General features: G+C 36.1%; 12 protein-coding genes and 1 long non-coding RNA gene across 30 annotated transcripts; 5 read left to right on the forward strand and 8 right to left on the reverse strand.

Annotated features, from left to right (window-relative positions):
• Positions 1-4,458: 4,458 nt before the first annotated feature.
• Positions 4,459-11,660, reverse strand: LOC116165239 (sodium/hydrogen exchanger 7). Of its 3 annotated transcripts, none has more exons than XM_031479506.1 (13): positions 11,528-11,660; positions 11,217-11,473; positions 10,872-11,170; positions 7,970-8,259; positions 7,774-7,918; positions 7,599-7,704; positions 7,351-7,553; positions 6,552-6,663; positions 6,351-6,504; positions 6,252-6,303; positions 5,988-6,203; positions 5,837-5,912; positions 4,459-5,747 (listed from the first exon to the last, which is right to left on the reverse strand). In XM_031479506.1, the coding sequence occupies exons 2-12, from the start codon at positions 11,443-11,445 to the stop codon at positions 5,886-5,888; spliced, it is 1,833 nt and encodes a 610-aa protein (XP_031335366.1). In that variant the 5' UTR covers positions 11,446-11,473; positions 11,528-11,660; the 3' UTR covers positions 4,459-5,747; positions 5,837-5,885. The 3 variants fall into 3 exon arrangements, with proteins under 3 accessions (XP_031335366.1, XP_031335365.1, XP_031335364.1); XM_031479505.1 differs by having other exon boundaries at positions 5,837-5,935; XM_031479504.1 differs by having other exon boundaries at positions 5,837-5,950.
• Positions 9,832-10,095, forward strand: LOC116165240. Its single transcript, XR_004144111.1, has 2 exons — positions 9,832-9,884; positions 9,960-10,095. It is a non-coding gene; the product is annotated as an uncharacterized LOC116165240 (long non-coding RNA).
• Positions 11,661-13,493: 1,833 nt separating the features above from the next.
• LOC116165972 (kinesin-like protein KIF13B) lies at positions 13,494-65,206 on the forward strand. Of its 12 annotated transcripts, XM_031480758.1 has the most exons (25): positions 13,495-13,734; positions 13,971-14,058; positions 31,089-31,252; positions 42,154-42,308; positions 42,356-42,469; positions 42,522-42,769; positions 42,825-43,149; positions 43,214-43,453; positions 43,509-43,743; positions 43,791-43,934; positions 43,985-44,319; positions 44,962-46,300; positions 46,345-46,536; positions 46,585-46,878; positions 46,928-47,070; positions 53,288-53,308; positions 55,049-55,205; positions 55,475-55,489; positions 59,614-59,688; positions 59,892-60,052; positions 60,100-60,390; positions 60,587-60,926; positions 60,977-61,168; positions 63,708-63,857; positions 63,916-65,206. In XM_031480758.1, the coding sequence occupies exons 1-25, from the start codon at positions 13,680-13,682 to the stop codon at positions 63,993-63,995; spliced, it is 5,553 nt and encodes a 1,850-aa protein (XP_031336618.1). In that variant the 5' UTR covers positions 13,495-13,679; the 3' UTR covers positions 63,996-65,206. The 12 variants fall into 12 exon arrangements, with proteins under 12 accessions (XP_031336615.1, XP_031336623.1, XP_031336618.1 ...); XM_031480759.1 differs by lacking the exon at positions 53,288-53,308; XM_031480760.1 differs by lacking the exon at positions 53,288-53,308 and having other exon boundaries at positions 43,985-44,030; positions 44,091-44,319; positions 46,345-46,878.
• Positions 65,207-69,996: 4,790 nt separating this feature from the next.
• Positions 69,997-70,908, reverse strand: LOC116165908. The gene is made up of 3 exons (XM_031480661.1): positions 70,539-70,908; positions 70,243-70,487; positions 69,997-70,195 (listed from the first exon to the last, which is right to left on the reverse strand). The coding sequence occupies exons 1-3, from the start codon at positions 70,761-70,763 to the stop codon at positions 70,045-70,047; spliced, it is 621 nt and encodes a 206-aa protein (XP_031336521.1). The 5' UTR covers positions 70,764-70,908; the 3' UTR covers positions 69,997-70,044.
• Positions 70,909-71,321: 413 nt separating this feature from the next.
• Positions 71,322-79,782, reverse strand: LOC116165499 (protein BCL9 homolog). Of its 2 annotated transcripts, XM_031479991.1 has the most exons (5): positions 79,698-79,778; positions 77,800-79,649; positions 77,532-77,748; positions 73,236-73,417; positions 71,322-73,185 (listed from the first exon to the last, which is right to left on the reverse strand). In XM_031479991.1, the coding sequence occupies exons 2-5, from the start codon at positions 79,364-79,366 to the stop codon at positions 71,759-71,761; spliced, it is 3,393 nt and encodes a 1,130-aa protein (XP_031335851.1). In that variant the 5' UTR covers positions 79,367-79,649; positions 79,698-79,778; the 3' UTR covers positions 71,322-71,758. The 2 variants fall into 2 exon arrangements, with proteins under 2 accessions (XP_031335851.1, XP_031335850.1); XM_031479990.1 differs by having other exon boundaries at positions 77,800-79,782.
• Positions 79,783-81,442: 1,660 nt separating this feature from the next.
• LOC116166068 (dual specificity tyrosine-phosphorylation-regulated kinase 1B-like) lies at positions 81,443-85,877 on the reverse strand. The gene is made up of 2 exons (XM_031480900.1): positions 85,784-85,877; positions 81,443-82,828 (listed from the first exon to the last, which is right to left on the reverse strand). Exons 1-2 carry the CDS (start codon positions 85,817-85,819, stop codon positions 81,701-81,703), a joined length of 1,164 nt encoding a protein of 387 aa, XP_031336760.1. The 5' UTR covers positions 85,820-85,877; the 3' UTR covers positions 81,443-81,700.
• An 813-nt stretch (positions 85,878-86,690) lies between these two features.
• On the forward strand, positions 86,691-89,011 carry LOC116165991 (sorting nexin-17). 2 transcript variants are annotated; one of them, XM_031480792.1, is made up of 6 exons: positions 86,691-86,875; positions 86,926-87,118; positions 87,175-87,526; positions 87,585-87,954; positions 88,001-88,294; positions 88,347-89,011. In XM_031480792.1, exons 1-6 carry the CDS (start codon positions 86,816-86,818, stop codon positions 88,488-88,490), a joined length of 1,413 nt encoding a protein of 470 aa, XP_031336652.1. In that variant the 5' UTR covers positions 86,691-86,815; the 3' UTR covers positions 88,491-89,011. The 2 variants fall into 2 exon arrangements, with proteins under 2 accessions (XP_031336652.1, XP_031336654.1); XM_031480794.1 differs by having other exon boundaries at positions 88,007-88,294.
• A 594-nt stretch (positions 89,012-89,605) lies between these two features.
• LOC116165953 (dolichyl-diphosphooligosaccharide--protein glycosyltransferase subunit 1-like) lies at positions 89,606-91,172 on the forward strand. The gene has a single exon (XM_031480734.1). The coding sequence runs from the start codon at positions 89,657-89,659 to the stop codon at positions 91,034-91,036; it is 1,380 nt and encodes a 459-aa protein (XP_031336594.1). The 5' UTR covers positions 89,606-89,656; the 3' UTR covers positions 91,037-91,172.
• A 4,973-nt stretch (positions 91,173-96,145) lies between these two features.
• On the reverse strand, positions 96,146-105,399 carry LOC116165887 (WASH complex subunit 4). Of its 2 annotated transcripts, none has more exons than XM_031480623.1 (17): positions 105,258-105,399; positions 105,082-105,209; positions 104,867-105,029; positions 104,644-104,810; positions 104,380-104,598; positions 104,095-104,331; positions 103,189-103,365; positions 102,811-103,143; positions 102,680-102,764; positions 102,399-102,634; positions 102,021-102,352; positions 97,353-97,599; positions 97,067-97,307; positions 96,802-97,019; positions 96,575-96,755; positions 96,333-96,526; positions 96,146-96,274 (listed from the first exon to the last, which is right to left on the reverse strand). In XM_031480623.1, exons 1-17 carry the CDS (start codon positions 105,307-105,309, stop codon positions 96,221-96,223), a joined length of 3,264 nt encoding a protein of 1,087 aa, XP_031336483.1. In that variant the 5' UTR covers positions 105,310-105,399; the 3' UTR covers positions 96,146-96,220. The 2 variants fall into 2 exon arrangements, with proteins under 2 accessions (XP_031336483.1, XP_031336482.1); XM_031480622.1 differs by having other exon boundaries at positions 104,644-104,816.
• A 2,059-nt stretch (positions 105,400-107,458) lies between these two features.
• On the reverse strand, positions 107,459-109,140 carry LOC116165999 (acidic mammalian chitinase-like). Its single transcript, XM_031480805.1, has 8 exons — positions 109,001-109,140; positions 108,773-108,946; positions 108,494-108,726; positions 108,328-108,452; positions 108,175-108,277; positions 107,939-108,124; positions 107,760-107,882; positions 107,459-107,703 (listed from the first exon to the last, which is right to left on the reverse strand). The coding sequence occupies exons 1-8, from the start codon at positions 109,065-109,067 to the stop codon at positions 107,578-107,580; spliced, it is 1,137 nt and encodes a 378-aa protein (XP_031336665.1). The 5' UTR covers positions 109,068-109,140; the 3' UTR covers positions 107,459-107,577.
• Positions 109,141-114,604: 5,464 nt separating this feature from the next.
• On the reverse strand, positions 114,605-116,265 carry LOC116166265 (beta-1,3-galactosyltransferase 1-like). The gene is made up of 2 exons (XM_031481138.1): positions 115,742-116,265; positions 114,605-115,687 (listed from the first exon to the last, which is right to left on the reverse strand). Exon 2 carries the CDS (start codon positions 115,628-115,630, stop codon positions 114,605-114,607), a length of 1,026 nt encoding a protein of 341 aa, XP_031336998.1. The 5' UTR covers positions 115,631-115,687; positions 115,742-116,265.
• Positions 116,266-122,553: 6,288 nt separating this feature from the next.
• Positions 122,554-126,809, reverse strand: LOC116165410 (chaoptin). Of its 2 annotated transcripts, none has more exons than XM_031479839.1 (2): positions 126,790-126,809; positions 122,554-124,867 (listed from the first exon to the last, which is right to left on the reverse strand). In XM_031479839.1, the coding sequence occupies exon 2, from the start codon at positions 124,845-124,847 to the stop codon at positions 122,820-122,822; it is 2,028 nt and encodes a 675-aa protein (XP_031335699.1). In that variant the 5' UTR covers positions 124,848-124,867; positions 126,790-126,809; the 3' UTR covers positions 122,554-122,819. The 2 variants fall into 2 exon arrangements, with proteins under 2 accessions (XP_031335699.1, XP_031335698.1); XM_031479838.1 differs by lacking the exon at positions 126,790-126,809 and adding an exon at positions 125,154-125,313.
• LOC116165411 (protein windpipe) lies at positions 125,566-137,825 on the forward strand. Its single transcript, XM_031479840.1, has 2 exons — positions 125,566-125,826; positions 135,898-137,825. The coding sequence occupies exon 2, from the start codon at positions 135,904-135,906 to the stop codon at positions 137,488-137,490; it is 1,587 nt and encodes a 528-aa protein (XP_031335700.1). The 5' UTR covers positions 125,566-125,826; positions 135,898-135,903; the 3' UTR covers positions 137,491-137,825.
• Positions 137,826-143,196: the final 5,371 nt, after the last annotated feature.

Genomic DNA, 143,196 nt, shown 5'->3' on the forward strand with positions numbered 1-143,196 from the left:
GAAATGTATTCTGGGGGGGGGGATTAAAAAAGTTCGTGGCACATACAGTCATACAGTGCGTACTAGAAGGGGGACGGAGGGGTATTCTGGGGGGGGGGATTAAAAAAGTTCGTGGCACATACAGTCATACAGTGCGTACTAGAAGGGGAGGGGGGGGGTAAGAAATAGAAATTGGGTTGCAGGTTGCTGATGCTGGTAGTCATTTATCTATTTATTATTGTACAGGCGAAAAAGATTAGATTAGAACGGTATTTTATTTCTTACTGCTGACAGGCCCCTTTATTGCTTTTGCTTTAATTAGTCAACGAAAACTTTGAATAAGTAATAGGTATATTTTTGGGCAAAAAACCAATTTCGACAAAAAATTCAAAGGGCTGTAACTTTTGATCTAGTAGTCCGATCTTGGAACTGTTTGGAATTATGGATTCTACAGGCCACATTCTATAAGAAAATATTTTTTCCGGTCGATCTGAGACAATTTTTTTTCTGGGCAAAAAAAGGCAGTTATTACCTTCCTTTTTTACCAAAAATCGACTGCACCAAAATTTCTCGGGAAAAAACTTTTTCTTATTAATTTGGGTGCGTAGAATCCAAAACGATTCGTACTTTTTCGATTAGACGTCTCAATCAAAAGTTATGGGCAAAAAAAATTAATCTTAGTTCTCCATATAGTTCCTTGATTCTGCCCTTTAACTCCTTGTCTATTTTCTTATCTTCCATAATTTTTCCCTTTCCACTTTGCCAAACGCTGCTTTTTAAATCTATGAAAAATCCAAACACCTTTTCCCCCTTTTTTCCAGTTCCTTTTCCACCAATCTATGTAATATATATACACAGTCCATCTTTCCCCTGCCTTTTCTGAAGTCCATTTTCGCCATAGTCTCGCCTCTTGAAAATCGACACCACTACCCCTTCCCCTTCCTTCTATTCTTCGGGAAAACCCCCTCCATAACTTGTTTACTAGATTCCGGATCCTTTCCTTGACCCTATCTGTGTCGAAAATCCAAGCATCATTTTCTCATCTCCTTCAGCTTCCTCTCTTCTCACCTCTTTCATAACCTTTTTCTCCTGCTTTCCTTGTAGTACCTTGATCAAATGTTAATTTTCATTCCTGTAATTGTATTTTCCGCCCACTTGTTCTATTTCTCTGTTTTCCTCCTCGTTTTCCTCTGTTTATCAACTTCCAAAAATCCTCTGTTTTTTTTATTTCCCAGATTTGCTCTTGGCATTCTTTCGGTTTCTCTATGTTTTTTTCTTTACCTTATGGGCACAAAAATTCCTGTTTTTAAAATTTAAAATTTTTATTTTCGTCCTTTCGTGAAAGGCAGGACGCAGGTACCTCATCTCAGTAGCAGTACTAAGTACCTGATACCTATTTGTTATTTTGGGCATCAATGTAGCGAATTGCCGATCGATGCCGAATAGCCAAATCGTTGACTGATCACTCACTGAATAGTGAATACTGAATACTACAGAATATTTAGATTTTAGTGACTTTAACCAAAATCAAAATTGCTCTCTATACCTATATATTATTACCTTTATTTTAAAGTGGGCGGAGTATTACCTAAATACCTAATAGCTATTATGATAACTCAATTCTTCTGGGGGGGGATATATCCTCTTCATCCCCCCCCCCCTTAAATACGCCACTGCTTCTGGGACCAGAGCGTTTACACTTAGCTGTGGAGGCAGAGGCTTCCATACAGCTAAACGATTGGGAAAGGATCAAGGCAGCCTTGGGCGCGGGAAGATTAGGGAGGAAATCCGATCCCCTCCTCACAAGAAGGAATGTGATTCAGGCTGTCTTACTAAGATCGAAGAGTTATAGGGTCATTCTCTTGGACAAGGAGCAGTCTTCCAAGATATAAGCCAAATTAGGTCAACCTGCAGGACATTGGGCATGTAGGAGAGTCCACTTGCAGGTTCTGTGGCGAGGCAGATGAAACTATTGAGTAGGTACTCTATCACTGTGACACCTTGATCAGCTCCTTGGTGACAGTTACCTGGAACCGGTTAAGGTTACGCCTAGGCGAAACATCGTCCTATCCTTTAATCTTTGAGAGGAACAGGCTCCGACTCTAGTTGCGAAAGAAAGGGAGTAGGCAAAATTGACCTTTCGAGTCCCAAATGCTGCCTGGTCAGGTTCCCCTTATGAAATAGACATAGGCTAAAGTAATTAAAAAAAGAATGAGGAATACCTTTGCGGATGTGCCTGTATTAACTGTGCAACCGATATGACTAGAACCTAATAATTTAATTCTCTTAAAAGCTGCATTCTGCACTAATAAACTAAAATGGATTGGTCTATTGGTTGAATGGAAACTAAACACACAGGAAACAATCAAAACAAGAAAAACGAACAGACTTTTTATTCAATACACAAAACATTCAGTTAGAAAACTGGTTTATTCACAATTCTAACTACAACATTTTTTTGCAATTCATAAAATAACTTAATATAATTAAGTACCAGATAACATAATACAAAACATATTCACAGCCCAAAAATGGTAAAATGTAATTAAATTATTCCAAAATAGAAGGCATATTCTAAAGTGTGTTCCATTATAATACGTATTTAGTTCAATAAAGGTACTATATCATAATCGTAAAGTTGTTTATATGTTTTTTCCACTTAGACCCACTAAACAAACTCTTGTATCAACAGTCGCATGTCCAATGTCTCCAGTTAGTGAATCCAACTGTCATACAAACAGATTGCACTATCATGGACAACTTTAATGGGCCTGTTGCACAAAACTAATTGAATTTGTGTTAATCTTGATGGTGGTGTTAAGGGACTTGAATATCACCACCATAATTAACACAAGCTAAGCACCGGATCATCGGTTTGTGCAATCGACCATGTTTATAATAATAGCGTGCAGCTTACTCATGCTTCAAAGAAAAAAACAGTAAAAAAAAACATGTGTAGGCGCAGAACCGAAAAATCAAGAGCAGCAACTAATCACTAGTAACAAATTATTTTTGAAACAAAATAAAAAGGGTTAGAAGCAAAAGCGCTGGTGCAAATTAAAGAAAAAAAAAGCTGTATTCTTTTGCTTCCAACTCTTAATATGTACATCATTGATCGCAAAAAAATAACTTATAATACTTCATTGCCAGTTCCCAACTTGACTAGATTTTAGGAAAAAGTAAATTATACACTTAATTAATTATACCGAATTAGTTTTGAAAATCAGACCGTAATGGAAATTTGTTAACAATCAGCCTTTTCCAGATATATGCCACACACTTTCGTAGAATCGATAAAAATAATTTAATCGCTTTTCCGATCACTACAAATTATGGGTGGACACTCTACAATCGCTCAATGTCAATGATAGCAGTTTTCGGCATAAGCCCACTTTAATTTTTAACACAGAAACACCCCGCAGTTGAGGGAAGGGTAAAAATAAATCTATTTTTATACATAAATCTCTAATGACTCAAGCTCACACCATGCGCTATTCAAGTAAAAATTTATGAAAACCTCACACTGGCTTGCGAATTATATAGATTCAGAAATATACCGAACGTTTGGGATGCAAAAGCAAGATTTCAAAAAGTGGAAGAGCAGCTCTGTTTTATGTTTAATCGATAATGGTGTAAAGTGTTCCAATGCACCTTAAGTGAGGAACAGAGTTGCTAGACATAATAAAGATCATCTATTCAAATTTGGACACGCATAAGTATATGGTAAGTTCAGTTAGTAAAGCTGGAGTTTTTGCAATTCTAAATAAAATACTGCTTAAACCATGGTATTAGGCAATGTGGTAGTTGGTGATAAAAGACTAACAATATAAATTAGAATCAGTAGTTTGTGAGGCTATAGAAACCAGAAGAAAGTAATTTAAACTCATTTTCTATAACATTTATATTCGATGTAGTTGAGTTTATACACCACATTTTAAAATTTTATTTCCTAAATGGTGGCGTTAATATATTGTGGACAGTCATATACAATAGTATATTGAAAGACAAGTGTTACAATGCGACCTATTGTAATACGACTATCTTGTGGCACGAGTGGCGACGCGTAGCCACGAGTGTCCGCAAGATAGGAGTATTACAATAAAGCATTGTAACACGCGTTTTTCATACTATTTTTTCTATTTCGGTGCCTTAATTTAATTAAAAAAATCATTATCAGAAACTATAGGGAACATTAGAACTAACATGTTTTATGTTGGGAACACTTTTTATGCCGTTAAGTTTTAGGTTGGCAGCGTAGTAAGACTTGACATTTTGAAGTTCAAACATGGAAGTACCCAACGAAGTACCTACTTGTACTAACTAGTAACTGCCAACTTAAGAAATGAGTTACAAAAAAAAACGACTATAATCACTGTCTTTGTACAACTGTTTTCGGCCTAAAACAGTTGTACAAAATCATCATTGTGACACCGAAATAGAAAAAAGTAAATTACTCAATGAATCAACTGATAAGAAAAATTGTTTGACCATTTACTTTATTTTGCCACATAAATATCACAGTCAAAAGATTCCAGAGTTGTTTACATTGGATTGCAGTACTTAAATCATAGGTGAATTTTGATATGTTAGTATGTACTGCCAATCATCGTCGTAACTCTTGAACCACTCGATTACAAATTAAAATATCTTGTTTGGGGCAGCATAAATGCTGTCAACGCAAATTATAAAAGCAAGTGAAAAATTAGTATAGAATTATCACAAATGGGACATGTAAAATGAGAAAACCAAGCTGCATGCCAAATTCTGCTAGGATTAGTAGCTTTAGATCAATGAGAACAGTAAAAAAAAGCACTTTACGAGAAACATCACTACAACATGAAAACAAATTTTACGCTAGCCTGAATCTGACTCCAGAAACAGTATCTTTAAGTACAGATGGCGACATTTGCAATAATTTAAAGATCTGATTATTTTGCACTTGCAGATTTTCACCTAGGATGATTCCTCTCACTACTCCTCATCTTAGCTCTTATAATATTACACCTTTAAAAATCGAAGGCTGAATCAAAATTGCACAAAAAGTTGCTTTCATTGACATTCTCCAATCCGAACTTATTCTTCAAGTCACAAAAGCTTATTTTAACTTAAATTAATTTCACAGGGTTTTTCAAAATTTGTTACTGACTGTGCAGATACTTACGTTAACCTTATGTTTCAATTATTGTTCACTCCAATGAACTGTACGGTAATGAAATAATCGAAAAAATATTAGATACACTGTGTCTTAGGCAGAAAAGTGAGCATTAACTAATGTTTCTATTCAACTCAAATCCAATGTTGTGATTGACATAAAAAAAGGAACAGAAATATTTTATTTACCAGTACTGTGTTTACAAGTCGTATAGATTTTTTTTAAACATGAAATCTGATGTAGCGCATGTCACCAGCAAAAATTATACCCAACAAGACTTACTGAAGCAGGAAGACTACTAAAACGAAGTATTTTGGGAACACATTCTATATTGATGCGCTGTACCTGTACCTGTCCGGGAAACATCAGACTTCCAATCCAATCCAGGTTCACACACAGTCATTTAATAACATTGTAACGTTCAATAAAGTGGCACAATACAAAGAAACATAAAGTATGTTTGCGAAATCACACAGAAAATGGCCCTAACAATTCATTTACTTAAACCTACCTTGATATTAAAAAAAAATCAACAATTCTATAAAGAGAAACGTTAAAACTCCCAACGAAAATACTTAGTTGTTTACACTTGATTTCCACTTATGGCATGGACCGGCTGTATACGAATAAAATCAAAAAATTAAAATTGGAGAAAACATAAACGTTTGAAGAAGCGCAAATGCATTAAACATTTTTATTACCCACCCTGTGCATGTTAGAATGCCTCGCGTCGTTATGTAAATAGTCGCTCTCTTCAATGCATAGATCCGAATCTGAATCCCTAGTGATACGATTTTGACCATCCTGCATTGTATAAAACTGAACAATTTGAAATTTAACAAGTAAATTTTCTCACTTGTGTCATCTGCTCGGTTGTAGTTAGTAAGCGTGCGATCGGGTTACAGCAAACTGGTAAAGTTTCCAATAACGTCGGTCGCGAATGAGTTAATAACGGCTTCATATAATGAGTATCAAAAGATCCCCATGCTCTAGCAAGGAAAGCCTTTTCGTTAGGCTTCGGCATTTCTTGTCCTGTAGAATCAGCCCACTCACACCTCGGTGTGGTGTTGCCCTAAGCAAAAACCAAACTCATCAGTTCTTAAGAGATGGCAAAACTTACACTTCTTGATCCTTGGTTCGAAAGAGGTTCAGTCTCCTCTTCCATGCCAATCCTAAACAAAAAATTCTGCTTGAATTGTAGTATAGCAAGGTCACTTACGGTATTTGAAACCAACGAAGCAAATTCATGGCGGCTCCACCTTGTATAATTACAGTAATAATAACAATAAGAGATGTAGTTGTGAGCATCGCTTGACGTGCTTCAGAAACGGTATTACGTATAGCCAATGCGAAGGACATTGCACCCCTTAAACCTAAAATTATCCAATCAGATCAGTGAAATGTTTTTCTGTGGACTTACCCGCGAAAAAAAGCATGTGCTGAAAATTACCGGGAATTTTCGGTTTCCTACCTAAATTGAGTAAAAATGAAAGCGGATAAATATTCGTCGCTCTACCTATAGCAGCACAGGTCTTAAATCTAGTTAAGGAAAGCAATCGACACAATTATATACAGTAGGCACACCCAATGGTATTTATTTTGCATTAGATACCTTCTTAATTATATTGCATTAAATTGATTGTTTTTTTAATAGGTTTTGAATCAATTTTTCTATATATGTATAGGTAGCTTAATTTATGTTATTTTGATGTGCCGTCTGTAGTATTACACACCATTGTCCTGTAATTGGAATGATTTTTTTGTTCTGTTAGGCAATTAAATATTATTATTATTATTATTGACAGCAAAACCACGCGTGTTTTTGCTTTCGTTGACGCCAACCTGCGTAGAGTGCTTAGTAATTACCCGCGCGCGTCGGTCGCGTAGACAAGATGGCGGACTTTTTGTACCTACTCTTTTACTGTAGGAATCTATGGGAGGATTTATTACCCACATTAGTAGATGTAGGGTTAAAAAATGCGTTAAATCCCATACAAATCCACTAAGCTGGCATAGAACAAATTTGGGTGCAGGATTACCGAGCGCCTACTGTACATACAAATCTGTAAACTGGTCACCAAATAATAACGTCTCGATTATCCACACACATACACAGCAGATGGGGGTACTTCGTTTGTCCATGCAACTTCTTCCAGATCAGGATAATCGAGAATCCATAAAATTCCAAAATAGAAAAAAATGCCTTTTGTAAAGGATACAAAGCCTGCTAATATAAACAATGGATCAAAATGATGTTTGGGAAATGTAAACATGGAGACTCCTATGTAGGAAAATATGAAATTTTCCGCCAAAAAATTGAGCAGTTCAAACATTTGCTTGGTTCTCATTCTCGAATCGTCCGATAAGTTATTGTAGGTATAATGAGCTTGGCAAATGCCGCAAAACAAAACGGCGACAATCCCTAAAAAAACAGAGTTCACACAGATCACAATATTTAAGTACCTACCTGTCAGATTGGCGGCTTCAGCGATAAGAAACGTACTATATGACATTAAGACGAACAATGCAGATTCTAGTAAGGGGAAATCACGAACTCTTGTAAACTTTGTCATGTGCACCAAATTAAGGAAGACATATTTGTTATACATAGCTATAATAAAAGTTACTTAATAAAAGGATATCAATGCTGTCACGCAACCCATTAGTGCGCCAATAAGAAGAGAAAGAATGAATATGTAAAAGAAATCTCCGAGGGCTTGGAAAAAGGCTTTCGTTTCGAAACCACCTGTACCAGACTGGTAGCGTTCTCCATAATTTTGAATGGAACTGCAATCAAACAATCGATTCCAATGTACAACACCATCACGCAATACTTACCCACTAAGTACAATAGCGACGGCGTCATTTAAGACGCTTTCACCAAAAACAAGAGCGTATAAATTGACATCTACATGTAAATCGTGGAATATAGCGAGAATCGTTAACGGATCGGTCGAAGAAATGAGAGCACCGAAGTAAAGTGTGTCTAGAAATGTAAAACTATTCGCCATACGTGGTGGCATTAATTGTACACAACCATACATCAATGCCCCAACCACAAAAGAAGATATAGTAGTTCCTATTATTGCATATGTTAGTATAGCACCCAAATTGCGAAAAAAATATTTCTGCAACATGATTATTGTATTAGTATTTTGTACTTGCCAATGAGAATGCCAGTTTTACTTTAAATCAATTTGAATTAAAATGGCATTCTCAAATTGGTAATAAACATTCTTATATCGACTGTTTAAAATTGATGAATTCTATCCTAAAACTAATATTATAAGGTAAATATGCCAAGTATTTCAATCCATAAATTAGTGACAATGTTCTTGTCCTGTATGGCAAATACAGATTTGATATGAGAAACTGCCATTTTACAAACGCCAAACTGTAGTGGTATTGACTCTCTCTACTCTATTTTTATTGTGATTTGGGTCCTAATATTGAAAAGGGGCAAGAAAGGTCACGCAATAACCTAAATTTAAAATTTCTGACAAGCATAATACAACAAAGAATGAGTTTTTTATAGAACTGCGTAATGTTTTTCATTATGATTTGCCTAACATTAACTGGCAGACCGCTTGTGCTCCTATAGAATTATCAATGATCACCATTATAGACAGAAATCGGGTGATTCAAATTTTTGTGACCCTCAAATTCAAGGGATAACTTGCGAATTAGAACTATTACGGTAAATACGAACAATAGCGGAAGGTTTAAACGCATTGCTAATAAAGGGCTGTAGATGAGGGCAGAATTTTGATTTTTTTTAATATAATCACATTGTGAATTTTTTGAAATTTAGATTTGCTGTCAAGCGGTCGCAAGCAGAAGTACGACGATTTTGAAAAGTCAAAAAAACTTCCGATTGCAATTCCTAATTTCCTCCTTGCGTGAGAGATCTCCAAAAGAAAAATTTTATCGCAAAAATGTCTGGCATGGCAATCATCCATGGCTTAATGCGCGCTATCTTTGTCTAGATTTTTTCGCTGCTTGAAACGAATATTTTATGACAGCTCTTCTACTTGAGCTTTATGGCGGCTCGACCTGTAATCCCCACAGAAACGACCCTCCACTTTCTTGACGGTCAAAACTTTATGCTCTCGCGGCCCCCCTTCCTCCACACTAGTACCACAGAACTTACAGTGCTCACAAAAGGCGAATAGTTATGTAAATTGAGTTTTTATTTTTGAAACAGGGAGGGGCTATAGTCTTACGCGCACTTGAAGGGTAATGTGTGGAGCCTGTAAACACAATTAAATAAATAAACAAAAATATTTGATGTACTACAAAAAAAATGCAGCACTCACAACCAGGGATCTGGATCGGACTGAAAAAACCTGAAAACCATTTGTAGAAAGAGACGCTATACTTTCGAGCATATATTATGCGAGACAATACGATCAAAACACTTAGGTGTAACGAAAGTAAATAAGTACAGGGTTTCTGATTATATTTTGACCCCCACTACTTATTTTCAGTATGATTGTTTTTTAACTTTTCTTCAACCAAGCAGTCAGTGTTGCCAGGTCTACCGATTTTTCGGTAGATCTACCGACTTCAGCAGTAATCTACCGATCTACCGATTCTGCATACATTTCTACCGAATTTTAAGACTTCACGGTGAAAAACAAAAATAACATTAATTTTCATATCCATATCGTATCTTAGTGGCGGCTTGTCCTAAAGGGCACAAGGGCACGTGCCCACTTAATTACCTAGATAAACGGCGGAAATAAATTAGCACGTCAGTCAACGATTTAATTTTATTTTTACGTACATTTTCATTTATAACTGATAGTATCAAACTTTCCTTCCGCAGGCAAGTTAGACGTGTCATTCCTCCTTTCTGGCATTCCGCTCTTATCAAGTTCGTAATTGTATTACCTTACCGTCACATCCTTTGCTATTAATACCCTGATATACGTTTGCACTTTTGCTAAAATAAAATGTGTGGATTTTTAACGTTTAGAAAGTTTGTTTTATTTCATTTTTTAGCAATTTTAAGTTATGTTTTGTTCTGTTTTTAAATAAAATTGATAAATTGGATATTTCCACCTTTTAATTAGTAATTGTGCATTATGTATTCCCGTTAAAACCAAATCTACTGAAATTCTTCGAAATCTACCGAAAAATGACGAAGCAGTCTACCGATATTAATTAGTCGGACCTGGCAACACTGCAAGCAGTACAGTTTTGTAGGGGAATGTAAACCCCTCGTAGCTCATATTATTTTCATTATCCCTTTTTTCCCCTTTTCTTTTGAAGTAGTGAAAAATAGGCTAACTTATGGTCTATTGTAATGCATACCATTATAAATCCCAAGCCCCCATTAATTACCTAGGGATATGAAAATATGATGTCCATATTTGTATGGGGAATACCAAATTCCTACCATCATACCAAAGCTACTTCGCATGTTAGCTAATGATAAGTCATACACTAATCTCAATGCTTATTAGGCGTAATTATTTTTATTTCCCATTACTGGCAAAATATGTTTCTGAGTGTTAATCTATTAGATAGCTAATCTGTGGATTGTAATTTTTAATATAAATTACTTCACGATAAGTCACATTACTGGCACATTTACCCTGCAAGACAAAAATCGGAGTGACTGCAACAATTCTGCACAAGTTGAATGTCTCATGTTAAAAATGCTGATGGCAAATTGCAAGGCATTATATTACCTACATAAAATGCTTATTAAGCATGCAGATGGTAAAACACTTACTCTTTTCAGGCTATATCCAGCATGAAAAATAATGGGTGGTAAAATTATATTAAAAAATATTTCTGGATCGAATGTAGCTTTTAACTCAATTTCATTATCCTGTATATCGATGGCACTACGAAAAGTGTACTGATAGGTCTTGTTAGTAGTGATATTAAAAGGCCCATTGACGGGAAAGTGGAGAGTTAATGTGTCTGGGGGCGAACTGGCATTGTATTTATCATCGTTAGGGAACACATTCATGTTGGACAATCCCGCTGTACTACCTGCATATCGAATAATTGCTCCCACAATTAAGCCTGAAATTTAACAAATTGGTAGTGAATAGTCTTACTGTTTACTTACCGTAAATAACTGCAAGTCCGGTCTCGTGCAAGAAACTTACTCGCCTGTGTTTAAACAGCCATATCGTCAGGACTGTTAAAATCAAAAGTAGCGTGTATGACAATAAATTTAAACTATCTAATCTATGTGTATTTTGGGCTTTTGCATCAAGTTCAATGTCAGTTGCAGCTCCATTCGAAATATAAATAAAATTCCCAAATAATAGTACACATAAATACAAGACACCCATTACAATGAATTAAACTAGACTGCTACATCTAAAATACAGAAGACACTTGTTTTTTTATGCTGTAATTACAAATTTCACGTACAGATACTTAATGCGACTTTACAATAATAGGAAAAAAGCATGACTGCAAAATTATAAATGTCAACTTCTATATGACACAAAAGTCAATTTGCAAGAGTTAAGGTGGTGCCATCTCTGATCTATAATTCTATATCAACTACAAAGTGCCCGCCACAGGACCGCTCCCGCTCATTATGATTTTTGAGTATTTCAATATTATCAACTGTGGTACTGGTAGATTACCTAATACCATATTTTGAAAAATTGTATTTCGCACAATGGAATAATAAAAAAACAAGCTTAGAAAAATAAAATTTCAATGCACCAGACAATACAAAGAACGGAAAAATCGGTCACTTCAGGGAAAACCCAATGGCTATTATGTAGATACCACATCCTTAAGTCAATGCCACACAATTAATCTCATACAATAAACAGAAAATAGCCTATTACATTTGTTTATTCATGAATACACAAAACTATTACGTAAAATTAAGATACCTATACTCAGTGCTCGATTTCTAGAAATTGAGGTACCGGAACTACAACCTGATGTCGAGACTTGAATTTCAAGATCTGTTCACACGTATCGCGCATCGCCTCGTCTATCGCCTCACTACGAACGCCGCCGTCACAAATACTTGAAACAGTTACCGAAAATGGTCACCATTTCGTTGGGCACATGAGGTAAGTACTAAAAAGCAGGGGATAGAACCCATATGAAATATAGGTTCCTGTCCCGCACCACTTAGAATTATTTTTTAAACATTTTTTTAGGTTTTTAACTGAAACTTTGTTTGTTCAATGTCTGTCAACTGCCTGTTTTTTTACTTTCCTTTTCTTTCGCGCTATTACTTTCCCCACACACTCTTATTCCACCCCCTTTCAGTTTTTGATTCATTTTCGGTATTAGTCAGTATAAAATATTTTATGTATGCTTAGTCTGTACTGTATGATTTGTGGCTTTTGAAATGTATTGCAAATTTTACAACTCTTAGCGTAATTCACAAGGCAAGATTTTGTTCTTGGCTATCAAGTCGATAAAGGATTTTTTGTGTTGGATATCCAGGATAATTAATCTACAATAATAATAATTAATAGCAATGCCGCTAGTATTATGGGCACTTTCCCTTCTACAATATCTTTAGATGAAATTTTCTTCCTCTCTTAAATCTTGAAACCTTTTTTTTTATTAAATACATGTAAGTTATATTATAAAAATAAAAAGAAATAATTTTCAAAAAAAAAAAAATTAATCTATTTATTCTATTTCAGGAACGACTTTTTCTAGAGCTGCAAAGAACTTTATGTGCGTTCCCGAAAATACATCAGAATTGTAAAAGCTCAAGAGGAGCAGATTACTCTAAAAACAATCCAAAAGGTGAGGAAGCTCCACCAACAAACTTCTTGAAACCTCTGTAAACAATATACACAGTTTTAGCATCGCCTTTAAAAGCTCTAGAAAGGGCCCGAAAAGCTCTAACGGAAGTATACACAAAGCTCCAAATTAACGTTTAGTGTGTTTCAAAAATTTTTGAGAAGTCTTTTTCCAAATTATTCAAAATACGGTTTCGTAACTTTATTTCATGGGATAAACGTGGTTGGAAAACCACTAAAAAAATTGGCCTAGAACTCTCGGAAAGACCTTCGATTTGCTCTTAGACGACTTTCCAAAGAATTTCTGGCAGCGGAGCCCAGCATCTGAGCCTATCACTTCCAGGGGCAGACTGGCCTGGGGGCGGGTGATGATCACCATACCTGGCACCACCTGTCCCGTAGTTAATAATTTAAACAATTGGAAACCAATCATAATTCTTGCCATATAACCCACGCTTCTGATAGTTATAAATTCATTGGTTAAAGATAAGACATTTCGCGTGCATCGTCCTCTACGCCACTGTTTTTGCAAGGCAAGCATTTAGCCACAACCGAATTGTACGCAGCGCATGAGTCATTTCGCCGTCGTAAATGATCGTTACGGTGGAGAGCGCAGGTACCAATATTCAGAAGTAATAAAATGGCCAAGTGTGATATGTAAAAATTCAGCTAATCCCTAAGTTCCGAATTTACTATGTTCGAAAATGGATAAATATCTAGACTTTCGTTAAAAGAGCGCGCTATGTATAGTTTTGTTTAAGAAGTGTCCGTGTTATAAATTCGCAACAATAATAATAATGTCTTCTGATAAAATAAAAGTTGCCGTCAGGGTCCGTCCTTTCAATAGGAGAGGTAAGCTGCCTTCAAAACAAAAGCCCACGAACAATACTTACGTCCATTAAAATTCATTTGTTTTTACTACCCAGCTCTTTTTGGATCTTCACTGTAGTCTCGTTCCATGATAGGATCATTGTCGAATGTTAAATACATAACAAAAACATTACATCAGTTAATTATTGCAATCACGATTTGTGAAATATTAGAAAAATCGCTGTAACCTTTTGTTTATTCGCACACATTTGTTGCAGAGTTGGAAATGCTAACGCCATGTGTTGTGGAAATGAATAAACAACAAACAATTTTACATCAATCTCTGGGATTGGATAAGATAGACAGGTGAGTTTTTACAATTTATAATTTCGTCAATCGCTGTGATTAGTTCCGTAAGCGAAATTTTCATCGTGATTGTTTCCTCTAAACATTGTCAAGGTTTAATTTAGAAAAATAAACTGACCATGTGCAACAATTAGTATGTTTGATAGAGGTAGTATCATTCTTTAAAACATCTGCACAAAGGTGCATTGTATTACTTATCCGAACCACTGCAAAAAAATAAATATTTTGATTATCAATTGTACGACAGCTGTAATTATGATTAATAAATTTAGTCCAAACATGAATACACATGATCACTATGTATGACAATTTTGCACACCTTCCACTGGTTGTTTAAATACTTGCACATACACTCAAAGTATAACCGCATTTTGGTTCTTTTACATACAGGGTGATTCAAAAGGACCATCCTTTAGTAGTGCGAACAACTGATCCTTTGGGCTTAAAATTATTTATCCCTTCATTTCTGAAATATTGTGTGATAGGACCTACATTCGGTTACACCGGAAATTGACACAATTTTTGACATTAATGAAATTATAAAGCTCGTACAAAAAATGTTGAAAGTCTGCGCTGTGCGTGTTTTTGCCAAAGTTGAAATTCTCGTAGCCGAGAGCATGCGCAATAGGTGCTTTCTTTAACTTTTCAAAAATGATATTAGCAAAATCTAGAAATAGAATTGCAACATGTAGGTAAAGAGCATCTGTCGTTTCAAACATTTCCCGAAAGTTCTTTCACTTCGACTTTCATGAAGTACAATTCAGTATGTACAACGCGCTTTAGCGTATTTTTATGCCGCACCTTCGAACTGAACAATTAATGAAGCATCAGATATTTTGAAGTAACTTCTTATCGCTCGGTATGCACTATATGTTTTGCAAGGGAGTAAAATCATGGTCGATTTACTAATGTACACATTTAATGCGTATTTAAGAGGTTCGCAGTGAATAAAATGAGTAAGGTTTTTTATTATACGTATTAGCATTGTATTTTCGTTTATAAATACAATGGTATTACTTAGTTGTCGCACTTGTAACGGAATAAGCGACGATTAGGACAGTCTAATTAGATCAGTTGGTAAGGCCGCCACTTTCCGATTGTAGATGTCGCAGGTTGGAATCGCGCGTGCGTTTTTTTAAGCTTCCTAGCTTAAGCGAGTTGGCTACTGCGATCACATTTTTTGGACATTTCATCAAATGTCAACGTATTTTTAACATATTTACACTTGGCGTACTCTGAACAACTGCCTTTTCTCTGTGGTACAGACAGACCGACCGACCGACATCATCTTTCGGATTCCTGGTGTTTCAAAACGTCTACTTCCGTGCGGGGTCATTTTTTACCACAATGCAATACCTCCCTTACTAACGTGCGGGGGTAAAAAGAGAAATGCGCGCTGCAGCAGCACACCACCCTTTGCCGTGTGTAAACAGCATATGATCGTGGTATTATTTTTGTATTTCACGAATGTTTATTTGGCACTTTCGTCTCTAACGAGAGCGTGAGACCGAATTTGATCGAACGTTGGTCACAGCCCACAGGTCGTATGAGCCCTAACGAGCGCAAACATTTGCAGAGAATTTAAGGTTTGAAATAGTTGGACAACTTGTAGCGACAGGAAATTAAAAGAAAATTTCGGAAAAGATTTGATTTTCCGCAGCTGGAGACCTGGTGCTGTGGGAGAGTCTGCGCAATAGTTGGAAATGACCCGTTCGTCTGCGGTGTACATGTACACCCTGAACGACTTTTGGAAATTCGTTTGGAAAAATATGCCGAATATGCATGGGCACAATATCTTGAAATGCATGAAGAAATCTTTGGATAAATCTGTTCAACTATATCCTAAAAGGGGAAACCGCAACTTTCATTGAAACTGGATTTTAACTGACTTTTCGCCTGTTTGCTCTGAATTTAATTATCCACTTTTCACATCTCGGTTGCATCCTCTCCATTACGTTGAATACAATTTATAAAGGATTATGTAATGGATGTGTCACAGTTGGAGTGCGTTTGTTTGAGTTACAATGTGCTTAATTTAATTCGCCGCGGCCTGATTGGATTTTATTTACCAACGTGAAACAACATTTAGTACATGCTAAATGAATTAGATTTTCATTTACGTAATGACGTTAACCGATCATAGTGTTCTGTTACTCAAAGGTAGCTATCTATACTATTCTGAAGAGCCTGTTGAACTACCTCTAGGGAAATGGTCCTAGCATCTCGGATTTTTAGCTTCCTAGCATGTGCTAGGTAGCTATTGCGATAGCCGTTTTTTGAACATTTCAAAATTTCATCAAATGTCGACGTTTTAGACCATTTTAAGCAACTTTTAAAGAATAAAATTTTTTTCCGTCTGTATGTACGTACGTAGTACGTACGTTTGTTGGCAATTTTCTGAGAAAACGGCTCGACGGATTTTGTTGAAATTTTGTATATATGTTTTAGGCATACCGAACAGAAAAATAACCGGCCGGATTTTTGAAAAAAAATTTTGGAGCGCCGTAACGGCATCGAACTTTTTTTTTTCAAATAGCAACCTAAAACTTTTATTCTATTATTTGGAAGACCTTATTTTCCTGTGTACAACCTACAAAAAATTGGGCCGGGTTATATTATCAAAAAACGGAGAAAAAAATTGTCAAAGTCAAAAAATTGTGTTGCATACGTGCAAAACGCAACGTCTTGTTTCTGAAGCAATTTAAACGAAATTTCTATGGTAAGTCCCTTTAATAAAAGCAAACAAAATGCATGCGTAAAAAAACATATGTTGGCAATTTTTGGTTTCAGCTAGGAAGCTATTCTGTCAAGAATTTGACACCTGGTTTTGTAAGGTAGCCTATACATTTATTTATTTATTTAGGTGTTTGCTCAAAACAACAGAAATAACATTGCATATAAAGTTTTGAGAACAATGATTGTGACTAAAAAATACGTATACAAGTAACTATCTGATAAAAACAAGCGAAGTGAGTAAATAATATTTTTATAAACATAAAACTAAATTTTTCTTAAACTGCGATAAAGACAGGCCAAACAAGTGCAGGTGCGCACCGTCAAATTTCGCTGCCTTAGGGGAGAGGGGGCATGAATTATTTCCTGAGATGTTTTTGAAAGTAAAACGTGCATAACTTTTACATACGACAACCAATTGGTCTTAGATTCTGCATACGCACCCCTTGAGTGGTACCAAGTAAACCTTTTGGGGGAGGGAGGGGGGGGCGTGGAAGTGGTTTTATCATCCATGGTACTCTTATGAAAGGTCTCAACGAAGGGAATTAATTTCTACCAACCATAGTCCTCTTCGAAGGGGGATCGTGATCGGGTATATTCACATATCTGCAGAACGGATTGTCGGAAGAGGGTACTCACAAAGGGCATTGGGACGTCTGGAAGAAATATATCCATTGGTGATGTCAAACCTTTAAGAGCCAATATCTCAAAAACGGTTTGTCGGAGGAAAGAACTATCGAAGGCAAAATGAATCGACATATCTATTGGTGAAGTCGAAGAAAATACCTTGACAACTAAGTATAGGAATAGAGTACTACTCATAAAAGGAACGTCAGGACGAGAATGGAGTGTCAGAAGATTTTGAATGTATGCCAAGTGTAAAGAGCCTCCTCCCCATTAATCATTTACCAAGAAAGTAAACATTGATAGCATGCTACTACCTTATAACCCAACCATTTACTAAACTATTTCGGTTTAAAAAATGCGCTTGATCTACACAAGAGTTGTGCACAATTTATATTTGTTTTATTTTCTCTCAGTTCTTTTCTTCTATTCATGATTCCACCAACCCCACCACATCATTATACTCTTACAAAGTCCCAGAATTGTACGTCTTTAGTTGCTATCCTCGTCACATTCCAGAACAACCTCTTCATGTTACTCATCTCTTTCTGCTGTTCTTATCTGTTTCTTTTCTTCCGTCCCGCTGTCGTCTCTTTTACTGTTAAAATCTCAATAATGAATCGGAGAGTGTTTGGCGTAATTAGATAGACACTCGACTATGATTAGGATCTCGGGTTCGCTCATGGAAGTGTTAATTGTAATGGGTCAGGTTTAGAACAGACCACGTCGAAAGAAACAAGATACCGTTTCCGTTTGGACGATCCTGTCTGCAAAGTATCATCAATCTTTATTGTCTCGTCGCGTCGGGTGAACGACAGTGGTTTGCGAAGGTGATGTAAACATAAATCCCGAGTTAAGAAATGCGTATTGCGATTTTGAGAACGGAAAAAATATGCAAGTGATTTGCATGGCTGTGGAATTTACAAAGTACTGCTATTGTTTGCTTCCTCTGTCCGGCTCTACTTCTGTGGTTTGCCAGATACACTCCTGCGGTTTTCCGGGTCCAGTTTTGTGGCTTTGAGGATAAATTTGAATTAGGTGGACCGCATATAGCAACAATTTCCGGCATATATTATAAACTTAGTATAGATCAATTTCTTTAGGAAATTTATGAAACTGGGTGGTTTCTATGATCAGTAAATTATTTCAAATTTCTATCGTGTTGTGAATTTGGCAATAAGTTTCCAAAAGTACAGTTCTTTTTGACATTTGGGGCGCTCGACGTTTCACAATGTCGTTTTTGTTCTGCCTGCCATAAAATATACCGTTAAAATTAATGCTTGCCGTTGAAGTAATTATTATTTTATATAAGAGTTTGCCATTATTAGACTGGAACGGTGGTTTTGTTTCTGACCGAAAATAACAATTTCGGCTTTCCCTTGTGCAGAGTCGCGATGATGTCAGCGCTAATAAAATTCAAAGTCTCTCACCGTGAAGTAAACATACTAGATCTGTTAAATAATAATGAGCGCATTCTTTTATTTCTACTGCCATCTAGGCAATGTGTTTTTAAGTAGGTATTATTTACGATTGACGACAGCGGCCTTAGGTGGAAATGATGACCCGTTAAATGTTCATATCATGAAAGGCGCATCCGAAGGAAGCCGTCGTGTTGACGGATTAGTACCAAACTGATGAGATATTTTCGAAATAATCTGTTTTCCGTCACGAAAAAACTTATGGTTTATCGGCATACTTTGCGCCCATGAATGCATGAATGAACGCCGAAGCCGTACATCTTTTACGACGCCAACTTTCGATCTTTTAATTTGCATGAGAAATTGGCAACATTTTCGAATGACGACAACTTTCCGGTGTACCATCATTCCATTGGGAGTTACGTCATAATCTTCCGCTCATTTTTCTTTCATTATGTATAAATAGAAACTTAATCTAGTTTTGTTACTGTTTCAAGTTTAGTAATGAAATAGTTACATTTATTGCAGATAATAAAATTGTTACGCAAAATTATTTATCGCGTTTTTCATATCCTAGCATTTACTTTCATTTTATTGTTATTAGGAAGAGCCGAGGCAAGAGCTTTTACAGATAGATCTTTATACTCGTGCTTATACCACAGCTTACTTACTATAAGTAAGCTGTGCTTATGCATCCGGAATATAACCGGAAATACATAGATGACCGTCATTGGCCAAAAAGTCAAAAGAAATGACATAATGGTCGCGATATATACACGTTATATCTGTGAATTTTTTTATTTGATTGTCTTTGTGTCCACTGTATACCTACTGGGAAAACCTCCTGGTGGTACCTATTAGTCTAGGCGATAGAGACTGTAAAATTGGCAAACTGGACATTTTGAGGTGGAAAAGAAAAAAATGGTGGGATATGTTCAGTTAGGTGTCAAAACAACATATTAAAAATCCCACCCTCCAGACCCTGTGCTAAAGGCTCCAGCCACCCCACCATCCCCCAAAAACCGTGTTTTCGCTCTTTTTGGCTGATATCTCGCGATCTATGAGGTCTATAAGAAATATTTTTAGCTGAAAATATTTCTCGGGAAATTTTATGCAAGGTAGATACTCAGAAGTTAGCCTAGGAAATTCATAAAAGCGGCGAAAATAATCAATTTTCGTGGCTTTTTGCAAATATATCGCGACCTTTAGGGCTAGATGAAATATTTTTAGCTGAAAATGCTGCTCGTGAAATTTTTTACAAGGTATAACTGAATGTGTGAATATTTTAATATGAAAATACTGTTTTTATGTGAATAAATGGTACATAGAAATACTTTGTTTTACAATGAATATTTCCTCACACATGAAAGTTGAAGGTGAAAGGTGACTTTACGCCAACTCTTCAGTTACCTATCTCGTATGAAATTGCACGAAGAGCATTTTCACCTGAGCATATTTCATCTAACCCTGACGGTCGCGATATTTTAGCAAAAAAACGCAAAAAAAAACACGAAAATGATGATTTTCGCCTCCTTTTATGAATTTTCTAGGCTAAGAGGTACACCTAGGCTAACTTCTGAGTATCTACCTTGTAAGAAATTTCACGAGGAGCATTTTCAGCTAAAAATATTTCATCTAGCCCTAAAGGTCGCGATATATTTGCAAAAAGTCACGAAAATTGATGATTTTCGCCTCTTATGAATTTCCTAGGCTAAGAGGTACACCTAGGCTAACTTCTGAGTATCCACCTTGCATAAAATTTCCCGAGAAATATTTTCAGCTAAAAATATTTCATATAGACCTCATAGATCGCGAGATATCAGCCAAAAAGAGCGAAAACACGGTTTTTGGGGGATGGGGGGGGGGGCTGCAGCCTTTAGCACAGGGTCTGGGGGGTGGGATTATTAATATGTTGTTTCTGACACCTAACTGAACATATTCCACCATTTTTTTCTTTTCCACCTCAAAATGTCCAGTTAGATGTCTTTATCGCCTAGACTATATGCACGCAATCCCTTTAAATACACCAATTCATTTGGGACAAGGGCCAAACTTATGGTCTTGACGTTGGTACTCAAAATTCTTATATCTACGTTCACCAAGAGCTAAAAACGGTTGAGGGTGTTGGTGGATAGTGATTTTATGGGAGGATCACTTTCTTTTGGGAAATGATGGTCTCGACCTGTGACCTACTGAGCTTGAGCAGGTCCAGGAGCAGAACTTTTTTCTGTCAGTGGGCGATTTCTTCTAGTGAGACATTTCTTGCCACGCCGGAAGCTTTTTTTTCAAAATGTGTGGTTGCTGGGTAAAACTGAACATCGGTAAAGGTGGGCGTCGGTCTTTAAAATTATGGCGCTTGGACGTTATAGGTCAAAATGATGGTACTAGCTTCTACTCTTCTCAAATGTCAAACCTTTTATTACAAATATCTCAAATGAAAAACAAAGACAATTAGCGCCATTTTTGTAGAGTTTAAGATAAAGGGTTTGAGTATTTGTTAATTTCAGAAAAATGGTTTCTGAAATTAAAGTCGAAACCGGTTCGTGGAGTTCCAGTCTGGTAAGCCAAAGCCACCATTTTCAGTTCATTGTTGAGTGGTAATGTTTATGGATTAACACCAAAAGGGCAACGATGTCAACTTTTATCTATTTAGATTAAATGGCCTTAACCTATTTGTAGCTCGTAACGTTTTAGTTTTTTTATCAGATGTAGTTCACGCTTTGTGTATTTGTTACATCATCGTGTTAACAATGCTCAAACAGAAATTTTATCACAATGGACTTGACAACAATAACGTGGCGAATGTAAACGAATAGAGGTTGTTTGCGTGAATTCGTAACCGACATCCGTCAAATGGATGGCCAAAATATATCAGAATTGCTCTCTATTCAAGGGAGATTAAGGAAATGCACTCGTCTGTGGTTTTTGCTTAAAACATGTCTCTCAATATCAAAAATCGATTTGTATTAGTAGAAACCGTGCACGTCAAGAATTTCATAAATATAAATCAGAGTTGCGCAAGCCATTTTGCCGAAGTCGATCGAAAGTGACGTCACACAGTAAAAACCAAAATGAAATAGCGGCGTCACTGTTTAAATTCCCGTTTACGCAGTGACGACAATGGCTAACTATCACAGTGTCCATACTATGTTTTCCAAGAACCACAGAGAGTGCTAGAGATATGTTTTCCGATCATAATTTGTAGAACCTTCCCCAATGGCCCAGTAGTAACTTTCCCCAACTTTCACGAGCGTACAAAACAACAAATCGTCAAAGACCCATCGGTTGCTAGCAGATATTGAAATAGAGAATATTGAAAAATGTATAGAGTTTTAAGGTGGACATTTAAAATCTGTAATTTTTAAAAAATAATAAACTGTTAAAAACTGCATTCAGTATTATTTTTCAGATTTTTACTTCTTTTTACAACATTTCTAATCAGTACAGTGTAGCAAAAAAAGTCACATTCCACTGCCGCACCCTGTATAAACGGTCACATCCTCTGTCGTTTCTTATCGTTGCAAACGAGAAAAAAAGCTGAAGATTTCGAGATCAAGATAACGGGTCACAAAAATTGCATTTTAGATGGTTTAGAACGAGGTTTAGAACTTTCATATACGGGGGGAGTTTTGTTGGGGAGCGATAACCTCATTTGTAAATTGCAGCCCTTGTCCAGTTACACCAGAAACATATTCCCGATCTTACACCATTCGATTTTTTTTCTTGTGATTGGGATTTGCAAAAAATAGAGTGTATGAAACAAATCCAGAAACAATAAATGATTCGAAAAAACCACCAATATCACTAGGGATCTGCTCGAGGATCTGCTTCAAAGGGTTAAAATTCCAATGGTGTTTTGGAAATGTGTTTCTTCAAAATAACGTGAAAGGCGACCCCCGAGGGCGACCCCCTACAAAAACTAGGTTATTATGCATAATGTGGTTCAGAGGTTTCAATTATTGGAGCGGTACTGATGGTGTGGTGAATAACCGGCTCGCTTGGATGGGGGATGTTCTTTTCATCTATGAGCGTGCTAGACTGCTACGTGTTTTGTCTCGCGCCCCTGTCTTGCGATACGTTGATCTTTTTTGAGCATTTGATTTTTCTGACTCTTGATAGAAAACAATCTCGGAGTCCTGATTACTTTGCAGCTCATGTTCACTGGGGTTATAATCTGGGGGTGGGATAGAGTAAGGAATTGTATTGTATTTGGTTTTTCTACCTAAATTGTGTCTTTGAATGTAATAAAATATTTATTGGTACATTTAAGGGGTGTGGTGGATTACCTTTTATGATGGGTCGCAGGTTAAAGTAGAGTAGATTATTCGGACCAAATTGTTTTTCAAAATCGCGTAAAGCTAAATTTCAAAAATATAAGTTACTGTTTCATTGTGTTGTAGGAAACTGGGGGTGACTTATTTCTTATATCAATGTTTTTGCAGGGTCCTGTTTTTTATCAAATTTGAGTAATGCGCCATTGGGTACTGATTGTACTTCCTTCTTTGTCGTAGGGCATGTTCTTCAACCGCTACATAGGTCATATAAATGTCAAATGAAAGCTGACACTGTAGGAGGTAGGACAACCCGTGGTAGCGCTTTAGCTTGATGCAATGACCATCAAAAGTATGTTATTTTAGCACTGAATGTGAATACTCTAAGGCTCTTGTTTGTTTTCAAATTCGAATAACTGGAAAACTATTAACGGAAAACGTTCCAAAATGTGACGAGTGAAAAACTCAATATTGAATTGTGTCATTTGCATTTGTGCAATAAGTAAAACCAATTTGTTTCCATTTTTATTGTTATGATGACCAGCGTATTTTGTCTATATTGAATTCTGCGGGTATTATTCGATTGAAACTTCTACGTCAGAGATTTTTGACGTAATGCAATTAAACTTTTATGATGATTATTTCTCGTTACTCACAACAAATTAAGTTAAACCGTTCCAGTTCCAGTTGTGGGCAATAGTGCGGGTAACGAAATTAGCGCAATTTTTGAATGGGTGCTAATTCCGTAGGTAAAGCACGTTCTTGTGACACAGTTTTGATTGTATGTTAATGAAAATTCTGATTTTCTCTCTTCAAGTGTTGACAGAGAGTGCTGTTTAATCGATTGTATACTACAGCTGTTTGCGCGAGCAGCGTAAAAACGTGCGATCCTACGAAATTTAGACAAATCCGCCGTGTTAGATATTGAAATTATAACTAGGTTAAGAGGCTAATTGCGATTAATGAATATTTTGCATCAATTACGTAAGTCGTACAGTTATAGTTTGGCATAATAGCTTGTAGGTCACGTCTCTTCTTCGGGATTTCTCTATATGATACTCGCGAAAAACGAAGATTAAGTATATACTCGTTTAATTTCCTTTTATTGCATGCAAAATGGCAGTACTCAATTTGCAGGTAGGTCAGGGAAATGAGGATCAAGGTTGTGGATGTAGTATTGAGCGCTCACTTCTTTGAAGGTTTTACTTTATTCCTTGCGTCCATAGTATCGAAAATTTTAAGGTATATATGTGTAAGGTCAAAGCAAAATCGAATGTGAAGTACCAGTTGAATGTAGAAAAAATAGAAAAGCCCAGCTGCGGAGCTTAAAGCTTACCTCTATCATGAAAACTCGTGCGCTTTTTAATTATGTATGTAAGAACTCGAATCGGGTCAAACTTAAAATAAGGACATTTAATTCACTACAGTAAATTGATCATAAAATCTATAGACTTGCAATTAAGGACAGTGGGATCGGTTTTCCTAGGCCCTTACAATTAATTATTCGCCAACATTGAGCTAGACGCAAAGAAGCAAACCTTTATTCCACTTAGCTAAGTGCCTAATAAACATTGACCTCCGCCCATATACTATCCAAAGGTCTTTTCGCTTTAAACACATTTGTACTGTCTAAATTGTTTCATTACACAGACTTGAGAAATTTAAAAGAGAAACTGCAACTATTTAGCCCATTATATAAGGAATACGGATTTTCCAATCTTTACCTAATTAAAAAACATATCTATAATACCTACCAAAAGCAAATATAAATAGCCAAAATAAAAGCAAACGCATGTCTAAAGTTATAGAAATAAACCCCTAAAGAGCATCTAAAAAAGCGGCAGAGACAGAGAGGCGTGACCCCAAGGAGTTATTGGATTTGACCCATTTTCAATAGACTTATTACTTGTGGCATATAGATCAACTGTGCAAAGTTTGAACCAAATCGGTCCAAGCATTTGACAGTTGTTGTGTTCACGGACGGACAGACGAACACCATCGACTCCCCTATAAAGCTCGCATCGCTTTGCTCTGCCGCTTAATAATTTTATACAAGCAAATGATGTCGTACTTTGAAGACCAATTTGATTCATGACTATGACGATATGGGTTTCGTAAAGGACACGGTACTTCTAATGCCATAATGGAGTTACATTCTGCAGCCACTTTTATCTACCTATCGATGGAATTTGATTGCGTGGAACACAAACTTTGTCACTTTTACAACTTTTCGCCATCTAGCTGCTCGCTGATCTCCTCCTATTTACAATCCAGGTCACAGTGTGTCCTGTTAACGATCACAAGCCTAAATAACAAGTGGAGTACCGCAGGGATCTACCGCTGTGCCTGCCAAATAACATCACATGTATCCTGTATGCAGATGATGCAACACTCCTTACTACAGATAGAAACAGCGTTCAACATTGCCAACCAAAGCTTAAACTTAATTAACATATTAACATTTGGTGCCTAAGTAACAAATTAAAAGTTAATTGCGCTAAAACAGCACTCATGCATTTCTCTCTTAAAAATACGTGTGGTGAAAAATTAACTGTTGTTCCAAGTGCAAAATTTTTGGGCTGTGTAATAGATAGTCGTTTAAATTTTTCAATTCATTGTGGACTGGAAAATAAGCAAAAACATTTTTCTCTTGCGGAGGCTTGTTGATATAGTATCTAGTCCAGTAGTAACAATTGCATATTTTGCCTTAGTGGAAAGCGAGGTGGAAAGCTTATTAAAATACGCTATTCTGTTGGTCATGGCCTAAAGTGTTTAGACTCCAGCGGAAGGCTATACGAGTCATTTCAATTTTAACGTTGCCACGTTTCTTCATTTTAGAAACAGTGCACTATGTTCAACGCAACATCTACAAGTTTCCACTAAATTGCGATGGACATCAACATGACACACGTACAAAACTCAACGTTCGTACAAATTATTACCGACTAGCATTCTTCCAAAACGGTGCCCTTTGGCAAGCTCAAACTCTATATAACTGTATTCCATTAGCTGTAAGAGAATTGCCAACTGCAGCATTTAAAGACTCTGTAAAAATATGTTTACTCAAAAATGCATTCTACAACTTGAAGAATTTACAGCAGCATCAAAATTGTGCAGTCTATTTACCTTATTTATTGATTGTTAAACAATAAATAATGCACTGCCTGTAGATATTATCTATTTTTTGTACGTTTGTCCGACTTTCGCTCTTCTCCAAAGCCCCTCAAACTAAATGCGCTTGAACTTGTGACACAAATGTTCCAAATAACAGTCGTTATTTATGCTCCAATTTTTTGACGAAAAATGCCCAAACGCATTGCTCCGATGCCGAAGAAATAGATTTCACGCATTTCGTGATTTTCATTGTATTTATATTTATGTTGTGTCACACTCACACCTCACTATCACTGACGATAGTAGAAACACCATTCAGTAGTCATGCTGGACATTGCCTTTACAAGAGAATTTTGGTGGATAATACATTTTTTTTTCAGTTTACTTTATGCACTTCCTAAATCCCGTGTAGTGACGTTGTTTTTTGGAAGTTTCATGGACAATTCGCATCAAATGTAATTATGAAAGGGTACTCGTCTCAAGCAATGTAATTACTAATTATATATTCGTCCCTGCACGGCGCATGTAATTTATCTTGCATGTTTGTGAAATTCGAATCCACAAGACGAATAGTAATCTACACTATTCGTGATCTCATAAAGGCATAACCATGTATGTGTTTTAATATCTTTTAGTGGACTTTTTGCGGTTTTAGCAATAATTCGTTTGTAAAAGCTGATGGGCGTTCATGCTGTAACGATTAGGCATCATTTCCCAGTAGAACTTTTATAGTACGTACTCCAAGGAAGCAAAGTGTAGAAAATGTTGAAATTTTTTGACATTGATAGTGATACAAATCTCACCATCTGTCGCTAATGATTTGCATAAAACCCAACATTAGAGATTAAGAGATTATCCATCCAAACCTTATTATAATGCCATATAATTATAAACCAAAGAATGGGAATCAGTGTTAAGTTCTTTTTCGAATGAGAACCATCCCTCGTCCAACTGGCCATTTCCATGAAGAAATTGATATACCGTTCGAGAACTTGAGCTGTAGTATCTCTCAATACTGACCAACAATTTTGACTTCTTGAGTATGGCGATCAAGAAAACTGAAGTTTTGAGTCTATGACGATTCTAATAATACGCGTTAAACGTTGTGGTAAATAGCGAATTTCGATAATATCTTCAATTGTTCTTAATATTGTAATTAATTTTCTAGTCGGCCGTCGGGGTCTATTAAAAAAAATCGAACGTCTGGATGGGAAATGGACATAATATGTTCCTTCACATTTTATTTTAGTTTGACCTTGATTGCAATTTCTTTTATCAGTTGTATCAAATGTAGGTCCATAAAATTAGTAACGAACATTTCCAACGTGATGTCATCACCGGTATGCGTATAACCAAAGCGGACCTCCCTAAAACCATGATAGGAAGAAAATAACGTGGACAATTCAAACACTGTTTCGGATAACCCATTTAGTGTGCCATATTGGATTAAATTTGCATCGATATCGATCAATAAATAAGCTTCAATTGTTTTCTTAACACGTGCATTTCCATAGGTTTTCCATATGCCACGGAAAAACTATCGTGGACACAAGCTATTGAAATTCCGCTTTGGATAGGCCATTTCGCCCTGAATTAATTATTTATTTATTATTTCTGACAAATTTCCTACATATTTCCAAAACTCTAGACACATTTCTGAAACATTTCCCTCACATTTCTATCATTTTCGAAATATTTTTGTTTTTCTAAACTTTTCCAAAATATCGTTTTTACACCTTTCTAAAATGGTTATACACGTTCTGAAATATTTCCAAAATTCTCAAAACATTTTCCCCACATTTCCATAATTTGTGATAAATTTCCAATGTTTATGAAACGTTTCCAATATTTCCGAAGCATTTTTGAAACATTATAAAAACTTGTCTTGCATTTTTCCAACATTTCTATAATATCCTACGAAATTTCTTAAATATTTCCAAATTTTCCACACATTTTCACCATGCTTCGTTTGAAATATTTTTATACATCGAGTTTCAAAATGAATAATAGTAATAATTCTACATTCATGGCATTCCCTACACATTTCCGAGACATTTCTCACACATTTTTTAACGTCTAGATGATTTTGGATTAATTAAAAAAATTCTTACTGATGTCATACAATTTCTGAACCATTTTTTCAAATTTGTCTTAATGTATGTTTATTCAAGTATTCCTAAGATTCTTAACAATTCCAACAGTTTATGCACATTTTTGATTTATGTACTTCCAAAATGTCTTACACATTTTCTCAATATTTCTTAAACTACTTACTTAAACACTTTCAGTATACCTATACACTCTTCTGAGGATATATATGATCGATATCGATGCAAATTTCATCCGAAACGGTATTGCAAAGGCTTGTGTTCGCATGCGTTTTTCCGTGGCAAGTGAAAAACCGTTCCCTTATAAAAGTGCACGTCTTAAAGGAAAAATTGGTAACTTTGGTCTCTGCTACATTTAAATTTTCAGCCACTTTATTTGTTGCATTATATTGTATTATTAATGTGACTTTCAATTGTAGGGAGATTCGCCCCGATAAATTCCCATCCGAAATTTAACACCGCCCCCGGCAAAGTTCCCCTTGAAAGATTTATGCCCCTACATATTTTTGTAATTCTTAAAAAATGCGCCAATAAAAGTTAATCAATTGAATCTTTAAGCCAGAGGTATGGGTTAGTTAATTAATTCTGCAATACTGGCCTAGCATCGATAATGGTGTTACTTTTCGAAAGTGTAATGTGCAGGATTCGCAAATGGTCTCTTTTTTAGACATTGGTCTCTTTTTTCAATGCTGGTCTCTAAAAGTCTCTATTTTTCATATTTGGTCTCTAAAGTCTCTAAATTTTGCATGTTAAAAAAGTATAATTCATAATTGATAAACCGCAGAAATTTTACTGTACATTTTTAGCGCATTTTTTAAAAATTAAAAAAAAATGTGCTATTATTTGCGTTTTGTCCGTCCGGACCCACTTCTGCCGTTTCGAACTACTTCTAGGGGAATATTCCTAGAGTCCTGGAATTTTTTGCAGTAGGTAGCCTATACCTTGAAGGTGTGCCAGACGGCCATCAAATTTCGCTGTCAAAAAAGCTCCCCCCCCCCCCCCCCCCACGAATTATTTCCTGAGATGCTGTTTTTGAAAGTATTTGGCAGAATTCTAGGAAAAAGTTTGTTTTGTTTTGACAACTTTGCGCGCTGAGAATGTTGAGAAGTTGGTTCAAGTTTCACTGTTTGGTTTGTATTTTATTTTCGCTTATTTACTAGTCTGGCCTGGTTATTCAGAGGTGATGGGCCTAAGTTTTGTTTAATTCTTGATTGATCTAACAACATACAGAAATAGGTTTTTTTATAATAAAATAAAACAAAATGGGAAAGTGTAAATTTCAAACTGAGTAATGTAAGAAGCTAGATATTAATGGCAAAGTTGTAGAATGTTGGGGTCGAAAATTTAACGACGAGAAGGTGTTTTTCATGATTTGCAGTACCTTCTCAATTGCTGCGGTAATAAGTATTTGAAGAATGAATCCATTTTATGTTGTTACGTTGTTTAAAATGTTATTAAAATTGCAACGTTTATGCAGTTACGTTGTAACGGTTACTTTTTTTTTTAGATATATTGCCGTTTATGTATCCCATCTATTACAAAATAAATATTTTTTGCTTAATTTTGAATGGAAATTGGTTCTCGAAGGTCTCTAAATGGTCTCTATATTTAAATATGTAAATAGAGACCAAGTCTCTATTTTTTTGCTAAAATCAGTTGCGAACCCTGAATGTGTAATGTGTAAAGTGTATGATATGGTAAACTTCCTGGCGAGTTTTTCGGGGCAAATTTACCGCACACACTTAACAAAGACAATTGAGTAAATTCATTAATATTAGGAAAACAATTCGGAACAAATTCCAAAAATGTGAAAAAATAAAAATAGGAAAAAGTCGTGAAAACTTGCTTTTCCCCTCTTTACTTGTCTCATTATCCAACAGTAATCAGAACTTCTTACTTGAAAATTATAAAAGTTTATTTAATTAGGTTTACAATAAAAATTATTTCGCACTTACTTATTATTAAAAAATTTTACTTGTCCCTACAGACAACTATCAGGAAAAGTTTGCATTAACTTAACAATAAGATTCTTGCAGGGCAACTTTTCTCGTTTTACGTTACCCATATTAGGAATGTTGAGTAGGACATCGTCGAAATGCGTCTCTCTTTTTTGCACGACTTTATAATTTCCATTTTAATTGCACCCTCGTTCTCACTTTGTTTCAGACGGCCACGCAATTTTTTTCAAATGGCCACCTTACATGAACTTCAAACTATAACGGTGACAATAAATTACCCCCCTACAAATTTTAATGAAAATTTACATAGCGTTCCGGGAAACTGCAATTACGAAGCAGTTGTAGGTGTATTATTGATTGATAGTTCCGAATACTATGAATATGTTCATTGGTTTTCTTTTTAATGCGCTATTTAATTTGGTTGCGGGTAAATGCAAATGAAATTGTCGACCGAGGATACCCTATATATGCATATGAGATGGAAAAGTTTCGCGAAGCTAAAAGAAACGTCGGAAAGATAAAACGTTATTAGTGTCGTTGTCTTTCTTGTTTCCTTTTTGAGGCGAAAAGTTTACATATATGTTTCTATTACTTTAGCACCTGCGCCTTGAAAATACCAATATATCAACGAAGGAAGTTTAGATGCAAATGTAAAATATATTGTGGAAATAACTCAAAAATGGATATTGGAAATTGCTGCCATAGTAGCGGTTAGTCAAAATAGATTGAAGATATAAAAAATAAACAAATGTTTTCGTTTGCTGGATGTTTCTCTTTGTTTCAGCAGATTTTTTATTGTTTCAGAAAACAGCCAAAGAGTTTCGCCTTCGATCATTGTTTCGATTCTGTCGACCCTTACAGGGACAACTACGCTTCCCAAGATGTGGTATTTGACTGTCTAGGACGTGATATTTTAGATAATGCTTTTCAAGGATACAACGCTTGTATCTTTGCCTATGGCCAAACTGGTAAGTGTCGTTGTACGCGCCCGAAAAATGTTTAGTGTAACAGTATACACATTCTTTGCGATTACTTTTCTAGTGACATTTTCAGTATTCAAAAGTTTATGTGCAACATGTCTTTCTCACAGAGCGACAAGTAAAGTGAATGTTCCAGCACCAATTGAATTAAACCCAAAATCCAACATCTGTGAATTGAATACAGTTTTACATTACACAAGAAAACCCTTATAAAGTAAACAATTAAAACACAAGTCCAATCCCCTACTTTGTATCACTCCATATCCCATACTTCGCAGGTATCAATCGGTTTTTTATTCTTATGTAGGTACTAATACGAGACGATATAAAGGGCATTATGTATAAAATGTGGATGGTAAAGGATAAACAATCAAAATGTTACCTTTGCGAACTATGACCTCATAAAAGTTGGTTCTTTTAAATCTTTCAACTACAGTGGCGCAATCAGAAATTTGCCTTGGGAGGTGCTAGAATTATGAGTTGTCTTAGTACCTGCACTTTTTTCAAGGGCGGGAGGGTGCTGAAAGAAGTAGTACAAAACTTAATTCAAAATAAATACAATTTTATTTTTTCGTTTTATTGTGAACTTACTTGGAAAACCTTGCGATTTTGGGCGATTTTAGAAACCTGCAAATTTTGCGATTTTGGGCGATTTTTAAACGATACGTATAATGTAAACGTAGGCAATCCTGACGCTAAGACAACCGCAACTTCGAATTCATTTCATTTGTCCACTTCTTGTCTATGTGTAAGCACTTATTCTCTTTAGAATGTTGAGGGGTGCTTTTGCCCCAAAGCACCCCCCTTGGTTGCGCCACTGATTTCAACAACCATAGCGGATAGGAAGGTCCCACAAGCCAGCAGAGCCATTTTAGAAAAATGAAGGACGAAATACATCAGAATTATAGGCTGATTATAGGCCCTTTTTTGGACACTTTAAACAAATTTTCAGGCGGCATCCTTCAAAGAAAAAAACTATGGCTCTGCTGGCTAAAGACGAAGCTAGCTGACCACTTGTGAGATTTGCTTCGAAGGCGAAAAATTCAGATCACAATATTATAGGCTATTTATAGGCTTTATAATAATAATAATAATAATAATAATAATAATAATGTAAATACTCTATGATAGTGCTGCGACTATATCAGATTCGTCAAGTAGCGTAGATAAAACGAACACTAAAGAAACAAAACAAAAACATGTACTACAAAAGAAAAAAAAGTAGTAATAGTTACAGGTGCCATTCCGCACTTAAAAATTCATCGACAGAATAAAAAGGGTGTAATTTAAGGTATTTACTTACCTCATTTTTTAATTTATTGAAAGATAAAAGACGCAGATTTGAGGGTAACTTATTATAACATTTTATCCCGTAATAGTTACTACAGTTCCGAGATGTTGTAAGTCGAATAGATTTTGAGCTAATATTGTCTCTACACCTAGTGGAGTATTCATGTATGTTATATGAAAACTGGTAATCAGCAATGTTTTCTTTTATGAATAATATACAATGTAGAATGTACAAGCTGGGAAGGGTTAAAATACCATGTTCAACAAACTTACACCTACAACAACTTCTGTAGCCTAAATTAGTAAGTATCCTAATCGCACGTCTTTGTATAGCAAAAATCCGTTTAACCCCAGAAGAATGTCCCCATGCAATTATGGCGTAGCTCATTACTGAGTGGAAGTAACCATAGTAAGCATTTATTTATTTAGACACTACAACAAATTTTCAGGCGGCATCCTTTAAACAAAAAAACTATGATTTTGCATTTTTGCTGGCCAAAGAAGAAGCTAGCTGACCACATTTGCGATTTGCTTCGAAGACGAAAAATTCAGATCACAAAATTATAGGCTATTTATAGGCTTTTTTTAGACACTACAACAAATTTTCAGGCGGCATCCTTTAAACAAAAAAACTATGATTTTGCTGGCTAAAGAAGAAGCTAGCTGATCACATGTGCGATACGTTATGCGCATGCCCAAAATTTTTGCCTTGTAATTAATATCGATCCATTAACAGTGACTGTATAAAGACAGTGTGGTCATATGCTCTATATCCGCCATGTTTTTCCCATATTCTTCATTGAGCTGATCGGTTTAATTGAATTGGTAGATTTTGGCATTTTTCTATGGTTACAATATTATTGAAACAACTGTTTGTGACTTCATCACATTGGATTCCAAGTTAATTTCCGCCAACCCGATTTATTTGGTTAAAATATGGCGGATATCCCACATACCAATAAAAAAAAACACCAAAGTATGACCAAACTGCCTCTATACAGTAGGTATACAGTCACTGTAGATCCATTATAAGTCACTAAATATAGAAAGTACCGCAATCCATTGGGCCCGTGTGTTAGAGAGAGAACGCATGTTTTTTGCTCAAAAATTGCGGAAGTTACCAGATTCTAGTAACTTTAATGTTAAGGATTGTTCCACCTGTTTGGAGACATCTGTCAAGTAGGTATTTGAAATTTGAATTTTCTTTTACTAATAAATCAAATATATAGCAAGTGGTTGTGTTTCGGATTTTAAAAAAAATAATGTTAAAAGTGTCTTAGTTGTCTATGCATCTTCTCTTATATTATAGGAGAAGAAAAGTTGAAACGATATTCCTGAATTGGAAAGAAGTACAAAAAAAAATTAAACTTATTCGTCTCATTATATTATTAACGAACCTCGAGATCGTTTATAATTTTATATTGCTGCCTGTCTGTGCGTCTGTCTGTCCGTCTGTCTGTCAGTGTGTAGAAATGTCCGATCGCTTTAAAAATTGATATACACATGTTCTTCAGGATATAACAAAGTTCGCAATTGTTTTTCGGCTACGTAGACCAACGAGCCAAAAAGTTACAGACCAAAACCTGCGCAAACCTCCAAAAAGGGTTTCTAACTCTTGTTACATAGAACATATGAATGTCCGGTTTGTTAGTAAATATTCCTTAAACTTCAGGCAACTATGCAGATGCAAACAAATACTGCGCATGCGCATAACAACTTTTGTATTTGCGCAATCCTAATTTTTTATTTGTTAATATATTTAAATGAAATTCTGTATCTAGGCACCTCGAATAAAAGTGAAACTAATGCCAAATCAAAAAAAATTGTTTTGCGCATGCGCAGTCGGTTTTCTTCTATTTGTTAAGGTATTTAAATGAAATGTTGTATTCAGGCACCTCAAATAAAAGTAAAACTAATTCCATTTCAAACCAGGTGTCAAATTCTTGACAGAATAGCTTCCTAGCTGAAACCAAAAATTGCCAACATATGTACGCACTTACAGCACATGCTAGGAAGCTAATGTTCCATAAATAAGAAAATTGCATTTCTGCGCATGCGCAACACGATTTTTGCGCATGAATTTTGTTTGCTTTTATTAAAGGGACTTACCATAGAAATTTCGTTTAAATTGCTTCAGAAACAAGATCGTTGCGTTTTGCACACATGCAACACAATTTTTTAACTTTGACAATTTTTTTCTCCGTTTTTTGATAATATAACCCGGCCCAATTTTTTGTAGGTTGTACACAGGAAAATAAGGTCTTCCAAATAATAGAATAAAAATTTTAGGTTGCTATTTGAAAAAAAAGTTCGATGCCGTTACGGCGCTCCAAAATTTTTTTCCAAAAATCCGGCCCGTTATTTTTCTGTTCGGTATGCCTAAAACATATATACAAAATTTCAACAAAATCCGTCGAGCCGTTTTCTCAGAAAATTGCCAACAAACGTACGTACGTATATACAGACGGAAAAAAATTGTATTCTTTAAAAGTTGCTTAAAATGGTCTAAAACGTCGACATTTGATGAAATTTTGAAATGTTCAAAAAACGGCTATCGCAATAGCTACCTAGCACATGCTAGGAAGCTAACAATTTTATTCTTTAAAAGTTGCTTAAAATGGTCTAAAACGTCGACATTTGATGAAATTTTGAAATGTTCAAAAAACGGCTATCGCAATAGCTACCTAGCACATGCTAGGAAGCTAAAAATTTGTGTTACAAGCTATGCTGATCAGGTGGGACAGAATCAACCCCTTATGGTGTATTGTAAAAATGATGTATGTGTGAAGATCTCGAGGATCGTTTGGTATTCAGTTGTATCGGATTTTTGAAATATAAGTTAGAGTTTAAATAAATATATTAATTGGGCGAAAGCCCGTTGAGGGCCCAGAACAAGAAAGGGACAATAAATAGACAATAAATAAATAATTTTTATTTATCCACTACATCTCCGAGAGGGGCAAAATCAAACTGATCTGGATGATAGTTTTTTTTGTTTAAAGGATGCCGCATGAAAATTTGTTGTAGTGTCTAAAAAAAGCCTATAAATAGCCTATGATATTGTGATCTGAATTTTTCGCCTTCGAAGCAAATCTCACAAGTGGTCAGCTAGCTTCGTCTTTAGCCAGCAGAGCCATAGTTTTTTTCTTTAAAGGATGCCGCCTGAAAATTTGTTTAAGTGTCCAAAAAGGGCCTATAATCAGCCTATAATTCTGATGTATTTCGTCCTTCATTTTTCTAAAATGGCTCTGCTGGCTTGTGGGACCTCGGATAGGAAGATGGAACCAATGGTGCTACCTAAGTTTCGTTAAAATTTTGCAAATATACATTAGGCATCAAGGATGTAAGACTGTCACCAATGTTTTTTTTAATATCCGAGTGAAAAAAAGACCAAAAATAAAATAAGTAAAATAAAAAATAAAGATTATATAAAAAAATAAGTTAAAATAAACAAAAAGACAACAATCAGAGTTTTCGAGTGGTTACTTATCCAAATACAAACCGGGGGCAACGTTGCGAGATAATAAATGAAGTATTACTAATAACTAATAAGTATTAAACTGTTTCAAACCAATATAGACAACGAGCGGCAAATCCAAGTTACCAAAACGACCATTATCTACCAATTGCTGAAATCAGAATTGGAAAATTCACAACCGATCACGAGTTATTATGTACACAGAGGGGGAGTTATCATGTCCACAGGCGGACGGACAGAAAGTCAAAATGACCAAAATTTAGTCACTCAGTCCCTTGACCATTGTCCACCTATTAGTGAAAACGGAATTGGAAAATTCACAACCGGTCACGAGTTATTATGACCACAGACGAACGGACAGAAAGTCCAAATGATCAAAATTTAATCACTCACTCCCTTGACCATTTAATAATTATTTGTTTAAAATCTTCTACCGGACCTTTTGTAATCATTTGGCGTTTTTACGTCTAATATGACTGGACTACTTGTATTTATTTATTACGGTTAAATCTCGTCATAAAGTCTCTAGAAGCAGCTGATTTTGATGGCAACTTCGTAACTGCTGGAGCATAGCCAGAACATGATTATCCGTCGTTAAAAATTGACATTATCCAGTTTCTTATCTGATTACGCGATGCGAATCAAAGGGATGCTGAAAACCAGAAACGATGTCATTATGGGCTTCTAAAAATGTTAGGGATAAGAAAATCGCTCGTAATTGTCCTATAAACAGATTTGTTTTGGTTGTTGCCCTTTAACGATGTATTTTGCCCGAAACAAAATTCAATATTTCCATTTGTTCGTAATGGGGATGACTAAGTTATGTAGGGGTGTGTTAATTTATTTGTCACACCCTTGCTCTTTAATTAATTATTAGGTTTATACGGATTCGCTCGCGTTAATGTAGAAAAGTCGTTTTGGTAGAGTTTTTAATCACTATGAAATCTAATTCGAGACATTAATTACTGCACCGCCATTTTCATTATTTTTACTTTTTTGTGTGGAAAAAATATGCGACTATAAACGCTTATGCGCAATGACATGCCGAAAATGTTACTAAACAGTACATACACTATACAAGTGCATTCTGAAAGCCGGATCGTTAATTTAAATGACAATCTTAATTTTCTATTGCAATTTTGGATTTTGCGGGGAAATTATGTCAAGACAATTTTTAAACTATTTTTATTTGTACTTTTTTTACGGATGTAGATGGTCCTTTGCAAATTCATTACGTGAAAATCCACCGCGCTATATTGTTCAGTTGATTTTTTCGGTTTTCTACTTTTTGATGTAATATCGAATCGTTGTTTTACAAAGCGTAAATTGTGATTGTGATTGTTTGGTATTTTAATCAAATGAGTGCCGTTGGAAGGGCAATAACTAGTTATTTTGACAGTTCAAAGAACCGCGAAAACCCCAAAACTTTTAAAAATTAAAGTTTTTCTAGAAACATCTCCTGAGGTCGAGGACTTAAATGTTTGCACCCATACTGCATAAAGTTTTCCAGCTTTTTTAGTTAAGCTTGCGGCTTCTCCTCGTCGTGTTCTTAAAACTGGGTGAAAAAGCTCACTTGCATGAAATTTTCTAGCAAAGTTTATATGTACAATATCTATCTAAAGTAGCTAACGCCGACACATTGAATTTCGTCACATTTCCACTTACTTGTCGGCGTATGTCAAGTGTCTTATCGATAAACCGATAACATTCTAATACACTATTTATCAAGTGTGAATGTAGCTCGATTATATGGGTTGAATGGCAGAAATATTCCATAAGAGACCGTCTGCTTAAAATAAGTTTTACAAAGTTTCGTAGTGGCCGAATAATTGACAACGACCTCTTCCTCAAGTGATGTTCTCCAAAACGGAAATGTCACTAATCCTTAACTTCGGTATAATAAACAAAAACTTGTAAATTTAAAGGAATCCAGAATTCATATCCGAGATATGCTCGAATGCCTAAAGTCTAAAGCGGCGCGCAAGTTTAAAACGCATTCAAAGGAAAAGTCTGCCGGCGTTTAGTTTGAATTTCACAATTTTCAACAATTTATGTGTTAAATGAATTGAAGTTCTATGTATAGTAGATGCCATACCTACTCGAAACACATCTGAAATATTCCCGTTTGTATTCTCTCGCTCGTCCTGGAATAGAAATGAAGCGATATTGATCCTGTTCCTTAAACATTCTTCGTGGAGTTGGACCCTTTTAAATGGCATATCTGCAAAACAGCTCAAGAATAACTTTTTCGTCTATATTCTTTTGTAGCCACTTCACTTACTGAAAACTTTGGGCTTTTGTTTCGTTTTCGACTGAGAGGCACGCCGAACAGTTTATTTTATTGAATGTATCTCTGAGTTTATAATGGAGGACGTCGCTATTATAATAGGATGATGACACTGTGAATGGAAAATCGCCTCTTCACGTCAGTTACGTTGAACATAAACAAAAATGTTGTACGGAAACCATCTCGTCTTTTATCAACATGAAAACATGCTTTTAGGTAACTACTGTCAACCAAATTATAAACTCGAGTAAAAACGCCTGCGAAGGTTTCCATTCGGATTGAGGAATTCACATCTAAATCATCTAAAACATTTCATATTGCATATGAATCGAGACCAGAGCACAAGCCTACAAAATACAATACTACTCAAACCCCTTGCTTCTCGCTTTTCTCTTGAACAGGAAAGACGTGCTTGCTCCTATCGCGGCTCAACATTGCAAGTACGACGTATCAACGCCTGAGTAAGGTGATAACCACTAACGCAATTCATGCACATAACTAATAGCCGTAAATAAGTCATCACCCCCACAAGGCGGTGAATTTTTCTCCCAATTACCATGTCCACTTTAAAAAGAAACTCAGACCTTCCTCCACCACAAAGAAGTAATCAACGACATAAAAAACTCGCCGAATTTTCAACATCATCCTAATTGTTCGAACAACCTCCGGAAGATTACATACCTCTTCTTTCTTGGAGTCCACAATCCTAGGATTGGTTGGACACAGTCCTTCACTCTTTCCTATCCTGCGCTCATTTTTTCGTTTCTACATAGTCGCTATAACTATTTGGTCTATGTAACTAAGCCTAAGCCTCTGGCGGCCTACACCACTTGCTATCTGACCTACCTTCTATTCTGTACTAATCCTCCGTGTCCGAGCACGTGCCCTATAATTCTATCTCGTCTTCTCTGTACGGTTTTCCACATTTCCCTATTTTCCTGTACTAGCCCCATGACTGCTTCGTTACCCTGTCCATCCATCTAATCCCCCACCACCACATTTCGAATGCTTCTATCCTACTTTTGTCTTCACTGCCTATCGTCCAGATCAGGGGCGGACTGGGTAACTGCGGGTGGAATTGCATAGGTTACGGGCCATTAAAGTATTAGTGTAGTAATGAAGGGGGGGGGGGCGTTAGCTGTGAGGTGCACCACAAAAACATTTTAAAGTACTCCTTTCTCGAAAATACATTACCATACAGTTTTTTTTTAATTGCAGCTGTTAAAAGTAACAAAATATACAATCCACACGAGGTGCGTCGCCTATCATTGTATTTCAGCACTTTCATGCTACGACAAAAAATGATAAATTCATTGTAAAACACTTCAATTAAAACAGAATTTTTTAACAACCTAACATCAACCCCAATTATAGAAACGTGTTAATAATTTATTAATAGTGCAAGAAACTAAATACAGCACATACTTATAAATTTCCAACGGGCCATTATGATCTACAGGCCAGGTGGCAATCGCCACCCGCCCCCCCGGGCCAGTGCGCCCCTGGTTATACACTGCCTTTTTCTGAGCCCCGCAAAAAACATTGTCTCAGATCGCCCAGGAAAAAAAATTTTCTTATAGAATGTGGCCTGTAGAATCCATAATTTCAAACAGTTCCAAGATTGGGCTACTAGTTCAAAAGTTACAACCCTTTGAATTTTCTTTCGAAATTGGTTTCTAGTCTATAACTTTTGATTGAGAAGTCTAATCGAAAAAGTACGAATTGTTTTGGATTCTACGCACCAAAATTAATAAGAAAAGTGTTTTCCCGAGAAATTTTGGTGTAGTCGATTTTTGGTAAAAAAGGAAGGTTATACACTGCCTTTTTTTGAGCCCCGAACAAAAAATTGTCTCAGATCGACCCGGAAAAAAAATTTTCTTATAGAATGTGGGCTGTAGAATCCATAATTTTAAACAGTTCCAAGATTGGGCTACTAGTTCAAAAGTTACAGCCCTTTGAATTTTTTTTCGAAATTGGTTTCTAGTCTATAACTTTTGACTGAGAAGTCTGATCGAAAAAGTACGAATTTATTTGGATTCTACGCACCCAAATTAATAAGAAAAAGTGTTTTTTCCCGAGAAATTTTGGTGGAGTCAATTTTTGGTAAAAAAAAAAAGGAAGGTAAATAACGGCCTTTTTTTGAGCCCCGAAAAAAAAAATGTCTCAGATCGCCCCGGAAAAAAAATTTTCTTATAGAATGTGGTCTGTAGAATCCATAATTTCAAACAGTTCCAAGATTGGGCTACTATTTCAAAAGTTACAACCCTTTGAATTTTTTTTCGAAATTGGTTTCTCTACAGGTTAGGTGGCAATCGCCAACCTCCCCCCGTGCCAGTCCGCCCCTGGTCCAGATTTCGAATCCGTATAATATGTACTTTTTTAACAGCCTTTTCCTAATTCCTAAATGTATCGCGCATGTTAGCAGGTCTCGCTTTTGCTCAAATGTTTTTTAGCCTGCGCTATCCTGGATTTTGTCTTTCTTTCTACGATTATGTTGGGTAACCTTACGCAAAATTCCTTTATATCCTTTAAAGTGTCCTTTCCTATTCGGATCTTTATCTTTTTCCTATACTCTCTTTTCACGCATTTCATTATTTTCGTTCCATACCATTTAATCCTGGTTCTAGTTCCCTTTCTGCTGTCATCCGGGTATCTCATCAGCACATGTATTGTTTTGAGTATTGATCAAGTGTGCACCAATGGTCTAAAATACAGAATGTCACTACTCTCACTATTTTCCCTTCTAGAAAATCGCAGCTTTGGGGTTAAAAAATTCATGCGTCCCTATCCTCCACCAAAAATATACATGCAGCAGTTCCTCAGGGTAGTGTCCTAGGCCCAATCCTTTTCAATATCTTCATGCGGGACTTCCCTACCATCAACGCAGACGTCACAGTCTGATTATCAAAAATTAATGCTTTGGAAACGGCTATCTCAAAACTACGAAACGCCACTACTATTCTCAGTAGATGGTTCAAGAACCAGGGGGTGGTGACTACAATTCTGAGAATTTTGTTGGCTCATACAGCACACCCGTAGAGGATTAGAGGGCATATCAGTGCAGGAGAGTATTGCATTGAGGAAACATGGCGGGCGTCATTTAGAACATGTTAACAATGCCTTGTATAACAGTGCAAATTAAAAAAAGTACTGTGTATACGTAGTTTAATACATTTTCACTAAGACAATCTACATGACGTTTACATCAGTGGTTCGCAATCGCTGGGTCTACTATTGTAGACGTTTTTATTATGTATTTAATAAAAATTATAATTCATATGGGAGGTCGGCAAAATACTCAACTTAAAGAGGGGGTCGCAGTGTTTAAAAGGGTGAGAACCACTGGTTTACGCAATTAGTCTAAGAGCGAATGGCGGGTAACTTGTATGTAAACTATAAAATCTGAATTTTTACCCAGTGGGTCTCGTATACCTACTACCGATGAGATGGGGTCTCACTAAGTCCGGCGAGAAGGACCTTAGAGTTACTCGGGTGCGCCAGGTATGAAAATTTTACTATCTAGGGCTAATTCTTTGACTTTGACTTAAGACAGTTGATCTCCTGGCCACCTCTGCTATAGTGCCTTGCAATCGGCCTGTACTCCTTGCTTAACTCTTCCGTTTGGATCACATTTTTGTATTTGCTCTGAAGTCAAATTAGTGTGACTTCAACAAGGTTGTTTTAGGCTGGAACCCCCAAATGGGTATGTTGTATTTAGATTACGACGATTGTAGAATTTTATTGAAGTAACGCGATTTGATTTAAAGGATGACTAGGATTAATAATAAACAATAATAATTTACCAGTAATATGATAATTCTTTTTTTTGTGCAGGTTCAGGTAAATCATATACAATGATGGGTGCTCAAGACAACAAGGGAATTATTCCCCGTCTGTGTGACAGTTTATTTGACCTTATAGCAAAAAGACAAAATTCTGAACTTTCGTATAAAGTAGAAGTTAGTTATATGGAAATTTACAATGAAAAGGTAAAGCCGATCATGGTATAAAAAATTCTCTACCATTTTCATCGTAGGTGCATGATTTATTAGATCCGAAAACAACTAAACAGTCTTTAAAAGTTAGAGAACACAATGTGTTGGGGCCTTATGTTGATGGTTTATCACAGTTAGCTGTTACATCCTTTCAAGTAACTACATTTTACAGCATACGGTGCCGTAAATTAAAAATTGAATTTATAGGATATTGACAATTTGATGGCGGAAGGCAATAAATCTAGAACAGTGGCAGCAACGAATATGAACAGTGAATCTTCCAGGTCGCACGCAGTTTTTTCCGTAATTTTAACGCAAACTTTAACTGATAATAAATCAGGTGTATCGGGTGAAAAAGTGAGCCGAATGTCTCTTGTAGATCTTGCGGGCTCTGAGAGGGCTGTGAAAACTGGAGCTGTTGGTGAACGACTTAAAGAAGGTTCTAATATTAACAAGTATGCGTTTACCACTTCTTCCACGGAAATTGTTCACTGTTCATTTCTTCTTCAGATCGTTAACCACTTTGGGACTAGTCATATCTAAATTAGCCGATCAGTCTTTGGGGAAAAATAAAGATAAATTTGTGCCATATCGTGATTCTGTGTTAACGTGGTTATTAAAAGATAACTTGGGTGGTAACAGTAAGACTGTTATGGTTGCCACTATTTCTCCAGCTGCCGATAACTACGAGGAAACGTTATCCACACTAAGATACGCAGACAGAGCTAAAAGAATTGTTAATCACGCTGTTATCAATGAAGATCCAAATGCGAGAATTATTAGGGAATTACGCCAAGAAGTCGAAGCATTAAAGGAGATGTTAAAACATGCAACTGTAAGTACTTTTGAACCGATTGCTCACACAATTTACTTTCTATTGATTGCACTCTGATGCTTAGGGATCGCCCGATATATACAAAAAACTGACCGAAAGTGAGAAACTGTACAAAGAGATGTCCCAGACTTGGGAAGAAAAATTAGAGAAAACGGAACGGATACAGGGCGAACGACAGCAGGCATTAGAAAAAATGGGGATTAGTGTCCAAGATTCGGGTATTAAAGTAGAAAAGAATAAATTTTATTTAGTAAATCTGAACGCCGATCCGTCATTGAACGAGCTGTTAGTGTACTATTTGAAGGTGAGTATTTGACTGCTTTGTTTGAACAATGTGAGTACACTTCTAAACTGAGTAGGAAAAGACAGTAGTTGGTGGGAAAGGAGCCGATATTCAATTGTCGGGGTTGGGAATACAACCGGAACATTGCATTATAACTATAGAAGATGGAAACTTGTTTATGAAACCTCTATCTAATGCACGCTCATTTATAAATGGATCTCAAGTTACGGAGCGAACGCAACTTCAAAATGGGGATCGGATTGTTTGGGGTAATCACCATTTCTTTCGGATTAATTGTCCAAAGGCTATTGGTAACTATTATTCTTGTTATATCGTATCTTTAATGAACGTCTCGTAGCTTCAACATCTGAACCTCAAACTCCCGCACAGAATATAGATTACAACTTTGCTCGTGAGGAATTAATGCTGAACGAGCTAAGTAATGATCCGATTCAAGCTGCGATTTCAAGGTTAGAAAGGCAACACGTTGAAGACAAACAAGGTACTTGTTCCTTTTCAATTTTTAGTAACATTTATCGAATATCTTCGTAGTTGCCTTAGAGAAACAGCGGCAAGAATATGAGCGTCAATTTCAACAGTTACGTAACATTATGTCACCATCGACTCCTTATCCACCTTACTCATATGATCCTTTAAGATTTGGCAAAACGACGCCTTGTACCCCGACGACACAGATGCGAGTGGAGAAGTGGGCTCAAGAACGTGATGAGATGTTTAAGCGGAGCATAGGCCAGTTGAAAGCCGACATATTAAGGGCGAATACATTGGTTAAAGAAGCGAACGTGCTTGCGGAAGAGGTTGGAAAACAGACAAAGTTTAGCGTTACTCTTCAAATACCTCCCGCAAATTTAAGCCCCAACAGAAAGGTATGTGGTTAAGTATGAGTAACAGATAGTGAGACAACCGTAGATTTGTAATACTGATTCCACTTCTTTCTAATGTCTTTAGGTGGGTTCGACTGCTTTGTATTTAAATTGTGGCCCATCCTTTGATGCTTAAGTACATTATTTAATTTGCTCTTTGCGTTAACGGAGTGGATTAGTGACTAGAGTAATAGAAATATAACATTCTTCCCAAGCGTAAATTAATTGATGAAAGAGAGATACCCCGCACGCAGACGGTCAATAATCAAAATAACAAATCTTAGATTCACGTACAGTTCTTTTTAAAGAATCCAAATAATCTAGTCAGGTGCACTTACCAAAGGCTTTTTCTAAATATGGACAAACTTTCCACAAACTTGTGATGTACCCAAGTCGACAGCTCCCGCACTAACAAAAGCGGGAAAAAACCGTCAATTATAAGTAGACTTGAAAACGCTAGTTTCGAAGGAAAGCGACCCCACTTACGCCGAAATAACGCGCAATTCCTCAAACACCTTATCTCTTCCAACAGCGATTCTAACACGTGTCTTAATTAACTTGTTTTATAATACGTAATAGATTGTCTCACCATCTGTTTTAACCCTACATTTTACTACAAAGGAATACATCTTCAATAAATTTTAGAAAGGTGCGTTCGTCAGTGAACCGGCTATTTTAGTGAAAAGAATCAACGCCCCTAGCCAAGTGTGGAGTATGGAAAAATTAGAAAACAAATTGATCGATATGAGGGAGATGTACGATGAGCGACGGGAAAAGGGAATTATGTTGGAAGACCCGGCGACGTTGAATATTATCGATCCGTTTTACGAATCTCAGGAGAACCATAACTTGATTGGAGTGGCGAATATATTTCTGGAGGCGCTGTTTCACGATGTAAAATTAGATTATCACACACCGATTATTAGTCAGCAAGGGGAAGTTGCTGGTAGATTGCAGGTTGAATTAAGTAGAGTCGCGGGCGTGCTTCCGCAGGATCGAGTATGCGAAGCGGGTTCGGACAATTCGTGTGATAGTAGCCAAGATGAAGAGGAAAGCTGTAGCGGAACAAACGTGACATGTCGTGTACATATTAAACAAGCGGCAGGTTTACCATTGTCACTGTCTAACTTTGTGTTTTGCCAGTATAGCTTTTGGAATCATCCGGATCCGATTGTTGTTGCTCCGACGGTTCCAGAGCTGCATCAAAATGTCCATCAAGTTGGACAAAAGGTTTCGATGTCTTTTAAATTTGACGACATTAAGGATTTTACTGTTCCTATTAATGAAGAATTTTTAGAACATTGCGCAGAGGGTGCTCTGTCTATCGAAGTGTGGGGACATAGAAGTGCGGGGTTTTCAAGAACAAAACCGGGGTGGGAGGTAGAGCAGCAGCAACTTGCCAAAGCAAGATCGTTAGCAGACAGATGGTCGGAATTAACCAGGAAAATAGAGTTGTGGGTTGAAATACAGGAACTTAATGATCAAGGGGAGTACAGTTCAGTGGAAGTGAGTAATAAAGGGGATGTGTTAACGGGTGGCGTGTACCAACTTCGACAAGGTCAGCAAAGACGAATACAGGTCAGAGTGAAACCGGTCCAAAATTCTGGCACACTCCCCATAATATGCCAGTCTATTATCAAAGTGGAAGTGGGAAGCGTTTTGGTAAGATCGCGCCTACAAAAACCGCTAGATTCGTACCAAGATGAAGATCTTGCTACGTTACGGGAAAGATGGAGTGAAGCCTTGATGAGGCGCCGTCAGTACTTAGAGCAGCAAATAAAAAAATTAATAGATAAGTTAGATAAAACCGAACAAGACATTGAAAGAGAGCAAAGCTTAGTCGATCAGTGGGTAAATTTGACTGAAGAACGAAATGCAGTTTTGGTCCCAGCTGCCGGTTCCGGAATACCTGGAGCACCTGCTGTGTGGGAACCACCATTAGGAATGGAACCATATGTACCTGTGCTGTTCTTGGATCTTAACGGTACTCATTCATTGTCATTGCTGTTACTAAAATTCCACTTTTAGCTGACGATCTATCAACACATCAGTCAGGGGAAGAAGTGTCAATAACGGGTCACAACTCTATACTTCCGAAAGAGATTGGCAGTAAATTTTATAGCTTACACATTCTACAACATTTGGAAAAAGACGTTTGCGCCGTCGCTTCTTGGGATTCCTCAATTCATGACAGTAACCATCTCAACAAGATAACAGAACGTAAGTTTTATTCTTCTATTTCGACCATACAAAATAACTGTATTTCAGCAAATGACAGAGTATACCTTATCCTTAAAACCATTGTAAGGTTATCCCATCCTGCCCCAATGGACTTGGTGCTCCGAAAGCGTCTCTCCATCAACATATACAAACGGCAAAGTATTACGGATCGCATTAAAAGAAATTTTGTTCGTTCTCACGTACTGACCCAGTCTGGGGTGACTTACGAGGTAGTTTCAAATATACCCAAAGCTAGTGAGGAATTAGAAGATAGGGAGTCTTTGGCACAAATAGCCGCTTCTGGGGAAGACACTTCTTTATGCGATGGCGAAACTTACATAGGTAAAATGTGCGTACGTCTCGTTTTGTGCCTAATTTTTATTCCACACAGAAAAATATACGCGTGGCGTTAGCGCTGTTGAAAGTATATTAACGTTGGATCGTCTCAGACAGAGTGTTGCGGTTAAGGAACTCTTACAAGCGAAGGGACAACCACTGATGCGGAAAACGGCCAGTGTTCCCAACTTCTCACAGGTGTGTATTTTTTTAGATATGCGTTACCATCTTTCACTACCAACATTTTTTTTGTCACGTCGGTTTTTCTTGCTATTTAGATACATTTACAAATGGAGGTCCCACAAGCTAGCAGAGCCATTTTAGAAAAATGAAGGACGAAATACATCAGAATTATAGGCTGATTATAGGCCCTTTTTGGACACTTGAACAAATTTTCAGGTGGCATCCTTTAAAGAAAAAAACTATGGCTTTGCTGGCTAAAGACGAAGCTAGCTGACCACTTGTGAGATTTGCTTCGAAGGCGAAAAATTCAGATTACAAAATTATAGGCTATTTATAGGCTTTTTCTAGACACTACAACAAATTTTCAGGCGGCATCCTTTAAACAAAAAAAATATGATTTTGCTGGCTAAAGAAGAAGCTAGCTGATCACATGTGAGATATGCTGTGCACATGCGCAAAATTTTTGCCTTGTAATTAATATCGATCCATTAACAGTGACTGTATAAAGACAGTGTGGTCATATGCTCTATATCCGCCATGTTTTTCCCATATTCTTCATTGAGCTGATCGGTTTAATTGAATTGGTAGATTTTGGCATTTTTCTATGGTTACAATATTATTGCCACAACTGTTTGCGACTTGATCACATTGGATTCCAAGTTAATTTCCCAACCCGATTTATTTGGTTAAAATATGGCGGATATCCCACCTACCAATAAACAAGTTGTAAATCAGCATATGCATGATTAAAGCGCATTTTTGGTAATACAGATCAGTATTTTATTAGCGAAGTTTAAAATTATCGATCTCACGAGTCATTTTGGCTGCGCTAAATAATTAATTTTATTTAATTTCAATTGACGGTACGTCTTCATTTTGTAAAACAAATCGCAAAGTAAATAATAAGTTTTTATACTGGTAGCGCTATCTAACGGTTCAATTATAGTACCTCCAAAACCCATATCGAAATTATTTTCTTCAATTATCGATCTCACAAGTAATCTAACTCAAAATAGACTAGTGCCTGCACATCTACACTATAGCAGAAAGCTTTTAGTGAACATTTGAAGTCTCTAGCTATTGTAGTTGTGGAGATCTAACGCGGACAGCCGGCCTGCCAGCAATGACGAATATAATAGCGGATTTTTTTCAAAAATGCGCTAAAAAACAACACCAAAGTATGACCAAACTGCCTCTATACAGTAGGTATACAGTCACTGTATCTCCATTATAAGTCACTAAATATAGAAAGTACCGCAATCCGTTGGGCCCGTGTGTTAGAGAGAGAACGCATGTTTTCTGCTCAAAAATTGCAGAAGTTACCAGATTCTAGTAACTTTAATGTTAGGGATTGTTCCACCTGTTTGGAGACATCTGTCAAGTAGGTATTTGAAATTTGATTCTTTTACTAATAAATCAAATATATAGCAAGTTGTTGTGTTTCAGGTTTTAAAAAAAGTAATGTTAAAAGTGTCTTGAGTTCTCTATGCATCTTCTCTTATATTATAGGAGAAGAAAAGTTGAAACGATATTCCTGAATTGGAAAGAAGTACAACAAAAAATTAAAATTATTCGTCTCATTATATTATTAACGAACCTCGAGATCGTTTATAATTTTGTATTGCTGCCTGCCTGTGCGTCTGTCTGTCCGTCTGTCTGTCAGTGTGTACGTTAACTTTGTGTAGAAACGTCCGATCGCTTTACAAATTGATATACACATGTTCTTCAGGATATAACAAAGTTCGCAATTGTTTTTCGGCTACATAGACCAACGGGCCAAAAAGTTACAGACCAAAAACTGCGCAAATCTCCAAAAAGGGTTTCTAACTCTTGTTACAAAGAACATATGAATGAAAAGAATGAAAACTTTTGTATTTGCGCAATCCTAATTTTTTATTTGTTAATACATTTAAATGAAATTCTGTATCTAGGCACCTCCAATAAAAGTGAAACTAATGCCTAATCAAAAAATTTGTTTTGCGCATGCGCAGTCGGTTTTCTTTTATTTGTTAAGGTATTTAAATGAAATGTTGTATGCAGGCACCTCAAATAAAAGTAAAACTAATGCCATTTCAAAAAATTTGTGTTACAAGCTATGCTGATCAGGTGGGACAGAATCAACCCCTTAGCTTAGGGTGTATTGTAAAAATGATGTATGTGTGAAGATCTCGAGGATCGTTTGGTATTCAGTTGTATCGGATTTTTTAAATATAAGTTAAAGTTTAAATAAATATATTAAATGGGCGAAAGTCCGATGAGGGCCCAGAACACGAGAGGGACAATAAATAGACAATAAATAAATGCTTTTTATTTATCCACTACATCAAAATCAAACTGATCTGGATGATAGTTTTTTTTGATTAAAGGATACCACCTGAAAATTTGTTGTAGTGTCTAAAAAAAGCCTATAAATAGCCTATAATTTTGTGATCTGAATTTTTCGCCTTCGAAGCAAATCTCACAAGTGGTCAGCCAGCTTCGTCTTTAGCCAGCAGAGCCATAGTTTTTTTCTTTAAAGGATGTCGCCTGAAAATTTGTTCAAGTGTCCAAAAAAGGCCTATAATTAGCCTATAATTCTGATGTATTTCGTCCTTCATTTTTCTAAAATGGCTCTGCTGGCTTGTGGGACCTTACAAATGGGTTCAGTTAAGAATTGCTTTTAGAATTGTTTGTTTTAAAAGATGTCGCCACAAAAGAACGCGGATCATTGGACATGCTACAAAATGAGGTGGCCAGAAATGAAGGTCGCTATAGCTTTACTTCACCCTTTATTCAGACTTAAAACATGCAACGCAGCCATGACATACTTAAAAGTGTTTGTAGTTTTTTAGTTTTCCATCTTCGAGGAAACCTTTGACTGTATTATACACACCACAGGGTTTTTGGCTTCCTCTTTTATCTAAATTTTGTAGGTGGTGTGTATAAAATTCGCTTTCAAAAAGGCAAATGATACATTCTTGTGCAGTCCTTTTGTAGCAAAGCATAACGATTTCAGAAATTGAAATAAATAAGCATAGATTGCTGCTTTTTATTGAAAGAAGAGCATACGTGATTAGAATAGCATTGTACTTCACTGCACTCTTAAATACATATAAAGTTAGAACATAGTGTTATGTTGCCTGTTCTCAGCCTGGGTAAAGGATGAAGGTGAAGTGTCTTTTTGACACATCCATTTGTTTTGTCTGTGAATTTTTATGTTAGGTTGTTTAAAGTTACACTTTGACGTAATCACAGATTGCATAATATGTTTGGCAATCAAAACTCTTCCTGTATACTAAGTAGGTGTTACTTTTTCTTTATTATGAAGAGTAAAACTATAGATGCGATATTGCTTGCAAACAAGTAAAATGAATTAAATTCAGATATTGTCAAATTCCACTGTGGTGGTGTTTTCAGTAATTAAATCATTGGAAGATGACCAGTAAGACATTATCTCATCTTATTTACTGGAAAAAAGTAACATTGTAATCCTTTTTTTCATTGTTCTTAGTTTAAACTTCTTCTTCTATTTGTCCAGGATACTAGCTTACACAGACAAACCAATTATTGAGTTAAATTCGCAAAGAACAGCTCAAGATCAAAACGTCGACTTCTAAAAAATCAATCCTGTTGTGACGCTAACAATTATTTTTTGTAAATTAAATGGCCCCAGCACAATACGGTCTCGATTTTAATCCTAAGTTGGGAACTCTTACGTGCTACCAACGCCACTCTGACATGCCTTCTGATAATAGTATTCCCCTATATGAAGAGGAGATCCCTGGAATTTGGCCATTTTCCACCAATTCTGTAGAAGCACCAACTAATTGTGAATACTCTCACACCTCGCCATTACCACCTTTAGCACATCAAGTGTCAGTTGCGTTTATGATAAGCATTTGAGTCAAATCTTATAAATAGGTCTTTGTTATTTTTCTCGCAGTGCTCTATCGAGTCTACCATCTCATTACTGGGAGGTAGGTTGACAGAATCAAGATATATACTGATGCTAATACTAATTCAGGTCTACCCTGGATGTCACAACTTAACTGTATAGTCGTGATATCACGGCCACAATTGTGTGGCAGCAGGAGAGCTTTAAAGATACATGTTTTTGTTGGCGTGTATCAAAGAAAACCGCTCCTTTTGTACTTCTAAGACCAGAAACCGTTGGTTTGACATCCATGGTTCTTGTATCAGAGAATACCTAAGAGAACAGCAATAGCCACTCCACAGTGTTGCGGGTTTTGCATAATTCTCTTTCATACATATATATGTAGCCAGGCATGTCAAATACGCGGGTCGTCGTTCTAAAACCTGTGGCCCATCACAATTTTTGTAAATGATAAAATTTAATTGTACCGTGTGTCCTATTTTGGTTGATACTGCAGTGTATTTTAGCTGTTTTTAAAGATAGAGACTTGCGGTTTTGTGAAAACAGAACCAATCTAGCTACGTTTGTTTCTGAGATACAGGGTGAAAACATAAACTTCCTAAGGTTTGATCCAACGTTGGTATTTAGTAAATGCACCACCCTGTATAACTTAACGTGAATTTCTTTTCATTCTTTTTCCTGATTACATTGATGAATCCAACCTATTTTTTTTTAATTTTAGCGATGAAACATAATAATAAGCTTATTTTTTATTTTTTCAATAGTTGACCATGGATTCATGGGGATTTTGTTTTGTTTATTGTAACCATTGTAACTAAAGCAGCCGAATGCCAATTAACAAACATGACTCACGGTAACACGTCCTTTCAAAATTTTGAAAAATCTTAAAGAATATAGGATGATACATCAATGTAATCGCGAAAAAGAATGCAACAAAATTGACGTTAAAATACAAGGTGTTGCATTTAAAAAATACCAAATTTGGGTCAAATCTCAGAATCGCTTGTCCAAATTTTTTTAACTATGTCACTGGATTCTACGTAAAAATACCTAAAATAGGCAGTTTTTACCTTTTTTCTGTCTTACATGGGTAATAACATCACAAAAAGTCCAATTTTTCATATTCACCCTATATCTCAGATCTCAGAAACAAACGTAGTTGGATTGATTCTGTTTGTGGTATTCAGTTTCACCAAAAAGTGGCACCTCTTATCTTTAAAAACAGCTGAATACACTGCAGTCTCAATCAAAATAGGACACACGGTACATTTTCTTAAGCGCGTACTAATGATTTTATGATTATTTGCATTTATGCGTTTTTTTGTATTATTTTGCATCATTTTTGTTAATAATAAAAAATCAAAGTTTTTGTATGTGAGCTTTTTTATTATGTGGCCCGCAGCTATAAGTGGAAACCTTAAAATGGTCCTTGATGATAAATGAGTTTGACATGCCTGATGTAGACAATAGCTGTCTATTGTTTATCCAGCGTTGCTAGAATCCAACTCTCCAGCAGCGCCTCAATATCCGCAAACTTACTCCAGTTTGTAATCGACCCGGATGCTGACAGTGGAGTAAGCACTAACCACCGGTAGCCTGGGTGGTGATGCTTCCGTTGATACTTGCAGTTGCCCTTGTAGCATCTGCTGGAGTTGTTGTGGTGGGTGGACTAACCGCTGGTTCTGTACGGTTACTTACCCTCACCTTTAGAGAGGAAAGCCATAACTGAGTCTTCCCCCCCCTGGCGATTAGGTTAGCCTGGTCTTCTTCCTCAATGCTGATAACTGCCACCCTCCCTTGAGGTTGATCTTTCACGGTTGTGTGGAAGAGAGACACTAGCTGTCTACCTTTGCCCAGGAATTCTGCACCTTTAGGAGCCGCCAGGTTGTCAGGTTCCCATGGGACCAAAAGGCAGCCTTGCGGAGCCTAGGAAGACAGTCTTCTTGGTCTACCTTTAGGGCAGCTTCCCACAATTATAAAAGGTTCCCAACCACCTCCTTTAACTACTCAAGAGAATCCCTGAACGTTTACAACGAACAAATGCCGCTCAAAAATCTTGGCCAGGTGTTTTTGTACCATACCCGCCTGGTTAGCCTTTAGCCTACCCAGAAGAACGACCTACTTAGTCAGTCTGCCGCCATTAGCCCTCCCAATGCCGACCCAGTCAGGATCATGGTGCTTTTGGCTATAGTGTCGTTTAACAACAGGATTAATTTTTGAAAGGCGTTTTGCGCATTTGATATACACGGTTAATTTCCAACGCAACCCAATTATTGTATTCCGCCTTAATTGCATAATTGTTGTTTTAAATAAAATGTAGGCTAACTAATGTTGGTTTTGTTTTTTTTTAACATACAGGCGCTGGAAACAAAGAACGGGGTACGATTTTTTTTTTTGCTAATGCCATTTTTGAAAATTCTTAAGCTTGAGATTAAATACCGTAATAATTGCAGGTTTTTTCTGAATATGTGTCTTATGTACAGTGCGATCAATATTGAGTTGCTACGCCGCTTCAATAAATTATGACGTTAGTAATCATTTGCCGCATCAGGCCTGGTGCACCAATACTAAAACATAACCTTAAAGTAAACTTTTGACGTTTAACCATATTTAACCTAAATCAACGATTTAACCCCCTTGTAAGTTTCCAAATTATGTGGAACTACACGAATAGCAAATTACTACAAAAATTGAAACGATTTTATTTCTTTTACAACTCGTTAATATCAAAGTAATTGGGCAAATTACATGCACACTATAACAACTGTTCGAAGTGCTTGCCACCATTATTAAGACAGAGATCCACTCCAATCCAATCCAATGGTCTGTAAACGGTTTCGAATACGTTACCATCTCGTAAATTTAATTTACGGTTACTTTAAAGGGTAGAAGTACAATTTTTTTCCAGGCAATAGCGTCACACGTTCCGTATGAGATGCCCGTTAGTGGGACAAATTGTCGCAGCTGCTTTTTCCGACTTTGCTCAAGACGAGCAAGAACATCTTTTACAACCTCCTTATTAGCAATCACTAAGCGGCCAGGTGACTTCCCAGAAGCAAGACTTCCTGTATGTTAAACCGCTCAAGTAGACGATGAGCATTTCGGCGTATATTGTTGTAATCCTCGTCATGGTTGACAATCGTTTATCGAAACTCCTGTATACACAAACGTATCGAGTACTCCCAAACTCCACTTTCGTCTTTAGTCCCATTACGGAAACAGGACAGCAAACGCATCTTATTCTCTTCTAAAGTAAAAGGCTTGTCGGAGTAAACCTATTGCCTATTACACGCTACAACTAAAAAAACGTTTGTTTGTAATTTACAAGTAATTTACCCACCTTGTAAATATTCGAAAGAAACGGGTAGTCTTGAAAAAAGCCGTTTTGAAAGGGACAAAAGTATTCGAATAAGAATCACAAATCATGGTTTTGGTTTGTAAAATTATAGGTTATGGTTTGTATTGGTACACATATACCTGGTTGCGGCAAATGATTACTAATGTGATATTTTATAAGAGCGGCGCAGCATATGATTATTGATCTCCCTGTAGTTTATGTAAAGAAAAAATTGAGTGATACAGGGGACCAAAGCGAAAATTCTTTTTTAATATACCACTGTGTTCAAAATGAGTCAAAACTTGTGTTCGCCTATAATTTAGCAACCGTAACACAGAAGAATAGGACCAATGGCGCTTTACCTAAGTTTTTGGGTACTTATGCTTTTTTAACTGCTATTCTTAAAGCTTTGAGCACATTTTGTAATATTGCTGTCCAGCTAAGAATTTCATCCCGCGCTTGGTTCAATTGAAAAACTTGTTTTGGGTCCCCTCAAACATCCAATTTGTAGGTCACAACAAAAAATTAAAACTTCCATTCAAAAATTACTGTATGAACAAAGTGGCCGCAACTACAATTGGTACAATAATCACAGTGTGGAAGGAAACTGCAACTACTTATTGCAAAATACTGAGTTGAACAAACATGTTTGATTGATGCAGTAGCATTATTTTATTGTAGCTTGTGCCGCCTTTAATTTTTTATCGCAAGTTTGTATCGATTTCTCTAAGAATGTTACATACACTTCTCACACATCCTTTTGAAATTTTCTAAATTTGCAGTTGATGAGATTGGACCTAAGCACCGAATCGTTAAACATTCCACGTTCAGAAAGTGTAACAGATTTGAATAGCGAACCATTAGGTGGGTTACCTCTTCGCACGCGCAGCAGCTTTGGCAAAGATCCCGATGCTACACCACCGAAACCGTTTGGCCTCGGTATGTACGGAGAATTTTTTTATATTGAAATGCGCTAGCAGTCATGGTTCAAGTTAGACGAAATATTAAATTTATAGCTGTAGATTATATAGATATTCACATATAGAGTTTTGCAATAGTTTAATATTTCTACACAGCGTTACTCACAGAAGTCTCAATATAATTCACACTGTTACAAACTTCTTTTTTTTAACCTTTATTTTATCCAAAAATTGGCAATTATCTTTATTTAACTAATTTTTTTTTCAAATCTTTTCTGCCAACTCAAGGCTCCATTCTGACAGGTAAAATGGAGGCTTGCATATTGAGATTGCTATAGGTGGAAAACCAACTGTATAAATTTGTTTGATAGTCATGTCATGTGCTTAGAAGTGGTAATCTATTTTGAGATCAATTAGAATAACGTTTTTTATTCTTGCAATCTCAAAATAATGATGTATACGAATTATCTTGCAAAACCTTAACTGTTCGGAAAATCGATTGATTTAAAATTTAAGCAACTCCATTGCTCGATAATCCTGTGTATACTGTATAATAACATATATGTTAGTTCATGTAGTTCATTACTGTGAAAAGTATTAGCATGTCGTTTACAATCATTTGCAAGTATCATTTTGCTTTGATTAGGTCATTGTCATATAGACATACCTTACGTGAACTAATCGAAATTGCCTAATTTCAAACAAACGGAGCTTTTAGAGAAAGATGCGCTTTATTGTATCACGACTAGTAAGTAATTTTGTTTTCCAAATTTGCCATTTACAAGCAACGAAAGTACCATTGTAAATGTCTCGCTCGTAGTACATACACATTAATCGTTTCCATCGCAAACCTTTATTATTTATTTGTAATAGAGTCACAGAGACTATGTATGAACAGTACGTACCTTCAAACTACTCGCTACAATTGGTACTTTTTGTATGTATTGTTCCAGTCGCTCTTAGTTTATGTGCTGTGGCTAGAAAAATCCGACCGAGACTCATGAAAGTGTAGAAAGTTATAGCAATGTCAGTCTCGTTCACTTTGTAGCCACACCTCATATGTCCTAAAAAATTGCATCATGGCATGAGTAGATTAAACTTTAGTTACCTAATCGGAGACGACTTGTCATATTGAATGCAAAATGACTGAAAACTACCTGCATGACTGTTTAATGTTAGAATTTGAAACAAAGCGGTCTCTTTGACTTTAAAAGTCCATAATGTAATTTAATTGTCTTATACCGTCCATACTACCTATACCATTGACGTGGGAAGAAATTTGGTTTCTATAGGCGAAAATGATCCATCAGTTCTCCAAATCGTGACTCATTTCATTGTCTGAAATAAACTGGAAGGAACGGAAAGTAAGAAACTTACAGATCTATGGAGAACAGTAACTATTTTGGTTATCTTTCGATAGTTTATTCTCCATTACAAACTTCGTAGAGGTACTTAGGGGTAGAGGGGCCACAATAATATTTTTGTACTAAGACCAAAGAGTACCCATAATAAGAGATACAGCGCAATGGTATAAACGCATGTTGGCTATAAGAACTCGCCCGCTAGGATTCCAAAAGCGGGCCCTCGCGTAGAAGTGGCCAGAACTAACCGCCTCTTTAAATATTGCCGCGTATTGAAAATTTAGAGAATTCTTTATAGAATTTCGGTTTAAAATATTTGCGCGGTTGTCACATTTAATTTTCTTTCTTATTGGCTGTATAAAATGTGGACATGATATAATTAGAAAACATTACTTAAGTATAAAAGAAATCAGCAACGATTCAGTACCTATTGTTAATTACATTGGTATTTTCCTGTTTAGTTGGCGTCTATTGAATAGACAGTAATTACTATTTAATTTAATAACCAATAACAGGTACAATTGTAAAAATGTAAATTAAATTTGTTATTGTCCATCCTTTTTAGATCGTCTACTACAATCAAATTAAAGTAGACAACATATTTCATAAAATTGGATTTTATGATGAGCATAGCGATTATTTTACAGGAAATTTTGTTTGCTTTAATTTTGTATAGATGCCTACATACGCTGAGTTGTTTAATCATTAACAATCAATCATTACAATGCAATAATCCTTATGTCCTCAGAAAAAAAACATCAGTCTAATCCAATAATCAGTCAAAATATATAGTGCAGTTAAATAATAAATTAATAAATCTGCACCCGTCGAATAAATTTAATTAAATATTTGCACGTTATTCTCATTTAAACAATTCAATGAAAAAAATGCTCTCGACCCGCATTTTAAGTTGCAGCACTAGCGCGCATCGGTCTCCTAGCAACTAAGCGTCGTACACATGTTTTTCAGTCACCATTGGCTAGTAGCGGAAAAAACACATAAGTATATGTATTTAAATTTGCCGCTCAACTTGAGCCACCGCGCACTCTGCTAGTGATTCATCCATCTAAACGATTGATAATGCAGTGTATGTTCTCATTTTTGAAAACAATGTTGGCTTCCACTCCAAATAGCGTTTAAATATCTTCGGAATGCGTGGGTCGATCGGACTGAAATGTAATGAGATTAAAGGGGACATTAGTCACATCGACTGGTAAAAAATATGGTCCAAATCGGTCAAGTAGTTTTTCAGTTATCGCAACGAAACCATTTTTAAAGAGGTGGGGTTGCGTCAGGGGTTGCGTTGGTCCACAGTTCACATTTTTAACTGATCTGAACCATTCGATCACAACTATGATCCAATTGAGGCAGTTTATTTTGGATTTATTATATTGTTTATAGTTTGGCCGGCAAAAATTAAAAAGTGATTGCAACATTTTTCCCGGGAATCTTTCATTATCTTATTATTTGTACAATAAAACGTCTATTGGCGTTTTTTTTTTAAAAAAAAATGTTCCTTTATTTCCGCGCAAGTCGGAAGATAAATATCGTTCGTTAGACTACTTCCTCTAACTAAACGATCTAGTTCGGTCAACTTTTCCATACGTCCGTCGACGGTAGGGCGACGAACAGTGTGTACAAAGGGCAGAGACGTAATCAAAGCGAGCTTATTACTTGCGCTTACTGGGAATACACAATACACAGTAAAAAATCTATTATTTACCGCTCAAAAAACGGCTTATTGTTACACGAAGAACATATCTTCGCACCTATGAATCAAACCAACAAGCGTTCGGACCTTAATAAATTGTGCCATAAGCGTAGAATGGAATAACATATCTCTAAACATCATACATTTCAAGGAATAATAGATACCTAAATAAGTACAAGCAAACAGTAAACATTTGGCAACGCTGGGATTTCTGCTGTGATATTTATAAACTTCTAAACAAGTAGTTGCCTTGAAATAGCTCCTTAGGCGTAGCGTACGCCAATAAAATTGAGAAAAAGCAGTAAAATTTGTTAGGCAACACACAATACATATGCAACGCTATTCTCTATGCCGTTGAATCTCTTATTATGGTTACTCTTTGCGAAGACTAAGCGGAAAGTAAGAATTTAGAGATCAAACCTTGAATTCATAAAACGGAGCGTTCTAGAAACCCTCATGGGTATCGTAGGTCCGGTCCTCTTTAGTGGTTTCTAGGCAATATCCAGAGCTTTCTGGTTCTTATCGGAGCTTTGTATTTCCTAGCAAACCTTGCTCAGCTCTGTCGCGGGGTCCAAGTACTACTTTTACATGACTGAACCAATGTGGGCGATATGAGAGGCTTGGTGCAAGGATCCCGCGCATACCGATATTTTTGGTTTTGCGCATGCGCAGTGTCAACAATTTGGTTTAACGCCTGTGCAATGTTAACTTTTTTATTTATGAAAATATTTATATATGTAAACACTAGGAATGTAAGTAAAATGTTTTCAAAATATGGTTTTGCGCATGCGCAATGCCAACCTTCTTATTTACGAAAGCATTTCGATGAAATTTGTTACATAGGCACGTGGAATAAAAGCAAAAGCACCAGAAGACATTAACAAAAAAACACACACGGTCGTAAACACACGCCATTGCGCCTTTTAAAAACTTTCCGCATTTCAAGAATTCAAGAAAGGGGAGATATTGCCATAAAAGCTACAACTCTCTCAATGGCTGTTAACAAAAGGACCACAGTTTTAGTTTAGAAATTTAGAATCAAGTCTGAATAATCTGTATAAACATTAAATTCTTTTTAATTCTGAACAGAACTAATTCCCTAAAGTCTGAGTGCAAAATATTATAGGTGGACAGAGCTGATCTAATAGTGACAATATAAATGTCATTCTGTTAGGTGTGATAATGAAATGAATAACGACTGGCCAAAAGTCTTGGTTCTATAGAAACTTTAATTTTGAGTGGTTTAACACATTTTATTTCATACCTTAAAAACGGTCACGAAAATAAAAGGTGTTTAATTTTTATGTGTATACCTGTATGCAGTGACCAGCATCTGATTCATTTTAATATTTCAGCTCGACCGACCTTCTTAAACTTAGGTTTGAATCTGAATTCGCTGCGATTGCAGCAGCCAAGTGGAACAGTGAAACGTATGTCCTCTTGTATGCTTGCATGCTAGTGTTGTTCCTCTGTTGACACATTGTTTTATTAATTTTTCACTCACTCAATTGGTTCATCTGCAATATTTTTTCTTAGGTTTTTGCATCAGTTTTAGGTGTCCGTTCTGTGAATTGGTATTATTTTTGCATGCGTTCATGTCGTTTTCTTCTTCAATTAAGCACAATTTGTTTAGTAGGAATGACATCGCCCGCGAATCCGAAACTGGGATTGCGAATGACAACGTTACACGAAGAACAGCTTCCTCTCCCAAGAAAGCATTCTCTCGAGTTAATTACAGATGAAAGTTGTGAGGAAAAATACAACTACATCGAAGATGGCAATACGAGATATATGGTAAAACATTATTAGTTCGCAGCATTTTGTTTTAATATTGTTTTTAGGGGTCAAATAAATCTGTATCAAATGGAAGGAAAACTTTACCGACATCGAGAACATTGGATTCGTTGGTTGAATTAGCTCCGAAGACCAGTACACCATCTGCCAGCTCAAGCGGTTATGGCTCTCAAGCGGTATCATCTACAAATCTATCCAGCGAGGACTCAATGTCTTTGCGAAGCATAAGTGTAGATGACACTCCAGATTTTGAAAGCCGTCCTCCATTAACTATCGATTTAAAACCGGTCACAGAAGTAGTTGATGTTAATGCAGATGAAGAACAATTTGATAATGAGGTAGCTATGCATTAGAACGATTCATTTCATTCCTTGTGTGACTGAATGACTGTCAGAGTCGGATTACTACTATTCTCATAATTTGACAGTGATTTCCTCCTAAGAAAATTGCCTTTGCTAAATTGTCTCGTGATTCTTGTATGACCATAGTATCACACATTAAGCGATTTAGCATTTACAATGATTAATGTTTCAGAGTGAAATTCATTACAACAAATTGAATGAACCACAAAATTGCGATGACAGCTTATTAAACGAATCAAATCACCATGGAACATCCGGCGTGCTATCTGACAACACATCTGATTCCCCATCAGAAAATGGTGTGTACAAAACGAACATGATACCTGGCAAGGTGACGCGTCGGCGGAAATCCAATCCGAAACCTCACCATTTAACTCAGCAGCAGAGAGCTTCTTTTCCTCAGGCCCGTCCACTATTGTCCGAAAGTAAAGCGGCGCAACATCAATTAGAACAGAACGTTACGTTAACGAATAACGATGAAAGTTTACACAATTTTGCGGATAGATTAGAAGGTAGGTAAATAGGAATTTTTATTTTGTAATAAGGAATTTGTTGTCTGTAGAAGATCGTGACAATAATTTCGGTTCCCGTCCTGATCTTAACAAATTGGCAGATGTACCCGTCCCCGATTGGGTCGTTATAGGGGAAAGTGTGCTCATTCGTCCATACAATTCGTCGGGGGTAGTTGCTTATATAGGCCCAACGGATTTTGCAAGCGGAACATGGGTTGGTGTTGAATTAGATGCACCAAAAGGTAAGTAGTTTCTAGCAAAAGTTGGAACATACCCTTTTCTAGAGACATTTTTTATAAAGCACTCTTTGAAAATTCATTTCCTTGGAGAAAGACCAGTCCTAGGGAGTCTGTAACTTTATTAGTGGTTGCTTTATTTTCATGCAGTTCATGTGTCCTTTACTTGCTACTGATGACTACAATCTGCCATGTAAAAGTATTAGAGTAACAAAGAAGTTATTCATTGCCTAAGTACATAATATAATTTAAACAAGTAATCGTAAACGATTTACAAAAAGCGCATTTCCACTTGCATTCATTTCCCATTTGTAAGATGCAACTTCTGTTAGAATTGGGAAAAAATCCTGCCACAAATAAGCAAATTAGCGTTGCAATCCATTTTTGACGGGCTACTTCAATGTCATAAGAAACCTACCCTAAAATTTCAGAAGGATCGGTTCACAAATATCGAATGTGGGCCTGGGCATGCGCAATAATTCGGCTGCCCCATTCCAAAACACAGTAACCAACATTTTTTTTTGATAATAATCACTTTCAGATACTGTATCTTTTTAGCTAACCAGGATAGCTCTATATTCTACCGTTACAGAGATAATTTTTGCCAGAACCCAGCAACAGTATGTGGTACTTACTGTGTATTGACATGAAAACCAAATTTAACACAAATTCATTCTCATCTTAATAAAAATGCATGCGCAAACAAATTTTTTGATTCGGAATTATGATTACTAGGGGTGGTCTCAGGCGGTTCCTGCACTGCGACACTTTGGTCCATTTTATTCCCCGGTATTTCCTATCCTTCAAGAATACCTGTATCTTTAATAAAGTCTGGATAGGACGAACCTTTGTTACTTTCTCTTGTGTAATTTTCTCAAGTAGGTGTTCCCTTGCGATTTGGATCCTATGAATGGTTTTGTGCTTGCCGCTTTCACAAGTTCGTCTGCAACCTGGTTGCTTGCGATTTCCACATGTCCAGGTGCCCATACTAGTGTTACATCTGCTTAGTGCCTTTAGCACTTGTGTGCATTCAAGGACTAGTCCCAAATATGCTGTCTATAACTATAAAGATTTTCTTTTTGGTAAGGTTCTCTTTTAATAGTTGAGCAGCTGCCATCAGGATTGCATATACTTCGGTTTGGAGCACGGTTGTTTTTTGTCTTAGGCTTACAGAGCCTCTCAATTGCTTCCGTACACTCCACAGCCAGTGCCTCCATAGTTTTTGAACCATCTGCGTAACACAAGATTCCATTCAGCTTTACCTTACTAGAATTATCCTCTCAGTCATATGGGCTGTAACTTTTTGGCCCGATAGTCTACGAGCTGAACTTTTCTTATATCCTTAAAAACATGTGCACCAATAGTGATCGAACTTTTCTAAACAAAGTTATCATGCACACGGACAGACTGCGCAATATCACCTTTCTTATTTATACAGATATTTTTTTTAAATTTTAACCACAGATGCGCCTAGTAAAGACAAGCATATCGAATATTGTAAAAATCAGGTTTTTGCGCAGGGGCAGCGCAATGCTAAGTTTCTTACTTATAAGAATATTTATGCCACAACTTATTTTCTCTAGTACAAATAAATAGTCCGTTTCATGACTTTCCGGGAAGTACTGATCAAATCAGGAGAGATGCGCTAAAGTTGTTCAGGTTAAGACCAAAACCTTGGTTTTATTTCACATCAGAAATAGAGGAACACTTCAAAGGAATATGGTGGTATCCACTACAAAGAACCCTTTTCATTTAGACAATAAGTCAAGTAAAAAGTAATGGCGTATTGAGAAAAATGGGCACGTAACCAACATGAAGGCAAGATCTTCATTGAAAAGGAACGGGCACACATGTCCACAAGATCAAATTAAGCTGTGGAGCAAGGTGCAAAGCGTGAACTCTAGCGACAAGAGAATGAAGTAAGGTTAATGAAACCTTTAACACTCGGATGGCCTCTAGCGGCGAAAATAAAGAACTAAGGTAATAACAAATCTGCCATAGAAATAACTTGCATCTTAACTGCTTTACAATGGAAATATCTAGATGGCGTAAAAATATACAAAACATACCATCGGCACCCAAATTTTTCTGCCTATGCCGGGTTAGTGAAGTTGTATGGGATATTAGTATTTTTTATATCCTACATGTATCAATAAAATTGTTTAGGCAACACATCTTACACATACAATAGTATTCTATATAGCGTTGCGTCTCTTACTTTGGGTACTCTTTGGATGTAGTTTCCTATAGAAACAATTGAAATAGTGTGTTAAAAAATAAAAATAACTTTCTTATTTGTGGACCATACTTTCTGAAATTTTAACTGAAGATTCTTCTTACAAAAGCGAATTGAAAACACAGCACACAAAATATATTGCGTAGGCAGGTGGATTTTTCCCAAATGTGCACAGGAGGTGCTTTTCAAAAAACGTTTTTCGTCATTTTAGTTAAATAACTGAAAATGAATTTGTAACTAAATTTTTCGGACAATTACTTAATGTAGAAAAACTTGTTAATTAATGTGTAATATTGTACAAATTTTCAGGGAAGAACGACGGTTCTGTACAAGGAATCCATTATTTCACCTGTCGTCCCAAACATGGTATGTTCGTTCGTGCGGACAAACTAATCTTGGATAGAAGAGGGCGTGCGATGCGAATGTACAAGGCCGAATCGCAGAATAACTCCTCACGAAGTAAGCATCTAATGTAGATGAGGTGTACCTAAGCGTTAATGTTAATTTGTAATTCAAGGTGATAAGTTGCCACGTTCCCGTTCTAAGGGCGACTGTTTAAATATCGTAGGTACACGGTCAAATTCTAAGGCGAAATAAGCTTCTACCTCATTACTACGCCCCTCCAAAATTCCACCCGTTGCTTTCTTTTTAAGATGTATTTTAATACACACACGTGATTGTGTAGCTGTGCCGTCCATATGCATGTGGCATAGAAAAGTTTCCGTTATTCTTTGTCAAGAGATTTCGATCATTTCTATTAGCAATATTTTTAGTGAATGGAATCGTTTTGTACATTAAGTTATCGCACTCAAAAGTATGTGGATCTCACTATAACGACATACTTCAGTGTCTATTGTAGAAAATTTGTGCAAAAGTCGAGATGTGTATTAATATTTGGCGCAATACTCTTCGTTGTGCGTTTTTCTGTTTAGACAGTCTTAATACCTTATCAATGATGATTTTACTAGGGATACATAGAAAGTTTTGAAACCTGAACCACCAGTTTGATTTCGTCCAGTATTAATTGAACTCAAAATTATCGCCCAAGACAATTATCGAGATGTTACGTTTTTAGGAAATGACCAGTTTTTGTATTTCTTACAACGACATTCTCTAATCTTTCTGTGATATTTGAGTTGCATCCTTTATTTTCTAAACATATCTTGGGCAGCATTAAAAGTGGTTTAGTGACAACAGTTTAATTGCGTTTGCGTTTTAAAATGTGCTGTATAGTAGTAGAAAGTAGTTGGTTTTACATAGATTTTAGAAGCTAAGGTGATATAAAGGTATTTAAATACTTCTATGTGTGTTTGTAGACGATAAGTATATTATGGTAGCTTTTTATTGTTTATTAAAAAATGTTCTATTTTATTAATTTACATTCCCATTGTAAAGTTGTATATTTTTGGAACTCGATCTAGTCCTATATATTCGTTTATGCTCAGTGATTACGTTTATTTTGTTATTAAGATCTATATTCACATTTTTCATCTGACATCACTAAAACGTGCGCGTCTTGCCTGTAAATTTGAACAAGTAATTCACATACATTTGTCCATTAAAACAATTTCTGTCCAGTTCTCAATAATACAACATTAAATAATTATGTAAGTGCAGTTATCTTAAAAATTGGTGTATAAAATTATCTTATAAGTAAGGATAAGCTGCACACATTTACCATATTCCTCTACAATCACTTTTTAATGAGAATGGTGGAACCGTAATTGTACTCTGTGTCACATAAGTAGTAAAATATGTGCAAATGTTAGTCATTAGAATGTAATGTACAATAAAGATACACTAGCTTATTTTATAATTTATTTGAAAATGTAAGTACGATCATAGTAGTTTAGTACTTATTTGATACCGGCATGTTTTACAATTTGTCTAGCGAGAACCAGTATTATTTCAGAAAAAAATTCATTTATAGTGTTTCCATTTATCCAAAGTGACTGTCTACTTTTATATTTCAAGCATATCCTCGTAATCTATACAATAGCTATGGATTAAAATTGTGCCTTTCGATTTCATTTTTTAAATATTCTTTGGTTGACTCATTTGATTTCTTTTTGCATCCAGCTGCATTTAAACTAGCCTAAAAATAGTTGACAGTCACATTTACGAAACTAATTTTTTCTTGCCTGAGTTAAATCTTCGATTACAGAGTTCCTATAAAAAAAAATAGAGCACTCTAATGTAACAAATGGAAACACTTTTTTTAATTTATGGATACTTTGCACCTCAAGTGGAGCAAATAAATCTAATAATGCACGATAATGTTATAATTTTAATTCGGAACTGTATGCAATTGTAGAACTTGAATTTAATTCTATGTATACCAAATTGTATATTTTACTTGTAAATATTGGTTGTTTTCCTTGAGCATAGTTTTTAATAAGGTTGCTTCAATTTTGTTAATAGTTTTACTTGTTTTCTTGTTATTTATTTACCTAGTAATAATTTGCCATGTAACTAAATGTTATTTTACAATAGGTGATTGATTATTTTTGCTATTGTACATTTTTGTTGTAACTTTTTTATGAATATACATATTATAAAATATTAAATTATTCTAACATACAATGTTTTATAGTAGAATGTAATTTTTGTAGCAGTGCTACTTTAAGCAATTTTAAATAAAGATAAATATGATTATTTTATTCATTCTGGAATTATTAAAGACACCTTTTGTGGTCATCATAGTTTACAAAATACCATTTTTCTTTTTGTTTTATTATAAACGCAATTGGTATGTGAATATAATTCAATCAGTGCTGGTAAAATTTCAGAATGTTGGCGCATGCACCTTTTCTCTCTGCGTTATTAGGTTTGTGTGTGGTTGTTGGGTGTGTGGAAAAATGAATTCGAGTCGCATTCATTATAAGAAAAAGGTTGAAGTAAAGTTAAGGTCCTTTGTAGTGTGGCAGTTACACTGTAACGAACCACCCTTTTTTTTCATGAATTTGGTCAGAATTAAAGAATGGATGAAACCTGCGTGTACATGGAGGAACTGAAACTGGCTCTTCTTTAAGAAAAACTGTAACTTTCAGATCTATTGATGAAGCAGTTGCTTTAATTTGTAGCATCCTTTTAGCTGGTGCTGCTGTAGCTAATTATTCAGTTTTCGAATTGTTTCCATAGAGATATTTTAATTATTCTTGCAGCCCGACAAGCTCTGGATATTTGGAAGACAAGAGAAAATTAATATTGGATGATTTCAGTTAGTTATTAAACAATTTTCGTTTCCCATTGTTAAGCACTAAACCTGCAAAGCAGCTTATTCAGGTACTTATTGATGACCTTTTGCGGTTGATCCGACATTTCAGGTAACAATTAGTGTCAATTAATCAACGAATTTGGGAATTTTATCTCTGCAAAGCAAGTACCTAATCATAATTAACCGTCAGTAATTAGATGTATTGCAGCAAATCAGGTTGTGTTTGGTGTTAAATGAAGCGCGCTTAATTGGCATGAATTTTAAGACTATAAATAAATAAACCCATAAAGAGCGTCTAAAAAAACGGCAGAGCACCTCGGCGTGACCCCACGGAGTCTTTGGATTTGACCCATTTGCAGGGGCGGACTGGCACGGGGGGGCGGGGGGCGATTGCCACCTAGCCTGTAGATCATAATGGCCCGTTGGAAATTTATAAGTATGTGCTGTATTTAGTTTCTTGCACTATTAATAAATTATTAACACGTTTCTCTAATTGGGGTTGATGTTAGGTTGTTAAAAAATTCTGTTTTAATTGAAGTGTTTTACAATGAATTTATCATTTTTTGTCGTAGTATTTTGAAAGTGCTGAAATACAATGATAGGCGACGCACCTCGTGTGGATTGTATTTTGTTACTTTTAATTATCAGCTGCAATTTTAAAAAAACTGTATGGTAATTGATTTTCGAGAAAGGAGTACTTTAAAATGTTTTTGTGGTGCACCTCAGAGCTACACTACACTAATACATTAATGGCCCGTAAGTACTCAGTCCGCCCCTGTGTATAACCTTCCTTTTTTACCAAAATTCAACTACACCAAAATTTCTCGGGAAAACACTTTTTCTTATTAATTTGGGTGCGTAGATTCCAAATCAATTCGTACTTTTTCGATCAGACTTCTCAATCAAAAGTTATAGACTAGAAACCAATTTCGAAAAAAAATTCAAAGGGCTGTAACTTTTGAACTAGTAGCCCAATCTTGGAACTGTTTGAAATTATGGATTCTACAGGCAACATTCTATAAGAAAATTTTTTTTCCGGGTCGATCTGAGACAATTTTTATTTCGGGGTTCAAAAAAAGGCAGTGTATAACCTTCCTTTTTTACCAAAAATCGACTACACCAAATTTTCTCGGGAAAACACTTTTTCTTATTAATTTGGGTGCGTAGAATCCAAATCAATTCGTACTTTTTCGATCAGACATCTCAATCAAAAGTTATAGACTAGAAACCAATTTCGAAAAAAAATTCAAAGGGCTGTAACTTTTGAACTAGTAACCCAATCTTGGAACTGTTTGAAATTATGGATTCTACAGGCCACATTCTATAAGAAAATTTTTTTCCGGGTCGATCCGAGACACTTTTTTTTTCGGGGCTTAAAAAAAAGGCAGTGTATAAACCTTCCTTTTTTACAAAAAATCGACTACACCCAAATTTCTCGGGAAAACACTTTTTCTTATTAATTTGGGTGCGTAGAATCCAAAACAATTCGTACTTTTTCGATCAGACTTCTCAATCAAAAGTTATAGACTAGAAACCAATTTCGAAAAAAATTCAAAGGGCTGTAACTTTTGAACTAGTAGCCCAATCTTGGAACTGTTTGAAATTATGGATTCTACAGGCCACATTCTATAAGAAAATTTTTTTTTCGGGTCGATCTGAGACAATTTTTTTTTCGGGGCTCAAAAAAAGGCAGTGTATAACCTTCCTTTCTTACCAAAAATCGACTACACCAAAATTTCTCGGGAAAACACTTTTTCTTATTAATTTGGATGCGTAGAATCCAAATCAATTCGTACTTTTTCGATCAGACAATCAAAAGTTGTAGACTAGAAACCAATTTCGAAAAAAAATTCAAAGGGCTGTAACTTTTGAACTAGTAGCGCAATCTTGGAACTGTTTGAAATTATGGATTCTACAGGCCACATTCTATAAGAAAATTTTTTTCCGGGTCGATCTGAGACAATTTTTTTTGCGGGCCTCAAAAAAAGGCAGTGTATAACCTTCCTTTTTTACCAAAAATCGACTGCACCAAAATTTCTCGGGAAAACAGTTTTTTTTATTAATTTTGGTGCGTAAAATCCAAAACAATTCGTACTTTGTCGATCAGACTTCTCAATCAAAAGTTAGACTAGAAACCAATTTCGAAAAAAAATTCAAAGGGCTATAACTTTTGAACTAGTAGCCCAATCTTGGAACTGTTTGAAATTATGGATTCTACAGGCCACATTCTATAAGAAAATTTTTTTTCCGGGTCGATCTGAGACAATTTTTTTTCGGGGCTCAAAAAAAGGCAGTGTATAACCTTCCTTTTTTACCAAAAATCGACTACACCAAAATTTCTCGGGAAAACACTTTTTCTTATTAATTTGGGTGCGTAGAATCCAAATCAATTCGTACTTTTTCGATCAGACCTCTCAATCAAAAGTTATAGACTAGAAACCAATTTCGAAAAAAAATTCAAAGGGCTGTAACTTTTGAACTAGTAGCCCAATCTTGGAACTGTTTGAAATTATGGATTCTACAGGCCACATTCTATAACAAAATTTTTTTTCCGGGTCGATCTGAGACAATTTTTTTTTCGGGGCTCAAAAAAAGGCAGTGCATAACCAGGGGCGCACTGGCCCGGGGGGGGAGGCGGGTGGTGACTGCCACCTGGCCTGTAGATCATAATGGCCCGTTGGAAATTTATAAGTATGTGCTGTATTTAGTTTCTTGCACTATTAATAAATTATTAACACGTTTCTCTAATTGGGGTTGATGTTAGGTTGTTAAAAAATTCTGTTTTAATTGAAGTGTTTTACAATGAATTTATCATTTTTTGTCGTAGCATGAAAGTGCTGAAATACAATGATAGGCGACGCACCTCGTGTGGATTGTATATTTTGTTACTTTTAATTATCAGCTGCAATTAAAAAAAAACTGTATGGTAATTTATTTTCGAGAAAGGAGTACTTTAAAATGTTTTTGTGGTGCACCTCAGAGCTACCCCCCCACCCCTCCCGCCTTCATTACTACACTAATACTTTAATGGCCCATAACCTATGCAATTCCACCTGGCCCGCAGTTACCCAGTCCACCCCTGTTCACTTGTATTACTTATGTGTCTGTTTTCTCTTTTTGTTTTTTGGTGAAAATAAACCAACTATTGCGATTGGTATTTAATCGACACATCTTCCCAATAAAATATACAGACATAACTGTATTTTTTGTGGATTTAATATCAATCGCAATATTTCATATAAGTAGTGCCCAAACACGCATCTTTCACATGCATATTTATTGCTCTATCGTTATTGCTAATAACACAAGAAATATGCAAAATCCATGCTAGATAAGTATTGCTAATTCACACGTTTTGGTACATACAGCATGGATGGAAAATGTGTGTGAAACTGAAGAAAAGTGTGACCATAGGATTGACTAACTGTATTACATAAAATTAAAATAATGCTTACTGATTAGGTACGAAGAAACCTTGGGGTATCGTAACGCATCAAAATGTCCTCTAGTAACTATAGAGTACTCCCTTATTAAAGTAACTAGACGGATGCAGAATTGCGTGAGATCTTCTTGCATTAATCTGAAAGATCGGAATGTAGTTAACAATACTGGAATACGAAAACGTACCCTTCTACTAGTTCGCGTATTTTCTTAATAATAACATTCGAAAAAATTTCGTTACTGTTGCAAGGCTTAGACGAGATTACGTGACGATATATGTAATAAATATAATGTTGAAGAGCTGACCAGTTCTTCAAGGGTGCTGGCTTAGCATTTCGCACTTCATTAAGAAACGCGTTAAGTATAATTTTTTCGGATTCCAATGCGAGCGTATCTTCCGTACAGTTTTGGAGGGAGTCTTTGTTTACCGACTGAAAGCAAGGCTTAGAAGTACATCTGCATATAACAAAAAAATGAATTACTTTATCGAAGAATTTGAAAAAGTAATCAGTGTCGGCTATTAAAGGTTTCGATGTAGGAGACGAGTTGGATGCTCCATGCTCCTCCAAAGTGGCTCCGTTTTCGAAATTGTTCAGTTCTAACTCAGAATCTTTAGAAAATAGATTTCCCATTGTGGGAAATTGGTCCAAATTAGTCGAGATCTCTTTTTGTTTGTGGTCAATTTCAATGTCACTCATTATGGACATCTAGTTTAAGCTAAAACATTAAAATAACAAACGAATCTCGCGATTGAAAAAAACGATCGTGAAGTTAAACAACCACTTTTCTAATTGTAGTAACAATTCGTGAAAAATGGAGTCAAAAGATCATGCGTGTGAGAGACCATTCGGGAAATTGAGGTGTGTTCAAAATAACCTGAAAGTGATGTTCACAATCGCCTTAATACATCATTAATTTCATAGATGTCAGGGAGTTTGCTTTTTTTACAACCGAAATTATTCATAGACGAAATAACGTCCTTATATTAGGCAGGTCTGAGACCACACCAAAAACTTTTAATTTTTGAACACTCTAATGTTCGTAGGACCAACAATTACAATGCTTAGAAAGAAGACTCGCACTTTCATCTTATTATTTAACCATGTTCTGAATCCGTCACATGGAACTGCTACTACCGAGACGATGATTATTTTGAGAAAGAACAATTGACTACTATTTGGAACAATAATATCTTGTCAATTTTCACAAATACTAAATGCCAAGTTTTTCGAATTGGGTATATTCAAAATGAAAATAGCCGAACATATATAATATAGAATTTTATTGTTATCATTTCATTCATGTAATACTCATAAAATGTACAATAAAACGAATAACAGGTGGATAGAAACAAATCAATATGAGCAATAGTGAAACCTCTTGTCTTCGAACGGACTAAGCAAGTCCAACACTAAAAGTAATTTATACTAAATTGTCTTTCTAAGTTATGGCAAATTTACAATTCCAAAGTAGCATAAGTATCAGGCGAGCAGAGCCCTCATACAGGGAAGGCATTTTTGTACACCAACAGTGGATGCCAAACCCTTAACTGCACTTGAATTCGATGCGTACAACATATAAACAGACGAGAATATACAAAATGAACCTCACATCGCATTATTGCCAGGTTTTTGTCATTAGTAATATCAAAAATAAAACAAAATCCTTTGATACAGTACACTCAGCACCACGTTTGCTATTATCATTTGGGATTAAAATAGGGCGGTTGCTGCGAATGTGGAGGCCCCGGTCCGGGGCCCATCGTTTGACTACCAATTTGACTACGTGTGCACGTTGCGTAAAGCTGCTGCTGGAAGTTATGGAATTGCTGTGCGTAATTGGGATCAGCCGTGGTTGGTCCCACAAACTGAGAATTTTTAAAACTATTGCTCTGTCCCATCGAAGGGGGTAGGGGCTGACTGGCATCTGGTGCTCCAATACCCATCGGGCTGCCTTTAGGACCACTTACGAACATCTGTGCGTTGGGATTGTTCATATTTGGGCCGGGATTAAACATTCCATCCGGACCTCCACTGGGTGGACCATTGAAACCCATTTGTGGCATTCTCATCATCCCAGGTGGTCTCATCGGACCTCTCATCAAAGGTATCATTCCTCCGGGACCAGGTATACCCATACTTCCACCCATAATTGCACCTGCTCCGTTTCCCATTGGTCCTGGCATCATGGGGCCCATTGAACCGTCGGGGCCCATAGGACCATCCATATGTGCCATGTGCGGGGGCACTACAGGACCACCCGGTCCTTGCATTTGTCCACCACCTGGTCCACAATTTGGAAAATATTGTAGATTTTGCGTGGGCATTTTTGATTCCAAATTTGAAAGTGGATTTGCAAATCTTTGTAAAAATTCTAGACTAGGTGGTCCCCTCGGACTTGCTGTATTGCCAAGTTGAGATTTCGCCGGCATATATTGTATCGTGTTTGGCGCATTAGGTTTTACTTGCACATTCGCTCCATTGTACGGATTAGGTCCTGGCGGTCGACCCATCATGCGAGGCATGGGTATGTGATTGGGGAAGGCACCTGGTAATTTGGGCGACAATGACCGTATTGGTCCCATAGGAGAACTGGGATGAAATCCATGCGGAGGCCCTTGCATCTGCATTCCCAGCATATTACCAGGACCTTGATCTAGATCTCCTAAACTGTGACAACTGCCCATATCCATCATGTGCATTGAAGTTGAACCAAAGCTCATCATACCTCCACCCTGACCACCTTGGCCGTTTAAAGAACTAGCCACACTATTCGTTAGTTGTTGACTCATTTGTGCTAAAGAAGATATGGGATCAAAATGAGACACTTTAGGATTCCCTGACATGGTACTTGTACAGTTCGGATTCAAAGGAACATTATCAGCTCTAGGACATCCATACGGAGGCATATCCAAAGAAGACGGTTTTCCTGATGGAGAAACATTTACAAAACCCCCGCTCATTTTTGGAACAGGAGATGTATTAGGTCCTGGAAACCTGTGCACATCCATCATATGCGGACTGGGTGTCGGAAACAGATCTCCTTTAAGAGAATCTGACGATGGGCCTGGACCTGTTTGTGGACTTAAACCCGCAGCAGTAGGACCTCCAATCCGTTGCGCTTTTTCACCTAGAACAAAATGGTTATGCGTTTCCTAATTAATTGTGCAAAAAGGGTACCTGTGGTCGCTGTAGGAGTATGGGGACTCGGTATCTGAAATCGACAACCTTCCGCCGATACTCCTGGCGTTGTGGGAAATCGCCCAATATCGATTGAAGTTGGTGTATTTGGACCAGAAACACGCGTTGATGGTATTTCCGTATTGCCAGAATAAGCATTATCCATGGAAGAAGATAAAGCCCTATAAACGATTTAAGTGTTATAAAATGGCATCTATTTTTTTTGTGGTGTATAAGCTATAAACTTGTGATGGGCATTGCGTTAACCCTTCCACAGTAGCGTTCAATAAAGTATGATGGATTATGCCTGTAAGGTTAGAAACCAATAGCAACCAACCAGCAATCAAAAACAGAATTCAAGGTAAATATGTATCTAAATTTTTGTCTAACAGCCTCTGCCTGACAATGGCTTTATACAAAAAAAAAGGTAAAGCAAACAGAGGCGCCTTTTACAATTTAAGGGAGCTTGCACCACTCTTTCGCCCTTTGAGGATTACTTGCATAAAAACCTTTTTTTTCTTTGAATTTAGTAAGGCAATCAAAGTTCTTAAGTCCATATTGCGCCTTTGCATATACTTTGTATGCTCTGAAAGCAAAACGTCCACATCCTAGCGGACTACTTAATTTTCCCCCTAATCCAGAATACCAACCTTAATACAGGGCGTTTCAAAAAGAATCATCCGATTTTGTAGGTTTATAATTTGTTTAGACGCCATTTTGACAACAACTGAGCTGGGCGTTGACAGAAGCGCGCTACTGCTACCTAGCGGAAACCACGCGAAACTCGAGAGCTTCCTCTTACTAACAGTACATTGTTCTATCAAATCGGACTTATAGATGAATAGCAATACATTTTTAAAATCAGATGATTCTTTTTGAAACGCCCTGTATTATCAGACAACAAGAGGCAATTGCTTGAATTCAATCATTTGCAGCTGGTTCTACATCTATGTTATTTTATTTTGCCTTTATTTTTCAGTGGGCGGGGTTTCAGCCAAGGCTGCTCTACCAACCCAATCCACTATACATTTACAAATATCCATGCCCGAACCCGGATTCGAACCTCAGTTGAGCTTTAACTGAACTGCGCCACACGGGCCGGCCTATCAGAGAAATACCAAACATTATGATTCAATCCTACTCCTGTTGTAAACGGTCAAAATTTTGGATGGGTTCATTGCCCCAGTCAAACCCCGCAAGCTTCATTGAGTCTGCACCCTTAAAGGCAAACAAGCCAAACTAAGTATTCTTGTGTTAATGGCAGAATAGCATAACAATAGTGATTTTGTCAATGTAATTATTAAGTTATGAAGTACAAATTTTTTAACTAAAAATTCACGTCGAGTAATTAGATTAGGGGATACAGGGTGTAACTTGACGTTGGGTATGCGTCTTTTTTTAGGTTATTTGTCGGTTTCACATTGTTTTTTTAAACTTTTTTGAAATGCAAATTTCTACAAAAATTTTAAATGAAGATAATGAGTGCCAATGATAGCCGGGCTTCACCCAGGAGGCCCGGGTTCGATTCCCGGAATGGGAAATAATTTGAATTTGTAACATATGTACTAAAAGAGTACACAACGCAGGCACAACGTCACCGGTTACTCTCCGTAGCCGCTTGTGTAATTAGAACCCATTAAGTGCTTAGGGTCTATTAAAAAAACACACGATTTTTTCCAATATTACGAACCCGATTTAAGGTACCTGTCTGACTCTAATAACAAAGATTAGGGACGCCTAATTGTTTTCTTTTCATTACTGGTTTCAAATGGGTTTGTTTCATGACGCAGAAAACATGTTACAGATGCAAATACCAGTAAAATATCTGCTTATAATGAATGTGTATGATACTGAGCTAATAATTTCAACAATTGAAGGGTCAAATGTATATATTGGTACATTGCCTCCACAATTTTTGTCTTCAAAATTTTACACAATTTGTTAAACTCTTCCTAATTACTTCAAGAAATTAAGCTTAAGGTACCATTTGTTAAGCTAAGGCAAAATAATACTATTTTTGCAGTTAACAACACAACTTCCCCACTTATTAAGATCTTGATCACTTTAAATAAGTTGTCCTCAGTTAATGATATCGACTTTTTTCACGATCCCCTAAATTCAATAATAAATCAAATTAGATCTTAAGTCCTAATATTTGTTCAGAGCCCCAGTGCCATGTAATTGGAATTTTTATTCTGTATGGTTTCTGGTTAAACAAATAAAATAAATATCATAAATAAATTTGCCAGGGACAATTTACCCCAATGAATTAAGAATGAACAGTATTTAGTATTGTATGGGCCAATTTCAACAAATACAAATGCTTTTAGGATAGTACAAGGTCAGGGACGCCTTATATTTATTTTAAAAGTGAACCCTAATTCCTCGACATCCACCAGTGGCACTATCTAAAGAAATATCTACGAATATACTTGAGGAGACCCCAGAATATCTGGGGAGATCCAAGGAGATATGGGCATGCCTGGGGATATCTTGCCTAAAAAGGATATCTCGTGTACAAAATTTTACGACAGGATGCTCCCTCGGGTCTGCTATAGCATTGGGTGAATGATATATACTTCTCAGGCCGGTTTCATCTGGCCCACTCTGTATAACATTCAGGATTCTTTCTGTTTTTCTGATTTTTTTGGGAAACAACATGGATTCATTTACGAGTATCATAGACACAAATACTACTTTATTGTTTCTTTTATAATAAAGCCCATAACTTTCGAGATGAGAGGGGAGGGGGAGAGCTACGTTGATGCTAGTATCACCATTGTGCCACTTCTACAAGCAAGTGGGTCTGACGTGGTGGCATAATTTTAAAAGCTGATGCCATCTCCTAATCATTTACACTCGCTCATTAGAGAGTAATTCATATTCATTTATGGCCACAGCTTACTTACTATCCAGCTCCGCAACTCTCGAGCGGCGCCTTTGATCTGGCGGTCTACAACCAAGCGAGATGGAATGGTGCGCACTTTCTCGCGCTTGGGGTAAAAGTCGGGGCCGGATTAAACGAATTTTCATCGCACGGTAGCTTCACAGTACCGTAGTAGGTGATTTTTGTGCTGTATTGTAACAAAGACTATTCTCATAGTCTTTGCTTGTATTGTGAACGTTTAGAATTTGCTGTACAATATTACGTAATATTGCAATGAAAGTAGGGTAAGGTGTTTAATAAATTTTATTGCCTAATTGAATTCAATTCGGGAAAATGGTCAACGTGGCAACACTGGGCTTAATTGCACGCCAAACAGGCAATGCAGTCTTTTACCCCAAGAGGCGGGGCATAAGCGCTGCGCGCGTAAATCGGCGCAAGCCGCTCCCGCCAAGAGAGTTGTGCAGCTGGATAGTAAGTAAGCTGTGGTGATAAATAAATAAATAAATGGAATAAAGTTCTTAGTAGAATTTCTTTTGAGGGGGTGTTAGCGCTACATGAAAACCCGACGTCATGGGTTGTAAACATAGCGCTAGGAGGCTCAGACCAGGATATCAGAATAAGCTGAAAAACTGAATGTAGAATTCCCACAATGGATCTTCAAGAATAAAATTGTTTTCCCTCTCTTGGCGCAGTGTACCTTAAAAATATACTCAGCTATAGCGCCACCTAGGAGGCTAGAGGTCTACCTAACTAAACAAAAATAAAATAATACACAAATATACAAAAAATTACATCATGGTCAGTGATGAAAATGTTGATCCCAGCGCCCCCACTGCCAAACCCCTACAGCATTATCCTACAAAAGGGATGAAGGGGACACACATCAATTTAAGAAATGTATCAAAAGTATGCAACTGATCATTTCGCTAGCATTTATTTGAGCCGTTGTAGGGGTCACGGATAAGTGAAGTATAAAAAATTGCAACTATTACATTATCTAAGGATGTTGCATAGCAGTTACACCCTGTCAACGATAATAAATATGGATTTCGAAAGGCTCTCTAACTGATAAAAAGTATCCTAAATCGACGATAATACATTAATGTTTACACAATTCAATAAGAGTATTGTTTTCTGTAATTAATAACGGCGTTCGAACAAAAACGATTATCGAAACAGAAGTATCACCATGCATACAAGCGATAATTGGCTGAATTGTAACAAGGATTACGACAAATTTCGTCTTGTTAATCGTTTTCGGTGCAATAAATTGTTTTTTATTACGAGGCCAAAGAGATAAGTATTATCTAATCAAGGAAAGTGGAATATGTAAATATCAATAACAAAAAAGAATTAGTCATATTGGATACTATAAAGGCTGGTCCGCATGTGATTGTGAAGATACTTACGGAGGTGATATCACATTTCCTTCTTTAAGGCTGGTATTTGGTTGTTTCTGAATAATTAATTCTTGACCTTCGAACGTATTAAGATACTGTATTTGCTGAGGTGATGGAACGGGCATGAGATTAGGTTCCTTGACCGAAGAAGGTGGTCCATGTGCTACTGTATTAAGTTGCTTTTGTTGTGCCATAGATTGTAGTGTGCGTCCAAACATTCCATCGACTAAGCATTAAGTAAAATTAATAACAAGTTGACAACTTTAACAAAACGTACCTGACGATTGATGGCTGCTGTTCGGTTCATTACTGCCACTAGTTACACTAGGTGATAAATGAGATGATACCGGAGTACCGGGATTACTGGGAATACGACGAGGTGCTGTGGGAGACTCTTGTGATGTTGGACTTTGACCGGTGCTCATATGTCTGGTGAGGCCGAACGGTCGATTTGATTCGGCGGGAGAGTTGAGGGCCGAGGAAGCTCTTGGTGATGGCAAAGACAAATTTGATGTAGGATTATTAGGAGAGCCCGGGTTAGGGCTTTGTAATGCTACAGGAACACTGGCAGAACGTTGAGTTTGATGATAAGGGGGCGGAGGGCCTTGCAAGCGTGGGCTCTGGCCAGGAGCACCTCTTAGCATAGCGGGTCCCCCAACGCAGGCCGAACCAGGAGGGCCAATCGGTGGACCGCCCTGTCGACCATCTGGTTTTTTTGTTCTATCTTCATAGAACTGCTGTTGCAACTTTTGCCATTCAATTTGTGCAGACATGGGACCGGGTGCGTTCGTCCCGTGCATACCACCCGGATTTCCACCAATTATATTGTGCGGTAATTCGGGACTCTCGCCACCTTCTACATTTTGATTCTCAGGAAAAAGCATTTGTTGCATTTTCCGAATCGTTGCCAGCTGTTCTTCACGATGTTGTCGTTGTTGAGGAGTTAAATTTTCGTCAGGCACTTTTACTCCCTGCAAAGAAGGTTGCATGTTTGCCAGCGATGGACTGCAAGAATCCATGTCTGTTACAACATCGGGTAGACCGTTACTGACACTCTCCAAACCTTCCAAGTGATGGCTATTTTTTTGGTCCCACGATAGGTCACCGTCACCTAGTCCTACCATGTCATCTAAACCTTCCGGGCCTAAAAAGCTATCTAAAGGTGGTTGACCCTTGGGAATTAAACCGGGACTTCGAGTGCAGCCTTTATTTTTAATCATCGTTAAATTATTGAGCCATTGAGTACTTTGACGATTGAACTGATTCACTTTAAGCGGATTCTTTTCAAGATATTTTTTTGTACCCGGTTGTGCACAGTGATAAGCGATTATTGAAGGATAACGTCCCTGAATTACTTCTTCTGCTCCCGTATTCGCTAACATTGTAGAAAAAACAAATATTTGACTTTGCTGTTGCATGTATTGAACTTCCATATTATTCGATTGCTTATTGATAATATTACTGGGCAGTTGTTGCACTCCATCGGGTGGTGGAGGATGAGGGGGTGCATTGGGTAAACTGAGTCCAAACGCATCACTAGACACTTCTGCCTCAAGACCTTCCTCACTTTTAGGCGGTATAGAACTTATCTCGTTATTTGAGGAAGTATCGTCTATTTCACACTTGCGTTCACTATTACTATGCAAGGATCCTGTGTTTGTGGAGCCGATGACACCTCCATTTTTAGTAATAGGTCTGCCCGGTTCCTTTTTTACGGGGCAACTTGCGCTTGTAGAATCGTCCTCCTTTTTAATACAGGCCTCCGCATTTGTGCAGTCTTTGTCAGAACTCCCCGGCTCCTCCTTTACACTATCCGGCCCTTTATCGTGCTTTTCCTTGATCATGTCGTTAAATCTAACACATATCCCTACCGTTCATACCGTACACACTATCACTATTCACTTACTGGTCCAGATCCAAACTGAACATTTTAATCGGTCACTAACACATATTTGCTTCATTTCCATATATCCTAATACAACAAAATGATGTTTCTCATCACATATGTTCTAATGTTTTTATTTGCATTCCATCAATTTTTAATTTCATCTTTTAACCAAATATGAAGAGCTGTAGAGGAGATATTGCGTTCCATTCCAACGGGCCACTCGAATTCCGACGGAATTACTTAAAATTTTCAACAATTAATATTGTGATTAACGTGAACGTTCTTACAAATTTTTATAGCGAGATCATAATAAAAACTTTAATAAAAATCTCACATCACAAAATGCCAAACTGTCCACACGCGTTGCTACCAACATTACTACAGTTCAATCAATCTAAACAATTAAAAGTTACCAACCTCGCCCGCTCTCTTTTGAATATTTTACTTGAATTTTTATTGTCAATAACCGCTACATGCACGCAGAATAACTCATAAACAAAGCTATTGCAATTGATTATACCAGTATATATTAAAAAAAAAGATAATACATAACAATAGCAGACACAATAATTTACAGGGTGGCCTTTTTAAGTGTCTGTTATTGTAAGAGGTGTACTATCATGGTCAGAAGTAATGATTTGCAAATTAATAGGCAACTAAACATTTTGTGGTAAGAATTCGAGCATAGCCCTGTTTGCTAATAATCAAATTGATCCCATCCCATTTAATGTTAGTGACCCATATTCCACGAATACGAACTACGATAGTCTGAATATTCACTTATTCCCACACTTCTTCTCGATGAGTTGGCTAATTCTTTAATTTGTAATTAATTATTTTATTTATTTTTGTTTTTTATAGTTTAAATTGTTTATTGAACGTAATACCGAAGATAAATGTCGTTATCGTACTTGATTTGCATTTTCGCAGAGTCATGCCTTTACTGGCGCCAAGTAAAAATTTTGACGAAGGGGGGGATTAATTTTTCTTTCCTTCTTAGGTTTTTAAGAAAACTCTGCTCCAGATATTCGGCTAAAAGAGCAGCACACTAACGCGAGCTCCTTGTGCGCCCTGCAGCTTTCTTATTAAAAGTAAAAGTAGGTCAATTAGGCAGAAATTAAAATACGCACCAATTATTCGTCTGTCCAAAGGTCCTATATCCGTTTATTAACAAACTTCGAGATTGTTTTTAATTGTGTATTGCTGTCTGTCTGTCTGTGTGCACGATAACTTTGTGTAGAAACGTCCGTTCGCTTTGAAAATTGATACACATGTTCTTCAGGAAAGGTCGCTATTGTTTTTCGGCTACGTAGAGTAACGCACCAAAAAATTACAGCCCAAACCTCCAAAAAAGGGTTTCTTTTATAATTCTTGCTACAAAGAACATATCGAATGTCCGGTTTTCTGTGTTAGTAAATATTCCTTAAACTTCAGGTAACTATGCAGATGAATAAAACAAAATTGTGCATGCGCGACCCACCTTTGTATTTGCGCAATCCCAATTTTTTAATCTGTTAAGATATTTAAATGAAATTTTGTACGTAGACCTCAAATAAAACTAATGCCGAATAAAAAAAAATGTTTTGCGGATGCGCAATTTCATATTGTTTAAATTTAAATGAAATTTATTTATACAAATGTTTTTTTGAAATTTTAACCACAGATGCTTCTAATGAAGACAAGCATATCGCATATTGTAACATTCAGATGTACGCATATCAACTTTCTTATTTGTAGAAATGTTTTTAGCGCATCTTCCAACTCACTTTTTTGTTGTAGGTACTCCAGGTAATTTAGGGGCATCTCGATGGTCTCTCAGTGTCCAAAACAACATCATTTTTGCACCTACATATTTATTAATCCCATAATATATCACAAATGCCCCAACTAAACTAAATATGCAATTGAAATTCTATTGTTTTAACGATATAGGTATGTACGTATAACATGTGAGATATTTTTTAATGCAGTTTAACTGGAAGAAAATAAAGTATTAAAGATATTGTTATTTATTAGTTAGCAGCCCGCATAGGTACATATTATATAGCTCATTGTTGAAAAATATTTATAAATCATAAATCATCCCTAACTAAAACAAATCTATCTGGCAACTATTACTAAACAAGCAACTACGCCCAAACAATAAAAATTGTGCTAATAAACTTTATAAAACAAAATGTATATGTAGGTACTTAAATGCAAGATAGGTATGATAAACCAATAATATTGTAGTCTAAGCATAAAGTCAAATCAAGGCATATCTTAGATGCATGTAGGTATATCCAAATATTTAGAAAGGACATTCTTTGGAATAACGCTTGCGCTTTAAGTTCTTGACACGTGGGCGTATTTTTTTATTTAGAAATACATGGTGCAAAGCATTTTCTGGTCTCAAACGTGCATTCGGACGGTAAACAAGTATCTTAGATACCAGATTAAAAAATTCGTAACATTCAGTTACATTTAATCCACCTGTCTTCATTGTCCAGATTTTATCGGAATATAAACCCAAAATTTCTAGCAACTCCTTACTGCCTGGAGCATTAAAATCTCGACCTTCAATGGGTTTGAGAAAATATCTATTGCCAGAAGATATGAAGTAAAACGGAGAGTTACTCCCAAATTCAATCATATCGGCAGGCGGAAAGCCGAACAGTTCCATTAAATAATGGAAGGTTTCTATCGAATCGGATCCATCGAAAAGCATACAGCCTGCAAACAGCTCCACCATAATACAGCCTATTGACCACATATCGATTGCCCTTGTTATTGGCATTCCTAAGAATACCTCCGGTGCCCTGTAGCAACGATTTTGCACATAGTTAAAACAAAGTTCTGGTTGGTGGAACGATTGTGATGCCCCAAAATCGCCAAGCTTAATTGCCGCAGATCCGACCCGACACACTAAAACGTTTTCGGGTTTAATATCGCAATGGATCAACCTCTTTGAGTTTAAAAAGCACAAGGCCTGAAGCAGCTGTCTGGTGTAAATTCGGATTAAATTCAAAGATACTCCAATGTTAGGATGCATTGTAATCGGACTCAGCAGTGTTCCCACACACTCTCTATACAAAACACACTTGAATCCTCTCCACATAGTTGAACCAACAATATTTGTTACCATCCTCGCGCCACCCACAACGTTGAGCGCTCGAATTAATTCGCCCTCTTTTGTCAAGGAAAAGTTGTAATACTTGTCATTTGATACTTTGAGAGCAAGGCGTTTGGATGTATAAATGTCAACCGCCCGATAAACGGACCCAAAGGTTCCTCTGCCAAGTAGTCCAATTATTTTAAATCTATGGGCCAGTACGACACCGTCCATGTCTCTAGTAAAACGTTCCACAGTTTTCTGGCGATTCTGCTCGCGTTTCCGAAAGTTCAACCAGAATGATCCAGAACGAGTCTCCACAGCATCCTGAAAAGAAAATATATAATCAGTAGGTATCTCCATAAATGTACCTATAGTGGGTTGGGTTGGTAGAGCAGCAACCCCCCTGCTAATTAAAGGTAATAAATAAATAAATAAATATGTGACATTCTACTGTCTCCAATTGGATTATGATTTTATTAAAAAGTAGTTCAAACTTTAAAATAGAAACCAAGCTCTTACTTAATTTAGTGCGAAAAAATTACTAAAAATACACTTCCGTACTTCGCGCTCGCGGTTTGGTGTGCAGAGAAAATGCAATTAAATAAAATCGTAGGGACGAACCCTTAAATACGGGTAATCATCCTCTGCAAAAAATCGTATACATGTGTCGACCCATTTAGAGGATGGAACCTTCCGAATAGTGACTCAAAACACAAATCCACCCATGTAAATCATCATTACCTATGAAGGATCTATAAAGGATCTAGATCATTTTGGGAGGATCTTGGATCTTAATCTAGATAGACCCTTTCTTAAGTGTGGATCTTTGATCTGGATCTAGATCATGATGTTTAAATGTATCTGAATCTGTATCTAGATCCAGAATTAAAGGATCTTACCCAACACTGGTTGCTACTTTTCCAAAGGTAATCTGGTGAAAACTTCGACTCATCGATAAATGCAAGTTATTTGAATTTCTTGCATTGTGAAAAAATATGAGTCGATAGTTTTGGGGATTTTGTATAAACAATGTATGCTCAAAGTCAATTTAACATTCATGAAGAGGTCGGAAGTTTATTCCGTGAACAAATTGGTATATTTTTTATTAATAATAAGAAACAAATTTTGATTGTGATGATTTTTTCTCATTAATTGCCAAGTTGAATTTCAAGTTCATTGATACCATTCCTTTGTGTGGGTTAAATTTTATTTAGCATCCATGGTACCTTATCATTTTATCAATCTTTTGAATAAGAAAATGTACCAGGTGTTGGTGAGTAATTACAAATAGAAAAAAACCTAGATAAATAATTTGGGAATTTACGAAATCCTCTCCAAAGGTAAGTGAGAAGAATGTATAAATCCTTTCAGTCTCAGCTATTACACAAGGCACAGATTTTTTTACAATTATAACGCATGTTCCCATAATCTATTGAAGAGGAATAAGAGAATCTCATTGGTAACCCATAGTCGAGTAGCATCAATAAAAGAGGCGGGGACGCGAGTGATAAACAATTTAATTATTTAGTCAACCTTTTTACTCGCCTGAGGATGGCAATTCGCCTTTAACTTATCCAGAATAAAATTATATGGGGAAGGTTTAGAGTTTCAACCTCGGCCAGCTGGCTGAAAATAATTATTACGTCAATTAGGCTGATGTGAGATCCTGAGCATTCTGGTGTTTGCTTGCTAAGAAAGGTAGGCAGTTGCTTTTTGTAGAATTCCCACTGGCATGTGGAATTGCACATGTAACAGTTACAATTAACCATTTTAAAAGAACGGCACGAGAAATTATGGAAGAATATCCCTGATCAGAGACAAGCCAAAGCTCTACTAGAGATACTATCCACTCAAAGGTTGAAATTCAGTACGAACTACTATTACAAGATAATGCTTCAGGAAGATTTTGGACCTTTTTTGGATAGAGCCGCGATACAGGGACTAAACTAGGATACTGTCTCCAAGCAAGATTTTATTTAAAACATGGTAACCAGGAGAACTTACAGGTAGGTACGTACATACATACGTCAGTGATAACCATGGGCAGATAAATAATAGGTAATAACATAAGAAATGCCCATTCATTATTACCGAACACAAAAATTAATAACAAATAAATATTATTTTCAAAACATCCCTATATAGTGTGTATTGCACATATCATGCTAATTAATACGGAATTTTATTTTTATCAAAGCTATGAGACTCTGTTTAATAAACAGCTATAAACAAAGAGATACGTGTGATAGGCACCTGATCTGTAAACATTAAAACTATTCAAGATATAGATTAGCGATTAATTATAATTACGTGGGTACATTCGACAAATTGCACAACTTCAAAACCCGATTTTTTGAAACTTAAGTAAGAGTATAAAATATAAGTACCAAGAACTTTACAGCCAAGCGAATTTAGCAACGCAACCCATTTTTTGTGCCATTAAATGTTGGATTTCAAAAAATTATATTATGGATCAATTAATTTTTGATAATTGCACGTTTAAAATGGATGGTTCAGCAGAATATAGGGAAAGGCGATACGACGTTTAGATACCAGGCGTGCGGTCTGACGCCTGTCGGGCGCAGAGATGGACGGGAAGTCTCTGATAAATGTTCACATTTAATTATTTGGAAGGCGATGCAATAATGATTGAAAGTTACGTTAAAAATAATAAATTACTTTGGTTCTAATTGTGTCATAGTCTAAAACACCAATTTCTATTAGCTTTCTCATGAAATAAACTGTTAGAAAATTAGACATTTTTGGTTATATTCAATTATTATGTCAAGTAAAATAAAATCGGCAATTTTGCCCCAGTTTAGGAGACATCGTATCTGTTAGAACCTAACTAAGATGCCGTGGCGAGGCACAAAAAATGGGCAGTTTGAATAATTTTCAAATCCAGTAACCAGGACCAACCAATTTGATCCCTACCAGTAACGTACCTATAAGTATACTTTTAAGGCACTGGATCACTTTTCTAATGTTACGAACAATGTAGAGCAAGTTTACGGAAATTCTTTAAATTTCGTCAAAAGCATAAGTAATCCAAAATATCTGTTCAGAATTGTTTATTAAAACCAAAACTCGCAGCAAAACTGACAGATATATTTTCATTTTCCAAACTATGAATTTCCGCCCAAAATTGTTTTACCCTAAAACGCGAATACGACTTAAAGCCCTTAATAACAAATGAATTGAAATTGGTGCTTACGGTTAAAAGTTTAATAATCAAGTTTCAATTTAACAAATCAGCGATATTAAGTATGGAGTACATACCTTTTCTTCGTAGAGCTTGAGCTTGTGTTGGAACATATTTTCAATTGAAGCAAACTATCGAACACAATTTAAGGCCGAGTTATTTTAAAAAATGGATCCGCTCCGTCCGCGAAAGACGTTAAATTGCACCAAAAAGTGAGGGGATAATTTTCATTTCAACAACCAATGGTAGCTCTCGATGCGAATGAGTCTGCGCTTTAATGCTCAAGGTGACATTTGTGCTTTACAATCGTACGACGGTCTGTTTATGAAAACAGCATAGCTGCGATAACCGCATCCACATTCTTTACCTGTTAAATAAATAGTGAGCTAATATTACTTTTACGTCATACAATTACTTGCATTTTTCTTGATGATAAATGAACTTTGAAAAATATTAAACATTTTCTTGGGCTGCATTAGGAGAATTGGCCAACTTCGTGTTAATTTTTTACGCATCTAAGAAAATTCAAAAGGCGAAAAAGCTCTAAGTGTAAACTTAATTTAACAAAGAATGTCCGAGCGTCTGGCTCAAGATTTCTGGCTACTAAAATACAAATGCTTAATTAGCTCGAACTGTAGGTATGATGATTTGAAGCAACTCCTTTTTGTGTATGGACTGAGTGAACCTGCTAATGAGGAATACACATTGTTTTGGGCGCGTTATTGCAGATTGGGCTCTCTGCAACTATACTGCCTGTAAAACTACGGCTCGGTGACAGTCAGGAAGAGATAAAATAACGATAATCAAATATGAATTAATCGCGTTACCAGAATTGTAATCCGTTCTCGTGTGAAAAACCATTTTTACGCGGCAAGGCGTGATGTTGCCGCAGTTTGTCTCGAAAGATGTCTTCGTGTGTACGATCCTTTAGTGTAGATGCATATGTAGCTTTAACGTAACTTTGTTCTGATTGGTCATCGCGTGGAAACAATTGTAAAGAAAACATGGCTTCCCAATTAAATTGAAATTACAAAAACATTCAAATACTCAGCAATAAAAGTGGGTAAATTAAAGAAAATCCGGAGGAGCCCACACAAATTGACTTCAAAATGCATTTCGCTATACCAGACACAAAAGAATTAAATGACGGCAATGGCAGCATATTTGTGGTAAGTAGAACAAAATCGAATTACAATTATCCCATATTCGTTTTTTCTAGGGATATAACATACATATCAATGGAGTATTTCATTGTACGGTACGTTATAGACAACTGCATAACTTAAACGAGCAACTACGGAAAGCTTTCGGTGCAGAAACGTTACCTTTATTTCCGCCAAAGAAAATCTTACCTTTAACAGGAGGACAGTTGGAAGATCGAAGGATCCTGTTGGAAAAATATATACAAACATGTATGTGTTGGTGTTATTTGGTTTACCTGACATATAATTAAATTATTTTGCCGTAGTGGGCCAGGATTCGAGGCTTATATCGTCGGAATTACTTATAGGTTTTTTATTATCTGCTCAACAAGAAACAACAAGCGAAAAGAAACAAGAAATGAAACTAGATATTTACACAATGAACAATTTTCAAATAACAGTCAGAGTGTTATCGACAGATAGGACAGAACAAGTGTTGCTAAAAGTGTGTAAGCAGATACAGCTACCGCTGGAGTATGTTCGATATTTTGCTTTGTTTTTAATCAAGAAGGCAGAGAACGGAGATATAACGATGTTACGAAAATTGCAAGATTTTGAATCCCCATACATATCACATAAGTCCATGCAGCCGTCACATAAGATAGTCTTACGTAAAAGGTATTACAAGACAGTTTTTAGAAGGTGTGAATGTTAATTAAAATTATTTCACTTACAGTTATTGGGACATAAATTATGATTTAGAATTAATGACAGATCCAGTCAGTCTAAATTTGTTATATGTACAAACAGTTTCCGACATAGAACGAGGTTGGATTTTCTGCTCAAATAATGTTAAAATGGAATTAGTTCAATTTCAAGCGCGTTTAGAGAAAAAGGAGTACATAGAGATAGCTCGAACATTAAAGTATTATGGTTATATTCAGTTCAATACATGTTTTTGTGATTATCCAAAGCCTTGCACGAGGGTATTGGTCGCGATCGGCGGTGAAGAACTTAATTTGAGGATCGTAGGGCCAGGTCAGCTTGTCAAAGAAGGCAGCTTTAAAGTGACGCGCATGCGTTGTTGGAGAATCACAGCCACTCATGTAAAACGAATATTGAACTTGCGAGAATTTTCATTTCACTCTGTAGTTTCAGAATAAGCAAATTGTTGCTGCAAACAGCCAAAGTAATGATTCTATATTAGAATTGTCTTTCGAGTATTTGATGTCAAAAGACAAACTTCAGTGGATTACAATATCGAGTGATCAGGCCATTCTTATGTCTGTTTGTTTACAATCATTAGTCGACGAACTTCTACTTAAAAAAAATGGAATCGACTATAAAGAACTTTCTGGCTCTAGAGGAAGTTGGACTTACATGAAGCGAGATGGTTCCAGTCAATTGATCTCTATAGATGATCCAGATGTGTGTCCGATTGGTGTGGTGAGTATAATCATTCACTTTTGTTGTTTTTCCATTTTTCCATCTGTTACAGGTGGGTGAAACAACCAACGCAAAAATTCCAGAGTTTTTCTCCATAAAGAAATTGCAAGAAAAATTCGCGAGCGTTTCTTTCAAAACTGGCAAAGATTTTGTAGAAAATCACGCATTCGAAGGTATAGGTGATGATGATTTATAGAATTGTTTCTTTTATATTATGTTGATGAGTGTTAATTGTGCCAAATGGGGGTAGGAATCTGTACGTTTGGTACGGAGCTGCGCATTTAAAATGTAGCTATAATTTAAAGTTTTATCACTGTTATTGTGTATGAGATTTTTTAATTTGTGACAATGTTTTAAAAACAATGCAAATGAGGAGGATTCATACGATTTTGCTCAACTCTAATTGTTTACTTCTATTATTGTAAACAGCTCAAATTGAATACTTACATATTATTTTTATTATACTCAAACTCGAACATAGTTTTGTACCATTGTATTTACAAAGATTAAATATCCCTTGGCAGTGCTTCACAATGTAAATTCCAGTTGACCTGATAATTGTATATTTAATCTTTGATAGCTATTTATTCGTATAGATATATGTTTATATTAGCATTCAATTTATTGTTACATACTGAAGGTGTAATAACTTTTTATATATTTTCTTAATCGTTTTGTAACGTCTACAAAGGCAGTAAATACCATGCTAAACCTGTGCTTATTATTTCATGTATCTACTTCCTATCTAAAGTATCTGTATTATAATTTACTCATTTATAGATATTTTTTGAAATTTTAACACAGAAGTTTTTAGTAAAAGCTGTTCGCATATCAGATGTGCGCATGCGCAGATGGCACAAGACCAACTACATTTTTTTGAATTTTTAACGTAGTAATGTGATAATTTTGATGCGCCACAAGAGATGAGACCCACTGCAGAAGGATAAACGCTTAGTAAGAGAGGACTTCAAAACGAGTCTAGGAGTCGAATTTTTATGATCATGTCTACTAGGGTTGCAAACGGACTCCTTATTATTTGTATCCTTGCAGAGGATTGAGCGCTTTATTAGGCCCAAATAATTGTTCCCATAAATGTGCGAAAATTCAGAAGTATGTATTATTGTACCACGCTCGACGTCAGATAGATTGATAGAATTGCATGGTTTGTTAAGTTTAAACAATTCAATTTCAAAGAAATTAAACATAATTAATGTGGTACAATGGCCATTGTTGCTTGAATGCGTTCGTTCAACTGACGTAGCTTAAAGCGGCAACGTTGTAAATAAAAGATATTCCCTGATTGGTGTTTAGAGTTCATGCAACGTGTCTTTTCTCAGTGGTGAATTGTTGCAAGTTTTTAAAATGTTAAAGTTATCGATAATTTTCACATTAATTTTGGTAAATTTCCTAGCAAGGACAGATGCAGATATAATAAATAAAAACGTCGAACGAGTGATCGATTTATCATCGCAGTTAGTGAAAGTCAGTGCAACCATAACCTTACAAAATGCCGGCAAAGACACCGAGAACAATTATTTAATTGTACTGGAGCCAAATGCACACGCTAACTTATCGTACATTTCAGCTAAAGACTCGTTTAAGGAAGAAATGAAGATTACAGAGACGAAAGATGCGAAGTATGGAGACTCGAAGGTGTTTTCCATAAAACTGAACCAACCACTTGCAGCTGGTCGCACCGGTTCAGTAAGTGTGGAATTCATCTATACAGGTTGCTTAATTCCGTACCCACTCAGCATTGCACAGAAAGACAAACAGCTTGTTCGATACTTTGGTAATCACTACTTCTACTCTCCGTATACTTCCACCAAGCAAACTACCTCTGTAGTTGTTAATACCAGAAGCATTGAAAACTATTCGAAACTAAAACCTGTGGCCCAATCGGATTCCAGCATTACTTACGGTCCTTATAATGATATTGTTCCTTTATCTTCTGATCCACTGACTGTGCATTTCGAAAGTAACGCACCGTTTCTAACAGTAACTCGCCTGGAAAGATTAATTGAGGTGTCGCATTGGGGGAACATTGCAATTGAAGAAAACGTTGATATCTTACATTCTGGCGCAAAATTAAAAGGTTCTTTCTCACGATATGATTACCAACGGGACACAAGCAACAATCATCACAGTATTAAATCGTACAAAACCATTCTACCGGCGGCGGCTCATAGTATTTATTATAGAGATAGTAACGGCAACATTTCCACATCACAAGTTCGCATGCGCAAGGATTGGATTGAACTGGAATTACGTCCACGGTACCCATTATTCGGAGGCTGGAGAAGTTGTTATACCTTAGGTTACAGTGTTCCAAGTTATCAGTATCTTTACAAGGGTGATAATAACCAATACGTACTTCGTATGAGATTAATCGATAATGTATTTGATGACATGCATGTCGAACACTTACAAACCGGAGTTGTTTTACCTGTTGGTGTCACCAATGTCAAGTTAAGTACACCTTATTCGGTTGAAAGATTACCTGATTCGCAGACGTATAAGTATTTGGACACGAAGGGGAGACCAATTATCCGATTCGCTAAGAACAATTTAGTCGAGCAACATATACAAGATTTAGAAATAACGTACGAGTGGCAACCTGTGATGTTATTGCATGAGCCTTTATTGTTATCGGTTGCTTTGTATATATTATTTGTAGTAGTCATTATTTATGTGCGACTCGATTTCTCCATCTCAAAGACTGAACATCTAAAATCACAGTAATTTCTCACTTCTGAGCGTTAGATTAGTATTTTTCGTGAACTTGTTATCATTAGTTTTAGTATCATAATGTGTTTTAATACATGTACAATACTGAAATATTCATTGTTGAAAAATAAAGTCTAGCTAAAAATTAGAATTGTTCGATATAGATCTCGGAACAGATTTAATGCAATGTCTGCATTTGGGTGACTTTTTCCAATTGAGACAACAATTCTTGATTAATTCCATTTAAAGAGTCAACTTGCCACCATATAGACATGAACATAACAAATTTAGCCCCTATGAGTTTTTAAATGATGCAAATTTTTCTTAGTAAGCAATCAATGCTCTGCAACGAATGTATTGTTTGTGACGCTTCCAAAGTGCTATTTCTTCGATTCCAAGATATTTGAATTCTGAGTGAAGATGAAGAAGGGGTCGAATATTCCTGTGAAACGTGAATGCTTTAGCAGGGGTTTACTAAAATGTTTTAAAATAATCTTTTTTTAAGGGTAACGTCGAGTGCTGTTAGGGTGCTATTTATTTAGAAAAGAAAAAAAAATGGAAATTGTTCCAACTTCATTTATAGATAAGTAAGTTATTGGAAAAACAACTTGAAAGTTTTCCTCAAAAGCGCGAAAAGATAGCTTCCCCCGCGCCCCTGGTTTATACAGATAGAAAATGTGCATTATAATTGGTCTAAATTTATGTTTCTGCCATCAATCACAAATTAATATCACATTAATATTATAAATGGCCAAATTTGGCGATTGACAATAGGCAACTTTACATACTCCGTTCTGGACATTATTGCAACTTTTTGTGATAAAAGAAAAATTTTATTTTTTTGTTAACTACACCATTGAATTTACTTATAACGTCCATTTGAAATCATGTAGACATGAACATAAAAATTGAACCCCTAGTTGTTTGAAAATGACCCATCTGTACCATTACTAGTCCCCCGGTTTAAGTTTTTTTCGTTGTGGTTTCTAGCCCAGGCAGTAGTTTCATTGATGTTACTCAAGTAAAAGCAAAACAACCCATTAATAGCAAAAGAAACCAAATGAATGTATGCTATAGCTATAGAGAAGTAAAAAATTGTTGTAAAAGTACCTATCACCATTGTTTATTCATTCAAAACCAAGCTCTATCACTATTCACCATACCACAAGCTAGCGACATACCAGGAACAGAACATTGTACAGCTCGAAAAAACTCAAAGAAACATAATGAACAAGGTAGGTACTACACCCCTGCACGATACTGGCCATACAATCAATACGCAAGTGGGAAAAGCCCAGTGGGCAGTGAATGTGAGAATTTTACACTAGTCGAAAGAAAAGCAAGAAAAACGAGAGCGAGCAATGACAATTCAAGTATCGCGGTATCAACGCTTCAAGCAGAACAACCCAAAGCTGCTAAAATGGAAATACCAAAGAAAGCATTTCCGAAACGAGTTGGAACAGCTGCATGCTCCCAGGAGGGCTTTTCGGGCATACAACGAAAGTACTATTTAAGTAATTAAGCTGGGTACCGTAAGAGATCAAATGTGGATAATTTTGGGTTGACCTAAAAAACATTACTCGGATGAACTTTTTCTGCACTTTTTCGATCATGTCTGAGTATTTGAGAGTTTGAGGAGACCAGATGCATGCAGCATACTCAAGCTTGGATCTAATAAACGCATTATATAAGGTTAGCATTGTCTGCATATTCGTGAAATTGAGTGTATTTCTGATAACGAAACCAAGAAGTTTATAACACTCATTTGTTAGGTATTCAATGTGTAAGTTGAAGTTAAGGTTGTTATTGAAAAACACGCCCAGGTCCTTAACGGAGGTGACTCGTAGTAAGACCTTTCCATTCATCTTATAGTCAAAAAGTAAGGGATTCTTCGATCTAGTAAAAGTAAGGACTTTACACTTATTGATATTTAGTTTTAGTTTATTTTTGATACACCACTTAATTACTGAGTTAATGTCCTCTTGAATATTTAAACAGTCACTTGGGAATTGGACTTTATTAACAAGTTTTAGGTCGTCCGCAAATAGTAGTGCTTTCGAGTTTTTTATCACTCGCGGTAAATCATTTATGTATAAGAGAAACAGAAAAGGACCAAGAAGTGTTCCCTGGGGGTAGTGTCAGCACCATTCGCCTTAAAAGATGTACTATACGACACGAACTTTTGGCCTGAAGGAGTTGGTATCAAAAGGTTCGATTTTTCAAAACATCCCAACGTGGCACTCAGAGGAGCGGATTTTCCCTAGCAATAAGCGCAGGCAACAATATCATCAACCAAACTACAACGATGAGCATACCCCATATAAACATTCAGTGTTTAAGCAACAAGATATCTGTCCTTGATGCTTACCTAGCGGATAAAACCATAGCGATACTTTGTCTAAACGAACACTGGTTACGTTCTAGTGAACTCGAGTGCACATGTATCGAAAACTATAATAGTGCCTCTTCTTTTTGTCGGAAAATATATGCTCACGGTGGGGTTGGCATATACATCAGAAGTGACCTTAATTATACCCATTTGCCTTTAAATATTGCAAAGATGTCTCTTGAAAAGGACTTTGAAGTTGCTGATGGAATCTGATATAATGGCATCCAAATAATAACTGTTTATAGGTCCCCGCTAGGCAACCTGGACGTATTTTTGCATTGCATGGCTGATTTACTACATAAGCTCAAGTCTACGCAGGGAATCATCATCACAGGAGACTTCAATGTACACTTCTCTAGACCTGATTCCAGAGTGAGTTAGATGCTCAACCTATTTCTATCTTTTGGTTTAAACAAAACTGTCTTTGAGAACACGCGTCAGGATTCATGTATAGATAATATTTTTACTAACCTCGATTCTCACAAATACAATGTAAAAGTCCTGCAACCAGATCTCTCAGACCATAGTGCCCTCATGATCACTTACACCACAGTTGTACCGGAGGATACATCTTCCAAAGAACGCATTATCTACAAGCCAATTACACACATAGGACTATCCAAGCTTTATAACACCTTGGAACAAACAGACTGGTCATTCATTTCCAGTACTAACAAAACTGTAAATCACAAGTTTGCTTCATTTATTGACATTATCACAAAAGCATGTGACATGTCTTTTGGAAGCAAATCTAAAGTAAGTGCTCGTAACAACAGACAGTCATACAAAGTACACTGGTTTAACCATCATATAAGAAAAAGGAGAGAGGTTCTTCATTTTCTAACATTTTTAAACAAGCAAAACTCAAACATCGTCAGCAACGAGACATTAAAGGATTACAGGAGGATCTACAGAGCTGAAATTAACAAGTACAAAAAACAGGCTAATGATAACCACATGAAGAAATCTTCCAACACTCAAAAAGCTGCATGGGACATAATACAGAACTACAACCCAGTAAAACAAAGACAAATTCCAAACACTCTGACAGCTGACATATTTAACTCTTTCTTTAGTGATGTGGGTACTAATAGTGAACAATTTACCACAAACTAGTGTGAATCCTTTAAAATTCCTTGAAAACTTCAATATTCCTGGAAACCTAAATTTCTCATTTAGGGAAATAACGTACAATGAAACACGAGAAATTATTTCAAAACTAAAAAATACCTTGAGTAGGGACCCATACAACCTCAATTTAAAAATCGTCAAAACGGTGCAAAATATAATAATTTATCCCCTTTGTAAACTCATCAACCAGTCTGTGAACGAAGGCATATTTCCTGATTGCCTAAAAATTGCAAAAGTGGTTCCAGTCCATAAAACAGGTCCCAGAGATGAGGTATCAAACTATAGACCAATCTCCATCATCCCAATTTTTGGTAAAATTTTTGAAGCGGCGATGAAAAAACAAATACAGCAGTATTTTGAAGAGAACAACCTATTCAGCACTTGTCAATTTGGCTTCCGCAATGGCAGGTCAACTACTACAGCCATAAATTACTTGCTACAGTTTGTGAAGCAGGGGTTTGAATCTAAACGAGGCACAAATGTCTCTCTTTGACCTAACAAAGGCATTTGACTGTGTGAGCCATGAGTTACTGATCAGGAAACTTGCGAAGTATAAATTCGATGCGACCAGTATAGCAGTAATTCGTTCGTACCTCAATGATCGTACCCAATATGTTACACTTAACTCACTTAAATCCAAGAATGCAGCCGTGAAGATGGGTGTTCCTCAAGGATCTGTATTGGGGCCAATCCTATTTCTTGTTTTCATTAATGACCTGTCATCACTTTCAACAGCACCACATCAGTACCTAACTCTTTTTGCCGACGATACCACCGCCCTTACTACAGCCGACAGCAAGGAACTCCTGAGTAAATCGTCTAAGAAGCTACTGTCAGGAATAACTCAGTGGTTCACGAGCAATGGTCTAAGTATTAATGAACTGAAAAATCCATCCCTGTTACTGGGCCTCCATAATACAGATAAATCTCCTCCAGTGAAACTGTTGGGTATATATATCGATGGCAAGCTGACGTGGGCAGAGTACGCCTTGTACCTGTCCAGTAAACTGTCTAAAATGAACTACATTATACGAAATCTAAAGCCTAGAGTAACAAAGCAGGTCTTAGTACAAGCATACTATGGGTACATCCACTCCACATTAAGCTATGCAGTACTGTGTTGGGGACATTCCGTCCATGCAGCTAAAGTGTTTTCCGTCCAGCGCAAGTGCATAAGAATCATAGACAACCGCAAATATAGAGATTGTTGCAGAACATCCTTCACCAAACTTAACATCCTTACACTCCCATGTATATAAATATTTACCTGTCTAACACACGCCAAGAAGGCCCTTCCAACCCTTCGTAAAGACAGTGATAAATGTCATTACAATGTACAGACTAAAAACAACCTTGTCGAAGACTACTATCGGACGGTAAAAGGACGAGACATTAACTATTTCATGAAGAAATGTTACAATGCACTTCCTGACTACATCAGGGATCTGGAAGAACAACAATTCAGAAAAACAATCAGAGTGTTCCTTGGTGCCAAAGCATTCTATAGCATCGATGAGTACTTGAACTACAAGTTTGATGGCTCCGAATAATAAAGTGGCAATTGTGCTTCCCTACTGTGACGTGTGGAAATATAAAAAACGGGAAACATTTCTATAAATTTATAATTTTTAATAAAAAATAAATAACAGCAGTATAAAAATTAGAATATTCACAGACTTTTATTCAAAAAATATTCGGCAGCTGTTGAAACTGTAGAACAACAATCGAAACTCCTAAAAAACAAATAACAACCCAGCATAGCAGGAAGACAAAGACATAGGTAGTCCTCACCTTTTCAAACGCATTTAACCGCTTTTCAGTAAGTGCTAATGTATGCTGTAGTTTATCATCTTCTTTGCTTGCAAGGGTTTTTTGAATGTCCAACTGCGCTCGATCTTGTTTGTGCTTGGCTTGCACGGATTGGAACCAATGTAGGGAATTTAACGGACTGCTCTGATTGAGTAATTTTATAATAAACGCCAATCCTGTCAAACAAAAAATATTTCCGAGTTGTATGATACGAAAATACTCACCCATAGCAAAGCCATCATCAGTGAATGCTGAAACGCCACGATTTTTTTTATTCAATCTCTCTTTGCAATTAAAAAGATGTTCGACAAAATTAACAGTAAGTGGTGGAACAATAATATAAAAATTCTTCAAGTGCACATTTTGCGAATTCCGAAGTGTGGGTATGAATACTTTTACAAGTAGCTAAAAGATAAAATGAAGCGACTATCAGTTCAAACGCAAAAATCACCTTAAAATATTCGGTGGCTTCTTCAAAATTCTCGACTAAGTTATTTACGCTACTAGCAAATGACTCGATTCTTTTTTTGGAAGGTTCACTCAAATTTTCGTGTTCCAAAAGCTTATTTAAATCGCTAATAGCCTTCAAGTCTGGAATAAAACAGGTTGCATCAGCAAGACAGCGTCTTCCACCAGATCTTATCATTCGAATATACCCCATAGCATTTCCTGTAGGTGAAGGATAAAAAACAACTTTGAAAATTGCTTTGCGTTACCTATACGCGTAATGAGTTTACGAAACAAATCCAAGTAACTCAAACCCTCCTGGTTAAGTCCCAATCGTCGTATAGCAACATTGAATTTCTCAGCGCGCTCATACGGGTACATTTGACTTTCATTCTTATTGTCAGTAAAAAACTTTAAATCTTTTAAAAGCCTCGATTTGATTTGCTCGTCGAACATGAATTGAGAAAAGGTAAAAAATTTTTGTTGTAGGAATTGATATATGAAGTTCACCTAGGAGAAAAACATTAGTGATATTAGATCAGTCATTTTACCTACTGTCGTGTTCATAATGCCGATTCCGTGCGTACGAATGGAGTTCGCAACATGCAAAATATTGATTGTGTTAAGATGCTTATTGTTACTTTGATCTTCGATGAAAAACTGATTGTTTAGGTTGTACGAATATTTCACCACAAATACGTTAATATTTCGCATTATCTCCAATACGTCGAGACCTTGTTCTAAAGTTTGAATTGGTAGGTTGTCTTCAACTGTGTTTAAACCATACTGCAGCATTGCTAACCTGGAATTACATTTAATTGTGTAAGTTGTGAGGACTCAATCTTTGAATTATCAAATAAACAATTACCTCTCAAAAACAAATGATTAAAAATAATAGGGACATCAAAGTAAGTGGAGGAGAGCCAGATTAAGAATTGAAATCCTAATTTTACTACAAAGCAACGCTCTAGTAGAAACTGAAGGTTTAAAAAGAGTTTAGAAAGTTAGCCGGCCCGTGTGGAGCAGTTCAGTTGAAGCTGGACTCCGTTACAAAGGGTCCCTGGTTCGGCCTTGACTGAAACCCCGCCCACTCGAAAATAAAGGTCAACATAAAATAAAAGTTCTGGAGAACCTTTTCTTGTTCTGCAACGCCTTTGGAGACTCTGCGATCAGAACCCTTTCCATGCACTTTTGAAACCTAGACGGCCTGAAAAGAGTCTAGAATGCCATGCGAAGAGCTTACAAAGTTCTAAGCAAGACCTGGAATGATCCTCTATTGTGAGGGCGCTTAAAACTTTTGGAAAAGAGTCTTGGATAAAGGTAGCAAGCTTCACAGTGAACTTTGCAAAACGCCTAAAGCTCAAAAAATCGCTCAGGGAAAGTGGTGAAAAACTCTAGGAAAGCCTAGAAAGCGTTTGAAGGGTTTAAGTATGTGCTAAAATCTAAGTTGTCCCAGAAGTGTGTCTCTGAAGATCTGGAAAGCAAAGAAACGAATGCGCTGCAAAGGCACAATGGACCTTTGGTGCCTAAGTGCTGCCCTGTCTGGTTCTCCTTGCGAATGGAATAAAAAATTTATTTGGAATAATAGAGCTGATGATTGCAATTGAAATTTAAGGCTCCTCCAGGGGCGGACTGGGTAACTGCGGGCCAGGTGGAATTGCATAGGTTACGGGTCATTAAAGTATTACTGTAGTAATGAAGGTGGCGGGGGGGTAGCTCTGAGGTGCACCACAAAAACATTTTAAAGTACTCCTTTCTCGAAAATAAATTACCATACAGTTTTTTTTTAAATTGCAGCTGATAATTAAAAATAACAAAATATACAATCCACACGAGGTGCGTCGCCTATCATTGTATTTCAGCACTTTCATGCGACGACAAAAAATGATAAATTCATTGTAAAACACTTCAATTAAAGCAGAATTTTTTAACAACCTAACATCAACCCCAATATTAGAGAAACATGTTAATAATTTATTAATAGTGCAAGAAACTAAATACAGCACATACTTATAAATTTCCAACGGGCCATTATGATCTACAGGCCAGGTGGCAATCGCCACCCGCCCCCCCGGGCCAGTGCGCCCCTGGCTATACACTGCCTTTTTTTTGAGACCCGAAAAAAAATGTCTCAGATCAACCGGAAAAAAATTTTCTTATAGAATGGCCTATAGAATCCATAAGCCCTTTGAATTTTTTTCGAAATTGGTTTCTAGTCTATAACTTTTGATTGAGAAGTCTGATTGAAAAAGTATGAATTGATTTGGATTCTATGCACCCAAATTAATAAGAAAAAGTGTTTTCCCGAGAAATTTTGGTGTAGTCGATTTTTGGTAAAAAAGGAAGGTTATACACTGCCTTTTTTTGAACCCCGAAATAAAAATTGTTTCAGATCGACCCGGAAAAAAAATTTTCTTATAGAATGTGGCCTGTAGAATGCATAATTTCAAACAGTTCCAACATTGGGCTACTAGTTCAAAAGTTACGGCCCTTTGAATATTCTTTCGAAATTGGTTTCTATAACTTTTGATTGAGAAGTTTGATCGAAAAAGTACGAATTGTTTTGGATTCTACGCACCAAAATTAATAAGAAAAAGTCTTTTCCCGAGAAATTTTGATGCAGTAGATTTTTGGTAAAAAAGGAAGGTTATACACAGGGGCGGACTGGGTACTTACGGGCCATTAAAGTATTAGTGTAGTAATGAAGGTGGCGAGGGGGGGGGGTTAGCTCTGAGGGGCACCACAAAAACATTTTAAAGTACTCCTTTCTCGAAAATCAATTACCAGTTTTTTTTAAAAATTGCAGCTGATAATTAAAAGTAACAAAATATACAATCCACACGAGGTGCGTCGCCTATCATTGTATTTCAGCACTTCCAAAATACTACGACAAAAAATGATAAATTCATTGTAAAACGCTTCAATTAAAACGGAATTTTTTAACAACCTAATATCAACCCCAATTAGAGAAACGTGTTAATAATTTATTAATAGTGCAAGAAACTAACTACAGCACACACTTATAAATGTCCAATGGGCCATTACGATCTACCTACAGGCTAGGTGGCAATCGCCCCCCCCCCCCGTGCCAGTCCGCTCCTGGGCTCCTCTGTAGTCAATCCGCCATATTGGCAAAATAGCTAAACTTTCTTATGAAATGCTGCTTTTGCAGTTGCAGTCTAACAAATTCTCGATAGTGGATATTCTTTGCAATGATGAAAAGAACGGCGGTACTTAAAAAAAGTTGAAATATCGGTCTTAGTTTTTTAGGAAGATCGATGAATAGAAAAATCGTTTTTCGTAAATAACAGCCGTTGTAATGGGAGTAGAAAAACCTACAGCACCAATTTGGAAATCCGATAGTATTTCCTACGGCAGTACTTAAAGATATTATTTCCACCTATTATGATAATGCATATATTTTAAAAAATATGTATCGCGATCTTTAGAAAAAAATCAAAACGCTACCGTAAGGATAGGCAACTCATATTGCACTATAACTCCTGAGGCGACAATTCATTACTTGAAAGTGAAAACAAAAGAAACTACCTGGCATTATCCTGCACATTGTTACGCCGTTCCTAATGATTCATGAATGCTGTTGATTTGTGAATCATAATGTCACATATTCCTAAGACGAAAAGTGCAGTAAATGCATATTTATTGTAGGTACATTGGAAATAATTTTTGATTTCTAAAACCTTTTTTATTCTATCAGGATGCTTCAAGAAATTTTTTAGGAAGGTATCAAATAGTAGCCCAATTTTTAGCTAAACCCCTAGGCGGAATACGACTGTACCAGTAATTAGAAGCATTTTTGCCGCAAATTTGTTCTTGTGTAGAAATGTGGCACCGTTTTGATTTTTTGGACTAACGCATGACCCCCACATAAGCGGGTAGCACAGTATCACAATTCGCAAACACTACTACTGAGTCGAGACTTAGAGAGGCAAGTGCTACTTATTTTTTCAATATGATCAGATATCAGGAATATCCGCTTATCAAAAAATAAAGGAACGACAAATTTCGATTTTTACAAATAAATTGGAAAGAAAGCTGCGCCCAATAGTTTTCACATTCTGAGCCTGCCATTTCAAAGAAATTCGATTGCACTTGTTCATTTTAACTGTTACAAAAAATGTTCCAATTAATTAGTGGTGGGTAAAAAAATTCTCCCACTTTTAAAAAATTTCAACTATTTATTTTTTCCGTTTGAGAATATGATGAAATCCCGCAAACTTCACATCAACTTAGCGAATATGAACTGATATCATCTCGGATTTTGCCTCTCAGAAAATAGAGGATTAACCACAGAATCAACACATTTTACAACTGAATTCTCAATTTAGGACAAAAAAGCGAAGTCATCTTGCTGCACATAAGATGTTCGGAAAAATTCTACATGGGTTGTGCATAAATATATATATAAGTATAACGCTAAATGTACAATTATTTTTTGAAAAGATAAGAATTTATTTAAAAATCGGTATATGTTATACTTTTTATCATTGTAACAGAATTTTAAATGTTAGCTATCATTTTTATAAAAAAAATACATTTTTTGTTGTTGTTCAGCCTTATGGTATAAGAAAATAAAGAGATTTATTTTAGGTGTTCGAAGTGCCGGTTTATTAGGTTCTACCATACCTAAGTCCTAAGTGAATTCATTCATGCACATGTCTATCTAATAACTATAAAAATCTATAAATCAGTAAAATTGATTAGAAAGAAAAACTCACAGGAAATAAAGGGGTAATTAAAAATGTTAACAAACAATGCTAATCTAGTCCACTAATGATCTAAGAACCAGGTAATTTACAGAAGGTGCCATTATAGAAAAATGCAGTAAATGCATTGAATAAGTAATTTACTCAATAGTAAAAGAAATAGGCATTTGTGCATCTCCATTCAAATATTGTACAGCTTTTCGCTAAACTTGTTTACATAATATTAGTCCTTGACCATTATACATGGTCTATTGTGTTTAACAATAAATGAAGAGAATATGCAAAACTGGAAAGGATAGAGATACATCGTTGGTCTCGCCATTGAATAATAAAAGATTTATTATTCAATGGTCTCACTCAAGGAGTAGGTACATCGTCTAGAGATGTGTATTGTTGGTGGTCTAACCCATTGCAATAACATTGAAATACAAATTGACTACAGAGGAGCCTTAAGTTAGTACAACACTTCCAAATTATAAATAAAACGAAAACCTACCTTCTCATTTCCCCATACGTCCTCCAGTCGTGCAAAACGACAGTTGTTAGGTTATAAAACATGGTACTCAAGTAATGTTCGACCTCTTCTTTAATATGAATATAATGATTGTTGAAAAACGCAGGAAGCAAATTTTTAAAATTGGACGGTGGCGGATTCTGAAACGGATCCGATGGTGGCAGCTGCAGATGTAAATGCGTTTGGAGCCGCAAATTTGTTTCAACCAACTGATTCATTACATCAATTATGTCGCTTTTCAAATATTGGTAGGTTACGGTTTGAACCTTCTTCTCTGCAATTACGCTGCAGTCATTCAGCGAGTCAAACAAGAGCTGAAAAGCGCTAATTAGTATGATAATTGGATAGAAAGATACACACATAAAATCTAGACAAGTCGACACTAGTATCTATCATTTTAGAGAAGTAAACGGGCAGCAGCACTTGGTGCCAATACAAGAATGAACAGTTGCACAGCTTATACAGTACAGTTGGAAAGCTGCACATCATTTCTAAACGATTTATCACAGCGCGTAGATCAGACAAATTTTCGGATGAGAGGCCACTTGCTGACAAGGCTAACTTAATTATTAGTAAACGACGAGTTGTATTCGGACCTTAAAAAATGACTCAGTGTAAAATTCCTATTACATTTGAATTACCTTTAAGTGCTCTTTCTGCTACATTGAGTGATGATAAGACATCTAACTGTTGTTCTTTATAGAACTTTTCTTGGGTTAAACTTCGCTACAAATCAAATATAATAAAACAGTAAACCACTTATCAATGTTACCTTTAGCTTTGCAAGTTCTGTAACGGCTTTATAAGCTAAATGTTGAGTAATTAGTGTTATGACGTAAATTAACGGGAGCAAATTTTTTTGAAAAATGAACTGTATCGCTTTTAAGACTTCTACAAGTCTACAAAGGGCCAAAAGAGTTGATTTCGTCATGGGTCGCTCGGCGTCTACATGCATGTTTGTAATCCATTTAACAAGCTCACTGATTTTCTTGACAAGCCTGATACCATTTATGAAGGTGTCGGCAACATTTTGTAGGTAATTAATTTGTAAATGTGTCATGTCCATTTCTGTTACGTGTACGAGTTCACTCATCCATGTATATACCTGCAAACGGCCATCAGTTATAGCTTAAACGTGTGGTTACTTCACCTGTAAGCAGAGGCTATGGGCTTCTTTTGGCAGATTTTGGCTTCTGGTTGCAAGCAGCGTTAGGCGATTATTTGTGTAGGTTTTAATATCTATAATTTTAGATAACGGAGGAATGTGACGAACTAAAAATGCTTCGGGATGCCACACCGTATTTCCCACAAGAACGCATGCAGCAGCCTAAAAAAAGTGCTTTGTTGAATTAAAACTTGATTAAAAAAATCAGAACCGATAAGGACACCAAACTATTGTCAATTTTAAGCTTTTTGGCTTGAGCTAGGTAGCTATCACCGTTTTTATGCCAGGTTTAATTATAAACAAACTGAAAAAAAGTTAAAATAAAAAAACTAAAATACTTTTTGTCAGAAAAACAGCCATTTTTAATTGATGGTTCGATTCCAGGTTCAGGTATGAATATTTGTAAATGTATAATGGGTTGGGTTGGAAGAGCAGCCTTGGCTGAAACCCGCCCACTCAAAAATAAAGGCAAAAACAAAATAAATGATATATTTTTGCCTTATATAGAAACAGCTTTAATAAATGTGCAGATTACTTTGGGGTAATAAAAGAGAACTGCTGTGTATTAGTTGTGTCAATTAAGGTTTTGCTCGGGAAGTCCTCTGAAACAGCCCCCATTTTTATGATGCTTTTCTTAAAATAGGCGTCTTTCACAAAGCTTCTTCTGCCACCGCCCCTCTATGAAAGGGAATGTGATATGGGAGTAATTCTCAACCACATATGCCTACCATAATTTGAAATTAGTTTGGCCACCTGGTACCGTACTCTCTTTCATTGGAGGGATTAGTGAAACAGCCTAAACTAAAACCCCATTCGCTTAAAAATAAAAGCAATAAAATACAAAATTTCATTTGAGATGTCCAAGAAATTGTGTCAAAATTGTGCATTTACCTTTTTATTCACCTCGGATAGTCGTTTATAAATCTTTTTGTCAAAACTTCCAAACAAAGAATAATGCAACACGTACATGGCGTTTACTTGCAAGCAAATTTGTGTAAAAGACATATTGTCATCGTCTTTCTCCAATTCGGTTAACATCTGCAGGATGTATAACATAATTTCATTTGCTAAACTGCAATTTTTTATTGTAATAGTTAAGCCCTCCTCCAGACACTTCTCCACAGTTTGCTGTGTTAAAAATCGATTGACAAATTGAAGTTTTTAAACGTAGCAAACCTGAAATATGTTTCCCTTCAACAATTTTGATTCTAGGGTTGCCGTGCATTCCTTAAGAAACCGTAACTGTTCCACGGGGATTTGAAACTGGGACGGATTGTGTAACATTAACCTCACAGCTTTACGATACGTAGTCCAATGTTCTTGTAGTAAATCTCCACACACGCCATCTAGGGTAATTAAACAAACCAACATCTCTGCTAAGTAATCTAATGGTTCCTGTAATGGAACATTTAGCGACTTATCACCACAAATAATACTAACCGGAAAACATGTAACCGAGCTCTCATTATACAAGTTTTTTCCCAAAATCACGCAAAGTTGTTTTAACAGTAATATGATGACATGCCTAGCACGATCCACAAAAAGACTGACTCGCTGCAGTTGATCCATTACTTTACTAATTGACGAGAGATTTGCAATACCCTTCTCTGTTTCTGCCAACGAACCGTGCATTAAATGCCAAGTACAACTGACCACAACTTACCCTCCCCATATATTATAAACGAAACATGGTAGTCTGTGTAGACTTCTTTGATTAGTAACAACAGTTCCTCACATAGTGCTCCAAGACTTGCTAATATTTTACTTAACAGTTTATTATCAGACTGAACAATTTCTAGTAAGGATATATCCTCAGTAGCACCATTCTGCAATTACAAAAAACTTAATCAAGATTAATAGTACTGTAGATACACATACTTCTAACACGACAATCTCCGAGCGTATATTGTACAAATGGGACAATTTCTCCTTAAATGAACTCAATTGTATATTGTATTTGTCGAAAAAGGCTCGATATAAATGTAACTGGTATTCGCCCACAAGTTCTGAAAGAAGACCGTTAGCCATACATTTAATAGAATAATACAACTTACGTTCAGTCTCTTTATTAAAGAACTTTTTAGTTACTGCTTTAGGTTCTATCATATTGGTTGTTTTAATTAAATTTAGAATAATCAAAACTTTAATTTATTTATTTACATAACCACAACTCCTATTCCTTTCCTATAGCTCCTGATGTGTAGGCAACTAACATACCATGACAACGATCAATTCAGTTAACCACCGTCAGATGTCAGCAATTCAAAGCTGCTGTGGATGCTGGCGGTTCACCAGGGGCGGACTGGCACGGGGGGGGGGCGGGTGGCGATTGCCACCTATTGGAAATTTATAAGTATGTGCTGTATTTAGTTTCTTGCACTATTAATAAATTATTAACACGTTTCTCTAATTGGGGTTGATGTTAGGTTGTTAAAAAGTGCGTAGAATCCAAATCAATTCGTACTTTTTTGATCAGACTTCTCAATCATAAGTTATAGACTAGAAATCAATTTCGAAAAAAAATTCAAAGGGCTGTAACTTTTGAACTAGTAGCCCAATCTTGGAACTGTTTAAAATTATGGATTCTACAGGCCACATTCTATAAGAAAATTTTTTTTCCGGGTCGATCTGAGACAATTTTTTTTTCGGGGTTCAAAAAATGGCAGTGTATAACCTTCCTTTTTTTACCAAAAATTGACTGCACCAAAATTTCTCGGGAAAACACTTTTTCTTATTAATTTTGGTGCGTAGAATCCAAAACAATTCGTACTTTTTCGATCAGACTTCTCAATCAAAAGTTATAGGCTAGAAACCAATTTCGAAAAAAAATTCAAAGGGCTGTAACTTTTGAACTAGTAGCCCAATCTTCGAACTGTTTGAAATTATGATTCTACAGGCCATATTCTATAAGAAAATTTTTTTTCCGGGTCGATCTGAGACAATGTTTTTTTCGGGGCTCAAAAAAAGGCAGTGTATAACCAGGGGTGCACTGGCCCGGGGGGCGGGTGGTGATTGCCACCTGGCCTGTAGATCATAATGGCCCGTTGGAAATTTATAAGTATGTGCTGTATTTAGTTTCTTGCACAATTAATAAATTATTAACAGGTTTCTCTAATTGGGGTTGATGTTAGGTTGTTAAAAAATTCTGTTTTAATTGAAGTGTTTTACAATGAATTTATCATTTTTTGTCGTAGCATGAAAGTGCTGAAATACAATGATAGGCGACGCACCTCGTGTGGATTGTATATTTTGTTACTTTTAATTATCATCTACAATTTAAAAAAAACTGTATGGTAATTTATTTTCGACAAAGGAGTACTTTAAAATGTTTTTGTGGTGCACCTCAGAGCTAAAAATGTGCATTATAATTTGCATAAGTTTTCTACCATCAAACACAAATTAATATTGTAAATAACATTGACTTTACATACTACGTTCTGTATGTACTGTCCAGCCTTGTTGCTTGTCCCTCTCCAAAATTATCTTCCTGAATTTCGTAGCTCCCAAAAATAAGGTTCTTGCGGCAGCATCTTGTCGACAAGATCTTGAGAAACTCCTTTATCCTCTTGTATATAAATCCTAATAGGTGCATACATCCTGATGTTACACCCTATCCGTGATAAATAACAAATTCTAATCTTCATATTCCAAAACTGGTGACCTAAAAATTTTCGGTTTATGAAGTAAAGTGACCAAGGGCACCAATAATTTCTCTACTTTTTCCACTACTGGTACTGCCGCCGTCAAAAAGAGCATATACGATATCCTCGTGATTAATTTCTATCAAATGAAACAAATCGAACCCCTCATTTCCTTTCAACAACCCATAACGCCTGACATTACGTAGGCGAAGAGTCGAACAATATGCAAATGTAAGGGCAAGTTTACTTTCATAAAAAAGAAACGGAAACTATTTTCACAGCAATTGTTGGATGTTTGAGCATGTCGGTCGCTAACCGATACAATTTGAATTAAATTCGCTCTTGTTGAGTAGATCACACTGCTTTTGAAGACACTTCTGGTGGCCCTACCATGTACCCCAGCAGAGTAAAGAAAATAAGAGAAAATAAGCACTTACCATTAACTAGAACCAGAGGACCTACCTACCAAAAATCATACCACATCAATTATTCGTATATATATATATGTTAGGACTTTGTTTGTCTAACGTTCCTGTATTTTATAGGGAAACTGTAAATATACACAAATGACATTAACAAGTGGAAGATGATTTTGTAGAAGTTTATTTGGAGGGTATATATAGGTAGTCTTCTTAACAAATTTAAGAAATCATGAAAAACAGGTAAACTAATATTTTATATTATATTATTAGATTTGTCTTTCCAAATCGCCTCTGACAAAGACTTTCCCTTGTTATATTAGTCCGTTTTTGATTGTGGTAAGGATTGGATATTTTGTGCCACACGTTCCTCGAAAGTCGTCTGTATCAATAGACCAAATCATAGCACCGCCCAAATCACGTTGTTTAATGTACTGCACCTGTAAGCAATACGTTGTATAGACTTGCTGTAAATTTCCTTGCAGGAGAAACTGACTTTAACACCAACTGATCGTTGTTCATCATAACTAACCCATTGGTTCTCTTTATACGCGTACGGAATCTTTTGAGCATCATCCCATACAACAACCCATTGACCTGTTAGTAATTGCAGGCATATCTAAAATTTAAGTATATGGTAAATGTAGGTACCTAAAACTATTCAAAGCAACAAACTTCATTATAACCAATTGTCCCTTCTTCTTGTGTGAATGGACCTGGGGTTCCGGGGTGGGGAGCTGGGACTCCTATTCCATTTACTTGCGAATTTGCAAGCGTATATGTTCTCCCGTAAACGGGAATACCCATGACTAATTTTGAGGAGGGTGCTCCACTTGCAATCCACGCATCGATGCATTGAGACTGAAGATCATACACTAAACAAAAGTTGGACCATAAACGCTGTCTCTTACCACAGAAACTCCAGAAGAAGAAAATAATGGTGCGTTGGCACCAGTGACTCCATCCCATGAGGCATGTAGATCATATGTCATAACGTTAATAAAATCCAAATCACTACAAGCTTGAAATGATGTATTCAATCAATAATGAAACATTGTGCTTACTGAGTCAGTGCGGATACATCATAGGACGATACTATGTGACTTGGGGTTGCACCCGCTGCAATAGAAAGAACGCGTCCATTCCCTAGCGCTTGGCGAAATTCTCTGATCAGTGTTACAAAGTTGACCTATAATCCAAATTTATTGTACATCAAGATAGCTTTCGTACCTTATCTTCAGGAACACCACCTCTTTGTGCGGGGTACTCCCAATCGATATCAAAACCATCGAAGCCATATTGATTCATCAGATTGATTGCACTTATAATGAAGTTAGTTCTCAATGAAGGATTTCCAGCCATTTTAGAATAATTTTCTGATCCTTCATTCCAACCCCCTACCGCCAATAGCGTTTTCAAATTTGGATTTTTTGATTTCATTGCATTAAATCGACGAAACCCTCCTAAAGTTTAGTATTATACGATTAAACCAAAATTGTTTCATCTTACCATTGTCAACGTCGTTCGAAGGGTCTAAAATTTTTATTGACCCTGTTTGGTCAATTCCAACAAAAGCATAGATTGCGTGGGTACAAAGAAAGGGATCTATGTCTTCTACTTTACACGATCCATCTCCTGGGCGATATACTGACCAACTACCATAATAACACACAACCTTCTTGGCTGAAACCGAGTGTAGGAGTAGGACCGAAAGAAAGAATTGCACTCGTATATTACCAGAAATTGCTGCAATTTGAAGACTCGCGACTAAAAAGCAAAATACGAGTATCTTCGAATACATCATTTAAATATGCGAAGAGGATCAGTAACTACTGGTAGTTTCACATCGCAGTCTGTTAAATAGTAATCGCTTTGAATATTTGCGTAATGATAGTTTTGTAATTGTAGGTGACTTCAATACACAACAGTGCTGATGCGAAACCGTACATTTCCTTAATGCTGATTAATACTACAATAATGTAGGTAATTTGCAACCTTATTTTATCTAGCTGCCGCTTTAGTTAAGAAATACCACTCTGTTTTGAATTTTACTTTGAAGCTTACTTGTAAATCTTTGGTTGTATTTTCCTATAACGCGTCTTGTAAAGCATATAAGTATGTAACTTGGCAAAAGCAGTTGTACCACGATGTTTTAAATGCAAACTGAGTGCTGTACAAATTTTAATTTTAGGTAAAAAAGGAAGTGTGTAGGTACACTGCCTTTTTTTGAGGCCAGAAGAAAAAATGGTCTCAGATCGACTCGGGAAAAAATTTTCTTATAGAATGTGGCCTGTAGAATGCATAATTTCAAACAGTTCCAAGATTGGGCTACTAGTTCAAAAGTTACAGCCCTTTGAATGTTCTTTCGAAAGTGGTTTCTATAACTTTTGATTGAGAAGTCTAATCGAAAAAGTACGAATTGTTTTGGATTCTACGCACCAAAATTAACAAGAAAAAGTCTTTTCCCGAGAAATTTTGGTGACGTCGATTTTTGGTAAAAAAGGAAGTGTGTTGCCTTTTTTTGAGGCCCGAAGAAAAAATTGTCTCAGATCGACCCCGAAAAAAAATTTTCTTATTGAATGTGGCCTGTAGAATCCATAATTTCAAACAGTTCCAAGATTGGGCTACTAGTTCAAAAGTTACAGCCCTTTGAATTTTCTTTCGAAATTGGTTTCAGTCTATAACTTTTGATTGAGAAGTCTGATCGAAAAAGTACGAATTGTTTTGGATTCTACGCGCCAAAATTAATAAGAAAAAGTGTTTTCCCGAGAAATTTTGGTGTAGTCGATTTTTGGTAAAAAAGGAAGGTTATACACTGCCTTTTTTTGAACCCCGAAATAAAAATTGTCTCAGATCGACCCGGAAAAAAAAAATTTTCTTATAGAATGTGGCCTGTAGAATCCATAATTTCAAACAGTTCCAAGATTGGGCTACTAGTTCAAAAGTTACAGCTCTTTGAATTTTTTTTCTAAATTGGTTTCTAGTCTATAACTTTTGATTGAGAAGTCTGATCGAAAAAATACGAATTGATTTGGATTCTACGCACCAAAATTAATAAGAAAAAATGTTTTCCCGAGAAATTTTGGTGCAGTCAATTTTTGGTAAAAAAGGAAGGTTATTATACACTGCCTTTTTTTGAACCCCGAAATAAAAATTGTCTCAGATCGACCCGGAAAAAAAATTTTCTTACAGAATATGGCCTGTAGAATCCATAATTTCAAACAGTTCCAAGATTGGGCTACTAGTTCAAATGTTACAGCCCTTTGAATTTTTTTTCGAAATTGGTTTCTAGTCTACAACTTTTGATTGAGAAATCTGATCGAAAAAGTACGAATTGATTTGGATTCTACGCGCCCAAATTAATAAGAAAAAGTGTTTTCCCGAGAAATTTTGGTGTAGTCGATTGTTGGTAAAAATGGAAGGTTATACACTGCCTTCTCTTGAGCCCCGAAAAAAAAATTGTCTCAGATCGCCCCGGGAAAAAAAAATTTCTTATAGAATGTGGCCTGTAGAATCCATAATTTCAAACAGTTCCAAGATTGGACTACTAGTTCAAAAGTTACAGCCCTTTGAATTTTCTTTCGAAATTGGTTTCTAGTCTATAACTTTTGATTGAGAAGTCTGATCGAAAAAGTACGAATTGTTTTGGATTCTACGCACCAAAATTATTAAGAAAAAGTGTTTTCCCGAGAAATTTTGGTGTAGTCGATTTTTGGTAAAAAAGGAAGGTTATACACTGCCTTTTTTTGAGGCTCGCAAAAAAACTTGTCTCAGATCGACCCGGAAAAAAAATTTTCTTATAGAATGTGGCCTGTAGAATCCATAATTTCAAACAGTTCCAAGATTGGGCTACTAGTTCAAAAGTTACAGCCCTTTTAATTTTCTTTCGAAATTGGTTTCTAGTCTATAACTTTTGATTGAGAAGTCTGATCGAAAAAGTACAAATTGTTTTGGATTCTACGCACCAAAATTAATAAGAAAAAGTGTTTTCCCGAGAAATTTTGGTGTAGTCGATTTTTGGTAAAAAAGGAAGGTTATACACTGCCTTTTTTTGTGGCCCGAAAAAGAAATTGTCTCAGATCGACCCGGGGAAAAAATTTTCTTATAGAATGTGGCCTGTAGAATCCATAATTTCAAACAGTTCCAAGATTGGGCTACTAGTTCAAAAGTTACAGCCCTTTGAATTTTCTTTCGAAATTATTTTCTAGTCTATAACTTTTGATTGAGAAGTCTGATCGAAAAAGTACGAATTGTTTTGGATTCTACGCACCAAAATTAATAAGAAAAAGTGTTTTTTCGAGAAATTTTGGTGCAGTCGATTTTTGGTAAAAAAGGAAGGTTATACACTGCCTTTTTTTGAGCCTCGAAGAAAAAATTGTCTCCGATCGACCCGGAAAAAAATTTTCTTATAGAATGTTGCCTTTAGAATCCATAATTTCAAACAGTTCCAAGATTGGGCTACTAGTTCAAAAGTTACAGCCCTTTGAATTTTCTTTGGAAATTGGTTTCTAGTCCATAACTTTTTGATTGAGAAGTCTGATCGAAAAAGTACGAATTGTTTTGGATTCTACGCACCAAAATTAATAAGAAAAAGTGTTTTCTCGAGAAATTTTGGTGTAGTCGATTTTTGGTAAAAAAGGAAGGTTATACACTGCCTTTTTTTGAGGCTCGAAGAAAAAATTGTCTCAGATCGACCCGGGAAAAAAATGTTCTTATAGAATGTGGCCTGTAGAATCCATAATTTCAAACAGTTCCAAGATTGGGCTACTAGTTCAAAAGTTACAGCCCTTTGAATTTTCTTTCGAAATTGGTTTCTATAACTTTTGATTGAGAAGTCCAGAGCATATTTTAAGCTATAAAGTAGGCGACACTAATGCCGCCTAGTAAAGACTTTTTGTCGCCCAGTAGTGTGTAAGGATAACAGTGGCAAAAACTTTTCAGTTATCTGTCAAAAGCAAATTGGTGATCTGTCCGAGAGGTGTTGTTTTGCCCTTGAATTGAGTGGACTGTATGATTTTGTTAATTTCGGCTTAAAACGAATGGCTTCTCGTGACAATATATTAAAACAACCTTCTTGCTACCATGTTTTTATTGCAATTGCCATGCTCCTACACTCCCTCCATCCTGCGCAAGAACAGTCCGCCCAAACCTGGCAATTTACAGTATGACAAAAATGTTACACACAGGGTGAACACAAAACCTATACATTCATTTCCTTAACAGGTGTCTTAGTGCGGCGACTGGGGCCCTCAAAAATTTTACACTGGAGTGTAAACCACAGTATGGCACTCCGATGCTGTGCCGCCTAGTGGAAGTTCTTTAAAATATGCTCTGGAGAAGTCTGATCGAAAAAGTACGAATTGTTTTGGATTCTACGCACCAAAATTAATAAGAAAAGGTCTTTTCCCGAGAAATTTTGGTGCAGTCGATTTTTGGTAAAAAAGGAAGGATAAGTATTCAAATATTATGCGTAGTATTCGAATACTTCTCAAAGTATTCAAATACCTTGCGAAGTATTCGAATACTAAATATTTGTGAAAGTATTTGAGTTCCAAATACAAATACTGCTTCCATAAAAATATTTAATTACAAAGTGTTTGAATACTTTAAAGGATTTGAACACTAAATAATATTTACAAAATCGAATACTGCCCAGCTCTGATGATGGGTCTGAGCTCGGAGGCTAAATGCTTTATAATTTTTTTCTTTTAGAATCTTGGGACAGTGTATCACAAGTTACCATCGATTCCCGAATTTCCAGCGTGACCAGTCTGAATACGCAAGAAACAGTGAATGGTCTACACCCTATTAGTGTTATTTGAATTTGTTGTAATTGTATCATGTTGAAATTTTCATAGTTGCTTATTTCGAAATAAATACAACTGTTCCCAAAAATTTCAGCAAAATTGATTAAACTACACTGGGTGTTCACTGTTTAGATAGGCACTTATGGCAAGCAGTAGGTACCTACTTATTAATAAAAATCAAATGATTTAAAAATCCAATTTGCATTACCATTTACAAATTTAGTGATTTTAAATTATCCCTATGAATTGGAATCTACAAAAAATAATGTTGTGTTCACACCTATCTTGAATTAATCTAGAATAATCTCATTCTAAATACCAAATACACAGTTAATGTAATGAACCCACCAAAATTGGAATTTTCTTCGATTGATTCTGGATGAAATATCTAATATAACATTAACTTTCTTTTAACCAACTCCAATTTATCATATTTCCATACACAGTAAAATCACTTGAAATATATTGAAATTTAGATTCTTAATAACTTCTAGACGTAAATCAGGTTGAAATTTTACTTGTACATAAATCCAAAACAATATTACCTTGTAGACTACGACCTTTCTCTTTCGGAAAAAATGGATTACCTACTAAGGTCTGGTCATTGATTTTTTTCTTCTGACTTTAATCCGTTCTGGTATACCCTCGTAATATAAAAGTTACGAACAAAACACGCTTTAATTAATACGCCAAAGTTAGTGAAGTTCGTCAATATTCATAAATAGGAAAAAAAATTGATATAAATACTTAACAATTGGCCATTTATTGTGTCTTAATGGGCTTTCTTCACTCCTTTACGTTTTCTTTACATTTATTTCCGAATTTCCTTTTGTAATAATAACTCCTGTTGTCTTCGGCTTGCTGTAACGTATACTCGAATTCGAAACAGCAAATTTTTTAACTTTTTTGAATAAGGACTCTTTACAGTTGCTTCGAAAATTGACTTCCTTTTCGTTGCTGTGACGTATGGGTTTCCGTATAGTCATGCAGCTAATAATTTAATGACGGATCTTCCATTCCGGCGGACATTGCTTAATATCTTTTCTTATACTATCCATCCCAGGTAGTTTATTTAAGGCCATTCATATTACCTTCCTACGCCACTCAAAACTGTAGATTTTGCAGTTTCCAATCCCGTGGTTTTCCTTCGCAACGCTTCGAAACATAATAGGCCTTAAGAAAGTGAAATCTGTGATAATCATCCAACGCGACAACTGCCTTTCTGAGGCGACTAAGAATAAGGACAATTCCTACTTTACTTATTTCTGCAAAAAAGTCGAAAAGTTTAAATCAAAATCTAAAAACTCTCGTTACAGTAGATACTACAAAGTTTTTCCATTTCCGCGACGAGGTTGAAGAAATTCTTTAAACATTTTCGCCTTCATGAAACATATCTATATCACAATATAAAAAAAAAGTCTATGAAAATCAAATCAGTACGAAAATAAATCTTTATTGGAATTGTTACTGCAGTTTACAATTACAACTATTTTTAATAATAATACAGAATAAATACGTAAGTAAGTAAATAAATTTAGTTGAATCTGTCGCACATTTTTTTGGCATAAAAAGTTTCTTCCCAATATTCATATAGCTTGAGTTCAGGAACCTTGTGAATCGAAATAGATCTTTGAAGAAGGCACCACAAATTGGTAATCTCAGATCGAAATTCGTAATTGTTAATTCTTTCAATGCCTAGATTACCGGCTACTATGCCAGTCAAGAACACATCTTCCAGTCTAATTATTTGGTGGTACAACGTAGCTTGATATAATTCATCTACCACAGAGACAGGTATCAGGTAAGCCGGTCCGTTGGCAAAGTCCGGTAATAATTTGTCTTTGTATTCCTTATAGGGTAAGTAATGCTTTCCTTTAGGATTGCGAACGGGTTTGGCGTTTTTGTGTATACGACCATAAATGGCCCGTTTCTTTGGGTTTAATTTTTTTATAAATTTAAGCAAACGTGGTATATTAACAAACACATCGTCATCGCTTTTCAGTAGATATTTGGCTGACGGACAGTGATCCCTTACCCATCTTAACATAGTTACACTTTTAAGGGGCAAGTTTTCATATTTGTCGTGAAAATTTCCCATCAAAATGTCTTTATATAGGCGCGATTCCTTATCGACGTTTTTCTCAGTTTTTTTAGTATACGTTTTGCCAATTAAGAAAAATATCGATATATCTTTTCTAATTCCAAAGCGTCCCCATGTCTGTCTTATGGACATGCGAGCACTTTCGCGATATGGTGCCGATGGAATCACTACCACAAGCTGAACATATTTACCTTTCTTTGGGCAGGAAAGTAGGTTCTTTGTGGCATAGGTTTTTTCATTTACCTTTGGATGGAACATATATGGCAACAGCATTGAGTCGAAAGTTCTCAACGGTTCCTTTGAAAATATATCGTGAGTTATTTTAATAACAGAAACAACATATAGAGGCAGGTATTTAAGAACGGGTACCATTACGTAATAGCCATAGAGTCCTAAAAGGACAAAGATAGTACCCATGCAAACTACTGCCACAACATCCCCTACTGATGGGCAACGCATATCCAATTAGGGGCTCCAATTTTCTGTTAAATCTCGATTTTTAAGATCAGCGATAAGCTAAAACAATTGAAATGCGTAAATATTAGTATTTCGGATATAATTTCTACTTACTTTCACCAGTTATTCGTTTACAAACTGAGTTTCGTACGCCGCTTTCAAAAATATCTGACATTGACAATCAGCGACATTTAATTATGGTTGCTTAGATACACACAAATGACTAATTGATAATGGGTGTTGCCGACAAAATTGGTTTGCTCTTTTCAATGAGAGGTATAAAAAGATGCAATGCAAAAGTTAATGATGGCTTGAGTGAACCTTTGTGCAGATTCACTATATTTCGCATTTAAAATATTGTTAGGTACGGTATGAGCTATAGAATTTGAACATACAGTGGGGGAATACACTCTTTCTGGATCTGGAAGTATTTTTGTGGCGATCGACTTTGTGTACTAAGGCGGTAAAGTGGATGTTTTCCGGGGCGAAGGAAGATATGGCCAGGCGAGGCGAGGTTTCCGAGACTGATCTGCCAAACTATATTCCTACTCCCCGACCTGCACAAGGAGCAAGGTTGTAGCATCCCTTGGTGGCGTCCGAGTTGACAGACGTTCGTCCCAGCACAAACGAAATTTAGAAGGAATATAAAATTTCCAAAAGTTAAGTTTCAAAAATTAGAATTAAAAAAAAACACTTTTACATAACAATCCGTTTATTGTGGGGGCTGTAATTTTTGTAGTACTTCAAATATTTTCGTTATTTGATTGATTTTGTTGATAAAATCCACAAGCAGCCGTTTAAAAATCATAAGTCATATATTTATGGAAGGAGCATGTGTTTTATTTAACACTTAATTAGTCGTCACTTCCTCTGCAATTTCGCGATAGTTCGTGTTGTTTTTAATAGGTGGGTACAATTGCCACGTTTTCTTTATATTCACTTCCGAAGTTTCCTTTTGGTAATAATAATTCCCGGAACCCTTGTTGTCTTCATTTACAATACAAATATTGGTGGCGATGCCTCCAACACGAATCATTTAAATCGGCTAGTTGTAGCGTGCTCGAATTCGACACGGCAAATGTTTAACTTTTTCGTTACCTTCCTACGCAGCTCAAAACTGTATATCTTGCAGTTCCCACCCCCTGGTGTTTTATTACTGCGCCAAGCTCTAAACCCAATAGGCCCCCCTAAAAAGATAAAATCTGAGATAACCATCGGACTCCAACGCGACACCTGCTTTTCTAAGACGACTAAGAATAAGGACAACTCCTACTTTACTTATTTCTGCAAAAAAGTCGAAAAGTTTAAATCAAAATTTAAAAGCTCTCGTTACAGTAGATGCTACAAAGTTTTTCCATTTGCGCCACGAGGTTGAAGTTATTCCACAGCTTACTTTAAGCTGTGGAATAACTTCAAATTTCTTAATAATATTCTTCAAACATTTTCGCCTACATGATGCATATCTATATCACAATATAAAAAAAATTATCAAAGTCCTCGTTTGAGATCGAAGGGACTTCAGCGCATTTTTGTGTGGCAGATCAGTATTCTATTAGCCCCTTTCGATTCAACCATCAATAACAGATCTTGTCGAAGGCTACTACATTCACTAACCGCTTCCCACTTTCCTCGTGCACCCGCAATTCGCTTTTAAAGATTTGACTCCACCATCAGTGAGATCGTGTCGCGGGCTACCACATTCCCTTTTACGGTACCCACTTCCGACGTCCCGTTCACCCGCAATTCGCGGTTGAAGATTTGACTCCACCATCAGGAAGATCGTGTCGGGGGCTACCACATTTCCTTTGACGGTACCCCCTTCCGACGTCCCGTTCCCCGCAATTCGCGATTGAAGATTTGACTCCACCATCAGGAAGATCGTGTCGGGGGCTACCACATTCCCTTTTACGGTACCCCCTTCCGACGTCCCGTTCACCCGCAATTCGCGTTTGAAGATTTGACTCCACCATCAGGAAGATCGTGTCGGGGGCTACCACATTCCCTTTGACGGTACCTCCTTCCGACGTCCCGTTCACCCGCAATTCGCGATTGAAGATTTGACTCCACCATCAGTGAGATCGTGTCGCGGGCTACCACATTCCCTTTTACGGTACCCACTTCCGACGTCCCGTTCACCCGCAATTCGCGTTTGAAGATTTGACTCCACCATCAGGAAGATCGTGTCGGGGGCTACCACATTCCCTTTGACGGTACCTCCTTCCGACGTCCCGTTCACCCAGCAATTCGCGTTTGAAGATTTGACTCCACCATCAGGAAGATCGTGTCGCGGGCTACCACATTCCCTTTTACGGTACCCACTTCCGACGTCCCGTTCACCCGCAATTCGCGTTTGAAGATTTGACTCTACCATCAGGAGATCGTGTCGGGGGCTACCACATTCCCGTTGACGGTACCCCCTTCCGACGTCCCGTTCACTCGCAATTCGCGTTTGAAGATTTGACTCCACCATCAGGAAGATCGTTTCGGGGGCTACCACATTCCCGTTGACGGTACCCCCTTCCGACGTCCCGTTCACTCGCAATTCGCGTTTGAAGATTTGACTCCACCATCAGTGAGATCGTGTCGCGGGCTACCACATTCTCTTTTACGGTACCCACTTCCGACGTCCCGTTCACTCGCAATTCACTTCTATTGGCGACACGAGAAAGAGAGACAGCGATTCGAGATTCACGAAACGTTAAACCGCGTGAGTTCGCAACGGAAGGTAAAAGGCGCCTGACTACTTCTCGAAGACGCGCGCGCCGCCTCGCAAAAGGTCGTTAATTTCGCCCCTATGACAAAAAACAAAATTCCGCCACGCAGGAGTTGTGCGCGTTTACAACATCTTTCCGACGACACCAATTTCAAAAGAATCGGACCAAAACTGTAGTAGAAGATAGGAAAAAACTGAAAAACCTTCACGTTAGTATACTACGCTCGAGGATGACGCCCAGATGTCGCCAACCCCACATCATGTAGCCATGTCCCTAAGGTTGACAAATTTCACGGCCCTGTAGATACACGTACACCCGTTGCCTTTCTACAAGAGTTCTTCTACGCCCCCACATTTGCTGCCAGCCAGCCAGCCAGCCAGCCAGCCAAAGTGAGATTAAAAGCTACTTTTTACAAAAAAAATTTTTTGCAAAAATGCGCTAAAAATTGCATAAGTTTTAAACGAGAATGAATTTTATTCCTAAAGGGAAGTCTCAGGGTTGCTTATAACTCGTTTAAACATAATCGATCATAGAAATAAAATCATTTGGACCAATACAACAGTTACAACCCCTAAAGGCGAGGATTGCTATGCGTGTAAGTATAAAATTTCGAGAAAATTGCATAAGTTTTAAACGAGAATGAATTTTATTCCTAAAGGGAAGTCTCGGGGTTGCTTGTAGATCTTTTAAACATAATCGATTAAAGAAAAACAAATATTCGGTGGGCTACACAAGTTACAACCCCCCAAATCAACCATTGCTTTGCGTGTAAGAGTGAGATATCTAAAAAAATTACGTAAGTTTAAATGGAGAATGGACTTTAATTTTACAGGGCAGTTTTGGGGATGCTTATAGATCGTTTAAACATAATTGATCACTGAAACAAAAACATTTGGACTAATACAAGTTACAACCCCTGCAGCCGGGGATTGATATGGTGTAAGTATATGGAGTTTCTAAAAAATTGCCTAACTGTTAAACGAGAATGGATTTTATCCCTAAAGGGAAGTTTCGAGGTTCCTTATAGATCTATTAAACATAATCGATTAATGAAACACAATTATTCGGTGAGCTGTAAAAATTACAACCCCCCTATTCAACAAATGCTTTCCATGTAAGTGTGAAACTGCTAGAAAATTACGTAAGTTTAAAACGAACACGAAATTCATTTCCAGCGAGAAGTTTCGGGGATGCTTATAGATCATTTAAACATAATCGATCAAAGAGACACAAATATACGTTGGGCTGCAAAAGTTACAACCCCCCAAATCAACCAATGCTATGCATGTATGAGTGAAATATCTAAAAAATTACGTAAGTTTAAAACGAAATGAAATTAATTTTTATAGGGCAGTTTTGGGGATGCGTATAATTCCTTTAAACATAATCAATCAAAGATACAAAAAGATTTAAACCAGTACAAAAGTTACAACCCCCGCAGCCGACGATGATTATGCGTTTAAGAAAGAAATATCTAGAAAATTGCATAAGTTTTAAACGAGAATGTATTTTATTCCTAAAGGGCAGTTTTGAGGATGCTTATAGCTTGTTTAAACATCATTGATCAATGAAATAAAAACATTTGGACCAATACAACAGTTACAACTCCTGCAGTCGAGGATTGTTATGCCTATAAGTATAACATTTCGAGAAAATTGCGTAAGTTTAAAACGAGAATGAACTTTATCTTTAGAGGGCAGTTTTGGGGATGCTTATAGATCGTTTAAACATAATCGATCAATGAAACAAAAACATTTGAACCAATACGCAAGTCACAACCCCTGCAGCCGAGGATTGCATGAGTGTATAGGTAAGTATAAAATTTTTAGAACATTACGTATATTTTAAACGAAAATGTATTTTATTTCTAAAGGGAAGTTTCGGGGTTGCTTATAGATCTTTTAAACATAATAGTTCAAAGAAACACAAATATTCGGTGGGCTGCAAAAGTTACAACCCCCCAAATCAAGCATTGCTTTGCATGTATGAGTGAAATATCTAAAAAAATTACGTAAGTTTAAAAGGAGAATGAACTTTAATTTTAGAGGGCAGTTTTGGGGATTCTTATAGATCGTTTAAACATAATTGATCACTGACCAATACAAAAGTTACAACCTCTGCAATCGAGGATTGCTATGCGTGTAAGTAAGAAATTTCTATAACATTGCATAAGCTTTAAACGAAAATGGATTTTATTCCTAAAGGGAAATTTCGGGGTTGCCTATACATCTTTGTTTCTTTAATCGTTTAAACATAATCGATCAAAGAAACATAAACATTTGGACCAATACAAAAGTTACAACCCCTGCACCCGAGGATTGTAATGAGTGTAAGTAAGAAATTTCTAGAACATTGCATAAGCTTTAAAGGAAAATGGATTTGGTTCTTAAAGGGAAGTTTCGGGGTTGCTTATACATCTTTTGAACATAATCGATTAAAAAAACACAAATATTCGGTGGGTTGCAAAAGTTACAACCCCCCAAATCAACCATTGCTATGCATGTATGAGCGAAATATATAAAAAATTACGTAAGTTTAAAACGAGATGAACTTTACTTTTAGAGGGCAGTTTTGGGGATGCTTATAGATCGTTTAAACATAATCAATCAAAAAACATAAACATTTGAACCAATACAAAAGTTACAACCCCTGCAACCGAGGATTGCAATAAGTGTAAGTATGAAATTTCTAGAAAATTACGTAAGTTTTAAACGAAAATGTATTTTATTTCTCAAGGGAAGTTTCGGGGTTGCTTATAGATCGTTTAAACATAATAGTTTAAAGAAACACAAATATTCGGAGGGCTGCAAATGTTACAACCCCCCAAATCAACCATTGCTTTGCATGTAAGAGTGAAATATCTAAAAAAATTACGTAAGTTTAAAACGAGAATGAACTTTATCTTTAGAGGGCAGTTTTGGGGATGCTTATAGATTATTTAAAGATAATCGTTCAAAGAAACACAAATACTCGGTGGGCTGTAAAAGTTACAACCCCCCAAATTAAACATTGCTATGCACGTATATGAGTGAAATATCTAAGTAAATTACGTAAGTTTAAAACGAAAGTGAAGTTTATCTTTATAGGGCAGTTTTGAGGATGCTTATAGATCCTTTAAACATGATCAATCAAAGAAACAAAAACATTTGAACCAATACAAAAGTTGCAACCCCTGTACCCGAGGATTGCTATGCATGTAAGTATAAAATTTCGAGAAAATTGCGTAAGTTTTAATCGAGAATGAATTTTATTCCTAAAGGGAAGTTTCAGGGTTGCTTATAGATATTTTAAACATAATCGATTAAAGAAAAACAAATATTCGGTGGGCTGCAAAAATTACAACCCCCTCAAATCAACCATTGCTTTGCATGTATGAGTGAAATATCTAAAAATTACGCATAATTAAAACGCGAGATGAACTTTATTTTTAGAGGGCAATTTTGGGGATGCTTATAGATCGTTTAAACATAATCGATCAAAGAAACAAAAACATTTGGTCCACTACAAAAGTTACAACGTCTGCAGTGAAGAATTTCTATGCATGTTAGTGTGAAATTTCCAGAAAATGACGTTAAAACAAGAACGGAATTATAGAGGGCAGTTTTGGGGTTGCTTACGGATCATTTAAACTTAATCGATCATAGAAACGATAGCATTAGGGCCATTTGTAGTAGTCTAAGTCAACTTTCAGTATAACCGAAGGTCAAGTAAATCTGCCAATACATATTTTATCTGAAACGGACTCTTGTATAACTAAAAATCTATTCACATTAGCTTCCCATAAGTAATCAGCTCAGCTTGTCGCTGTTTCTCAACAACTGTAGGATTGAGAAAATTATTCTGCACCGCATTTACTTGAACGTGAAGCTGTACGTTTTTTCCTTTGCAATTTTTTTATCTCTTATAATAATGAATTTATCGGCTTTTGACGAGTTGATTTTGGTTTTTCATCTATGCAGTATATACTATTTTTCCATTTATCCGACGTCGAAGCTCTGAATAATTTCCTAATCCTAATGCTGTGTACGATAAAGTCACTCTGGCATAAGGTAACTTGTACCAAAATGACTTTCAAAAATTAAGCATAACAAAAAATAATGGTAAACCAATTTATTTTATAAGGCTTACAGATGTAAAAGTCTAATCAAAATTATGTACTAAGCTTTGGATTTTTCGAAAGTTTTGATAAAATAATGTACCTATTAAGTACAATACGTTTAACAGTTAGTTATATTTATATGAACTTTATGACTAACATGATAAGATAAATTCTACTGATTAAATAATTTTCCATTTTAAAAATGGCTTATCTATTTCTCAACATTACATTTTTCACGTAAATGCTGCAACAAAAGAAAACATTAAAAAATAACAACAATAGCTACATTTCTAAGTCGGAAACTAAAAACTACTCCTCACATTAAGTCTTCTGAATTAAAATTTAAAAAAAATTATGAGTTAGATGCCTAAAAAGTCCTCTACACACCATGCACTGGAACGTGAGGCAGCACGTCATTGTTAAGTGTTGACTCACTCTTTTCTTCCGAAAGGGGCTGATAAACGGAACCGCTATGCTTGTGCCGATTGATAGAGTTAAACCAGGGAATTTTGACGTGTGGGACCTTCACGGGTACCAATTTTCTTCTGTAACAGTAGAGGAAGATGTTGACGACAAGCAAGACGACTGTTACGGCAGTGGCGACGAATATAAAAATTATTTCATATAGTGGATATTCCGTTTGCCGATCAGCTTTAAAATGAATGGAGCGGAAGTATTCATCGCCACATTCGTCATACTCGTCCTCATCGCTGTCTTCAACTGTTGATTTGTTGTTGTCTTCTTCATCATCGTTAAAGGTATCAAAAAAGTAGTCGTCCAAGCATCTCTCCTTTACCAAGAATCTCCAAGAGGAAAGTGCCTTCCCTTGATTTTCATAATCGTTTAGTTCTTCGTGAGTTTTCCATTGAAGCGAATCGAGAAGTGGTTGAACATTATGCTTGTTTAACCAAGATGTGGCGTTATGCAATATTTCATCGCAACGCAATGGATTATGGGAAAGGTCGAGTTCTTGCAGAGAAGGAATTACTTCAAAATCACGAGTGGTTACCGAAGTTAAGGAATTGTTTACGATTCTTAATTGGTGCAACGCTTTCAAATTTGTCTTTATCGGTTGTTGCCAAAGTTGGCGTAATCCACAAAAACTAACGTCCAAAGTTTTAAGGGCGAGATTACGTTTGAAAATATTAGTGTCGATGCTTTTTAAGAAGTTTCCGGCCAGGTTAACTGTTTTTAATGCGATGGAATTGACAAATGTCGAAGAAGGTATACGCGAAATATCGTTGTACGACAGGTCTAATTTAACCAGCCTAGGTAGCCGCTGGAATATAGCGAGATTGGCTTCATTTAGTTTGTTATGCGACAGGTTAAGTGTAACTAGAGAGGGAAAATGTTTGAAAGCGTCTCTGGCCATTTGGGAAATACCGCAATGGCCGCACGAGAAATAGTCGGTGATGAAATCATTTTGTAATGTTGTAATTTGTAATTCGGGGAACTCCCTAAAATGGTTGTAGTCGAGAATAATTTTTTGAAGTCTGACATTGAATTGAATTACGAGCGGGTCCAGATTTGTCAAGTTATTACGGGATAAATCGAGATATACTAACTCTTCCATTTTATCGAAAAATCCGTACGTTAGATTAAGAGAGTTATTGCTTAGGTCCAGATGGTTAAGTGCCATTAGACTTTTGGAGAGGTCGTCCCCGAACGTCTGCAGTTGACAAGATTGGAGTACCAACTTTTCTAAATCCGCGTCTAGTAGGCTTAAATCAATTCTCTTTAGCGGATTATGGGATAGATTGATAGAAATGATCTCGGTGTTATTTTGAAAAAGGTCTCGCGGAAGATCCGATATATTATTATGTGTCATTGTAACGTCTTGCAGATTTGGTAAGTTGGAGAAAGCGCCGTGATCGACAGACGAGATGTAGTTTTTGTCTAGGTTTATGAATGTGAGATAAGGAAGATTGGCGAAAGTTTTTTGTGTGATTGCCGTAAGGTAATTTCCTGACAAATCAATTTCTTCTAAGAAATTTGAAGCGAGGGATTCTAATTTACGCAAGGCGGAGTTCGTAATTTGTAGCATACGCAATTCGTCTGCATCGGCAAGCATGTTTGAATTACCGATTACGGGAATTGAGGAATTGTTTATGCGTAAGGAGGATAAGGATGAGAGCGGTTTAAGGGCCTTCCCATCGATGGCCAGAATTGAGGCATGTTCGATCGAGATCGAGTTTAAGTGCTCTAGACCGCTGACATTGAATACTTGCCCTTTAATTGCTATGGGTTCGTTGGGGTTCGAAATTTTGAGGCTCAATATGACACCCTCGAAACGGGTGTAATTCGCCGAATTGCATATTGCGGAATTGTCAGTGCAGTTACAGTTTGTCGGGCAGAAAGCACTGGCACTAGTTGTTAACAACACAAGTAGAAGAATGTTGCGTATCATTGCCGTTGTCTGCGGGTGTCCTAAAAACAAAAAATAATATTGGAACTCGCTTTTAATATGTACTTAGACAACAATGTTATCTTTACTGATAAGACAATTACACTTATTAGGATACATGATACGCTAGAATTAAAAGGAACAAATAAAGTGTAAATTTTGTCGGGAATGGACATTTACACTGTACAGGTTAGGATAATAATTAATGTCCTTGAATGAGCATAAATAGGTGCGCACAAAAAATAATTTAATAACCCAACATTTAATTCCACCTTCCTAACTGTGAAAAAATGAAGTAAGAAGACTCACCTCGAAATTTTAAAAAACTTATAATCGCACTAACAAAAGAATGTTCAAGGTAGGTACTCAACAAGGGAAAAGTGAAATACGAATGAATCTTTGGCTAAACAAAGAGCACACGATAAGTTTTCGTGGAATGACGAAAGTAAAGTCAGGTGAGTCGACTGCAAACGATCCCAGGTAAGTGTGGTCACATGGTTACTTAACTTAAGTAATAAATTCAAATCACGCGCCAAAAGTTTTCATCGCGTTTTAGCGCCTTATTTTGAATTTTTGAAAAAGGTACTTCTGTAGTTACCTGTAAAGAAGTTCTATGTAATATATTACGCCGATTACAATTATAAACCGAGTAGCCCTCGTTTTGACCCGGATTTCCCCACCACGGTATTCAAATCACTGGAAGTGAATCATGACATTTATTGTTGTCTTTACTGCACGAAGCACCATTAGGTACTTCTGATAACGGTGTTCGAGTTCATTCGTAGATAGAAATTCGCATGTCCATCTACTCTTCAGATATCATTTGAGCGTTTGTGTCGCCGGTGTGCGCATTTCGATTTTAAAAAAATACCGCGGCTAGTGACCAATTGAATTTTTTTAAATTACAAACGCATCAGTGAAGTGAAATTTTTATTGTATAAACTTTCTAGGTGCATTAATGTGCAGGATTAGAAATCCATAGGTAATTTTTAAACTTATTTGCTAGGTTTTTGATTTTTAATATCTTTTTATACAGTTATTTTAAACTCAATCCATAGTACGAATTCCAAGGATTTAAAGAAAAACACGTGCTGTTTTAAACTCTACTCTTTTAGATTAGAAATGTTTTAACCCCACGGCGCAAGAAAATAGATTATTGACATTGACACCGTTAATATTTACTATTTGTAAATCGTCATCACTTATCGAATTGTGTGTCGCCCTAAGGCCTATGATTATCTCACAAGCAAATGATCTCGGTTCCGTAGATTATCGTCCAAAGTCTCAAAAACGTCAGAAATATTACTTTACTTTCATTCATTACTATGGGAACATGAACAAACAATAATCTTATCAAAAACAGCGCTCTGTTGATATACGATATCCCTAGGTAAACGAAAAATTGTAGGCTTATACACCTTTTTGCGGTCAATATTAACTACACCTATACCTATGATAATAATTGAGTTGAAATATTTTTTCGTTAAGAGGATTGGATACCCCAAAGATACGCGATTTCCTTATTTTTAATTCGATCCTCATGCGGTTTTTAACAAGGTAATTCAATTTATCGGTAAACGGCGCTATTTCATTAAAATTTTAAATTGAAACATTTTGATATAAACTTTGTTGTTAGAAATCATTATTTTAAACAATTTAAATGGCGCCGTTTACTTATAACATTGTGGACACCATTATCACCAGCTAATTTAATTGCAAAAATCAGTAACGAAATTGGAGGCATAAATAAGATTTATCTGGTAGATGGCGCGTGGTATAAAAAATCTTTTTACTTTAAAGAGGATTATCCATAGACCATAACATTGTAACAGTTACGAAGTAACCCTAACTGAAGACACATGTACAACCTGCTCCCGGAAAAACTTAAAGCCTGCAAGTCCCTGGGTATATTTCGTAGGGAAGTAAAAAAGTTTTTAATACGTACCTAACTGCTTCTACACCATTGACGAATATGTGGATGGATGTAGAAAATGCTGTAACTACTGCGATATACCTGTGTGATATATGTGATTTACTTTTTATATTTTATGTGTGACATGTATATATTTCTTATATTTTATTCTTACCTCGTTGACGCCTCCTATGTACACTACATGTATGCCAAAGGAATGAGTAAACAATCTAATAAAAAAAAGAATAAGTTCATGAACTGTATAGTGGTATACTGATTAGGTGATTCCAAATTCTTCGTTGCTTACAAGAAGAAATTCGCATATTTTTCCCATTTAACTGCAAAACAAAAATTTAACGTGTTAGTGATACAGTGAAGCGTTTGGCTTGGCGATGATCAGAATGCATCAATATCATTGCAAGATGCAACTGATGAACTTCAATCATTTGGGAGCAGAAGAAATCTGGTTCATTATTTTTTTCATTTTTTCATTTTATTATTTGTGATCTATACAATAGTATTTTCACACGTCATCAGGTACAATTACATAGTATTAAAAAAAAAAGACAAAGGACACGAGAACATGATCACACAAGGTACTGTTGCTTTTAAAACTTAAATGTTATCAAATTTATCTTTTAAAAATTCTTCATAAGAATAAAAAGCTTTTCGTTTAAGGCAACTATTTACACAGTTTTTAAATGCGTGCAAATCTAAATATTTTATTTGTTTTGGCAAGGCATTGAAAAATTTCATGCCGTAAAATGTAGTGCCATCTTTGGTCTTGTTTAATCTATGAAACGGTATATAAAGATTCTCTTTGTTCCTTGTATTGTAAGTATGAATATCGGTGCTTACAGTTAGTGTAGTCATGTGTTCTTTAGTATATATTAAACATTGCTGTATGTAAATGCAAGGTAATGTCAATATATTTAATTCGATAAAACCCTGACGACAACAATCTCTGTATTTAAGGTTTTTAATAATCGTATACATTTGCGCTGCAAACCAAATAATACTCGAGAGTGGGCAGAATGGCCCCATGCAAGAATTGCATAAGATAATACCGAATGAAATATGCCACAGTTTCCTTCGTAGTCACCCTTATTAAATTGCGAATCAAAAATAGTGCTCTAGCTAATTTAACACGCTGAACGTTAACATGTTGGTCCCACTTCAACTCCGAATCAAGTGTTACGCCCAATAATCCAAGCTCTCTGCGTTCGCTTAATACTTTGGTTCGTTTAACGGTTAATACCAAATGTTGAGTTTTAGCATTACAAAATGTATTACTAAAAATATTCACATTAATTTTCGACAATCATTTGTATACAATTGTTTATCGAGATGGCGAATGCACCCTTCCTTCGATACATCAGTAGAATTGAATCATTGCAAGAATAATTTTTATCGATTTGTACGTTTCCATCCTCCAAAATTCACAAATTTCAATTGGGATTTGTATAATGATGCTGTAACACGTAGACAATGAATCAATAAAATTAAACGAATCTGCATCAGTTGTTATACATACTATAAAAATTAAACCTTGTACAGAAACAGCGAAATCGAGAGCGAAATTGATAACTGTGGAATATAAAAAAGTTGTTGACTTGACTAGTAACGAGACTAGTATTAGGTATTATTTATTATTTATAGTATTGATATAGGTACATACCTAGTATATAGTTCGAGATATAGTTATAATTACCCTCGTAATTACCTATAGTATATAAAGTTATTTTTTTAGTACACCAAATATTTTTGTTGGTTTGAGGTTATGTCTAAATAATTTATAATTTTGGTGAAACTAATGTTATTATTTTGCCAACATTTTATTGGTCAGGAATTTTAGTAGGTATTTATTTAGCAAAGAAAATTCTATTCTTGGGAATTTATGAAATATCTATAATTACGAAGATAATTACCCTTGTAATTGCACCACTTTCCACTGGATACTGGCTTTTGTGGTGATCGATAGCTATTTCACAATAAGTAAGAGTTTTCGGACTACAATGCGCAGTCTACAGTGGGAGTGAAATAGTATAGTATTTTTACTCACAAGCAATTAACATGATCGAAAATCCCAAGGACCCAATGTAAAAGTAATTATTTAAGCAAATTAAATGTTATAATGTAGGGTAAAGATAATTTAAACGTCAAACTTAACACTATTGCCATAGTAACGATATAAGGCATAAAGAATCTACAAATCGCCTGTTGTAAATTAAGAGTAATTGTTCATAGTAGCAGTAACAGGGTATAGACTACCGGAATAAAGTGTAAGTATGTCCAAAAATGTGTGTGATAGGGGGACTAAAGCACAGTTATATTTTCATATAAATGGGCTAATTTTGCGTTTACAAGGTACGGTCTCAAACAGTTTAGGTAACTTTGTAACTCTTTTTCAAAATGTCTACCACAAGATGTCAACGAAATTTGATATCTAGGGATCTTTGAATTTAGGTTTTGAAAGTTAATTTCATTCTTTCGATTCTTTTCTTTCTTTAAATTCTTCAGACTCTTCGGACTTCTCCGATTATTTCCGATGTTACGGATTTTCAAGTTATTTTCTTTTCGTTTAGTGTCCTCTGATTCTTCAAATTCTGTTGTTTCTTTGTACTTCTTAAATTCTTTCCTTCGTTTATTAACGAGCTCCTAGCGAATGTATAATTTTGCTGTGTCCGTCCGTCCGTCGGTCTGTCCGTTAGCACGATATCTCGAAAACAAGTGGACATATTACGATGAAATTGTGCGGGTTGATTCTTTATCATTATTGCCAAATATTTTGAGCGTTAATGACTGTATCTTTTGATATGTGCAATAAGCGCGAACAACCTGCATTGTATTTTAACGTATTATTTTGAATTTTTGAAATAAAAACGAAAAAGCAAATCCAGCTTGGTTATCAGCTACCTTGGCATATACCAATAAATGACAATCAACATTTTATTTAGAGTTTGACATTTCGACTGCACGTTATTTGTAAATGCTAAAAGGAAGAAAAAAAAAATTGATGGTTGATTGATACAACACAATGGATAATGGTTTAGGAAATGTACGTGAAACTAACATTTTCTGATTCGCGCCACTCGCGAGCTCGTGTTTAATTGAGAGAGTATGACATTTCCAAATTTTGTGTGGCATTGGTCAATAGGTGCGATTTAGGTTTCCTAAAATCAGATCTGAAATTTCTAATGCTTTGTTATGGTCCATTTAGGATCCTTGATCTAAAAAATGTTTGCTCTGTGTAGTTTATGAGAGGGGAAATTACCACGATCACCCCTCCAGTAAATCCGTGCCTGGCACCATCGCCGATTAAGATTATGAAATGAAAAAAATTGCAAACAAACCATTGAAGTGAAATTATTAATCTATAAACATATTATGTGCATTACTGTGCAGGAATGGTAGTCCAGACTCCAGAGGTAATTCTTGAGCGGTTTTTAAAACTCTATTATTTTAAAAATATATTTTATTATTTTAAACCTCCACTCCTATGTACAGGCGGCCGTGAAATCATTTACCAAATTTCTTAAAATTCTACCTAGGTGCACACGATAAAAGCACTTGTGTTTCTCAAATCCATTCTTTTAGATCAGGAATGCATTAACGTAAGCATAATTCCAAAAGCAATTGATCTTTATTCCGAAGATTAATGTCCAAAGCTTCAACGTTTCAAAAAAAAAATCAGAAATGTTACTTTATTATACATACAATTGCAGGCCTTTATCAACCTTCTTTTGTCGTCACTATTAACTGTTACCTATACCGTGATACACCTGTGATAATACGAGTGACTTTTTTTTACTATAAAAGACAATTACATTGTAATACACTTACGCAGTAACCAAAAATGTCTGTCGGGATTAAAATTAAATAAGAAAAAATGCAAATTGGGTTAATTCTCAAATTTTACAACTGATGAGATCTCATAAAAATTTGATTAATCTCTTCACGTCGTGGGACTCGAAAGAATGAATAGTTCATTTATTGTTAGAAATTGTAATGAAATATCGTGAAATACTGATTCAAATCAGATTCCTTAGGTAGAGGCGTACAAGAAGAAATCAAGAAATCCCCGTATTTTACACAGTTCGGTAAAAACAAAAATGTAAGGAATTAGTGATACCTACAGGTAAAGCGTTTGGTAATACAAATACGATGACACAATATATCAATATCATTGCCAGTTGCAAGTACCTACATCATTTGGCCGCAGAGAAAAACTAGTTAATTGCGAAATGCGTAGATTTACATTCACTAAAAATATTAATATTAATTTTCGCCAACACTTTGCATAAAATTGTTTACGGAGGTGGCCGATGCGCCTTTCTTCGATACATCGGTATAGGTTCAATGAATGCAAGAATCCTCGATTGCGGAGGTTGTAACTTTTATGGTAGATCAAAATATATGCTCGATTCTTTGACATAATGGTCTACAGGCAACGCCCACCCAATTGTCTTCTAAAATTTAAATCTCACTTTGTTCTCAAATTACGTAATTTTTTTAGAAAATTCACACTTACAGGAGTTACAGTATTGCAATCATCAATTGCAGGGGTTGTAATTTTAGTCGTAGATCAAATATTTTTGGTTTCAGAGATAAATTTTGTTTGAATGATTTATAAGCAACCCTGAAAATGCCCTCTAAAAATAAATTTACTTTTTGTTTTAACTCATGTCTAACTTTTAGAAAATGCTCACTTACATATGCATCAATCGTTAATTGGAACACCAAATATTTTTGTTTCTTTCATAGATTATTAACGAGCGACAAAAAGCGAGTTCATGATTTTGGACTTTCTGTCCCGTCTGTGTACACGATAACTCACGAACGGTATCGAATTTTTCAATTCTGTTTTCAGTAATAGGTAGCCACTGGTCAAGGGATTAACTGTTTCAATTATGGTGAATACTCATCAACCGGAAGTCACCTTGTCGTTCGTTGTCTATATTGCTGCAGTTTATTTCTTATAAACAACTCTACAATTAAACTCTCATCTCATATCTACTATGATGAGCTTTGCCTCGATTGCGGGAGTTGTAGCTTTTAAGGTACATGAAATATTTTTGTTTAAATAGATTATGACTAACTGGTCTACATAAGGCATTTTTTTTTTTTTTTTATAAGGCTTTTTTCGGGGATCTAAGCCCATTTAGCCACGGTAACATACTATGGGAAGAAACAAGGACACTCGCTTCTCGCCCAGAGGTCTATCAAGGCTTTTCAATGACAATACTGTACACGACCATGATGGTTAACGAGGAATAGGGTGGCACAGAGGATAAGACAGCGGAAAACAGAATTTTATATGAATTTATATACGGTCAAATATTTAGTTTGATTTTATGAATAAAATCCACTAGCAGATCAAACACCCCTCGGTCGTTACTTCTTAATACGGTGACTATATTTAATGGGTACACAATTCCCTTGTTCTGCAGTCCTTCGTACAATTTATATGTATGTGTTTTATTCAAGGGACAGTTAAAAAAAATGTGATTAAGGTCTGCAACAGGTTCACCGCAAGCACATTGCGGGCTATCCAACACTTTGATCTTGTGCAGGTGCGCGGGAAATCTTCCGTGGCCAAACTTCAATCTGGCTATTATGACGTCATATCTGCGAGAGACAACGTTTTTGGAGTTACTCCACGGACGAAGTGTTACTTCCGGATGAATTAAGGCATACTGTGTGGGTTTTATGCTATAAGCATTTTTCCAATGTACTGTCCATTGGGTCTTTAAAATATCGGACTTTGCCACACCTATATAATCAGATTTTGCAATTTTGTTTTCGAAATATATATCTGATTTGATGGCTTTCTTTGCCAACATGTCCACCTGCTCATTAAGAAGAATTAATACCGCTGTGCCCTTTAATCCAATAAAATTTTACATTCCTTTTAAACTTCAGAGCTCTTAATGTAATGTTGGAAACTATAGGGTTTGATTGTAATCTTCCTATCTTATTGTAGTTTTTTAAAGCTTGCAGCACGCTAAAACTATCAGTCATGATCGCCACCTTATTACTAGACGCGCTATCCCCACAGTGGAGCAGTGCCTGCCAGATTGCGTATGCTTCTGCTGTAAATATGGATGTAGAATCGTTTAGTTTAAAACATCCTTTCTCTTGGCTTCTCGCGTTTACGAATGCGCATCCACAGCCTTGATCACCCTTTGATCCGTCTGTATACAAAATTATGTGATCCCAAAGTTCAGCTGTAATGGAGGTGTGGAGCTTACGATCGTGGTCGGGCTGCCCAGTGTACGGTGGAAAAACTACTTCGAGGCCCTTTAAATATTCCCCAAACGCTATCTCAAAATTACTTTGTGGAAAAATGCTCGAGTTAAAAAGGGTGGAGAACTTTTATTTTGCCAAAACCTAGAACATAAATCCAAAACAGTGAGATTGTTTACTTTGGAAATAAGCACGTTAGCGTTTATTGCTAGGATTTTAGCTACGTATTTGACTGCCAAAAACGGGCGACGCAGGTGCAGCGGGGGTTCTTGTGCTTGAATTAGCAACGCATTTATTGGTGTCGAACGCATGGCTCCTATGGCTAGTCTCAGAGCTTTATTTTGCATAACGTCGATCCTTTTAAGTTTATCCTTGGATGCATTGCCGTATAAAGTACTACCATAGTCTATTAATGATCGCGTATAACTGCGATACATAGTTAGAGCGACTGAAGTGTGGACACCCCAACTAACTCGAGTCATAAGCCGTATAAGGTTCAGTGACCTCTCACATCTAGATACGAGATTGTTTATGTGTTTTGACCACGAAAGTTTGTCATCTAGCGTTAACCCCAAATATTTGACCTCTTTGACCACAGGGAATTCTACCCCGGCTAGTTTAATTGCACCACAATTATTCTGTCTCCTACGAGAGAAAAATACCACAGAGGATTTAGCGTGTGACATCTCAAATCCGTTATTTAATAGCCATGGTTTCAATATCACCATAGCTCTGTCTAATGCCAGTTTAAGCTGCTCAAGCTTTGGATCAGAAGTATACAATACAAAGTCGTCAGCGTATTGGATGACATCTGCTTCGCGCGATAGAGTAGCAAACAAATCCAAAGTATACAAATTGAATGGCATTGTTTAAGTATTTTCTACAAACAAAATCCTATCCTCTGTTCAAATTACCTATTCTTTTTAGAAAAATACTCGGAGAAATTCAATCGCCAATTGTAAGAGTTGTATGTAGTACACCAAAAAATTTCTTCTCTGTCATAGATTATGTAGAAATGATCTATAAGCAACCCTTTAATTGCATTCAAAAAAAGTTTTTTCTCGTTTTAAAGTTACGTAATTTTATAGAAAAATTGCTTACATGCACCGTGATTTCATTTTTTGAGGTGATGTTTAAAAGTAACTTATCTATAAAACGGTCGGTATATTTTTTCCATACATCGTCTTGATCGGGAGTAATATATAAAACAGATTAGCGCAATAATCGAGGCAATAATCGGTGCAAAACATCAAATCTTTAAACAATTGGTATTTAGTTACTATAAACTTTTTTTTTTAAAATAATCCGAACATTTTGTAGATAAAGGTCTACATTTATAAAATAGTTCTTAAAAAAATTGTTTTATGGCGGGCGCTCTTATGCAAATTTACATAACCAGGGACCCTTAGTGCCGCAGTCGCGCTTCCACGTCACTGCGCCACACAGGCTGGCCCACAATTATACAATGCTGATTACAAATTACGCCATTTTTTAGGAAGGTTTTTCAAAGGAGATAAAGGAAATAATTTTCCAATATTTTTTTTCGGAAGTGTACGAATATCCAAATTAGGTGTGGTTGGACGTCAATTACGTTAAATGGGAAAAAGGTTTTTTTGCAGATTGTTGCTTTCCATGTTAACTTAGAGAGTTTATAATGACATCAGTCGAAAGAAGATTTTTTCTCTCATTTAGTGATATTCCAATTAGTTCATTTTTAGTTGTATTTCTCATAATTTTATCAAAAATCAACTGGAAACTTTGTAAAAAATTGAAAAAGCTTTCTATGAATTTCTATAATGATGGATCATTGCGTAAACTTCATTAACATTGATCGCATCGTGTTTATTCGAACATTGTTTAAACAAAAATCACAGAAATTGCATTTTAGTAAATACCTAAAGGGAAGAATTTTCAGATTGATGGACTATTTGTTGTATTGTCGACACAGACGGAATAGGACGCTCATTAAACTGCACACAAAACAAATGTCGTACACTACGGTCCCTATTTCGTAGTATTCGTTTTTTATATTAGGTACAAATTTTTTTCCTCGGTGAATACATTTTATAAAAAAAAATTAATGATAGTTGAAACTGATATTGATTTCCATTTATAGATATATAAAATAATTCGAAGAAGCATCTCTTCTGTGTTGCGGGCTACCTATTACAAATTTTAGGATTCTAGGACGATGTCCATGCAAACAGTTTGATAATATTTAATGTAAATAATGTCCAAGTTTTCCTTTTTGTCGAGTTAATAATAAAATTTATATAAATACTTATATGTATATTTAAAATACAAAAGCTAACACTAATGAACCAAAGTTATGGTTGCTTATTACCCTCATAATTTACATGTGTACAGTGGAATAATTAATAATAATAAATCGTTTATTGGGATTAACATAGAATAATCATATATGGTGCAGTGAACATTACTATTATAAACTCATTTCAGTTTCCCCCAAGGGGTTAAGATTCGAATTGATCAAACAAGATTCACATTGGTTATTTATGTATTCGTAAGCATAGTTTGGTATATTTATTGTTGTATCGTTATTTCTAACTTCATAAGAAATATCCAAATCTGTTGCTAGCTAGGTTATTACTAACTTCACACGGTTCTCCAGAACTCATAATTACAACTTTAATTTTAAATTTATTTTAGCATTTGCTAGTTATGTGTTCATTTTGCACAATTTATTAGGAAAAAATGTATTAACAGAAATGCTATTGCTGGAGTCTATTTGCGAATTCCAAACGCGAGGGAGGAATTTCGTAAATGAATATCGAACTTGCAACTTACCTGCACACACATTAATATTATTGTACCTAGTGTTTCAACTAGATTTGAAGTTTTTATTATTATCCTTAACATTTTTTTTATTTCCAGTTTAATATGGAAATCTGGTTCCTGCCCCTTCTGCTGTGTGTCGCTGCAGCGGCAGTTATCGCATCGACGCTTTGCCCAGATTCATGTACTTGTCTGGGAAATACTGAAGCGCATTGCACGTCTCTGCAATTTACAAAGAAGAAGCCGAATAATCATTTTCAACATTTATCCAAACTGGATGTGAGTAACGCAGGAATATTTAAATTAGGTTACAATCTGAAGGCATTTTCCAACTTAAAACATTTAAATTTATCATGGAACAAGATCCAACATGTTTCAGCACAATTTCTACCGGAATCTTTGGAGACTCTCGATATTTCGCATAATTATATTAAATACTTTCCCCGAAAATTACACTCACTGCCTAAATTGAAGGAGGTTTCCTTCGAAGGTAATCCCATTCACTGCGATTGCGATTCGGCCTCAGACTTTTGGGTATTGCAAAAAAATGATGTAACCGTACACTTTCCCAAATGCGTTGGACCAAACGGGGGTAATTTTTTGCAATCGATTAAGTGCCATGACGATCTGTTCGGAAATATGCAGGGCGATGCACCGTACGAAGGATCCGGGTCTGAGACTACAATAGAAGAAGAAATGGAGAGGGAGTATATAATTCCCGACATAACAACCGCTCCCGAAGAGACAACAGAACCACCCAAAGCAGTAGAGGAAGAAGGTAGCGGCACGGGAATAGACACTCAGACCCCTGAAGAATATGACGATGGTTCCTCCTCTACAACCGACGAGTACGACTACGATAATGTTACGGACTTAATTGAACCAGTAATTACACAAGTCAATGAATCAAAGTTGAGCAGCATCTTTGTCAAACCATGTAATTTCGATTGCTCTACCCCATTTCCGATCGACAGCAGCAATGATACTAGCGAATCACCATCGCCCAACTTAGTAGACGGTTTTCTAATGATTGCAAACGACTTGGGAATTCTTGACGATGGAAAAAATGACAATGATACCCTAACCACAAGCGACTTAGTTGAAGTAACCACCGAACCGTACAACAAAACGGCTAGTGCAGTAATCACCGACCCAGGGTTGAATTTGAAAGAAAAATCTGGAAAAGTCACTACTGTTGAAACTGAATCATCTAACACCTCTTATATATTTTTCGGGCTGTTTCTCTTGTTAATTGTCGGCGGAGTTGCGTACGTTTGGTATAAACGGTCGAGAGCAAGTCGACATAATCGTGCCCCGCAGACGAATGGTGAAGACAAAACCGAACCGATGGAAGAAGTTGAACTCCTGACAAAGGCTCCCGCTGATGACGGTCATCAAAACGGAAGGCCAGAATCTGTGCCGTTCATTAACGGTAGTAAAGACAATAAACCTAACGAAGACGACGACAATTATATAAACTCTGTTAAGGAACCCGAACCAAAGAATGAGGAGGATGTGGAGCTCAGGAAGCCCCCGCGTAAAAACGTCCCACTGTCATCTGACACGAAGCGCGTAACCATAAAGGCCGGCGAGATTCCCAACTCGACTCCCAAGACACCAGTTTTGGTAACCCGACATCTCAATAGTGATGGAGACATAGTAACGATACCAAATGTTGATCAAGATGTTTAAGTGGCTAGTGTTTAATTTTAATAACCGATTATGTTTATGTAATTTGTGATAATCAAAGGGTTTGTTCCTACGGTGCAACGTTCTGTTATCCAGTTTGGCTACGTAGTTCTCTAGAGATTGCACACTTGCCTTTCAATTTAAGAAGAGACTGAATGTACGTTTTTTTTTCAAATATTATTTAATGACAAAACGATTTGAATTAAGCCTAGTATTACCAAAGTTTCGTTTTTTTTTTAAATAGTTATACTTAGCACTATAATATTGTTGTTCGAATAGTTTGTATAGGTATTCGTTTGTACTGAAAATGCGTTATTTTTTAAATATTTTATAAAATGCGTTATTAATATTATAAATCATTAATACCGTCAAATAAATGCATTTCATTTATCGTTACAGGTGTTTATTTCATACATTTCATACCAATACCTAGTGAAAGTGCTCCAGTGAGTGGTTCGAGGTAAGTCAATCATTATTTTACTCGATTTATTGATTATTTTTAGTACAGGTTGAAATAATAATTTTACATTTTAAATATCTTTACCGTCAAGTAATATCTTTAAAGTTGTCGAGCTAATTTTAAGGTAATTTCTTGTTTGATAAACTTTTTGGAGCCACTTAAATATTCAATTATGGAACTTTACCTTGACTCATGTTCATAATTTTGTCGTCTGCATGAATTATCGACAATTTTAAAAATATTAGTAGGTCAACGTCTCGATCTTACTATTTATACCACATCACTTTCGAAATGGCGTTACGCCATGAAACCTTATCTGAAACTCTAAAGATAGTTAATACCCATTTGCCTTGGGTTTGATTAATCACGAAAGATTTGGAAACTGTATATGTATTTGGTGCTAGCCCAGGTTCCAAAAAAGAATGTAGTAGTAAAACTATCTACCCAAACCTTTCTCAAATACGAGTATACTCGCAAATATGTTATCCAGGCACTATAATAAAAAAAGTTCAAGTACGTTAAATTGTATACATGCGAATTAATTCAAGTGGTCATTTAATTTAAAATATATGCCCCTATTATAATAGTGTTGACTATAGAAGCATTACTTGTAGTCGCAACTCGGCCTTGAGATTGTCAAGGTCGGTGTACATATTTTGCCATCATATATCTGCATGAATTTTCGTTACCTTATAATATGTCCCTGAAGTTAGCTTAGGATCGGATTCAGATTCACAAACTGACAAATATTACAGATAACAAGCTACCAAATTATGATTGTATAAAATGAATGTATAAAAATGCATACAAGCATATAATGAAAATGACTTAAACTAACTACGATGAGGCTTGCAAAACCCTACAAAACAACAAAAATGGTCAAACTACTCCTTATATAAATATTACCGATAAGTATCACTTATTGGTTTATAATTAACTTATACTGGCGACAAAAATGTTTAAAAGTCCAGATAAATGTAACAAGCACTTCTGCAGAGAGACCTTTTACAGATTGAAAATGACAAATTTTATAACTATATTTGCAAAAGGGCCGAAACAACCTTTAGAAAATCATGATAAAAATAAGAAACACTTCTGCTAAGAAGACACGAATTTACTTTCTATGCTTTTCAGTAAAAATCTAAAGACTAAAATCTTCTTGTTAAAACGGTAAGCTAAAGTGACTGCAAAAAATAAATAAAGGAAAAAGCTCACAGAGAATATTATTTTAATTTGAGTTGCAACCCTTACATTATTTCAACGCGCCCAAAAAAACCTTGCATTCAAATTAACTATAAGAAATAGAAAATTCCTCAACTGTATTATACGGAGTGGCGGAAAAGTATGGAATCAGCGAGCTACAGTCGTAACTATTCTTTATATTGATAATATAATATCAAACAACTTTCATCTCACACTTTTTGTAATATAACGAATGCTTAAGGCTGTAGCTCGCTGATTCCATACTTTTCCGCCACTGTGTATAGATGAGCAAGTAATCTAGCCCCCCCCCCCCCATCCAAACCTCGAATGTTTTTACTTTATGCATTCGGATATAAGAAGTTGGACCGGAAGCATATGAAAATCAAAAAAATTATACGTAAATCCTCATCGGAATTGGGGATCGATATACTTGTAAAATGCTAAATTATTACAAAGTAACATCTCTGCAGTATGGTTTAAATTTGAACATTTAAATTGCAAACAGGGCAAATTGTGGATAGATTAGCTACATTTTTCACCGGGCAGATCTCAAACTGAGCGGGAGGAATTGTAAGCTTCTTATGCACTTGAACTTGAACTCACAGTTGAGTGCAGTAGGCACATGCATGATGAACGTTTCCCATTTAGAGTAATGAATGAACATCAAATTGGAAACAATATAAATTGCCCTAACCGAAGAATAATTTATTTTCATTTAAAAGGTTGGTTGACAGAACAGAAATCAATTTAAGTAATAGTACCGTGTTATTTACTCTAAATAAATAAAAATCTAAACTGATATACCTATGCACAGTTTAATTGGCTTTAATGATATGAATTATAAGTACAGTCTTCCAGTTTCAGGGTTTTCTCATGATATCCTTTGCAAGTACTAGTGCAGGTTAATCGCCACGTTCTCCTTTTTAAATATAAAAAAGCTTGGGCGTCAAGTTTCGCGTCATGGGTATCTCTATATGCACCAAGAGGTGCCGTAGAAAAGTAATGGTACTTTAAGCATTGGGACAAAAAGGTTGATTTAAAACTGTACGGTGTTGGCACAATTCCCTTTCTAGTCCTACCTATACAATTATTATTTTGCAACGCTGCATTGTGTAGGTACAGGAAAGAGAATCTTCCGACATCCGCCTTCACATTTTGAGGAAGGAATCTTGGGGAAATTTTGGAAAATAATAGGCCAATTTGTAAATAAATGCTGTTAATGATGTCGGGTAGTAATTGTGGAAACTTCACGTAACGTAATAAGTTTTGGTGAAATTATAGAGGAAATTCTATAGGTGGGTATATTAATTTTGTGTAAAGAATGGATGTATTTTTCGTGAAGTAAAGTAAAGACTATTAATTAGAGAAAGGCATGTATGGATATTTTGAGAGAATATGACGGAATTTTAGAGGACAACAAAATACTAAAGAAATAAGGCAAAATTTCTCATGAAAGCATGAGGAGGTTTCTAGCAAACTCTTACTGAGGAGATCTAGTAAAATAGGTAGGAAATATGATAAGATAACGTACGACAATAAAATACGATGGGATTTAAAGGAATAAAGGTACATTTTGGGGTCTTGAATGACACTCTGAGGAAATTGGGAAAACATAAAAAGACAAATTCTAAAGAAATGTTGATATTTACTTCGGGAACCCTTGGGTCACTACAAGAAAATTTTGTACAATTATGGATAAGAGTAACTTGGATGGAATAAACTGAAATTTCAGGTATTATAGGGAAAACATTGGGGAGATGGGAAATTAAAAATTAATCTTTAAATAAATACGGTTACCTATTTCGTTACAAAAGTAACGTAATGCAGGAAGCTTCGAGGCGGAAATAATATAATAGTTTTTGGGAGTACATTTCTGTTATTAGTAGCAATTCATAAAACCACAAAAGTCATGGCTATTGCTACTAATAACACATATGTTGAAATTTATTTTTAAATTTGCGCGGTATACCAAAAGCTTTTGCATTTTTTAATTCTGAACAACTTTAAACTCTACAGTTTTTTCTGTAAAATGTACAGGAGGGCAGGATATTGCATAAAACTAATTTTCCATATTAAATTCATACTTACCGTGCACCACCCGGGGTAGTTACTAAAAAGGCAAAACGCCGTGATGAAGAAAATTTCATCCGATCTTTGGTAAAATGTTTACAAATACAGATCACGATGATTATATATATAACATCAGGGAAATTTTATAGACAGTTTTAAAATAACCTATATTGTTTATAAATAAGACAGGAATCTCAAGATATCTTTGAAGGCAGATATCAGAAAGTATCCGGTAATATACACCGTACCTACCTGTATGTGACGTCTCCATAATGAAAGAATTTCGATAAAGAGTAATATAAAGCCTTCTTACTTTGACACTGGTGATATAATTTCTAATGTGCGAGTGCTAAAAGTCACGTAAGCAAATTTTCAAAACCGGAACAGAGACTGAATTTTCTAAAAAGTTACCTAATTTGAAAACAAAATGGATTAAATTGTTAGCAGGAAATTGTTTGTAGATTATTTAAACATAAATAATCTATCAAAGAAACAAAAATATTTGGCGTATCACAAAAAGTACAACCGCCATAATCAAGGAGTGCTATACATGCAAGTTAACTCGATAAAGAGTTTTATTTTTAGTTGGTAACTCGATAACTCCCGTAATCGATGGTTGCTATGCACACAAAGTTTCTGAAAGATTATATACTCTGAAGAGCTGGAAGAGGTAGGAAAAATTACGCTACTTTGCTTATATTAAGTGGTACAGTATGACAAAGGTATATTAGAAATTTTCCATCGATGTCCAAAAAACCCTTCTTTTGTAAATTGAATAAAAGGGTTGGTAAATAGGGCATTTCCTATCAAAACCGAAGAATTCAAATTTTTCGGCAAAACTTGATTTTAACATTTGCTACTGGTATATTGCTCTATTTATTTGTAACATATTTCCAAGGTTGTCAAATCAGACTTTGCTAAATTAGGAACAAAGTCATCTAACTGCTGTAGGGTACTTTGCAATTTTCACTAAGTGTCTACTCTCTATTGCAGTTAACTGCTAACAATAAAGCGCCGGAAAAGTATAATAAAATATTAATATTGTAGGATAACTGTTCGCCAAATAACTAGACACAATAATATTTTACATACGCGTGATTTTGTGTACTTATTCCGTTTTTTGATACACCCGTGATAATGGTACAGCAAACAAAACTACAAAAAATGAATTACTAATTCTTGATTGCTGTATATTATCTAATGACAAATGGATAAAAAAGGTCCTATACGACCTGTGTCAAAATTAAAATGTAACTAAAGGTAATGTATTCACTAACTGACACGACTGTTACGAAAAAAATTACATAACACCAATTTATTTATGCACTTCAAATTGACCGCTATTAATTTTCACACATTTCCTTTTGACTAAAAATTGCAAATGCCCTACATATAATTCTATATAGTAATCAGGATGCATGAGTATGTATGTTATAATGAGACACGAAGATGATAGTAGGTTAAACCACTTATCAGTTAAAGGCAATAGGGCAATTGCATATGATGGTTATGCGTTGCACTTCTAAATGTAATTAGTTTTCACTGGGTCCAAATGTTGATAGATCGCAGTTAACTATAACAAATAAAAGTAATTTGCAAAGACGATAATGCTATTTTTCTTACTTTCAGTTGCGGTAATTGCAAAGAATGTGTTTCATTGAATCGCAAAAATTTTCTAGAATAACCTTAGGCAGGCCATCTAATTACAGAGATTGTATAGTTAGTTCCTGATTGATCCAACCAAGCCAAGCGTTTTGTATGAGATGCGGATGGGATGTGTCAGTTCAGGAATGTAATTAATAAATTTTGCAAACAGTTATTAATTATTATAATGCATTTAACTATGCATTTGCGTACAAAAATGTTCATTAAATTAAACCGAAATTGATTATAATTGAAGGATATATAAAAATAAGTGCTCGTTACATAACAGTAGGTAGGTATTCATGTAATTAACAAATTATTGTCCCATTAAA

Source organism: Photinus pyralis, unplaced genomic scaffold (genome assembly GCF_008802855.1).
Source record: "Photinus pyralis isolate 1611_PpyrPB1 unplaced genomic scaffold, Ppyr1.3 Ppyr1.4_LG3a, whole genome shotgun sequence".
Lineage (NCBI taxonomy): Eukaryota > Metazoa > Arthropoda > Insecta > Coleoptera > Lampyridae > Photinus > Photinus pyralis.

Excerpts from the sequence above, each read along its gene's own strand:
- LOC116165411 (XM_031479840.1), top strand. The coding sequence starts at position 135,904 with ATGGAAATCTGGTTCCTGCCCCTTCTGCTGTGTGTCGCTGCAGCGGCA.
- LOC116166068 (XM_031480900.1), bottom strand. The coding sequence starts at position 85,819 with ATGTTCCAACACAAGCTCAAGCTCTACGAAGAAAAG. Across the intron at positions 82,829-85,783 it reads TCAAGCTCTACGAAGAAAAG|GATGCTGTGGAGACTCGTTC; the intron begins GTATGTACTCCA and ends TTTTCTTTTCAG.
- LOC116165999 (XM_031480805.1), bottom strand. The coding sequence starts at position 109,067 with ATGATGTATTCGAAGATACTCGTATTTTGCTTTTTAGTCGCGAGTCTT. Across the intron at positions 108,278-108,327 it reads GATGTATCCGCACTGACTCA|TGATTTGGATTTTATTAACG; the intron begins GTAAGCACAATG and ends TCAAGCTTGTAG. Across the intron at positions 107,704-107,759 it reads AACGATCAGTTGGTGTTAAA|GTGCAGTACATTAAACAACG; the intron begins GTCAGTTTCTCC and ends TATTGCTTACAG.
- LOC116165953 (XM_031480734.1), top strand. The coding sequence starts at position 89,657 with ATGTTAAAGTTATCGATAATTTTCACATTAATTTTGGTAAATTTCCTA.
- LOC116165887 (XM_031480622.1), bottom strand. The coding sequence starts at position 105,309 with ATGATAGAACCTAAAGCAGTAACTAAAAAGTTCTTTAATAAAGAGACT. Across the intron at positions 104,332-104,379 it reads TGAAGGGAAACATATTTCAG|CAAACTGTGGAGAAGTGTCT; the intron begins GTTTGCTACGTT and ends TTTTTAACACAG. Across the intron at positions 102,353-102,398 it reads TCGACTTGTCTAGATTTTAT|CTCTTGTTTGACTCGCTGAA; the intron begins GTGTGTATCTTT and ends AGCGCTTTTCAG.
- LOC116165410 (XM_031479839.1), bottom strand. The coding sequence starts at position 124,847 with ATGATACGCAACATTCTTCTACTTGTGTTGTTAACAACTAGTGCCAGT.
- LOC116165908 (XM_031480661.1), bottom strand. The coding sequence starts at position 70,763 with ATGTCCATAATGAGTGACATTGAAATTGACCACAAACAAAAAGAGATC. Across the intron at positions 70,488-70,538 it reads TTTTCAAATTCTTCGATAAA|TCGGTAAACAAAGACTCCCT; the intron begins GTAATTCATTTT and ends CCTTGCTTTCAG. Across the intron at positions 70,196-70,242 it reads ATACGCGAACTAGTAGAAGG|ATTAATGCAAGAAGATCTCA; the intron begins GTACGTTTTCGT and ends CCGATCTTTCAG.
- LOC116165499 (XM_031479990.1), bottom strand. The coding sequence starts at position 79,366 with ATGATCAAGGAAAAGCACGATAAAGGGCCGGATAGTGTAAAGGAGGAG. Across the intron at positions 77,749-77,799 it reads CAGCAGCCATCAATCGTCAG|TCGATGGAATGTTTGGACGC; the intron begins GTACGTTTTGTT and ends CTTAATGCTTAG. Across the intron at positions 73,186-73,235 it reads TACTCCTACAGCGACCACAG|GTGAAAAAGCGCAACGGATT; the intron begins GTACCCTTTTTG and ends ATTTTGTTCTAG.
- LOC116165239 (XM_031479504.1), bottom strand. The coding sequence starts at position 11,445 with ATGGGTGTCTTGTATTTATGTGTACTATTATTTGGGAATTTTATTTAT. Across the intron at positions 7,554-7,598 it reads TGAAGCCGCCAATCTGACAG|GGATTGTCGCCGTTTTGTTT; the intron begins GTAGGTACTTAA and ends CTGTTTTTTTAG. Across the intron at positions 6,505-6,551 it reads GCACATGCTTTTTTTCGCGG|GTTTAAGGGGTGCAATGTCC; the intron begins GTAAGTCCACAG and ends GGATAATTTTAG.
- LOC116165972 (XM_031480752.1), top strand. The coding sequence starts at position 13,680 with ATGTCTTCTGATAAAATAAAAGTTGCCGTCAGGGTCCGTCCTTTCAAT. Across the intron at positions 42,309-42,355 it reads TGGAAATTTACAATGAAAAG|GTGCATGATTTATTAGATCC; the intron begins GTAAAGCCGATC and ends TTTTCATCGTAG. Across the intron at positions 47,071-55,048 it reads GTGTTCCCAACTTCTCACAG|TTGATGAGATTGGACCTAAG; the intron begins GTGTGTATTTTT and ends CTAAATTTGCAG.
- LOC116166265 (XM_031481138.1), bottom strand. The coding sequence starts at position 115,630 with ATGCGTTGCCCATCAGTAGGGGATGTTGTGGCAGTAGTTTGCATGGGT.
- LOC116165991 (XM_031480792.1), top strand. The coding sequence starts at position 86,816 with ATGCATTTCGCTATACCAGACACAAAAGAATTAAATGACGGCAATGGC. Across the intron at positions 87,955-88,000 it reads GGAGAATCACAGCCACTCAT|TTTCAGAATAAGCAAATTGT; the intron begins GTAAAACGAATA and ends TTCACTCTGTAG. Across the intron at positions 88,295-88,346 it reads ATGTGTGTCCGATTGGTGTG|GTGGGTGAAACAACCAACGC; the intron begins GTGAGTATAATC and ends CATCTGTTACAG.